Genomic DNA, 144179 nt, shown 5'->3' on the forward strand with positions numbered 1-144179 from the left:
ACTTGGTCGACTCTTCTCACGTCCGCGTCTATGAATGTTCATGGATGTTTGGTTTTCTATGAATTATTGCCTTCAGATACATCCCCATCTTTTGAGCATCCTCCCAAATATGCTTAGTTTCGTTCCATATGTTTCTGTCATTAGCAGAAGGATGCACACACGTTTCTGTGCGGTTGATAATTGTAGCAGAGAAATTACCCTGGACAAGTGAGCCGGTGTATGGCTTTAAGAGAACTTTAGTGTACTGGATGGTGGGTTAAGTATTCAGGTCTCTGTCAGTTAGATAGCAGTTACACAAATCTGCCATTTGGACACGAACCAAGAAAACAGGACAAAAACCTGAAAACAACACTTCATGATTAACGTGGACTTCACAACAAAACCAGATCTTTCGAAAATATATCACTACAATATTTATACGCGAAAGAATGCACGCGTGTATTTCATCATGTATGCATTAGCAATAAATCGGTACATTCTGAAAGTGGGAAATGATTATGTAGACAAACCATGTGATTGTTTTTGCATAGACGTATGGCAACAAATATACACATATATAGCGACATGTAGTGAAACAACCATTGTGTTTTTGCGATAGTTGCGGCATAGCTTGAACACATTATGCGAGATAGAAACAGGTTGTATGATCAACACACGTCTCGGTGGCAGGCTCAACATCTCATGCACGTGTTTCCCTCCATCAGTGACTTGGTCGACCTCAAGCAGCAACTCTGGCACGTGCACTGAAGACGTTGATTGTGACATTCCTGAATGTATCCTCGCTGGAATGGCGGTGATCACCTACAGGCAGCTGATAAGCGTACTTCGACAAACGCAGGTAACAGTTGTAAGAACATTTCTGAAGTCTAACTGAGACAAGATGTGTTTCTGTTAGTGCACATTTAAATATAGAGCTATCTATTTTCCATCCTATTGTTTCGTCTCTATGAACAACATTATAATGAGTGAGTGAGTGAGTATGGTTTTACTCCGCTTTTAGCAATATTCCAACTATATCACGGCTGAGGGCACCAGAAATATGCTTCACACATTGAACCCATGTCGGGAATCGAACCCGGGTCTTCGGCGTGACGAGCGGCGAACACTTTAACCACTAGGCCACCCGACCGCCCTGAACAACATTGCAGAGTGGGATTGGTGTGCGAAAAAGGCATTCTAATCAAAAGCAACCTGGTTGCTGATGCTGCAGGACGCCTGGAGGTATGACCACCCGCGTGCGGTCAGACTTAAACATCAGTAGACAAACGCCGTGCTACTGGATTGGCATCCATCTTGTGTACGATGCACTCCACTAGTAAGTGCGTACGCCTCTTGTAAGTTCGCTTCTTTGGCTACATTGGGGCATTCTGCTAGACGTACACCCTTTGGATACATCGTCACAACCTGCTTGACATACACTGCTAGTATGTTCACGACGTTGGCTACATCGTCACAACCTGCTTGACGTACGCTGCTAGTATGTTCACGACGTTGGCTACATCGTCACAACCTGCTTGACGTACGCTGCTAGTAAGTTCACGACTTTGGCTACATCGTCACAACCTGCTTGACATACACTGCTAGTATGTTCACGACGTTGGCTACATCGTCACAACCTGCTTGACGTACGCTGCTAGTAAGTTCGCGACGTTGGATACATCCTATGTGCATGCAGACCCAGTAAGACCCAGTGTCCAGTTCCACAAAACGAACGCAGCTCTAAGATCGTTTAAATTTTGAAATTTGAAATACAACTGCCTACACAAATATATACCCATGTTTAATTGTGTGAACAGAAACAAATTTGTTTCGTAGGAAACATAACGCAGGACGCCGGATGCCATTTTAAAAGTACTTTTAGGTTTATGTATACTGCAATTCACAAAAACTGCCCGAAAACCCTTTACTTGAATACCGATTTTCCATCAGTGCTCAATCAGTTTTCACGACATCAGTCAAAAGTCCTCTGACAATTTTAATATTTACTCATGGCTGGAACTATCCACGTTTGCCAGTACTTTGCCTCACGGCGATCAGGAATACAGTTAGCATGAGCTTTCTCAACATGCACTGAACAAACATGGCCGTAAGTGCCTTCTTCTCCAATATCAAGCCTATACGATTTGAGGCAAGTGAAACAATCCCGTTATCTGCGCTATGTTAACAACCTTCCCGGTGAGAAGGCGAGCTTCCACTTTCCACAATTGCACTTTTTGTGGCCAGCCCGAGTCAAGGAAAACGCCAAAGACAATCAGCGAAATTGAGATTTATGATAATATTTTTTCCTTTCTATTTCTTTATCGCGAGATGGATGCAAAGCGAGCAAGTGGGTAACGCGCATCTGCCTAACGCCAAGCCACCTCACTGCAGCGCTAATGCATGTGCAGTTCTGCACATGATGATAACCAAGCCTGGATTAATGTTTCATGATCGAGTGGTATTTCCTTTCGTTTTTCGTCCTGTGAGTGTCAGAATGTGCAATTAAATTCCCTTTCGTGCGAATGGTTAACTTCATTTTTTGTTCCCGTGTTCCAGTTTGGAACGGTAAATACCTTCCCGAATCAATAACGGAAACGGAGCCTGTGCGAAATGGATCTCCGTTTTAGAAAACAAATTGTGAATTATTGTTCCCGTAGAAGTCTACTTGGCTCTGGTATGTTTTGCTACTTTATCATATCAGTAAAGAAACTTAAGCGATGATATGGGTATGAAACACATCTTACGGACTCTATTTTTACACCCAGATCTGGTTTACCAGTAGAACGTCACGTAATATTTCCAAGATCTCATTCAATTGCCGTGACCTCTTGTCCTCTTTATAGTTCCATGTTCCATTCAACAGACTTGTATACCTGTATACAACAAATAATGAGTGAGTAAATGTGGTTTTACGCCGCTTTGAGCAACAATCCAGCAATACCACGGGGGACACCAGAAATGGGCTTCACCTATAATAGGGAATCGAACCCGGGTCTTCGGCGTGACGAGCGAATGCTTTAACACTAGGCTACCCGACCGCCCCGTAAACAATGAATACAACGCTAAGACTCGCATCTTTTGCTAGAAACCCTCATTAAAAATAGGGGACAGTGGTCTTCATCTAGACATAACTTCTTATCTATATGGTACTGGCAAATTGCAATGATATCATCATATCTGCTGGGTAGTAGGCGATCAGATCTAATGGGTTCTAATGGTTGGTGTGATGAGATGGTGACCGCGTCTGTGGTCTAGTTTAGAGCGTCCGCCCGGGGATCACCATATCAAAAGGCGTTAAAATTTTGAAGTTGTTGGTATCCTGCCTGGCGCTCGGCATCAAGGGGCTAAAATGAGGACTGGTCGGCTCGGAGACTACTCTGTCTGCGTTGAGTATTCCTGTTAAACTGCTGCATAGTATCTCAAGTATAAGTGCAATAATCGTGGACGCGACGTTAAATCCCATTTCACCTGATCTCACCTGTGATGAGATGGTGGCGCCGAACTAGGCTGGAATAATGGAGTTATATTTTTATTACCAAGGTGCTCACGTAATTTGCTGGAGACCCGTTTTATTACAACATAAATCTTGATTATCGATTAGATGGTCTCCACTTTGCGACGCCATTTTATTTGAAGCAAATGCAAGTCAAATGATTGGTCAATAAGAGGGACATAGAAGGGACATAACTAGTAATAGCCATTGGCGGCGCTACAGTCGAGTCCAGAAATTCCAGCTTTCTTCTGCGAGGGTGGAAACAGGACATTTATAGTCAGTTAACTACCTTCCGTCGGGAAGATGGGCTATTACGTGTGAATAACAAACGAACTCCATAAAATAATGTTATGTAAATATTTCAAGCTTGTGCTAAATATATACTCAACACACTTCTAATATTAGCTACACCCTAAACAAGAATTGTTACTCTTAGAACAACCACAACAGCGCTAAAACATAAAACTTAAGCCTTTTTTTATGAAAGTCAAAGCAAGAACTTGTACGTGTATATCACAACGAGGCTGTGTTATTTCAGATAAGAATATGGTCACAAAAAATGAAACATTCAAACACATCACTTAATCAGTTGTGATTTTCTTGCACTTGCTACAAAGGCCTACGGAATATTTCCCATGATCAATCAAGAATGATTTATGACCCTGCCGGCCCACCATACGTGCGGTAAAAAACCCCGAAACTCTTCCTGACGTCAACAATGTTGCAGACACTTGTCTTTAATTGGGCCTCTTGACTGTACACTACGAAGGAAGTGCGTCAGAAAGCTGTTAATGCACGTTTGACGAAAATTAGGATTGTCCAACTACTCATTTCGGGAAAAATTCTACATGTTCCATGTGGGCTCTGACTCGAACTTTAGAGTGGCCAAGACGACGGACGGCGAGAGGAACGTTGACTGCTGTCGGCGTCAGATGAATTTTGGACAGGCGCCTCTCGTTAACTGAGGTTCTTTAATTCAAGACCAATTAAAGACGCTCGAATACGCCCGTTGAAGTTTGGTACAATGGAAGTTGTTAGGTCAGAGTGACACCATGATGCCGAAGGAATGCAAAATGTTTCCTCCACAGTTTTGTTTTTCCATGCCCTTCAGATATTCTGCTGAGGGCGTATTTCTCTGACGTAACAACAAACTGACGCTTGAGTACGTGAACTGGAAGATGACGTCGCGTGTAGATAGAAATCCATCTCAACAGACGCTGGTGTCTGGTGTAATTTTTTTGTTATTGTTATCTGTAGTGTGAGGAAACAGTTGACCAGATGGCTGTAGGGCAGGAAGGCATGCCACTACCAGGATGGCATATTCTTCGAGCTCATGAATGGGTAGGGTTAGCTAGTGGGTACTTTCTGGGTACAGATGATAGGAACCCCATTATACCCAAAACTTCATCTTGCGGACAGGACAAGTCCGGATTAAGGAGATGTCGCTGCACACACATGACGTGAAGATCCGTGTTAGAGCTGCACTTCAGCAACCCATGCTTGTCGTAAGAGGCAACTGACGGGATCGGGTGGTCAGGCTCGCTGACTTGGTTGATGATGTCATCGTATCCCAATCGCGAAGATCAATACTGGATCAATCACTGGATTGTCTGGTCCAGACTCGAATAGACCGCCATTATATAGCTTGAATACTGCTGAGTGCGGCGTAAAATAACAAACAAACAAACAAACAAGACGGATTATCTGTACTTGTATACTAACTGACAAACGGAAATTGTCCATGTCCATATTTGAAACGCATTGGTGGCAATGTTACCACAAATAGCGCATTCCACTATCGGTAATTTGTTACTGGAACAAAACAAACTAAAAAAGATTTTACCATTCGTTTGTGTCACAAATATGACTTATGAAAGGGTTCTTTAGACATCCACTGACCTACCCACCTGAACTAGAAATACAGGAGGCCAGGCTCCAGGAGATGCTCTATCACCTCCAGCCTTTGGTGTTTCATTTCACAACTTTCCAGGTATAATCGAGCATGCTCTTTCTACAAACTATTCAAAGAGCGTCACACGACTCTTGGTGTGACGTTGTTTGATCAAGGTTACAACCTCCAAGGCCTCAGTAAAGGTTGCGAAAAGTGTTATATTGACATGTAGAGGACATTTCAAAATTTGCCGCATCAATGACAAAAATGATGTCCCAATTCCCTATTTTATCTTGTACCAAATGTTCATGTTCATTCTTAGGTGGTGAATTGTCTTGCTTTTGCATGTGTTTATGATGGGTGACACCGGGGGAGCAGGATACGCAGAGCTTTTCGCGAACACCTGGTATCATCACTATTTGACAGTGATTCATTAGCACATGATCATGATATAGTCGGAATCGTACAATCAAATGAATGTTGAAAAGGGTTTTGTTGCTTTTAGTTATGTATCAACACCACCCGATGGAGACTCAGGTCAGAATACGCCGTCATCACCTTGCTATATGTATCTTAGTTGTATAGTCTGCGGTGCGGACCGTTCGTCTTTGCATCAGCACCTGTCTCGAGCACACTCGATTATATCCAGAGCACGATGACGTGGCTGTACTGTTACTGAGATGGGCGTTGAACACACAGACAGATCAGCAAGCACGGACATCACCGATTGACGCCATGTTGGAACATGAAACATCTGCAACATGGACCAATCTTGGACATACCTGCTCAGAAGAAAATGTTGAAACAATGTTCTGAATAATATACTTTTCAGATCAAAAGCATTTTGATTATTTGTTTGTTGTGTAACGCAGCATGCAGCAATAAGCCAACTGTATGACGTAAATAATCGAGTCTGGACCAGACAATCCAGTGATTGATGAACATCGATCTATGCAATGAGGTATCATGCATTGACCAAGTCCGCGAGCCTTACCACCCGATCCCCTTAGCATGGCCGACAGTCCATTCAGTGGAGTAGTATGGTGTAAATAGGCGGAGCTGTGGTCTGTATGTCCTGTTGCTCAGACAAAGCCTGACCACCCGATCCCCTTAGCATGGCCGACAGTCCATTCAGTGGAGTAGTATGGGTGTAAATAGGCGGAGCTGTGGTCTGTATGTCCTGTTGCTCAGACACATACACCGACACCAGTGTACATGTTTCACGAGTACAAAACGGCATTCCCGTCACCAGTCATGCTAGACATTCACTTCAGCTTAAAAGAATGTGTATATTTACTCACTCACGGTAAAATAGTTCTCCTCTTGTAAAAACCGCCCATGTTCATTAAAATACACGTTCATTTCATTTTTAAATGGAATGTGCGTCCGATGGTCTGTATATACATAAGTAGATAAATAGCTCAACTATTCCAGCAGTGCATTCTTAGATATATCTATCACACTCTTGGCATAATTATACAATATCAGTACAAATTAAACACTGCGGTATTTGTGTTTGATTGACTATATCATTTGCAGAAGCTCCCAACGTTAAAAGTTCAATAAACATATTTCAATGACGAGCATACTTGCCCAGTCGTAATGCAAATGTCATCAATTGCCTATCAAGTCGATTCCTTAACGCCCAGTATTGTGCACACATGTATACTATATAAAGTCTGCAAAGCCTTCAATCTATATTAAATTCCGTGTGTCATATCTAAATATTGACTCAATCCTAATGTTACCAGCCCGCGTGCATGTCACGTGGTCCCTCTGTATGCACACTGAATGCATACATTCCGCACCCCCGCCTCCGTGTTTTGAAAGGGTAGGTTCCGAATGTACCGACAATGGGGCTTTTATGCCAGGTAATTTAAGCGTGTAAAAGGTGTATTTGACGTCCAGACAGAGGTAATTCAATATGACGTTAACCGACAGGGTGGTATTTATGTTTTGCCGACAACTGTAGTAATTAGTTTGATGATTCTATAAATATTATTTCTCTCAGATTGTTTTTCGTAGGCACTAATAAAACACGTGAACGTGTATCTTGCTTATGTTTTAGCAAAATGATCTGCAATGTTTGGTTTTGCCAACAACGTATTTTAATGTCATGGAAGGTACAACATCGAACTCTTTGTCATAAGGTAGTCTTGCCTTCACAATATCGACTTATCACCCCAAGCACGACACGTGGACCATATTATTGTTTTGTCCTATAATCCTGAAAAAAATCGACGGAGAACCCAACTCAGTGAGTGAGTGAGTGAGTGAGTGAATGGATTTCAATAGTCCATGATGGCAGGGAACAGATATGTAACGAATTGAACAGCGAATCAACCACCGTGACAACTGAAATACTGATCTAACCATCATGACAAATGAAAAACTGTTCTAACCATCGTGACAAATGAAATTCTGTTCTAACCATCGTGACAAATGAAATACTGATCTAACCATCGTGACAACTGAAATAATAATCTAACCATCGTGACAACGAAAATACTGATCTAACCATCGTGACAACTGAAATACTGTTCTAACCATCGTGACAAATGAAATACTGATCTAACCATCGTGACAACTGAAATACTGTTCTAACCACCGTGACAACTTAAATACTGATCTAACCATCGTGACAACTGAAATACTGATCTAACCATCGTGACAACTTAAATACTGATCTAACCATCGTGACAACTGAAATAATAATCTAACAATCGTGACAACTGAAATACTGATCTAACCATCGTGACAACTTAAATACTGATCTAACCATCGTGACAACTTAAATACTGATCTAACCATCGTGACAAATGAAATACTGTTCTAACCATCGTGACAACGCAAATACTGATCTAACCATCGTGACAAATGAAATACTGATCTAACCATCGTGACAACTGAAATACTGTTCTAACCATCCCGACAAATGAAATACTGTTCTAACCATCGTGACAAATGAAATACTGTTCTAACCATCGTTACAACCTAAATACTGATCTAACCATCGTGACAAATGAAATACTGTTCTAACCATTGTGACAACTGAAATACTGATCTAACCATCGTGACAACTGAAATAATAATCTAACCATCGTGACAACGCAAATACTGTTCTAACCATCGTGAAAACTGAAATACTGATCTAACCATCGTAACAACTGAAATACTGTTCTAACCATCGTGACAACTGAAATACTGATCTAACAATCGTGACAAATGAAATACTGATCTAACCATCGTGACAACTGAAATACTGTTCTAACCATCGTGACAACTGAAATACTGTTCTAACCATCGTGACAACTGAAAAATACTGTCTTAACCATCCCGACAACTGAAATACTGATCTAACCATCGTGACAAATGAAATACTGATCTAACCATCGTGACAAATGAAATACTGTTCTAACCATCGTGACAACTAAAAAATACTGTCTTAACCATCGTGACAACTGGAAAATACTGTCTTAACCATCGTACAACTGAAATACTGATCTAACAATCGTGACAAATGAAATACTGTTCAAACCATCGTGACAACTGAAATAATAATCTAACCATCGTGACAACTTAAATACTGATCTAACCATCGTGACAACTTAAATACTGATCTAACCATCGTGACAACGCAAATACTGTTCTAACCATCGTGACAAATGAAATACTGTTCTAACAATCGTGACAAATGAAATACTGTTCTAACCATCGTGACAAATGAAATACTGATCTAACCATCATGACAAATGAAATACTGTTCTAATCATCGTGACAACTTAAATACTGATCTAACCATCGTGACAAATGAAATACTGTTCTAACCATCGTGACAACTTAAATACTGATCTAACCATCGTGACAAATGAAATACTGTTCTAACCATCGTGACAACTGAAATACTGATCTAACCATCGTGACAACTGAAATAATAATCTAACCATCGTGACAACTGAAATACTGTTCTAACCATCGTGACAACCTAAATACTGATCTAACCATCGTGACAACTGAAATACTGTTCTCACCACCATGACAACTGAAATACTGATCTAACCATCGTGACAACTGAAATACTGTTCTAACCATCGTGACAAATGAAATACTGATCTAACCATCGTGACAACTTAAATACTGATCTAACAATCGTGACAACTTAAATACTGATCTAACCATCGTGACAAATGAAATACTGATCTAACCATTGTGACAACGCAAATACTGTTCTAACCATCGTGACAACTGAAATACTGTTCTAACCATCGTAACAACCTAAATACTGATCTGACCATCGTGACAAATGAAATACTGTTCTAAGCGTCGGGACAACTGAAATACTGATCTAACCATCGTGACAACTGAAATAATAATCTAACAATCGTGACAACTTAAATACTGATCTAACCATCGTGACAACTTAAATACTGATCTAACCATCGTGACAAATGAAATACTGATCTAACCATCGTTACAACGCAAATACTGTTCTAACCATCGTGACAAATGAAATACTGTTCTAACCATCGTAACAACCTAAATACTGATCTGACCATCGTGACAAATGAAATACTGTTCTAACCATCGTGACAACTGAAATACTGATCTAACCATCGTGACAACTGAAATAATAATCTAACCATCGTGACAACGCAAATACTGATCTAACCATCGTGACAAATGAAATACTGATCTAAACATCGTGACAAATGAAATACTGTTCTAACCATCGTGACAACTGAAATACTGATCTAACCATCGTGACAACTGAAAAATACTGTCTTAACCATCATGACAACTGGAAAATACTGTCTTAACCATCCCGACAACTGAAATACTGATCTAACCATCGTGACAACTGAAATACTGTTCTAACCATCGTGACAACTTAAATACTGTCTTAACCATCCCGACAACTGAAATACTGATCTAACCATCGTGACAACTGAAATTCTGATCTAACCATCGTGACAACTGAAATACTGTTCTAACCATCGTGACAAATGAAATACTGTCTTAACCATCGCGACAAATGAAATACTGTCTTAACCATCGTGACAACTGGAAAATACTGTTCTAACCATCGTGACAACTGAAATATACTGTCTAAACCATCGTGACAACTGAAATATAGTTCTCACCATCGTGACAACTGGAAAATACTGTCTTAACCATCGTGACAACCGGAAAATACTCTCTTAACCATCGTGACAACGCAAATACTGTTCTAACCGTCGCTAAGAACAAGTCACTCACCTGTTTTAACCTGCTAAATGTCATTCACAATCCTGGATGCAGAGAACAATGGAAGGTACGCACCTGCACTCAACACATGTTCGAACTCAATCAAAACCACATTATGCTTTACAACCACACACATATTCAAAGCCAAATTAGAAAACGTTACAAAGGCTGCGAAAAGTTCCTTGTCGCGGTACCCTTACAACTTTAATGCGAACCACACAAAGTTAAAGAAGTTAATTGGTGACATTTTATTGTCCAACAAGACCGATTAGAGTACGCCTCCTAACCGGGCATTTCATGCAGCACATTAGATGATGTTTTAATAACGTAGCCTTATACTCAGTAACATCCATTTCAAACTTATTTCAGAAAAAAGGCACACACTTTCTACAGACAGAAATGAACTTTATTCGTACTCTCTCTTCGTCGTGGCTTATTATAACGCTGCAACAGATTCCCGCTCATGCAAGTGCGTTCCAGTGCATGTGTGCATTCTGCATTATGTTGATGCTATCAGGGCGTGGACGGGTCCGTTCTATATGGAAGGCGTTCCCGATCTAACACAAGAACAACATATTGAGGAGCATTCGGCACTATAGGCTCCTTGTGACCAGGGGCTTTAAATGAAATATACTTCAACAGCCGAGTGGAATGTTGTATATTTGCCTTTCATTCACACCTATTTATTCAAGTTTGCCCACGTTGAGATTTGCATGTTATTGACAATGACACTTAAGGCTGTGAAAGCGTGTAAGGTGTTGGCAAAGCATGATAACTCAACCTGCCCTCGCTGCAGACCAGTTGGGTAACGCGGCGATGTAAAGCCGCACCTTTCCTGATGGAATGCGACGCGCTCTCTGAAATAGCTGTCTGTTTTGACTGCACGGTGTCGCATGAAACCAAGATGTGCTGTTTCCGTTCATCCAGATTTATTCTACTTAAAAGAGCTTATGGGTGGGCAGGGGTTGTAAGCCCATTTGCAAATTGCACATTTTATTGGTATAGGCACAAATGGGTTAATTACATAAATAACATAAAGCACTGTAGAGAATGAGTTAGTAACATCCAGGATAGATAGTTACCAGACAGAGATGGGGGCGATAACGTCATGTACCAATGAGGATATAAAGTTTATTTTTTGTGTCCGCGCAAAATAGATCTAATGCTCAGTATATTACTGTTATTATTTCAGACATTTACCACTTTAAAACCTGGAACAAAACATATAAACACCAATTGCCTTTATATCCCGAGCGATGGCTGGGGTGGCGTATGAGTCAGTGAGTGAGTTGGGTTCTACTCACACAGTGTCAGCGTAGGAGCCACCTTACTAATACCCTTAGCCTGGGAGGTTAGCTTGAGACAGGATAGCCTTCGGCGTGTGCATCACAACACGTAATGTTCTCCTTGGACAAGAGGATTCGAACAATCAAATTGTGTTTTTCAACATATTTTTACAGGACATCCAGCATTCCCAGCGAAAGGTTTACTTTGGGGGCTGAAACCTGCGGACAAATGTTTTTTTCCACTTATTTCCCATCGTTTGTAGCAATGATTCTCGACTGTGATTATGTAGACTGGACCTGTGTCACCGTTTTAAGGGTCAGATATGAAAACACTTGCGGTCTGATTCATTTCCCTGATGATATGTCGACTGTAATGTCATTACGAGCACAGCTTCCGATGTGTCGGTATTGTTGGTCGTTACTCTGGCTACAAAAGTACTGAGTTCATGTTTCAGTCAACCGTAGTTAATACAGCAATCTCAAAGTTCACCAAGATGTCCTTTTGTCCAAGACGAACTGGAACACTTCGCTTAATATTTGTAGTTCAGTCGACACCATCAAATAATCCAGTATATTCCCAATCGTGCACAAACCATTTGTAGCCATCTTTGTTTTTGCCATGGTTAACGGAGGCATTTGCTTTGAAACCACCACTTGCAGTTCTTATCTGAAGCAATTTTCTCAAACAACTGGTATACATTATTTTGGTAAAAACATCGACCCAAAGTATCACTTTTGACAACATTTACAGATTAGTGGGGCCGGAAACAGGGGGAGAGAACAGCTGCCAAGTCGGAGCGTTTCTGGTTTCAACTAAAAGTATCGGCAACAGACCCTCCACTATTTTGCGTCTGTGCATTTAGTGTACGATTGAGCTCCAGCGTAACACAGATACCATCTTGGTTTGTTTTGTAGTGTGGGCGATGTTGGAGAAATAATACACACGAAGTGGCCTAATGATTCTCGGGACTACATAACACGTAACCTGAATAGACTCCCTTTGTTTCCCATTCGGGTTTTGCTTAATCATCAAATAACAGAAGGAATCAGGACACATTCTCGAAACCAAGTGTGTCACAATGAGTAACCTTTATTATTTGTTATTTTATTGGATAAATGTATTTCGTTATTATCTTTGTTGAGTAATCGTATACTCGGGGCGGTTGGTTAGCTTAGTGGTTAAAGCGTTGGATTGACACGACGGAGACCGGGTTCGATTTCTCACATGGATACAATGTGTCTACCTGCACGCACAACGATGGGTGAACCCTAAAGGATACATACCATTCTTAGAGCAACGATAACAGCCTTGTCAGTTATTCAAATAAGACTAAAATATCTCAACTTTAAAATCATTATGGATGATGTCCAAACATATGTACCAAACAGTGGGCCTTTGAGAGTCGGGAAAGTTAGTGCTTGATGTTGCCACTGCGATTGGGGGAATGCACAAACTGAAAAAGAGGAAGCAGTATTTGAATAAACCCATTCTGTCCCAGCCAGCTGTCACGGGAGCTTGTAGTTATTCCCACTGACAAGGTCTCAAATAGCATAACCATTATCTACACGCATCACTTCATTAATGTATTAATGGACTGATCAAAGAACTTGGTATAAGTGACACGTCAAATAAAACTATGTGTAAGGACAGTATGTTTACTGAGAAATCTGCCCAAACCATGCATCAGCAGTAGTATGAGGGAGAGATAGACAGAGACAGAGAGACACAGAGAAAAATGTACCCCCAAATCCCTGCCTCAAAGCTCTAAGATTAACCATAATAAAGGTTGGACTCTCTTTATAAGTAGTTGAGACAAGTCGAATTAATTCTAAGTGGATTCCCAAAAACTCAAAGGATATACTTGACTTCCCAGAAGAGATCAAGAACCAGATTCAAGTCTGTCAAAACATCTGATTTTTCAACTTTGTACACCACTATCTCACACTACAAACATCAGGAACACATCATTCCTTGATCCATGGGGCATTGGTTACAAAACGTGGTGGACACCGATACAGTTACATCTCTATCGTCAGAGGTTCGCGACATTTTGTAAAAAATGAAAGGAAATGCCATCTGAAGTTTACTGAGAAAACAATTTGTGAAATGCTGAACTTCCTCATTGATAACACCTATGTACAATGTTGGGGTAAGGCATGTAGGCAAGAAGTAGGCATCCCCATGGGCACAATTGTACACTCCGTCTTGCTGATCTGTTTCTTTGTGCATATAAATCGGACTCATCCATATTGAAACATTGTCGAGTATAATACTAAAAAGGCTTCATCGAAGCTGAGTGAGTTTGTGAGTAAGAGTGTATGGCGTCACGCCGCCTTTAGCAATAATCCATCAATATCACGACAGGGGACACCACAAGTGCGAATTATGTACCCATGTAGGAATCAATGCCAACATTTCTAATCGGCAATGCCATCTACTCAAATCGATTTAACGTTGTATGAAATGCCCCACTGTTAAATAGTTCAGATGTGTTTGAGATTTATGAGCGCTTCCAGCTAAACTGACATTAGTCTTGCAATTTATCTAAATTATCTTGTGTCTTTGTTTGCAGTATACGTAGTCTGCATGGAGTAAATGACAACGACGTTTCCGGATCTAGTTAGTCCTTGTACATTGATACTAAGACTTGAACTTCAACCATTGTCTTCGAAATGCTCGTGACTCTAATAAGACTCCAAATGCCAGTATTTACCACTGTTTATAAGTGAAACATCGGGCAATAAAACGTCTCCAGATTTGCGATAATAGCTGGTGAAGGGGAGGCTTCATATATACACTGAAGATAAATAAAAGTGACAACGTTTTCCCCCCAAATCAATACAAACCTCCATTAAAAACTCAGACACTGCAATCTCGCCCAAAACAACAAATCTGTAAATAATCTAAAAATCGACATATTTTATTCGGACTCAAAATAAGCAGAATTGCAGTTAACTAATATGCACATTGGCTATGTTACACAATTGTACAGACTAATGCCAAATCTCCTTACATATAATCGGGCCTGTAGACATGTTTCACTGGTCTTGTGATCCATGTCTGGCGTCAGCAACACACTAACTGTGTCATAATAGTATTTACAACACATGTACAAATCTTCAAAATCTGACTGTAGAGAGATATAATGACAGAACATGCACATGTAGATAATCTGTAACTGTCGGAGTGAATATTAAGAAAATTGTACAAATGTGAAATGTTACACTCAGTCCAGATAAACACACATCCCCTGTCTCCCGACGAATGACTTAGCATCTCTTTTGTGAGAGCATATCATTATTGGTGTTAATTTACTTTCCTGTAATATCTTGATAAAATTAGTATTCGAATACAAACGTCAGACAAGATCTCTGGATATTACAATCAAAACATTTAATTTTTAAATTGGTCCACGAAATGTGTATTTAAATGAGAGACATGAGTTAAAGTCGCTGTTATGACTTGTATCTGTGGTCGTTAGAAGACCCTCACCTCTCCAGAATCGTCATCAGTCGTCCTAGTTGATGACAATGGGTACATGCAAGGTAGAGCTCTTAAGATTATCTAAGGTTATCACAGACAGGAAGCGGAATATGCACTGCATCATGGGATTAAGTTAAAATACCACCTAGCACCACATCCCAAATGGGTAGCCTACCCTGCGTTTGTGTAGTGATGTACTATTCAGGGCTCGGCACTTCAAAGCGAAGATGTAGTTAATAAAACATTAATGAGTACAACTTGACACTGAGTACATCTTAAGATTGAGTACAACTTAACCTGAAGCATATACTGATGACCACAGGCTAATCAACCGTGCACGTGACATTTCATTTGTGAAAATGGTTGTGAAATCCTCAGCAAATGGCAGTAAATGTAAATTTAGTAAAATTATAAAGTGAAATGTGGCAGAAGTTGAGAATACCCCGTTACTATTTGTATACCTAGTAATGTTGGCCTTACGATGTATGATAGCTCCTGGTTATGTGGCATTCCTAGTGGAACTTAGGGAACAAGGTGAGGATTGCATCCATTGATATGTTCTCCCAATGGACTTGGATCGAAAGTGCAGCTGCCTCGCATCCAATTGTCATCACTATCCAACAGAATCTGGTCAGAATTTTAGTTTTATAACTTAGTTCGTAAATGTACTGAAGTGTTACTTTTTTTAAAATTCAATATACATGAAATGTTTCAATTATCATATTATTTAAATCGGTTGTCAGTGTTAACTCAGTAGTTGCTTAACTTTTGATCATCAGTATATTAGGTTTTTACCGCCGGAATCAGATTCACGTGACCAACTTCGTCTTCATGAATTGGTTAATATTTCTCCCAAATCATGTGGCCTGAGCATAGCTATATTATGGCACTTAGAAACATATGTCTATAGCGGGGCAAATCCATGCAAACTGAATAACATTAGCTCGTATGTACAAAACATTGGTCGAGGAACATAAATGCAGTGATTCCACTCATTTCACTGGTTGCCTGATCTGAAGCACACAACTGACACGTCAAGCCCTTCTAGCGAGGACTCCCGAACACTCCCCCTAAACGTCAGCTGACACCAGATCACAGTTAAAAACACGTGTGTCGTAAATATTGTTCACCTCCAGACCGTAGTCTGAGGATGAATTACATAGAAATCTATTGGAGTAAAGAAGTATTTATGAAGACCAGGCATGTTCAAAAACAAGATGTCCATGATGACTTCACACTGTGTTGACGGACCACGTGTATAAGGTATCCTGGACCGTCCTACAGAGCACCGTATGTCTCAGTATAGCACTATATAGTGTCACCAGCACACCCTTTCTCCTACGTGTCCCTTGCACTGTCAGTCAGTATATACAGGCAGCACGATGTACTCTGAAGGTTCTCATGTTTCGTTTGAACAGGAGAGGCAGCACATTTTGGCGTAATATCCATATCTGCAAAGCCTTGCCTTCTTCACCAGCTGGCACTGCGAGAAGGAATCGGTACAGGCACCTCCTGGAAGTTAAACAGGAAATTAAGTCTTGCTTCGATGGAATCGGTACAGAGATCTTGTGAAAGATATAGAGAATCTCACCCGGGTGTCTTTTGATATCAAATATATCAACGAGTGTTGATGTATTTGATAACAAAAGACACGAGGGTGAGATTTTATTTATCATCCAACGTCATTCGTCCAACATTTTAGTTTGTAGACTGTAATAAGCAGTGTCTTAGTGTAAAAGGTATTGCTAACAGCTTCAGTAGCAGAGCCATTAGTGATGTCATTTGAATGGTCTGCAAAGGAATTTTGTGAAAGATAAACAGGAAATTAAGTCTTGCTTAGATGGAATCGGTACAGGAATCTTGTGAAAGATAAACAGATAAATTAGTTTACGTTTGGTAGAAGGAATAGATGAATAGATTATAAAAGTACACAACCCTTTCTATAAACAAACGGGCAATAGTCTTCCTGAGTCCAGCTTGAAATGAAGATGTGACAGTAATAGTAAATTGATTTCGCAGAAAACACTTTTTATGTCAAACATAGTTAACCTCGATTTACTGCAGAAGCCTAGTTCAGCTCAAAATATGAAATATACACTGACAATGCAAAGACAGCTTCATTGCCAGATTGTACTGAACGCCACCCCACCTGACTTGCTGGTAGGTTTTGGTCTTGCTACACACGACTGAGTGTTGCATGGCTCTCGTGTTCTAGGCTTGGACCTTGCAGGGCACTCTGCACTTGGCTGTTGGTTGGGATCCAGACACTTGACCTCCCGCGTCCTGTAGCCAGTTCCACACGACTTCGAACACTGCAAATAGAGGTTACAATGGACTGAGAACATGAAGCTTGTATTTGATCAGACAACTCCTCGAGGGAGGATCCATAAATACTTCATGAAAGCCCCAAATTGTAAAGCAAGATATTGATGACATCCTGAGGCAGTTAAAGAACCTTTAAATGTCAAACACGGTTGTGAATCAAAATTAGAAGTGAACCAGCTAATACCATTCTGTGTCAGTAAATATACGCTGGTTATGTGTTTACAAGAATATTAATGCTTTTGTCGGTTGGGTATCGGACGTAAACGGCATCTGACTGAAGAGGCACTGGACTTTGGGCTCTGCACCCACTTAGATCAGATAGAACATTCCAACATACAAGACTGTTGTACGAATAACTTATAACCCGTTTGAGCGCTTGAAACCAAGGACTTGCAACTTGTTTATGTTCAAGGTGAAACTGCAGAATGTCGCGAAGGTCACACAAGGACTTTGGCTGAACAACCACGTTATGATTATCGAACATTCATAAAAGATGTAGTAAATTGCTTTATAAGCAGATAAAAGTGGTTCTATAATGGGACATCGGCTGAACATGTCCAAGTCCTGGACACTAAAGGAAAATGTTAATGGCCGTTTTCAATTACGCTTCCATTCAAACTTTGATGTGACGCGTGCAAAAAATCAATCAGATTTACCGTTTTTATATTCTGAAAGTCAGCCTTGAATCAATATGAAAAATGATTTGTCAGAATGCAGAATTTGACGAGCAAGCATTAAACGCCATTGCTATTTGTTTTGACGGGTCACCATGTCTTTAGCTGCAGCTGGGTTTATGGTGAGCCCTGCAGGGCACCAGCAAGCTGGAACATTAACCAATATACGTGGCCGTTCGGGTGGGATGGATGGCAATACTGAGTTATGGAGACAAAGAGGGGTGTTTAATACGTCTTGAACTACTCCCATTACAACAAATTGTGAGCCCCAGGACGAATGGCGACATCCAGTGTTTATCAAATGACAGAAAATCTGCGGGGGATCACTCACAACTTATTTTCACTGTGTAATGGAAGTCGAATGTCTTGAAACGTTGGAGAGGTGTTCGTCCTTCGTCAGGAAATCAGGGTTCGTAGAGGAACACGAAGTCACGTGACTCAACCCTGTCTCACGCTGGCGACCACATTGTGTGTCATAGTTATGTGTGTGTCGTTAAAGTGTGCGCGTGTCGTGGGAGGAAATCTGACCAATTGTGTCAACATTTTAAGAGAGGAAATCTGTAAAGGATTGTCCCCCATATGGACCACCTGACAGTCGTTTGATGTCGGTGAACTGAGGGAAGTCTATGCGGGGAATAATTTACTTTCATATTACAGGTTTTCCTTTTGTATTGCAAAGATCACGTGTTACGTCATGGTATTGTCACTAAGGTGTGGGGACTTTCATATGGGCAGGCTGGTGACAGACTTCAGTGTATGTATTTACAGATGTACGCGACAAACTCGGTGTGGAGCCTTGCAGATGTTAATTGTTCTCCAAAGAGAGTTTGTTTCTTTGTTTGTTTGTTGTGTAACGCCACACTCCACAATATTCCAGCTATATGATAGCAGTCTGTAAATAATCGAGTCTGGACCAGAAATTCCAGTGATTGACATCATGAGCACCGATCCACGCAACTTGGATGCAATGACATGCATCAATCAAGTCAGCGAGACTGTTCAACCGAACCCGTTAGTCGCCTCTTTCGACAAGCATAGTCGCCACTTACGGTAAACATCTATTACAGCAAGCATGGGTTGCTGAAGACCTATTCTATTCCGGAATCTTTACGGGTCAAACATCCCACGACACCACCATATTGCTGTATCCTCCACAGACACAGAACTAAAGCCATTCCGGGCTGTCAGTAGTGTATTATATATATATATATATATATATATATATATATATATATATATATATATATATATATATATATATATATATATATATATATATATATGTGTGACGCTGTGGTATAAATTGTCCACAAGATTTTCTCAAAATGAGTACTTATTTTTACTTTAATTAAGGACATAGTTTTTAACACATATAAATTTATTCGTTGATCTCAATGCTTTTGTGAATTAAACCCAGTACTGCTTTTGCTTGTCAGGAGATCTTGGTCACAACCGGCCCGCTCACTACTAGAGGGTCACCGATAGTCTAGTGGTCTCAAACATTTGTTTTCTCTTAGTAATACCAGGATGTGCTGGTCGTTGGTTCTAATCCCGCTATGCTGTCAAGCACATGGTATGTCTAAACTACTATTAAAGCAGGGTTCAAAACACTCTCTCACTCTCATCACCAAGACAACGTTCCACGGGCAGGAGAACCAGACAATGAATGTCAATTCCAAACAATTAGCCGAACAAGGGGCAGATGATTAGCCTAAAAAGGGGCAGATAATTAGCCGAACAAGGGGCAGATAATCAGCCGAACAAGGGGCAGATAATTAGCCGAACAAGAGGCAGATAATTAGCCGAACAAGGGGCAGATATTTAGCCAAACATGGGGCAGATATTTAGCCGAACAAGGGGCAGATAATTAGCCAAAGATGGGACAGATATTTAGCCGAACATGGGGCAGATAATTAGCCGAACAAGGGGCAGATAATTAGCCGAACAAGGGGCAGATAATTATCAGAACATGGCGCAGATAATTAGCCGAACAAGGGGCAGATAATTAACCGAAAAAGGGGCAGATAATTAGCCGAAAAAGGGGCAGATAATAAGCCGAACAAAGGGCAGATAATTAGCAGAACGAGGGGCAGATACTTAGATGAGCGGGTGAAACTCATACCTCTGCCCATGACGTCATGTACCACTCGGGATGACATTCCGGCAACTGGCATTCCTCCCCAGTTTCGGGCTTCTCCTTGCCCTTACAGTTATCTTCCGTCACCACGGCCAGAACGCCTCCAGGCAGGTTCTTGACGCACGCCACGTCACGTGATCTGACGGCGTACCCACATGTCCCGTTACACTGAAAGGGGACATACATGTAAGTCATTTCTCAAATACAAAAGAAGAAGAATATTCTAAAAAAATATAAACGCTGCAATTCACGAGCTACACTGTCCGTAAAATTACACGGCATAAGGAGATATCGAGAATTGAGTGAGTGAGTGTGTTAGTATTGTTTTACGCCGCTTTTAGAAATATTCCAGCAATATCACGTCAGGGGACACTTGAAATGGGCTTCACACATTGTTCCTATGTGGGGAATCAAACCCGGGTCTTCGGCGTGACGAACGAACGTTTAAACCACCACAGGCTACACCCATCGCCCCTCGAGAATTTAGTTCGAATACAACATGGAGTACAATATATTTGAACGTATTTTCTTGATTAAAACACTGTGAGTACCTTTGACCACTCCCCGACGAACCAGTTGCCCCCGCACGGTGTGTCCACTTTACATGTCTTCTCTACACGGGGCTTGTCCAGTTGGTCGCAGCGGTCAGTGTCCAGGGCCACGCCCTTCTCGCCAGCACACATCGTCTTCCTCTTCATGGTCCCCTCCCCACACGACACCGGACACTGCAAACCGACAGACGTGTCAGGACGCGCACCCCAATGAAACTAGGTCATTAGTGCAGGGGATGAATGAGTAGAATTTTACGCCGCTTTATTCCACCCAGGTGCGTATCAAACGGTGGAATTCCAGAGTGGGGTCCACGTCATGTTCCCATTGGGGATCAAATCCAGCTAGAACGCTGCTATCCACCCCACCCCCCTACCCCCCTACCCCCCCACCCCCCACCCCCGTGACTCTGTAACCACTGTACATTTAACAGTTTCTAGGAGAATTCACAGCTGGAGTAAACACCTCTGTATGTAGAACAGTTACGTTTGTTGTTAGGTTTGCTAAAACTAGCATCTGATACTGATACAGTATAAGCCGAAAAACAGACCCCTGAACAAGAATATACATGTTCAGCTGTTGTTTTTAGTTTTTCTCATCAAATGTTTATATAATTCGCTTTAACACGAACATCTTTACAATTTTTACTATATTTACTAGTTAATTACACATCGTTCTTTTATACGTTGGCGTGGCCGAGGTCGACTTTTACATGCCATTAAATCACTGACCATGTTTTTCTATATTTAGTGCTGTCTTTTCTCAACATGATGACTTATGCTGAATGTGACCACAGACATTTTCAAGCAAGTGACATCTGGTTAGTTAATGGGGGTGGGTTTTTTTACTTCCTGTACTCGGACAAGGAGCTGTATAGGTAGTCATTCCTTTGAATGTCATTGCTTCTCCAAGGCCACACTGTCATCCATGTAGCCGTTGAAAGCTTAGTTATTTTAGAACAAAATATAACGTTTACTATGGAAGTCTATGGGAAAATATTAGGCTGTCTGTAACCTGTAGGAACACAATGTAGACACAACTCGCCTACCTCTTCTGGCCATTGAGTGGAGTACCAGCCCTTGCCGCAGCTCCCCATGTTACAGTTCTCCTGATTGGCTGGTTTGAGTCCCGTGCAGAGTTGAGTGGTCACGACAGTTCCTGCTGCGTCCGTGCACGTGACTTCTCTCTGTCTCCTGCCCTGCCCACAACGACTTGAACACTGTGGGTGAGAATGACATCAGGTAATGGCAGCCAAAAGAACATCACGTCTTTGGGGCTTCTACGCCGCCTGCTTTTGGGTAAAGGTACCCCTCGCGAAGAACCCAGTGAACTGAGTGAGTGAGTTAGGTTTTACACCCCACTTAGCAATATTCCAGCACAACCACGGCGGGGTAAATGAACTTCACAAAGTGGACCCAAAGTGGGGATCAACCACTGGCCTTCAGTTCGACGAGCCCAACGCTTTAACTAAGCTGTCCCACCGACCCGAGAGTCTAATAAGACAGATAGTTGAAGGCGATGACAAATTGACTATTTGGTTTGGGGACCTTATTGCAAATGAGGATTAGGAAGATTTGGCAATTTGAACTATTTTCTTAGCAGAGGCTACTGCGATATATGAGTGTTGTTTTTAAAGATAGGAGAGAAGTAATTACTGTTTACCAATCATTTGTGACAGGATCATACATTCCCATCATCTACCCCCACCTTCACCCCTAACCGCCCCCCCCCCCCCCCCAAAAAAAAAACCACAAAAAAAAACCACAAACAAAACAAACAACCAAACCCAACCAAACAAAAATACAAAAATACACGGAAACACAAAACAAGGACGATAAGGAAGAACCAAAATCATTTCGAGTGACCAAGATGATGCTTATTACATACAATGCAGAATGCACAAATATTGAGAGAAGAATGACATAACGACGGTGTCTTTGATATTTTTCTTGAAATGTAGAAGATAAACTGAAACTAAACATAACCCTAATAAATTTCCTTTGTATGATGGGACACTAAGCCTTGGTCGACGGTCGTGGGTTCGAATCCCGGGTATACGTCTGGGACTTGCGTAACTGCGGGTTGTCCTCCCCATCAGACAGACACGCCGTGCTACAACTGGGAGACTGTCTACATGCCCGTGACACCCACCCCGCGGATCTTACACTTACAGACAACACATGTATTTCAGAAACATATTCAAGCCACACATCATTGGTGCGGCCGTGATATGTGCACCCGCAATGGCGACCATGTCACGCCACCGTTGTGCAGTGCGGACTTCCCCATGAGTAAGACGGAGACTGGAAATGGGACGCTTACATTCTGCCAGTGCTTGTTTATAGCATCATGTCCTTGCAGTAAGGACGAGGCATGTGTCGAGGCTGTATAATAAACACGACCGAATTATTTCAAAAAACCTAAACACACATCATAACGCAGCTCCTAATAGCCCATGTTATGTTAAAACATCTGGTTTACCATATTACTGGTCTCGGCATGACATAACATATTTTCAAAAATATAGACATATGTTACAAATATATCGCTGGAATGCCAAATAGCTTACACTATTTGACAACTTTCCAATGGTAAAAAAACCAAACCGTTAACGAGTTTACGATAATTGCTCATTATGCTTGAAACAATGGTGATTTGATAAGGTTCAGCTTAAATCACTCTTGGCGACATTAAGCTTCAAAAGGAAACTCAATATACAAACAGCCCGACAGTTGGACAAAAGGCATCTGTCAAAGAAACCTGTTCCCCCAAACCTATTATCAAGGGTTTAGTTGATTTCTCTGTGTCACCGCATGCCTGACATACAGGCACAATCTCACCGTGTCTAGCGTTCAGCGACAGTCGGTGTTGATGTCGCACGTGATAACGCGGTGCAGCGATGTGTAGATACTACTCACAGATCCAATATTACGTCCCGTAACGTCATGCAACATGGCTGCTGTTTTTGTCCAACCGAGACACCCACGGTATAAATGACTGCCAAAACGGTATCACATTTTGTTATGTCAGGGTTTTCTGTCTCAGAAAACAATCTCAGAGTTATCTTCAGCATGTTTTTGTATCTCATTGGAGGATGTGTCATGGTTCCTCTACACGCCGGGTGGTCGTCAAATAAACGCTTCTCTAGGCAACTTTGAAAAGTAAACGCTCAAAAAACAAAGTTTTCTAAAAACAAAGTATGTGTCAAAATATGTTCAAGAATCACGCCGGGGCTTGCAGTGTGGCCAACCAGGGATGAGGAAAGGGCTGAGTACGGCGTGTCCATGTGGATGACCGGTGATACAGTAAACTAGGAGCGCTGCATGACCAACGTCTCTGTCATTCTCGTCCATTTACCCTACTGAGTCAGTTGGTCAAACGCCATTTCGAACATTATTTCAGTCAAATATCATAGTGTGACAGTGTGACGGGTCTTTGGTGAAGCCAACGCGGACGGAATGGTGCTGGTAGGGTGCTGGCAAACCAAGAATTCTAACCACGACCATTCAGGGATTCGAACTAGGTCAGCCGTGTCCCTTTAACTCCCGACAGTTAATCAGAACCTCGTCTTCATTCAAAACACAATCTGGAAGTGTTTGTGGGTTACGGCAAAGAGGGGATAAAACATATTCAAGGAAATTCCAAATTCCAAAGTTAAAACAGTGCAGTAATAACCAGGAGGACGTTCTGCTTGGGGATTTGGAAGTATCTGTTTGAAATTGTTTTTTTAGATGCAGCAGACACAAACAGAATAATATACATCGTAGCCCCTCTGGAATACAATACATTTAAACCGAAGTTTGAAATACCAATGCGATAGTATTGCAAGAATGTGGAAACAACCCCGAAATAACGGTTTTCAGCGCCGTTGACATTTTTTAAAGGACATACTTGAAGTGTTCCCACGGATAAAGAAATTGCAATGTTACATAACTGTAAATCACGCCTTGAGTAACCCTGACAGGGTTAAAGTGTCGCAATCATTGAAGACGAACTATTTTTTTATGCCCAAAATTTGTTGTCCCAACTGTACACCGCGACTGAGCGGACTCGGAGACCCTCGCGGCATGTCTCACAGAGAACGCCACTTTACCATTGCCAAAGATTCCATACAATCACCAAGCCTGTTCTTGGTAATTACCTCGCGCTGTTACACATAGACATGGTCCACGGTGAGTGTGGAGTGTGCTGCTGCATGTTCCTCCATACGTTGTTACTCTGGAGGTAACGGGGATCACTGAATGATGCAGCACTCATCTATCGCTCTCGACATTAACGTCGTTGACAGCAGATATGTATTTGTTATGTTGTGGATGTTTAGGTCCATAACACCGTCTTATTCAAATAGAATACCAGCCTGTTGCTGATGGGAGGAATGTCATGAATACATATTTGAAGCTGATGGCAAATGGAGGAACCCTGCTCGCAGACAACATGGTGAGATAGTAGTTTGAAGACGCATCACTGAAACTACTGCTGACACTGACACTTAGACATGCACAAGTATCTAAGGCAATACTTAGTTTAAATCATAATTTCTAGATTATGTAAATAAGAAGAACAAGTGGAGACACGAGTCCTACTGTCCACACATCTGGACTTGCCGATTAAGAATTACAACACATCCATGGACTTATCTTTCAGTACAGCCTTGGAGCAAGTCTAACTGACACTGCATCACAGCGATATAAATCGGCGTCTGATAGCTTTGTGAAGTGTTCATTTCCTATTTGAACGTCAGACAGAGCAGTGAAAAGCTGGAAAACCATCAAATACCTGAATCAAGTCCAATGTTCAGGATTTCAGATTTCTATTTTAGATAACGTTTAAAGACTACTTGTCCATTTACACGCCTGAAATAGGTACACAAGCACTTAATCACATGTAACACAAATAGCTACCTAATGAGCATAGACATCGGGTGACAATGCCCCTCCTACTGGGGTAATCACCTACCGAATACTCCTCAGAGAGCTGAGAATAAAAAGAACACTGATCCGCTGACTTAAATGGAATTTGTAGGCTCTATGGCGCTGCGTGGAATCAGCGTGATACAGATGTTCATACTATTTTCACATGTATAATCAACCGTTTGATATCTCACCTTGCTCCAGTTGCCTGTGATCCACAGGTAGCACGCGGTGATCTCGCACGTCTGTGCAGTTGCTGGCCTCTGGGCGCTACAGGAGTTGTCGGGCATGGTGAGGTTGAGGGTGGCGGACACACGCGACTTGCAGGCGGCGGTTCGAGTCTGGGTTCCCGGGCCACAGGTGGTGGTGCAAGTGCTCCATTGTGATGACTCCCAGCTGAAAGACCAACAAATATGAAGGACGCACATCACCTTGGAGAACTACACTGGTGGCACGTCGCTATAAGGTGACTCCACCTGTTTACTATATCAACCACCTGAGCAGGATGTCATGCACAAGTCGCCCAGATAACGTGTCTGTTTTCTATTACGTTTCATCAAACTCATTTAAGAATCTTAAGAAGATACCTTCACAGTTCCATGTCCTTATGTCACATACCTTATGATCCATTTACAATCAAGCCCAGACCTAATTCAAAATTAACATACCGCTTAAATTAGTGTCAACAAAATCAGTAATTTTCTCGTGTCGTGATTTTCTGGTTCATTGATCACCTGATTGTCTGGTTTGTTTAAAGGCTGACGTCGCATGGCACTAGTACTGCTGCGTCAGGCAGTAAATACTCCCTGCTTCATGCGAATTGTACGAAAGGCGGTGCTAACGGCATGGCAGGACATGTTTACCCATTTCGCGAACACCTGGTGGTCCATTTATATAATTTCAACAGTTCCTTAACCTTTTCGCAGTGAAATCTGTTTCTGCAGAAAATCTGGGCTGGTTATTCTCTTGCATTGACAATTCTATTTACCTGGTTTCCAGCAGAGCTATCAGGTTAAACAGGATGGTTCTGCCTACACAAAGGCGAAGTATGACAGCTGTACAACTAAGGAGTACAGTCAGGTTGAAGTGAACAGCCTTAAACACCGCTTTGAACGGCACTTCAGTCATATCAGAGTGTGTCAGATTGACGTGGGAGGAAATCCCCAAGTGATGCAGGTTTTCGACGTTTACGAATGTCTGCTATAATTGCACCAGATTAATATTCCCCAGGGGATAGAGCTTGACGTACGGGTTCAAATAAATAACGCATTTCGGACAAAACAAACTGAACCTGGTTTTCTTGGGATTAGGGGATGTGTCAGGCTATCAGATGATAGTGCAGGACCATCTCCCACATGCCATCCCATGGCGTTCCGGGTAATGTTATTTCAAGGTAAAACGACCGCAGTTTAATTCCAACAAGAATGTAACACACGAGGCCCGCTAGGTATAATTATGTGATCATGTTCTGTCCCCTGTCCTGCTGGTGGCCAGACGGCAGTACGGTGAATCACAGTGTGCAACTGCCACAGACGCGGTGAACTGATATACCTCTCACATTAATCAGGGGGTAAGGGGGACTGTCGTCGCTATATGATAGCATCATCACACCTGACAACACAGACAACAGAGCACATGGGTGAACCCTTGAAGCTAGATGTATGTCTGAATGTACCAGTCACGGAAGGTAAAGAATTGTCTTCATACAAACAAATATACGCTACAAACCACTGAATACGTTTGTACCATGTTTCTATTAACAAGCATTCCTAAACACAATATTTTGGAAAAGTCCTTTCATATTGTTTGAGGATATTTGAAATTGAAAACCACAGTTCACTTGAAGCACAAACCTCACAGTTCCTATAACCAACTATCATAACCCTCGATCATTTATGCACGTAGTTCTTATACAGGCTAAGCAACATTGACCCACAGAGATTCGAAATTTGCACCATTGAATCTGAAAAGGTTCAGAAAAGACATTCTACTGTAGATGATCAATAGATAAGGAGCATATTTGTGATCTCAACATCATACATACTATAGCAGAACAACCATCACGAAAGGCAATCTTCCATGAACGGACGTGACATCCAGCATGGTTGGTTCATGGTTTGTTCATTTGTGACGTGATGGAACCCATCCATGATGGAATGTCATATGTGCTCCTGTTCCTGTCCAAAGTAACTCAGGCTGCCAGTTGAGCTGTCATCATGATGCACATGTCCGGGATGCTACACTCACATGAGTGAAGGACCGGCAGCATTAACACCTTCCACGGTATTAAAGCTGTCAGCCTAAATAAACGTCATCACACATCCTGAACAGTTTTTGTAGTTCCAGAGATTTGGAAGAATGTCTTCTTGAGAAGCACACACACACACTGTGTGGAGGAACGACAAGAACATAGGAAACAATGGATGGCGGAAGCCATGGTGGAATGCTATATGTGCCAACATGTGTCGCTCGGGAATATATAACGTTATTCTTTTCCAAACATAGAATATTTAAGTCATTGTGTGAGTTGGAATTCTGTGCACTCGTCTCTTTATTTAATTTTCCTCAACAAACCTAAAAACCCTTAGCCTACATAAATCTACAGAATACTTTCCCTGACCGCCTCCAGCAACAATATAAAGAATGTGTCCATGGTGGAATACACATACCGTAAGTGAAATAATCTCGTTATTCAAGATCTTGGTCCAACAGTAGAAACCACACATGATGAGTACACCTTGCCTACCTTGCTGTACGCAGTCTAGTGTTGGAGGTGGCCTTACCTTGCTGTAACAGTCTCCTTACCTTGCTGTACACAGACTAGTGTTGGAGGTGGCCTTACCTTGCTGTACGCAGTCTAGTGTTGGAGGTGGCCTTACCTTGCTGTACACAGTCTAGTGTTGGAAGTGGCCTTACCTTGCTGTACAGTCTAGTGTTGGAGGTGGCCTTACCTTGCTGTACGCAGTCTAGTGTTGGAGGTGGCCTTACCTTGCTGTACACAGTCTAGTGTTGCAGGTGGCCTTACCTTGCTGGACGCAGTCTAGTATTGGAGGTGGCCTTTACTTGCTGTACACAGTCTAGTGTTGGAGGTGGCCTTACCTTGCTGTACACAGTCTAGTGTTGCAGATGGCCTTACCTTGCTGTATGCAGTCTAGTGTTGGAGGTGGCCTTACCTTGCTGTACACAGTCTTGTGTTGGAGGTGGCCTTACCTTGCTGTACAGTCTAGTGTTGGAGGTGGCCTTACCTTGCTCTACACAGTCTAATGTTGCAGGTGGCCTTACCTTGCTGTACGCAGTCTAGTTTTGGAGGTGGCCTTACCTTGCTGTACACAGTCTAGTGTTGCAGGTGGCCTTACCTTGCTGGACGCAGTCTAGTATTGGAGGTGGCCTTTACTTGCTGTACACAGTCTAGTGTTGGAGGTGGCCTTACCTTGCTGTACACAGTCTTGTGTTGGAGGTGGCCTTACCTTGCTGTACAGTCTAGTGTTGGAGGTGGCCTTACCTTGCTCTACACAGTCTAATGTTGCAGGTGGCCTTACCTTGCTGTACGCAGTCTAGTTTTGGAAGTGGCCTTACCTTGCTGTACAGTCTAGTGTTGGAGGTGGCCTTACCTTGCTGTACGCAGTCTAGTGTTGGAGGTGGCCTTACCTTGCTGTACACAGTCTAGTGTTGCAGGTGGCCTTACCTTGCTGGACGCAGTCTAGTATTGGAGGTGGCCTTTACTTGCTGTACACAGTCTAGTGTTGGAGGTGGCCTTACCTTGCTGTACACAGTCTAGTGTTGCAGATGGCCTTACCTTGCTGTATGCAGTCTAGTGTTGGAGGTGGCCTTACCTTGCTGTACACAGTCTTGTGTTGGAGGTGGCCTTACCTTGCTGTACAGTCTAGTGTTGGAGGTGGCCTTACCTTGCTCTACACAGTCTAATGTTGCAGGTGGCCTTACCTTGCTGTACGCAGTCTAGTTTTGGAGGTGGCCTTACCTTGCTGTACACAGTCTAGTGTTGCAGGTGGCCTTACCTTGCTGGACGCAGTCTAGTATTGGAGGTGGCCTTTACTTGCTGTACACAGTCTAGTGTTGGAGGTGGCCTTACCTTGCTGTACACAGACTAGTGTTGGAGGTGGCCTTAACTTGCTGTACACAGTCTAGTGTTGGAGGTGGCCTTACCTTGCTGTACACAGTCTAGTGTTGGAGGTGGCCTTACTTTGCTGTACACAGTCTTGTGTTGGAGGTGGCCTAACCTTGCTGTACGCAGTCTGGTGTTGGACGTGGCCTTACTTTGCTGTACAGTCTAGTGTTGCAGGTGGCCGTTCCTTGCTTTACACAGTCTACTTCTGGAGGTGGTCTTACCTTGCTGTACGCGGTCTGGTGTTGGAGGTGGCCTTAACTTGCTGTAATTGTCTAGTGTTGAACATGGCCTTACCTTGCTGGACAGGGTCTAGTGTTGCAGGTGACTGCTGTCGGGGCGGGTTTGTGAAGCCGGGCACAGTTCTCATCTGTGACTACCGCCTGGTTCCTGGTGTTCACACACACCACGACAGTCTGTTGCACACCTGGAACATTCAACCAATCACCAGTACAGGCGGAGGAGGAGGAGGAGGAGCAGGAGGCGGAGGACGCTAAGGAGGAGGAGCAGGAGGCGGAGGAGGGGGCGGAGGAGGAGCAGGAGGCGGAGGAGGAGGCGAAGGAGGTGGAGGAGGAGGTGGAGGAGGGGGCGGAGGAGGAGCAGGAGGCGGAGGAGGAGGCGAAGGAGGCGGAGGAGGAGGTGGAGGAGGGGAAGGAGGCGGAGGAGGAGGAGGGAGAGGCGGAGGAGGTGGAGGCGGAGTAGTAGGAGAAGGCGGAGGAGTAGGAAGAGGCGGAGGAGGTAGAGAAGGAGGAGAAGGCGGAGGAATAGGAAGAGGCGGAGGAGGAGGAGTAGGAAGAGGCGGAGGCGGAGGAGGAGGCGGAGGGGGAGGAGGAGTAGGAGGAGGAAGAGGCGGAGGGGGCAGAGGATGAGGCGGAGGAGGCGGTGGAGGAGGCAGAGGAGGAGGAGGAGGAGGCAGAGGAGGAGGCGGAGGGGGAGGAGGAGTAGGAGGAGGAGAAGGCGTTTCAACTTTACGGGTCGGGCTTATGTCCTTGAGAATACCATGGAACATGGGCGACAGTAAAATGCTCCATATGCAAATAATATACAGTACTCAAAACAATTGTGAATATTCCCCACGGTCTTGGCCCTAATTCTGTTGTGCTATTGTGAAACTAAAACATTGCCTCTGTGAGAGACGAATAATAACTGCGAGATTACTGTACACAAATACAATAAGCTGGTGTAGAACGACATGATGCACACTTGGACAGCCAGTTGGGTCAAGCCTAGGCCCTCGTACAAAAATACCTATGCTAAAAAAACCATTCATAATTCAGTGTAGTTTCCAGTTGTCCATCTAACATAAGAACATAATTTGTAGTCGCCTCACCTCCACCACACGTTGTGGTACAGTCTGTGAACCCAGACACTCTCCACACATAGGTGGCTCCAAGTACTTCATTTGAGAGTCCGCCATTCAGCGTCGGGTTCACCAGCCTCTTTTCATTCGGGATGATGTTTCTGGTGTAGGACTTCCCTGCCGTCAAGGCTTGGTTACCCCCGGGTGTAAGGGGTGACAAGCCGGAGAGTGGGTCCACTCCATTAGCATATTTTGTAAGTGGCTCCCCTGGCTGAGTAGCTGTCGATCCGAAACCTTCATATCGAGGCCTGGAACTGATGACGGGCTGTTGGGGAATGATCTGCTGTCCCGTGGATACCCCTACTGGCTGTTGTGGAATGACAATCCTTCTATCCGATCCTCGAGGGTCTAGAGCTCTGTCAAAGTGACCTAGAGGGAGTGTCTCGTCGACTATGGTTCTATGGTCAACTGTCTGGCGTCGAGGCGTTTGTTGCTGATTTGGTCTTGGAGCAGGATCCCTGGAGTTGATAGTTCTGTCAATGTTATGGGAGACGCGTGCATTCAGTGACGGTTGATGACCAGGAGATGTTCGTCGGTTGCTGGTGTGAGAACCATGACCTTGATTGTCTCTTGTACGGACCCCCTGGTTTTCATTTCGACGATAAGTACGTCCGGATTGCTGATCTCTGTCAGAAGGTGAAGCGTTAACGTTGGCCTTCAACGTGATGCTGGAACCAGCTCTCTGATTCTCTTGGTCAACACGGCGCTCACCGGTTGCTCCGAGTCGGAGGCCTTGGGAATTCCTGTCAACACTACCAAGCCTTCTTTGAGGAGGAGGTGTTGTGACAATGGCTGCCTGGCGATGGTGATGTCGATGTCGCACATGGTGACTCCGAGGAGTCGTAGATTGTCCATGTATCTGCGATGTGTGCCGGATTCCACCCTGTTGACTTCGTATCCTTGATGTGTCGGTTCCTTGAATGCTTGGCAGTTGTGAGCTACTTGATATGCGTCTGTTCACTGAGGGGGCAATTGAAGATACTTCGCTTTGTTGAATTAGTTTCTGTCTTTGACGCAGTAATCGCTTTTTCTGTGCATCTCTAAGAATCTTAAATCTTTCTCGGAATGTAAAGCTCTGAGAATACTTTGGAATTCTAACACTTCCTCGTCGTCCCGGTCTGCCGAAAGGACGACCTACCCGCCGGATTGCTGGCTGAACACTTGAACGGCCGAGTGATCTGCTGTATGTCCGGAACCGACTGTCTCGTTGTGGTACGTTCAGAGTACCCCGTACAGTCGTTGCTGGAGTCGCTGGTGTTGTAACCTCTACGTGTGTTGTTGGTGAATAACCTCCTTGGCTAGAATCCGTTTTTCTTGTCTCTGTCTCTGCCTTTACTGTGTTTGGTAACCTGTATCCACGTCTATTGTAAACTGGTTCTCGTTCTCTAAATCCATCTCCCAGCCCAAGAACTTCATCTCCTCTGCTTTTATCATATGGTTCTTCTTCTTCTTTTTCTTCTTCTTCTTCTTCATCACTATCATCATCTCCATCATTACCATCTTCATCTTTTTCATCACCATCTTCTTCCTCTTCATTATCATCGACATCTTCGTCTTCATCAGCAAAGTGATTAACCTTTTCCTTCTCGCCCTCAATCTCCACATTTCCATTATCACCAGCCTCATTAACTTCTTCACCTAAGTGGCTCGACTCACTATTGCCTTCATCATTCCTTTCATCACTCTCTTCTCTTTCCTGTTCTCCTCCATCATCGACCTCTTCACTTTCCTCCCCGCCTTCACCAGCATCCTGTTCACCCTCATCGCCTTCCTGTTCACCACCTTCATCTCTTACATCAGTCTCCACCATCTGTTCTCCCTTCTGCTGCTTCAACACAGCTGCCCCGTCAACCACCTCCAAACTTGTATCGCCCTCATCCTCTCCTTTAGACCCCAGCTCCGACAACACAAACGTGGGACCTTTTTGACTCTGTTCCTCATGGACGTTGGCACGATCAGACCATGATTCCACGTTAGCCTTCAGAAGAACCGTAGCACCATTTCCTTTATGGAAAGTATATTCCTTCTGACCAAACGACCCTCTAATATGGTCCTCCTTAGTGTCTGGTCTCGCCATGACACCTTCTTCGAGGTCCTCATGGGGATGTCTATCGTGGCTCTCTACAAAATCTTCCCTGAAGGGTTCTGTCGCCTCCTCCTCCTCCTCCTCCTCCTCCTCATCATCATCATCCTTGTCAACCTCTACATGTACACCAGTTGGTCCCCCCAGTTCCAGATTAGCCAACTCTGGCTGGGCAACGGTAGCAGTACGTGAAGGAATGACGGTGGGTGGTGCGACTGTGGGGAGAACATGACTTTCGTCACTACGAGAAATGATTTCTTTGAAGTAAGCGTCCGTTACATCCACAGGCACATTGAAGCTGTACATGACTCCAGGGTTCTTATAATACACCAGCATCTGTGTAGGAAACAATAGCCACGTGAGTACACCATCTGACAAGTGTAAGTGAAAAAACAAACTTGAAACTCACTACACATTATTATCAGAGAATCGTCCCATTGCGACTTATATATAGCGATATACTTTCTTCACACAACACAGATGTCACTGACGATAGACCACTTTATAAAGAACCACAGGTGACAATAAGGAAATAAACATGTTCAATGTAGAGCTAGGTGACCCTTTAGATTTAACCCCACCAATTTGAGTTTGGAACCGAACGCGCAAAAGGGTCGACACTTTAAACGCCAATAAGCCATTTATATCCCTGTGTGCAATTCAATATGAAGTCGTAAGGATTAAAATTATATGCGTTCCTCACAGAAGTCATTTACGTTTGACATTAAGTGCTTCTAATTGATGTCTAGTTTGTATTTGGACTGCATTATGACCAATGTAGACAAGAAAGAGTTTGACAATGGTTTCTTCCCGTCCTTACCAAGACGTCTACGGTTTGGTTTAGTGGGCCCCGAGCGAAGATACATTCTCCGGGACATTCACGTGACTGCTTCTTGTATATGAAAGTAGTTCCGGCAGCTTGATAGTTCCCGGATGCTGACATTGTCCAATTACCGTTTACAACTGATTTTGAACGAGTTCTCAAACCTGAAAAGAGATACGTGAATGTAATGGACACAAGACTTCAAGCGGGATACTGCTTATCTGAACAATACAGTCTGGATCTAGCGGTGGTCGACACACATGGACACACATGCCAAAGGTATTTAACACTGGAACAATAGACCATGTATCAAATAGGGAATCAATAGAGATGATCACACCTAAAGACTAGTGGCATCTATGAACATATGTAGATGGAGTATTGGCAGAGTCCATCGCACCATTCCAACTATATATCATAAGCATGTGTTTATGATTCACTATCAAATTGCGCTGTCACCAGGTGTTCGCGAAAAGGATATCATATCCTGCCCAACCGATACACCCGCCACAAACACGTGCACAGGCAAGTCAATTGATCACTATAGGAGAAGCATACTGTGGAGTGGGAGGGGCCCCTTTGACAAGCCGCCTGGTTGTCCTCTCAATGCAGTCATCTCCCACTTACTGAGGTAATTATTACTGGGTCTGAGCTCGGTGATGTTCACTCCGGTACTGCCCGCTGGTATGGTGGTGATCTTGGTGTAGCCGCGTGGCAGGTCGGGGCGCGTAAACACGCCGGAGATGGTTCTACAGGTGCTGTTGTCGCCGTTACACACACCGCACTTGTCCAGCGTCGCGTTAGAACCCACTAGGTCATCACAGCCAACTTTCTACAAACAATATAGAGGGCGTTTAAATTAAAAAATAAATAAATCATATCTTGAATATCTTGGATATCAAACGAAAATAAAATGTCTTAATAACTAATCTTGCTTCCTCTTATTAAAAAATATCAGCTGTCATTTACAAAGAGATAAATCAACGTGTGAGATGTATGCGATGTGTACTTGGTTGATCACTCAACAACGTTCTTGCCTAATAACGAGGGACTTCAAAATAATCGAAACTTGGTCAGATAAACCAGTGGTTGATGTTATGAGAAACGTCGCACACCGTTTGGGGTCGATTACTCACAATCAACCAGGTCACCGAACCCGACCGCCCGATCCATTTAAGTCGCCCTATAGGACAAGCATAGGTTATCGGGGGCCACATGTAACCACACAATGCATGTATATGTCATCCCACCTTACCCAGAATCCACGCAATATGTTGATTTATTGACTTTTTCAGGTAGTACATATACTGACCCACGTATTTGAGTGTATCTATTGTTTCTCACGCTAAAGTATAAACGTAACGATTTCTGAAGTATTTAGAAGTAAATAGGTCCGTACGATGCACTTGCGCCGAATGCAGACAGAAAATGACGTCAGATCACATGGAGTTCCATCTCCCACCCGATTGGCTAGGCGAGCGTAGAAATGTTGACCTTTAGCCCGGCATGTCAGCTCACACTTGTTATTAGCTAAAAATAGAATGAATTGGCCAGGTTAGATTACTTCCAAGAGCATGTTCTTGTCTTCAACTCTGTAAACTTATTGCCAAAAAACGTTCAATGTTCTGCAGTTTCCCACATACTTACGGTTAATATATGGCTCCCATTCATACTTTTTGCCATTAAACACTCTAGCATTGAATTTACGGCACTGCTTTTGACGGACATTTTCAACCTTGGGTGGACATTTCTGAAAACAAATTATCCTAATTAGTAAGTACAGGTCTCATTTTCATTCAGAAAAATAACATCTGGCAAATATGAAAAAATGTCCATCAAGATAACTGCGCCAGGAATATCATGCGAGTAAGTCTTTTTATTGCTTCCGTTGATAATCATATGGATGTGGCGTTTAGATTTACTCACCAAACTGACGACGCTGGTGAAGTGTTTATTGTTCCAGTCAACACACATCTTTATCAATGAATATAAATATGAAATTAGTCATTCTTATAAATGTTTGAATAAGTTTCACCAGTGAAAAAGATGACAGGTGTGAACCTACTGAGCACAGCGACTCCCGTTGTTGTATATGTTTTACTTACATGCGTGTTACAGACGCGGATCTCTCGCCCTCCTCCTTCACACACAACGCTGTCATCTGCCCGGATGCTGCAACAGACACACGTCATCCTTGTATTTAGAATTGAAATAATCGATGGTATATATGAATAAACGTTACATCAAACAAGCATGCAAACTGTCGAATCTGACTCAGACAAACCAGTGATTGATAACATGAGCAACGCCTTTGTGATACGCTCACGCGTAATCAACTAACCAGAAACACAACTGGGTTCCTTGAAGATGTACCACGAACAGTAGTTGATGTCGAAACTGTTTGCTGCTTATATTCCTATTTCGGAATATTATTAAAAGATGAAATGGCACTGCCAAGTAGCATATTCACCCCCGTAGCATTGCTGGTAGCTCGGTATGGCCATGGATGTAGTTTATGACTACATCTGTGTCATAATTATAAAAGTCCTACTTAGACTTAGAGAATACCATCAATACGCCGACGTCTAAGCCACTCCACATGAATCAACCGAAGAAGGACGATGTTAAAGGTGCACCGCATTGTAAAATACCTTCAACATCTTCCTCAGTTTCGATTTCTAAACTCAGACTAACCTACTTGAAGAAACAAATTGCTATCTTTCTTTTTCCTAGGTTGTTAATGATACCATTCCTGGAAATAATACGAGCTGCAGAACATCGGTAGGATAGGTTTCAGACAGACTAGATTAAAAACCAGCCAGAGAATTCACGAACGCTCCTTCTGCGGAATGTGTTCCATGTAACCTAATCTTGATGTGTCGGAATGAGGTGGTACAGCGACGACGGGAAATATCTTTGACGATAACACATGGGTATGGCTATCGTTAGCATCACATTTAAATAAGTAAATCCAGTTTCAACTACATTGGGTGATAAGTACAGGTTGGATTGCTTGTTAAAGGTGGACCCGGTAACTTTATGTCAAGACATACGGTTTTTGAAGGGGGACCCCCGCAAGTTTGATTCAATATATCTACCTGTGCATGATCTACAATACTTACACAGAAACAATGTCACAATTTTCACGTATGGTAATAATAACTATATCTCAACTTCGAGGTGAAGTAGGCTCCAGAAGGTCGAATATACATACTCGTATAACACTTCTACCACAACTGGTTTTGACAACCTCGCATTGTGATCGATGTGTGTAGACGATGGTGTATTTATGAATATCAGAAAGTATTTATCAGGAACCGAATTCCCATTATTGTCTAGATATTGATTCTGATACATGTCACATCACGTGTATTCACACTGTGTACATTCATGGTACGAACTAAACACAATTGCAGTCAACCCCCTACTGAATATATGTATAGAAGGTTACTTGTATGAAACTGTATTCAATGGTAACACATAGTAGATTCACTGCCGCCTGCAGACCGGAAGTCATACCTACATGTATGCATCGCTGTTGAGAACACGTTCCTACCTCATGATCAAAAGAGGTGAAATGGAATTTGATCACTAATATATCGACGTGCATGAACGTTTGTGTTAGTCTGCCTGTACTTGTCCGGACTAATGCTGGAGTGCTAGTCCACTGAGATACCATGCTGCAGTTTAACATGAATACTCCATTCTGATTCATTACACCGACTCCAAGCCGCCTACATTCTACGCCACCTTAAACACGAGCGACAGGCAGGGTAACGACCATTCAACGTCTGTTGGTGTGACGCGGCCAGGGATGGAATTCTACTCATTAACAGAACTGATTAGATGTAAATTATCACGATGACCTCGGCTAATCAGTGACAAATTAACTTTTTGTACATAATTGGATGAATACGATTTACCCTCATCAATCTCACACATTATGTTCAACCGCTTTGACAAATATATACTCGCCGCCAAATTTACCCCGAATACTTTACATGTTGGTTAGTATATGAAGAATTACTCATATACGAGATTGGTCCAATGCACAGGCGAACGTTACGTTGCGTGAACCGACGCTCATGAACGCCATCACATGTGACATCCTAGAGATGCACCATTTGTCTCGTGCAGAATTACCGTTTAAAGTTTGGAAATCACATGCAACATATTGTGATAAAAATATAGATACTCTGTGGTAACACTTGACTGATTGTTAGTTTTGTCATTAATTGGTACACATACATAACGTACATACTTCTCTATATGTTTCCATGGTTCGCGTTTCTTTTGGCGGTGAGTATACATATCAAGAGACATAATGAAAGACTATAGTTATCACCACTACGTAAGAATAAAAAGGAAGCCATTATGTGGTGGGGGTAAGGGTTGGGTAGACATAGAAGTATGGCAATCGAGACAGGTGGACAGCAATATCAGTCCTGTCGTGAACTAATTGTCCTCTGGTGTTGAACTACGGCTACACTATGGTGTAACTCAGACGTGTTTCTGTGACAAGGCCTCCTGCCTGGTGTACACAGCTCACAGTTCATGGCTGTCTCCCTTGTACAGATCCCCCTTGAACTACTTATGGACTTCTTGAGATTCTTCAAAGGAGACACATCACTAAGAACGCCTTGTCCATGACACACACAGCCAACTGTTTCCAGTTAACCTTGCGAACATACCGTGTGATGTTCTATCACTCTACTAATACGCAACAGTCCACACGTTCAAAGTGACAATAGTCCTGACATCATTCAGCAGCTTTTGGGTAGAATGAAAGTTCATAAAATTCATTTCATCATAAAACATCTTCCTCCTTGGTGTCAGGTTACAAAGCCTGGTCCTTGGACTCCCAAACTCCATCTGGAGGTCGCTACTTCCGCTCTGCGCCCCTCCTTCCCCGCCTGTTGATTACCAGCCTTCACAAATGGGATAAAAAGCAAAGAAATATTTAAGGAGCGGGGTTGATTGATATCTGCGTCTCAGGGTCGAGGTCCGTGACTCACCCCCCTAATTTCAAAGGTTAATTAAGCAAACTAGCTGCCAACGTGAAACCGGTGTTCGCGGCGCCGAGTGATTTGATCCACAGCACAGAAAAACGCGATACCAATTAGTTCAAAAGAAACTGACCCAGTGTCAGAGGTAATGCTTCCCTTGCAACTTCTTACTTCACAAAGTGTAGGAAATGAAAATAAACCCATAAATCTCAAGACTACTTGTCAGAAGTATCTGACAATCATATGTGGTTTTAGGATATGACAAGCATCATTAGTTGTACCAGGGGGACATTCCTTCCAACGTCTACTGTCGGGGGACGGGGACAAGATGAAACCATACATCATATAACCACATGGCTGAGTTTCTTGCAATCATACGGTGCGGTGAGGTGGTCTAGTGGTGAACGCACTTGCTCGTCACGCCGAAGACCTGGGTTCAATGCCCCCCAGTGATACATGTGTAGCATTGTAGTATTGTGGCCTGCCGTCAGATGTGGAAATGTTGCTAAAAGCGGCGTCGCAGTAAACACTGGTAGTTTCAGAGTCTGGCCAAACAATATAACTGAGACCTTTGGATATTTTGAGTAAATTTGTTTTTCTAAGTGGATGATTTTAACTACGCAATTAAAATGACAAGGTGTGTATTAATTTCTTCAGAGCACCGAAACAGGTGCGGTTGATCTAATTTAATTTCTGTATGTAAATGTTTATATGTGGTGTGTCTTAAGCATCAGTTAGGCAAAAAAGAAGAAGGAATTTGACAACGAGCCAATACCGCTTGTACAGGTTAAACTTTATACGCTTAACGTGGGCGGGTAGGTGTAAAGCTGGAAATAAATCCGCCAAAAACTACCGTTCCCATTCAAATAACATCGATAACGCTGAGGTTTTAGCCATAAGGTTTATCAACCACACCGATATTATTCTCCTTAAGTTTATCAGACTCCTTGTATGAAGCTCCGGTCAACTTGGTCCTCCTCAACACACGCAAGTCTTCGTCATTTAAATAAATATCTAAACTACACATTCATACCTATTTAATACCCTGGGGCTCATCAAGAGCGACCGAACCTCACACACGAAGAGTGCTAGTCCCAGGACGCACGGCGGTATCAGGCCCCAAATCGTTTAAAGTGGCGTAAAATCCTACTCCGTATCTTTTAAAAAGGAGAATGACTAAATGAATGTTAGTTTGCGCCGCGCAAAAGAGAACAGTGAACCATACACTCGGTATTGTCGATACATGGACCAAGAACGAAGACTGCCGAAGTCCATGTGTCCGTCTGTGGATAAAACATCACGTAATAACTAGTGCCACCTGTTCCACACAATTGTCAAATCATCTAGCGCGTGTTATAGACGCGTTTTACTTCCGGACGCAGACTGGCTCCAGTCGTGTGATGGACTGCAACAGTACTTATCTACTACCTCCACTCTAGTAATGAGGCCTGTGAAACACCTTCTGCTGCATCCCCCCAAACCTGTGAGGAGTATGGTATCTGTGCAAGAAGACAACCCGCTTACATCCGCATCCCGGACAGCCAAAATGGTCCAATAATTGTTTTGTACTCGCGCTGCTTGACCTCGCTTGGCAAACTATATCGGCTCAAGAATACATGCTCGTTGCCATCAACAATGAAAGAACTTATATATCTATTCCAAGTCTGAGTTTGAAAGCCAACAGTTGAGTGCCAGTACTCATTAGTCATCAGAGAAACATCACACTCGAACATACGTCTGGGATGCTCAGTGTTGAACGCATCATTACAGTAAAAAGGGATTAGTGATGCTGTTCAGAGATAAAGTAAAGGGGTGGACCATTTGATTCCTAGTGGGAGAGGGAGGGGAAAAACACAGCTCACAATTTTGTGTCAATGAAAAATCAGCCTCCATCTGCTTAAAAAAATAATCTCATCCTAAAGAAAGCCTCGATCAATATGGCTACCCTCACCTTAATCTTTGATAGCGAGACATGAGCATGATAGACATTAAGAATCATTTCAAATCTTCCATTCAAGATGCCATGTCATGCACGTGACTGTGTCGTCTCCTTGGACAAGGTTATTAAGTCCACTGATCCCGCTGTGATATGACTGAAACAGTTGTTGACTGTGACGTGAAATGCTTATCCAGCATCATTTACCCTTAATCCGAAAATACACAACATTATTATACCTGTATTGTCAAAAGAAATTAATTATATCATCATCATAACAAGTTGTGCCATCAATGAGAAAAAAAGAAGGTATTGTGTCTACAGTTTGGAGGTTGGGGTCAATTGTTCGGCATTCGATCAACCATCAAGACTTAAATCCTGAAACTCCCTTTAATCTTTCAGAATGTCAGTCAGTGGTGTGTATCCCCACAGCAGGAATCAATGCACGGTCCAACTCGACCATGGGAAGATGTGATTCGTCTGATCACAAGAAATGGGATTCAACACCATTCTCCTCAGAGGGCCGTGCTAACTCATCCTTGTTAAGGGCGACCTAGTCGTGCTATAATGTGACGGTCCAGCTGATCCCACAAGAGTTGATAAGTCTGGTGCTGGCCAAGGCAAGATGTTGTATGGCTTCTTGTGTCATCTTGTTGAAAGAGGGTCTGTCCTGTTCTGTTGCAAGAGTGAGTGAGTATGGTTTTACGCCGCTTTTAGCAATATTCCAGCAATATCAAGGCGGGGGACACCAGAAATGGGCTTCACACATTATACCCATGTCGGGAATCGAACCCGGGTCTTCGGCGTGACGATCGAACGCTTGAACTACTAGGCTACCCGACCGCCCCTCTGTTGCAAGAACGGTAGTAATACAGGCTAGAGAGACTGGTCAATGTAACGCTGTCAAGTGATGTTTCCTTCCAAAATCACCAGATCTGTCTTGACTTGGCTACAGATGCCGCATTGACTTGGCTACAGATGCCGCATTGACTTGGCTACAGATGCCGCATTGACTTGGCTACAGATGCCGCATTGACTTGGCTATAGATGCCGCATTGACTTGGCTACAGATGCCGCATTGACTTGGCTTCAGATGCCGCATTGACTTGGCTACAGATGCCGCATTGACTTGGCTACAGATGCCGCATTGACTTGGCTACAGATGCCGCATTGACTTGGCTACAGATGCCGCATTGACTTGGCTACAGATGCCGCATTGACTTGGCTACAGATGCCGCATTAACTTGGCTACAGATGCCGCATTGACAGGGCTACAGATGCCGCATTGACTTGGCTACAGATGCCGCATTGACTTGACTACAGAAGCCGCATTGACAGGGCTACAGATGTTGCCACCCCCAAACTGTTCAACATCTTGAATACAACGAAGTTCTCCTTATCGTAGGTTGACGCATCTGCCAGGAAAATCTTGACCCTGCTCTCTCCTGTCAACAGGACCCTTTAACAGTTTCTGTTCTACCAGCGTTGCAGTGTCAGCGACCCGTAGTGGTCTGCAAGTTCTGATATTCTCCCGACGCAGTCTTCTGGACACTGTCCAGCGACTGACAGGATGACGTCAGTGATAATATCATTCCTCAGATAGAGGATACGAAAGTAGCGTTTCCAGGGTGGTGGTGACAGGAGGTCTGCCACTCCTCGGACTGTCTTTCTTCCGCCCAGTCTGTCTGAATCAGGTCATGCGCCTGGTGACTGTCATTCGTATACAGCTACAACGCCTTGTGAGTGGTCAGGCATTGCTTCTTGAGCTATCATACCAACAGCTGGGCATTCTCATGTAGCGTTATTCGTTAATGCTACTGTCCAACGGTTTGGGTGTGAATGAACTGTAAATCGTTCCTTTGTACCCATATCTCTGTAGGCTGGCATGCTGAAAGTGCAGCCAAAGTTTTACTTCAAACTCAAGTTCCATGGATCTGGGTGCGGCAGCACGTTCATTACTCATCAACCTGTCTTGGTTGTGTTTGGGCGATTGATTCTCAACTATTTTGTAACACTATTTGGGATTGGAGCCAACGTGACCTAATTTCAGTTTTGTAACGTTTATTCGTCAGTTTTAATCAAAAGATATGCTATTTATATTTATCATCCACAATCTTATAATTGAAAAGTGTTGTAAAACAAATTGCCTTTTTTAAAAAAAAAGTATATTTGATACTGCCATTTTCAATGTTCTGGTTTAAAATCACCTACACCGGCACTGTTTTAATATTGAACAGTGAGAGAGTTTTTTAACATTCTTTCCTCATGTTGACTTTGAAATGTGACGTTAACAAAATCTCAACTCTCATGCAGGAAGAAAGAAAAAATATCTGCCTAAAAAAATGAAGGAAAGAAAAACATGACTCTACCTAAATACCCTGAAAATCCTCACTCGTCATAATCCTCGAGTGGTTTCATCGTTGACATCTACATGTGAACCGATTACTATGTGAAATATAGGGTTATCTGTGATCAGGTTCATATTCATCGCATGTTTTGTTTGTTTGTTTGTTGTTTAACGCCGCACTCAGCAATATTCCAGCTATATGACGGCGGTCTTTAAATAATCGAGTCTGGACCACGCAATTAGGATACAATGACATGCATCAACCAAGTCAGCGAGCCTGACCACCCGATTCCCGTTAGTCGCCTCTTAGGACTAGTGAGTGAGTGAGTTAGAATTTAACGTCACACCGGCAATATTTCAGCCATATCGTGTACGGAAGCATGTTTCGCTGAACACCTATTCTACCCCGGATTTCACGGGTTTCATCGCATATAATATATATATATCTCGTATATGTATGCAAGATTCCATTCACCAAGTGAATGTTCTTAGATCTACATTATTTTAACACCGGTTAAAGGATTCTCATTCTCTGCCCTCTGGGAAATATACAACCCAATCTGCCTGTTAGGCCCCACAAAGTTATCGATCACATTACAATCTCATACTACCAGGTACCCATTCACTATTGGGTCTGTGATGATCGTGTGATATATACTCTTAAAAAAAAGAAACGCAAAGTCAGATTTGTGTGAGGTAGGAAAATTCATTTATACGAGGAATCGTACAAGGTATTGAGCCAAAATGTTGTGGAGAGAACACTTGGTGATTGTAGTCATCTCAGTTATCGGTACATAGGAAAAGTCCAAGGTGAAGGTCAGCTACCATCAATAACGCATATGTCCCCCGTTGGAATCGATAGCGGCCTGATATCTCCTGCCCATGGAAGAGACGAGCATCCGAATCACATCCTGGGGAATGGTAGTCCACTCGGCCTGCAACGCAAAAGCCAACTGCTGCAACGTCTGGGGTTGTGGTTGAAGTCGGCGTAGCCGTCTAGCCAATCCGTCCCACAGATGCTCTATCGGGTTCACATCCGGGGATCCGGGGAGGGCCAAGGGACAACATCAACGTTAATGCGGTGTGGACTGACTCTTATGATATGCGTTATAAGCGGTCGCGCGTTGTCCTGCTGGAATACACCGTTGCCGTTGGCTGCGATTGGGAGGGCGTGTGGTAGGAGAATATCGTTGATGTATCGTTGAGCCGTAAGATTGCCCAGGATAAGGACCAAACGTGTCCTGCCATGAGAGATAGCCCATATAACGCTAACCCCACCAAATCTGTCCACTTCCTGTATGCATTTTCTGGCGTAAGGTTTTCCCCTTCGTCTGTAGACCCGTGCTCTTCCATCCCCTAGACGGAGGAGAAATCTTGATTCGTTGATGAACCAGACATCTCTCCATCGCAGTTGAGGCCATATCCTGTGCTGACGACACCAATGCAGTCGTTGTGGACGATGTCGTCGACTGAATATGACGCGTCGAACAGGACGTAGACCTGCTGCTCTTAAACGCTTTCGTAAGGTCTGGTCGGAAATTCTGCGCAGACGCGGTACTTGGGATCCGGTTGAGGTGGCCTTGGTCGTCCTATCACGTAGGTGGCGCGATCGGATGAAGCGATCTTGGGCGGGGGTTGTTACTCTTGGTCGGCCCGACTTTGGCCGATCACGTGTCGACCAATGCTGTTGAAACCGATCCCATAGCCTTGTGCTCGGAGCTATATTGAAAACCCTGGCTACAGCTGATCTGGATTCCCCTCCCTGCAAGCGGCCTATGACGTTGTTTCTGCACTTCTGTTAATCTTGGCATCTTGTTGAACTGTCACTGTTCAATTGACGCAGATGCCAGGCAATAAAAATTCCTGCACTTTAATGTTCTTGTTGTGATCATTTTCACCCGGGAAATTTGTCACTGACGCTATAACACATTAAACCTCTTCATTTTGCACCTATTGGACAGCTAATTTTGCTTTTATGGCCAAAAATATCCAATTTGCGTTTCTTTGTTTTTGAAGAGTATACTAACATAGGTGATATGTGTGGAAGTAGATATACTGGGTATACTTACATCAGTGACATATATCTAAGTTGATATACTTACGTCAGTGAAATATGTGGAAGTGGATATACAGGATATACTTACATCAGTGATATATATGGAAGTGGATGAACTTGCGTCAGTGATATATGTGGAAGTGGATATACAGGATATACTTACATAAGTGATATATGTGGAAGTGGATATACAGGATATACTTACATCAGTGATATATATGGAAGTGGATATACAGGATATACCTACATCAGTGATATATGTGGAAATGGATGAACTTACGTCAGTGATATATGTGAAAGTGGATATACAGATATACTTACATCAGTGATATATGTGGAAGTGGATGAACTTACGTCAGTGATATATGTGGAAGTGGATATACAGGATATACTTACATCAGTGATATATATGGAAGTGGATATACAGGATATACTTACATCAGTGATATATGTGGAAGTGGATGAACTTACATCAGTGATATATGTGGAAGTGGATATACAGATATACTTACATCAGTGATATATGTGGAAGTGGATGAACTTACGTCAGTGATATATGTGGAAGTGGATATACAGGTTCTTCTTACATCAGTGATATATGTGGAAGTGGATATACAGGATATACTTACATCAGTGATATATGTGGACGTGGATGAACTTACGTCAGTGACATATGTGGAAGTGGATATACTTACATCAGTGAAATATGTGGCAGTGGATGAACTTACGTCAGTGATATATGTGGAAGTGGATATACAGGATATACACACATCAGTGATATATGTGGAAGTGGATATACAGGATATACTTACATCAGTGATATATGTGAAAGTCGATGAACTTACGTCAGTGATATATGTGGAAGTGGATATACAGATATACTTACATCAGTGATATATGTGGAAGTGGATGAACTTACGTCAGTGATATATGTGGAAGTGGATATACAGGATCTTCTTACATCAGTGATATATGTGGAAGTGGATATACAGGATATACTTACATCAGTGATATATGTGGACGTGGATGAACTTACGTCAGTGACATATGTGGAAGTGGATATACGTTTCCCATCCTTGAATGGGTACCCGGTAGGATGAGATAGTAATGTGACCGTTAACCTTGTGGGGCCTCACAGGCAGACATGGTTGTATACTCCCTATGGAGCTGAGAATGAGATACCTTTAACAGGGGATATAATAATGTAACGCTAATGCGGAGGTGGATGTACTTACATCAGTGATGCGACGGGGAGAGTAAGGGGATGCTCACAACGCCGTGTCCGGGAGGAGATACCTGTTCCACACTTGACTGAGCATGACGACCACACCCCCCATTTCCCCCACTGCCCGGCGATCTTGTTGACATCACGGGAGTTCTGTCCCGACTGGTACGGAGGCTGCAATATACACGGATACATGGAGTTTACCTGCTGCCTTTAATAGGAAAGGTAAATAAAATAATAGCATAATAAAAGGAGTATTTTCCTACATCGACGAAGACAAGTTATCATCCAAAACTGGCTCCCACAGGAGATATCGCTTAGGTGAGATCAAGCGATATCTGTACTGTAGATATCGCTGCAATGAATGACACACAATGCTTAGCAGACCATTGTGACGTCATTGTTACCATGACGTCACAATCAAATGACATCACTAATGGCTCTGCTACTGAAGCTGTTAGCAGTATTTTTTTATACTTCAGACACTGCTTATTACTTTCTACAAACTGAAAAAGTTGGAAGAATGATGTTGGATGATAAATAAAATCTCACCCTCGTGTCTTTTGATATCAAATATATCAACACTCGTTGATAAAAGTGGGAAAAAAAACTCGACAAGCCTCCGAGTTTCCCCACTTTAATCAATTCGTGTTGATATATTTGATATCAAAAGACACTCGGGTGAAATTCTCTATTTAACATTCATTATGTGTTCATCATCCTCGTGACTCAAAGGTATTTGTATGTAGAGGAATGTCTAGTTCTTGTACGGGCCCAAGTAAGGGATGAGACGGGTTTTAATGTGCATCTGTATTAGAACTTGTTTGTTAGTATTTTGTATGTTTTTTTGTTGTTTAACGTCGCACTCAGCAATATTCTAGCTATATAATTGTAAATAATCGGGTCCAGACAATCCAGCTTAATATGATATTAAGCTCATCGTAAATGATAACGTTAATATCGATGTAGTGTCGATGTTGATATCGATGAATCGAATATATCAGACGACTGCATGTTGTTTTCATGACAACAGTTTAAACATCAGCAGCCGGCATGAGAATAGAGTACCGGTAAGACTAATCGTTGTTGCCCAGATCGTGAACGCCCGTGCCCTCCATGCTGTGACAGTGATCAGTGACTGGCGTTGGTCCTGGTGAATATCACTTATCAGTTTCCCTAGTTACTTCAGGCAGTACAATGATAGTGACACTGTCCTTGATTCCCGACACCTGTGTAGGGAGAGAGGCGTCCACTAAACTTCCTCTTTGAGAGATTGCTGGATGTAATCACCAACCAAACCACGGTGTAATCAAGCAAGGGTCTGTTTGGACTCAAGAAGCAGCAGAACAGTATTTCATAATCCAATAAAATGTCGTTCATCCGACCACAACCTGATAGTGCATCACTGTGGCTCTTAGCCGTCAGTATTCACAGGCTCCCGTCTGCCCGCCATAGGAGGGATATTGTGGCAGGTACCATGCAAATGAATGCCTTGAAAATTACAATTACTGTCACAGGAGACACGTGTCATCCACATGGCAACGGTTACCTAGTTACCAAGAAGTCGTCAGTGTAGCCCAATGGCGGCATGAAGTATGTAGCCTGCCAGCCCCGTCTCTGGTTCAGCAACCGACCCAGTGAGGGAGTAGTCAGCTGTAGCCATCCATCAGCCATCTGATGGGGACATGCAGTTGGGAAACCATCGCGTGGCAGGCAGTCTGCGGGGCAGGTTTGGTTTGTTGTTACGCTGAAGTCAATATTCCAGCTGCATCAAGGCGGCTAGTAAAAACTCGAGTAAGGACCAGGGTAACCAGTGGTTGATACAATGAACAACTTACCAGGGTCACGATGGCACGTACTCAAGTCACCGAGCTTGACCCCCGATCAATTTAGTCAGCTTTAGTGAGCTCTTTTGTTCCGGGTCTCCACACAGTGAGTCACCGTGAAACTACCGTGGCGAACTCTGGATCCGGTAATATAACAGTGAGTGAGTATGGTTTTACGCTGCTTTTAGCAATATCCCAGCAATATCACGGCGGGGGACACCAGAAATGGGCTTCACATATTGTACCCATGTCGGGAATCGAACCCGGGTCTTCGGCGTGACGAGCGAACGCTTTAACCACTAGGCTACCTGACCGCCCCTAATATCACATGGAAGCTGGGTAGCGTCTTAACATTACACAAAACTTTGGGCTGAACTATTTCGACCACCAAATCCCCATCAAGGTGCCCTCGAGACTGCCATGATAAACATCCGATGTACAGTTTGTACGACCACTCCATGGCTTTGCGCTGAAATTGTATTATTCATACCTTGACCAAGTTGACTTGTAAATGACAAACCTAGTAAGTATTTATAAAATGAACCAACTTCTACACGTTTCCTGTGATAGTGCCATTCTTAATTTCTAGATAGGTTCACACCATTTTCAAAATGAGCCATACATTTGGTTTGCTCCATATTTACAGTAAGTTCAACCCGTCACAATAACTCTCTAATACATTGGTTTGCTTTTGGTATTAAGGTATTACATTGAGGTATTATGACTATATCATCAGCGAAATGAAGAAACAATAACTTAACATTTCCGGATGTAGTTGTATACTATTTGGATTTGAAATGATAATTTTTGTTATAAAAAAGGGAAATAGAAAGGGACTTAATATACACCCTTGGCGGACACTGATGTTGGTAATTAAATATACCGATTTAGCGCCATTGCTCCGAACACACATCTACATATTTTTATCTAAAGAACACATTAACGTTTCAATTCTGCGACTAAGTCCATGTCTTTGAAAGAGGGGCCATACGTCAGCCTATTCTCAGGGTACAAAGCATTGAAAATATCTTCATTTTATAACATTGACTTGGTAGATAGTCTATATTATAGAGTGTAGGATAAAAGCATTATGACTGGTAGAGTGTCCTTTTCTAAAACCTGCCTGCGATTCATAAAGAATCCATCAAAAACAAGTCTCTTATTGACAAAGGAAGTAGATATTTTACTAAATACACTGAGCAGAGTCCTCTGTACGTATTAATATCGCTGGTTGCGCCCTGTTTGTGAACAGGAAACCAACTATACAATTGTCTTGAAAATATGATCTCGAATCAGATAAACAAAACAACTTGATATGGAATTTTTAGATTATGTACCGTAGTTTTAACTGCTGGTCCCTGCTTTAACAGATACTGAAAACGTCGCACAACATCCGAAATATCGTTATTGGTCATTTCTGTTCAAGTAGAACCAAGTGAAGAGTAATTAACCTTGTTATTTACTTAATCTTTACAGGAACACGCGCCTGTATAGGCAAACATACCGTAACATATTCACAGACAACGGAACAAATTTAGCTAGATTTCCTCCAATTGTGTCACTGAGACGAGATTCTGTTTCTTTCTTGGGTCTGCCATATACCTCTGTGATAAGAAAATTACTTCTACATGTTCATAATACAGTAATCACAAAGCAGGCATTCTTTATTGGAGATGTATAAAGGTGAGCCAGGGCAGGAGATAATCCACCCTACTCTGTACTTATCTCCATGTAATGATATACAAACAGCCTACTACATATTGGCCGGGGGTCAGGTAATGTTTACCGCCCCTGGCTAAGCCTCGCTAAGTAGAATAGAAACGAAATGAACCTCCCTCCACAAGGACCTTCTGGACACTGTATACCGGGGTAGTTTGTTGGGAGGGGGGTTAGGGTGGAGTAATAAGGGTTTTATGTCACCTGGGATTAACAGTCATTGGGTAGATGTGAAATATGGACTCGTGTGTGTGGATACGGATTAGAGAATATATAGATATGGATTATGGGGTTCAGGGTGCAAGCCTGGCTTGAGAGGGAAAGCTACTTATGAGAAGTGGACATTTGATCTTCTATGCGATGAATGATTAATAATAGTTAAGCAAGATGCCAAAATCGGAATGCAAATAATCCCTCAGCATTGAATAGAAATCCCAAAGTCTATATTACCATTTTGTTCCATTAATTGTGTCATATTGGACACAACATAGAAAAAAACAGATCCTGCATGCCTCCTCCTTAAGATCTGTTTAAAATTATGAAGTATACACTGTACCACTACTGTTACGTGAGTTGCGCATCACTGTGTAACTTGCATGATGTAAATGTTTCAGTGTGAACTGGTTCACATTTAAAATATTGTATGTGACCTTTCAAAGGAGAATCTATTAATGACATATTCATTAAAACAACATGCTGTTTATTTCCATACCACCAGGTTTAATAGTAGTGAAGGAAAAAACAAGTTCATTACTCCCGAGTTTAGGAGATCGACTGTAAATCTGTGGATTGCGGAAAGCGTTTATTTATGTCAGCACTGAATAAATATATCCCTTCATGTTATTCATTCAGATATTTCTTTTTGTCATAAACATTGTGGTTTCCTGGGATTCCGATACCGCCTGACATGGGAAACCGGCTCCTAGAGGCAGCATGTGCAGCATCCCCCCACGCCCCCTGCATCACACAACACCGTCGTTGTTTACACGTCCCTGGATGCAGCTGGCAGGGGATGTTTGACAACAATACAGTCGTGAGTGAACGAACCCGCTCTAGATGTAGCGTACAGGACGTTCACCTCTCAGTCGTTCGAAGTAAACAGCACTTGAGTTTGGGAGCGTGCGGATTTAAACTTCCTCCACTAAAACATTATGTGTTTTAAGACGCTACCAAGATAGATCAGCCGGTACAATCAGAAGACACAGATCTGAGTTATTGTCTGGCTGGCATCGGTGCCTGTGTGGTAAGATCGTGAAATTCGGGAATGTATACAGAGATGATTTTATGCTGTTTTGTATTTCAATATCCTTGTTATCAAGTAACAAAAGCACTTGACATACATAGCTTAATGTCCTGATATAACCTGAGTCACTACACATGCTCACACCAACCAAATCATCGACATCCAGTAGGGGTGATTCAACACTGTCGTCGCCAGCACAGACAACGGCTGCACTACCCTCTGTGAACCAAGATCGAAGACGACCTTCAAGGTATCCAGTATGGGTTGTTCAACACTGCCGTCGCCAGCACAGACAACGGCTGCACAACCCTCTGAACCAGGACCCAACACGTCCTTCAAGATGTCCAGTATGGGATGTTCAACACTGCCGTCGACAGCACAGTCAACGGTTGCACAACCATCTGTGAACCAGGGTCCAACACGACCTTCAAGATGTCCAGTATGGGTTGTTCAACACTGCCGTCGACAGCACAGACAACGGCTGCACAACCCGCTGCGAACCAGGGTCCAACACGACCTTCAAGATGTCCAGTATGGGTTGTTCAACACTGCCGTCGACAGCACAGTCAACGGCTGCACAACCATCTGTGAACCAGGGTCCAACACGTCCTTCAAGGTATCCAGTATGGGTTGTTCAACACTGCTGTCACCAGCACAGACAACGGCTGCACAACCCGCTGTGAACCAGGACCCAACACGGCCGTCAACATGTTTTGCTTCGATATTTTACGGGACTTGTGGCTCATATTTTTTCCTTTAAAGGCCTTCAAAATGGTCGTTTAATGAAATCCATGTCAATTCTGTCGCGTTGCTATTACAGTTCCAAATGTCACTTAAAGATATACTTTCTCACTGGTGGTCCACACACCCAACAAAGTAACAATTGTTTCCCTAACTAAATCCAACACATACCTGTGTTTCATATTCATAAAACGTGTCTCAGTGTTCAAACAACATTAATCTGTCTGGTTTATTTGATGAACAGCACTACATAGATTTTGTTTATTGACACACGGATCTTTACAAGTGCACTCAAAAGAAACGCTTCTCTATAAAATGTGTGCACTTGTGACAGATCAGCTCCCTTACCACAGGGTCGGGTGATTTATGTTGCACATGTTGGTGGAGCCGATCCAGTTTTGCTCAAAAAATCCAAACAGCCATAAACTAGGCAGTCAACGTAACATGGGTTTTCTTTTCTTTTCAAGATTTCAATTACACAGAAGCAGGTAATTGTTGTGCCATTGCGCAAGAAGCTCGAGGGCTCTGAGAACACGACAACGGAGTTCGAAATTGCCCCATAAACTGTAGCGGACTATTGAAGAGTTGCATTGACAGGCTTGACGTGCCCCTGCATTAGCTGTATGGGTGTATAGTTCCCGACAGATGCCGGGCGGGCCTCCTTCAATGTCATGGTGGCAGGAGCTTGGACATCCTTCTGAAGAACGACAATGTTTGTTCCTACAGAAGGACTTTTTTCTCTTGTGTTCATTGTTCACCACAACATGTGGTACCATTACTCGCGATTGTTCTTCCCCAGTATCCACGCGATTCTGTATGTATAATGTACTAAGATGACGTCATCTTTCAACGACCTCCTGTAAATCATGATGTTAGTACAACACGGGAAGAATGGGTGCAGATTTATAACGGTTATGTATATGAACTATCACGAATTAGGGAGAAATCGTTTCCACGTCGAAATCAGCAATATTCCAGCTATTCGAGGGCTGTTTGTAAATAATGGAGTCTGGGCCAATGAATTCAGTGATTGACGGACGACGTGAGTATCAATCCACGCAATTGGGATACGATGACAAGCATCAACCAAGTCAGCGAGCCTGATCACCCGATCCCGTTACTCGCCTCTTACGACCAGCATGGTCGCCTTTTTCGGCAAGCATGGGTTGCTGAAGATCTACTCTAATCCGGAACTTCACGTATCTCATAATATGTACATGAGATTCGAAGGCCGGACCCACCGCGAATTCTGATGCCTAATGCTATGGATATTCTGAAGAGTCAGGTCAATAGATATTCTAGTGAGTCAGGTCAATAGATCTTCTGAAGCGTCAGGTCAATAGATCTTCAGAAGATATAAGAGAGCTGGTAGACATATGAGCAGACGGTGAGATCCTATCGGATTCATCAATGCACGTAATCCAATAACACGATGCACTGACGACACCGAGAGGGGCCATCCCATCTGGAGAGGCCAGCTAACTAGCCAGACATGTCCCCAGTAGAGAGGCTCTTGCATTCTACAAGGAAAGCACTTCTTCTGGAAAGACAAGACGGCTACATCCAAATGGCATTTGGTGCAAACGTTTACTGCATTGCGTAATTCACAGATAAACGCGAATATAAGATTAAAGACATGGCTCCAGGTCATCAGTGGGTCGTCGTGATTAAAGTGACTATTTCAGGTATTTGTACTGCACATTGCACCAGGCAGTGAGTGTGTGTGTGTTCCGAAGCATGTTATCGGGGTTTCAACTTGTCTCACACCGGCATGTATTGCACGTGGCGATCGTGGATCTGGTGCACGCCTCAAGTAGGGCAGGTATCTGAACACAAATTTAACACTAGGAATATGCTGCAGAATTAAATTGCTGTTTTCGAGTATATTTTAGTTTTGAATTTCTACGTGTAAAATGATTAATATGATTAATCACTAATATGATTACTCAATACACAGTGAAATGTCTGCAAAACTGAAGACGGTATGTACTGGTAGATTTCAACTTTGTATCAGTCTGTCGGCATGAAGGTGAGGTGAGGTGAGGTGAGGTGAGGTGAATTTGGGTTTGACGTCGCATTCAAGATTAATGAACTTATAAAGCGACGTTTGTGTGTGTGTGTGTGTGTGTGTGTGTGTGTGTGCTTGTACTAGTCCGGACTAATGCCGATTTTATAGTGCTAGCCCACAGAGGTACCACGCCACAGTTTAACATGAATACCCCACACAGACACAGTATACTGACTCCGAGCCGACCAGTCCTTGTTTAAGCCCCTTAATGCCGACGGCAAGGCAAGGTAACAACAATTACCATCGTTTAACCTCTTTTTGGTATGACGAACCTCCGACCTTCCGCTCTCCGACCAGACAACTGGCACAAACATTTACTGTTTTATGCAAATGATGTAAGTGACGGGAGCTACAGGTAGAGCAGGAATGCTTACCCTTTTTGCGAACACCTGGAGTCATCATTGATTTCCAGTGATCCATTCATTTCACCTCTACTTGCCTTTAAGGGACCAATAATCTTGTTGCCGAGGATGTTTTCGATAAAAAATAAATTGTCCCGAAAATTCTTGAAAAAGATATTTATGCTTCAGACCGTTTAAAAAGAAACTGCCTGATACAAAAATTGCAGTGTTGCAAAGTGTTTATCTTTTTTGTATCTGTATCTGAAAAAATATCTCATCTCGACACAAAATCCCAGCCCTGAAACTTCCCCCTACAAGTGATGCATCGACGTATTTAGCCGAGAACAACGAGAACAACGAGAACAGTGAACAGATAACAACGAGAACCGACAGCCAAATTTCTCCCACTCCCACTGGTGTATTTTAAGGCTGGCATAGCTTAATTAATTACAAGCTGTTCTGAGATATTGAATTCAAATTCGAAAGTAAGAGTGCTTGGTTCTTGTTTTCATTGTCAATGGCCAAGACGTCTTCATCGAAATTCGTTTTGGCAGATGAATCAAAGCCTGGGTGTTGATAGACAAGGATAATATTTCAAGTAACGATGCTTTTATCTCATTTCTTATTCTGCTCAGGGGAACATTCTACACATTCGTCTCATGTAACATCGTCTTTGATCTTTGATACAAATCTAAATCAAAACCGTTGAACATGATTTATCTGTTCATAAACCAACATCCCGTGACGTATAAACAGCATGTGTTTGAGTTTGTTTTACAAAATTAACGAGTGTGTAGGAATAATGCAATAACAACAGTCATGGGTGGGACCCAGTGTATGGTTATGGAGGGCTTTGTTGGGAAAATATGCTCAAGAAACAGAGCCCATTGTGCCACAGATTTCCTCTACAAGATAGCATTGTAGCTTGCCAGCCACTTAGCAAAACAAGACATTTCATGTCTCAATCGTAGGGGGGTTGTAATTAGTATCGTTTGCAGCGCCTGGGAATTCCTCATCAGTCAGGCAAGATGGCGCTATTGACAACATGCAACCTGTGTTTACAATATGTAGCCTTCGATCAAGCAAAAAGAAGGGTTTTGCCATGTTTGTCACTGTTAATTGGCATCTTTTAAAACCATTGTAAACAATTGCACATATGATGTCTTAGCGTGCTATATTTTTTGTAAATGAAAATAAACATTGTCGTCACGTGTTTGCAGGGTTTGTTTCTTTAGCTTGTGTTTACGAAACCTTACAAAAAGTTAAGACTCCTTAAGTTAAAAACTGAAAATTGAAGCCAGATGGTGAAACATGGCAACGTTTAACCCCACCAGAACTTACAAGTAAAGAAGAGCAGACAGTTTGAATACTTGTCATATATAACCTGCATTGTCTGCTTCGTTGTTTGTTTCTGCTTAACGGCGCTCTCAGCAATATTCCATCAATATGACGGCGGTCTGTAAATAATCAAGTCTGGACCAGACCATTCAGTGATTGATTGACATGATGAACATCGATTTACGCAATTGGGTTATCATGACATGCATCAACCAAGTCAGCGACCACCCTCTCCCGTTAATCGTATCCCAGTTGCGTGATTTGATGCTCATGATGTCAATCACTGGATTGACTGGTCCAGACTCGATTATTTAAAGACCGCCGTCATAAAGCTGGATATTGCTGTGTGGGGCGTTGAACAACAAACAAACAGTACCTGTCATTCCCGATAGTCTTAGTTGACGGTTTTCTTGTTTCTTTGTGTAGAAGATTACACATGCAGTAATTACTACCCACCAGACGGCCAGGTTTCCGGTGTAACGAGGTTGAGCTGACGAGGTTGAGCTGCAGTGTTTTCCTATTTTCACGTTTCTATATTTGTACAGCTACACGAGAAGTGTCGCGTCAGTTCCCATGCACGGTTAAAAACTCAAGAAAAAACGAGGTGGGGAGAAAACGAGAGTGTGCTCGTGCTATTGATACCCCCTCACAGCAGCTGTGCAGGTCGAGACGACGACATCTACATGCTTTGGGCTGACATTGTCGCCCTGCCTGTCCTTCCACATTCGGGGACATCTACATGCTGCTGTGGGCTGACATTGTCGCCCTGCCTGTCCCCCCACACCCTCGGGGACATCTACTTACTGCTGTAGGCTGACATTGTCACCATGCCTGTCCTCCCACCCTCGAGGAGATCCACACCCTGCTGAGGGCTGACATAATCGCCAAGACGTTCCTCCTACACTCAAGGACAAATACATGCTTTAGGCTGACATTGTCGCCCTGACTGTCTTCCCACCCTCGGGGACATCTACAACCTGCTGTAGGCTCATTTTGTTGCCCTGCCCGTCCTCCCACCCTCGGGGAGATCCTCACCCTGCTGAGGGCTGACATAATCGCCCAGACTTTCCTCCTACACTCAAGGACAAATACATGCTTTAGGCTGACATTGTCGCCCTGCCTGTCCTCCCACCCTCGGGGACATCTACAACCTGCTGTAGGCTCATTTTGTTGCCCTGCCTGTCCTCCCACACTCAATGACACTAAAGAAGCCTCACGGTGCTCAATACATCAGGAGTTGATGGTACTATCCCAGTCTCCAGCTCTCTTTTGTTCTCCCGAGTCGACATATCACAGGTTTCACGTGGAGCACCACAATAAAAAACCAATAGTGTTGTCAGCGTTTATCAAGCGGACGAAACATAACATGTCACATGTTACATGTACTATGTTCAAGAACAGTTGGTCTTGAGGCTGATTGGCTCCGACATCCCCCTCACCAAGGAACACATAAGATCATCGTAGCTACAATGCACTGTGCAAGCATGCACATAAATATCTCCAACGAAAAGAGGTACATACAAACATGTTAACGCCCTTCTAGGGCCAAACTGCCTTGTGTACACAGTTCAGCATGTCACGCGTGCATTACAACGGTACTAATCCCTCTGATAGTTCATTTCCCCGCTCCTTTATGCAGCAGGCTATAGACCCAGTTGCATGTTTACCAAGGTATATGACATCACACAACATGGTGAGGTGGTGAGGTGAAATGGGGTTTAACGTCGCGTCCAAGATTATTGCACTTATATAGCGACCTTGCATGTACGTGTGTGTTTGTGTGGTTGTTTGTACTAGTCCGGACTAGCTCACTGAGATATTACGCCGCAGTTTAACATGAATACCCCACCCCACAGTATACTGACTCCGAGCCGACCAGTTCTTGTTTTAGCCCCTTGATGCCGAGCGCCAGACAGGGTAACAACAAGTACCATCTTTTAACGTCTTTTGGTATGACGCGGCCGGGGATCGAACCCCGGACCTTCCGCTCTCCGGGCGGACGCTCTACCACTGGACTACGGGGGCGTTCCCACACAACATGGGAACAATGAAGAGACAACGAGGTGACACATGGAAACAAATAAAAGAGGAATGTCATGCTTTATGCGTACAAGATTTGAGTAGAGTTCTGCTGTCAACGAAAGACATATCTCATAAAGAATAACATTCATTACAAGAAGACAAGAAGAAATATATGGCGCATTATCAAATGATGAAGGAGCAACGTGGATGAAGAGGTACTGCATCATCAGTCATACGTACGGGTGTGTACGCACTGAGACGGTTATGGATGTCGCAGTGTCGCCATGACTTACACTGAAATGCCAATGCTGCATTTACTCTGAAATATCAATGATCGATGTGCTGGACAAATGATGCTAAAACAGTGCCCACAAGGACCCTCCCTATCATGTAGAGTCAGCTCCTCAATCATCCATACAATGAATGATTAATGAATACATTTGGAATAGCGTTACGGAACTGCTTGTACACTTTCAGGAATCCTTTTGAATCAATTGCAAAGACGTGAAAGCTTATAGCTCATTCTTAAACAAGACAAACTCGAAGCTATCAAAAACGAAGAGCACGATGTAACCATGACAATGATCTGTCCATTCCGAATAAAAACGTTTGTTGGTTTTTGTTGTTGAAGGTCGAACTATAGTAATGTCCTAGTTATATGACGGTGATCTCTAAATATGGAAAATCTGAACCAGACAATCCAGTGATTGACTTCATGAGCATCGATCTACGTAATGGGATACGACGACGTGCATCAACCACCCGATCCCAACCAAGCATGGGCTGCTTGAGACCAATTCTTACCTGGATCTTCACAGGGGGGCAATCATGGGTTGCTAAAGACTAATTCTAACCCGAATCTTCACAGGGGGACAAGCATGGGTTACTAAAGACCAGTTCTAACCCGGATCTTCACAGGGGGACACGCATGGGATGCTGAAGACCAGCTCTAACCCGGATCTTCACAGGGGACTAGCATGGGTTACTAAAGATCAGCTCTAACCCGGATCTTCACAAGGGGACTAGCATGGGTTACTAAAGACCAGCTCTAACCCGGATCTTCACAAGGGGACAAGCATTGGTTACTAAAGACCAGTTCTAACCCGGATCTTCACAGGGGACTAGCATGGGTTACTAAAGACCAGCTCTAACCCGGATCTTCACAAGGGGACAAGCATTGGTTACTAAAGACCAGTTCTAACCCAGATCTTCACAGGGGACTAGCATGGGTTACTAAAGACCAGCTCTAACCCGGATCTTCACAAGGGGACAAGCATTGGTTACTAAAGACCAGTTCTAACCCGGATCTTCACAGGGGGACAAGCATGGGTTGCTGAAGACTAATTCTAACCCGGATCTTCACAGGGGGACAAGCATGGGTTCCTGAAGACAAGTTCTAACCCGGATCGTCATTGGAAGACTTAACGCTGAGCAGATATACAAAGAGAGGAGCTTTTGTAAAGAGGTGTGAATACACATTTCGAGATACCCGCAGTTTTGACGACGTATTCGACATATAAAACGCATAAAGAAAATATCCACGTATCACTATGGACAAACTCCGTGTACTTGTCTAGAAGCTATACTCCAGAGAAGGCAAGTAAACGGCCTGTGCTCCACCAGTGGAAGCTGGTACCAGGAAGCCATCCCCTTGACTCACATGTGTCCCCTTCATCACACACAAGTACTTGGGAGAGAGGGGTAGAGGAAGAGGGCATCTCCGATGACTGCCAGGTGATGATACAAGACTCATTGTACCAACGGGAAAACCCCGATGTTAACATCACTTTAAAGCTGTGCTACAACGTTTTGCTTGGCTGTTTCGGAAAGTGGTTATTTTTCTAACCTAATGACAGCTCCTATGTCTGATTCCACACTTCATTGTCGGTGATATATGGATTCAGTTAGACTTGCACAAGTTTCTAAGGCAGTAATTATTAGTTCAAATCATAAGTTCTAGATTATGTAAATAATAAGAACAAGTTGTCCCTGTAAGAGACTGGAGTCCTTATTGTCCACGTACCTAGACTTGCCTATTAGAAGGATAGTTGTACTTCACATCCATGAAATTTTCTTTCAGTACAGCCTGGGAGCAAGGCTAGGATTTCCATGCTTCTACCGCGTTCTGTGGACCGGTCTGTCGCGGAAATACATTTGAGCTGTCATGTGTGTGGGTTTCCTGTAGCGCTGTTGACATCGTCTATTAAGTGAGTGAGTGAATTTTGTTTAACCCCGAATTGAACAGTATTTCAGTTATATAACGACATCACGTGTGTGCTGACAAATCCAGACGGTAATCTGACACGACGGGCGTTAGCGTTAGGACTGGCCACACTTTTTGTAACTTGAAATTGTCGCTTGTTTTGTTTTGACTTTCTGGTACAGCGTTGTGGATATTCCTTCTACGGACATTAATATTGACGTTTTGACCTTTTGTCAGACAATGCGACAAAGTACACGCCATTAGGATAACACTTATGACCATCTTAAATGTTCAGCTCTGGTCTGGCTGGGTTTGTGTGTGATCGTACCCCGACGACTAGGAATGATACTGATACCAAGACATCGTGGTGCCGACTGTAGTGCAGTCTGATGGAACATCAGTCATACTTCACACGAAGCTTCAACCTAAATCATGTGACCAATACTTTGTCACGGGTTGTATAGGTTTCTTCGTTAATGCTCAAGAACACAATACCTCAACATGTATCAGTCTAAAGCAATCCCTTAGCAATCACCTGTTTCCTTTACCAGCTTCAGTGGAACTGGACCTGGCTCTCTAATTGGCACTACATCATTTTAATTTCGCCTTAACGTGCTATTGGGAGAGGATAAGGCGTTCAGGGGTCGAAAACGTCTTTATTTATGACAAATCCAGATGTTGTTTCGTTTTTGCTGTGTACAATTAGGATGAAATAATTAGGCGTGGAAATGTACAACCTCTTATTGAAAGTTGGGGAGCGCCGCGCATGATGAATGTGTCATTAGTTGCATTGAAAGCGAGAAACAGCCGTCATGATTTGGCAGTTATTGCCTTCCATAAACACATAATCTTGTTAAATACATTTCTCAGTTTTTCGTGGGATTACATGTTTTAGTTGGAGGCGCATGTCCTGCAATGCACAGCCATGTATTAGTCTGACTCACAGTCCCTGAACCACGACCATTCCTTATTGCAATGCCCTAAATGAAGCAGGTTGGATGTGCCACAGGTTTAGGATCTTCCATCTCCTTAACTTCTTTTCAGTTTCAATGGGGTCCTTTGTTTCTATCACAATTATACGTTTTCATAGACTGCTCGTTAGTCTAAGACCTGTTTGAGCACCAGAAGGTGTGTTGCGGTCAGTGTTGCGGTCAGTGTTGCGGTCAGTATTGCCACAGTGCTGACATGTCCTCACAATCCCTAACTGACCTATTTAGCTCCATCTGGCCAAATCATTCTCCCATGCTGATGTTTATCTGAATATCAAATGGGTTAAAGCTGTTTACATCATCACGTATCATTTGATACAGTTCATAGACGAAGTTAAGGGTACGGCTAGAATTACGCGATATTATGCCAGATAAATTCAAAATAGGTTCGTCTTGACTTCAACCAAACGAAAACATCTTAATATTACACACAAAGTTGGATAAACATCACACGAACGGAATGCTGTGTGAGAAAGCCAGATGTACGAGTGATGGTTAGCAATATATGAACATCAAGAACAGCATTAAACACACACACACAGATTACGCCCAGTAGATGAAGGTACCCAATTTCGGTGATCAGAGTTGTGTCCCTTGATTTCAATGTCTTCATAGTACCGATTATGAACGTTGGTCTGTCAGCGTTATGCACGTGCACAGCGGCTTCATGGGTGTGGTTAACATCTGACAACTGGTCACTTCTCTACGACAATTGGCTGACATGGCTGACATAACTGTACCACTAGGCACTCACTCACTCACTCACTCACTCCCCCCTTCCCTCACGCACGCACTCCTCTCTCTCTCTCCCTCCCTCCCGCACTCACTCACTCACTCACTCACTCACGAACCCTCCCAGTCACCCACTCACGCAGGACGTCCAGCCCGCAATGGATGCGTTACGCTGTACCGAATCAAGAAAGATCTCGTGTAAGAAAACATTTTTGTAGTCGGACTATAATATTTACCACGTGTACAGGGCAAAAACTGCATAAACTTTTATGGCACTCACTTTGACGGTTTTACAGACTAGACTGAATATAGCCGACGATCTCCTAAAAATAGACCAGACCAGAATGTTTCGCTGAGACGTGAGAAGTTCCTAAACGTTTATTCGACACATGCTTAGATGCCTGTAGCATCTGGAAAAGAACTTTAAGGAATCTAAGACCTGCACTGGTTACAATGGAGCATGGTTCAAATTTGAGATGCGGGCCTAAGCCGTACAGTAATCGGTTGACGGCGCACCGTAGCTGTTGTTCATTCATGTGGGAGACGGAGGGGCTTGGGAAGACACCGACTGGAGGATATTATGACTGACTGCTTTCTGGATTATTTGGTTTCATGCAAGCTGCACCAGGAGTCCTTTTCATCTCGGGCGCTGGTATGCATCAGGCCAATATAGATCAACTAGATTGTCTAAGAAGTTGATTTAATGAACTTTAACGACCACAACAGATGCGCCTGTTGATTGTTACATATACTACGTGTTGGTTCATGACGGTGTGGGACACTTGTTAGAGGCGATAGGGCTGCCACTACATCCATCTTGTGGTCCTTCTCATCCACATCCACATATGCTTCACGGAGTAGGAGCATAGATACCATTACAATGTACCTATCGTCTATATATTTCATCTTTCATCTTGGTCATTCAGTTATCCCATGTATGTAACTGATGAAGACGTGTATCGGTTTCAGGCTTGTGTCAGGGTAGTGCGTCAGTCCTGCATCAACCACGTAGCCTAAGTGATGGGGATTAGCACAAGCATAACATATACAAAACGATGAATGTCGTAGAACTAGATGAAAGGACCAACTTATATTGATGTATTATCGCAAATAACTTAATAGACATTTGTACCAGGCTAGAGTGAGTGAGTATGGTTTACGCTGCTTATATAATTATTCCGCCAACCTCATGGCGGGGACGCAAGAAACAGGCTTCACACAGGGTATCGAACCTGAACGAGCGAACGCTTTAGCCACTGGGCTACCCCGCCACCACTCTAGGCTAGACCATCAGTGCATCGTTACAAGAGCAGAAACTGGGTGTTCAGTGTCTGCAGCAGTTGTATAGAACTAGATCACAGTGCTCCATCAGATCCTTACAGGACCCCAGTAAATGTTCCTTCTTCCCACAATACAACACAGTTCCCCATCACATCCTCACAGAACCCTAATCTCTACCCGAGGTCGAGTTGAATCTGTCCCAGTGTGTCATTACCCATAATTCACCTTGTTTTCACCTCACTTAAGGTGTTTTGAAAGCCGTTACCAATTCAAGACGTGTTGGGTGTTGAGATGGTAATTTGTGTAGATGTATCGAATTCATGTGATGGAGCGTCCGCAGCTCTTTAGCCCTGTTTTTCTCAACGACATTTTACGTAAGTTAAGTTTCTTCTCACAACATGTGGAACATGTAGCACAGGAACACCCCGAAGTTCAGCGAGCCAGGAACCCATGTGAAATAACCTGGAGAAGTGGGGGAGTTGATTTCGTTTTTCGCCATTCAGTAATATCTCAGCTCTATAAAAACGGCCCGTATATATGATTAAAACTTTGCCAGGAAATATGGCGGTTGTTGATGTCATGAGCAACACCTCCACGTGAAGTCCAGGTACTCTGGCCCGAGTCAGCCGGTCACCATACATTGCAGCCGCCTACAGTGTATTTCACAAAGCAATCGTAGCGCTACGACTGTCACAACTCCCATATTTTAGCACATGCGTTCGGCTATCGTAGCGTTCAGATGGTTTGTGGTTGATGGCCGCTTCCACAAAGAGATCGCAGCGTTGAGAGCGTCGCATCCCAATACAGATTAATGGCACCCGCCCACTTTCGCGATGTTGACCGCGATGTATTTCGATGTGTGAAATATCGTAATGGGTATAAAATCGTGTATGTGAATGAGGTACGTACTTTAGTAGGAGCACATCACGACATTACTACGACTATAACACGAAGTAAGTACGATGTCCGCGCGATGTCACTGCGACATCATACCGATGTGGGCACGATATAGACAAGTTTCGTAAGTGTTGAGTACGAGTTAGTTACGAGCTCAGTACCTTAACGCGACCTCTACGAGTATATCCGTCACACCGTAGACCCGGGTTCGATTCCAGACTTGGGTACAATGTGTGAATCCCATTTCTGGTGTCCCCCGCCGTGATATTGCTGGAATGTTGCTAAAAGCGGCGTTAAACCATACTCACTCACTCTACGAGTTTATCACGATGTCAACACGACTAAACAGTAAAAGCAATGGGACCGAATTTTGGGATATTGCGTTCCACTTCTACATGAGTTTGGCAGGGACCTTCTTGTCCGGATGCACCACCACGCCCCCACCCCTCCCACACACACCAACTCCTCAACAATGTAACGCTTCATTGCAAATCCAACTTCTAAGAGGCAAAAGACACCAAGAAATGACTCAAATATTATTCCCGTTTGAAGAATCAAACCGGGGCGTCGGCGTGAAGAGCGAAGCACTGTCCACGGAGCTACCGACGTTCCTTAACCACATAGCATTCATATACATAATTATGAATATATCCTCTGGTTCGTAAAACAACATTTGGAAGATTATTTTAAAATTGCCGAGATCGAATCATGGCCCCAGTTGAGTCAAGGAAATCCCAAATGTTCGTACGTAACTAAGAACATCAGTTAGTCAGTACCCTTTCATCGCTGGTCGCGTCAGCTGAGACACAGCGGATACAACGGCAAATCACATTTCCATGCCCACTATGACTACGCCATGGAATACGAGTCATCTGATTATATTTCCATTATGCTGATGTCAGTGTTGTGCAGGCTCCATGCGAGCTCATATGAGGTTTCCACACGAAGAAAACAAAACATTACCAACAGTTTTTAGGGGAACACTAGACAGTCCTCTCCTATAACCCAGTCGGGGGTAGGAGATTCGTTCGCCCAGTCAGTCGTCAGTGGGAGGCCATCTCTCTATAGTTCCAAGCTCAATGACTTTTTCACATGTTCCCATTTAGGTCTCGCTGACATTCCACGATCACGACATTCCAGCACATCAGTTGATCACATTCTTGCTGTGCGGCAAGTGTTAGACATGTGTTGGTCCAATAGCACGTCTACTCCAAGAAAGACTACTCTCCCACAACATATTACGAACAATGAGACATTTCCGGAACAGCTACCGAAGTTAATTTCCCGACACGAATATAATCCGTTCTTTGCAGCATTGAAACACTTGTCAAATAAACACGGGACTGGGTGCGTGCTGCCCTGGAGGTGAACAACACACTTCAACAACATTTAGATCTGACAACTGTCAGCTTGATACCTTTATAGACGGAGGACAGACCCTGACAAGAGGATTTGAAAGAACATTTGGCTGAATTGCAATAACAGAGATAATTCTAAATATACAAACAGAGCGACTCAATATCACAAAGCGATTCACGGTCTCTGTCCTCATAGCTTAACTACAATGGCGTAGCGTCAGTAAAAAGCTGTCTGCCTTATCAGCAGATGCTTTAGTATTGAGAAACTAGTATTTGTCTTATCAGTAGATCGTTCAGCAGTGAGGGCCTCAATAACTCCAGAGCAATAAGATTGAGAGTCCTATCTTATGAGTCGATGCTGGAGCATTGACAGAACCTGTATTATGAGATGAGTGAGTGAGTGAGTGAGTTGGGTTTAACGCCGCTTTTAACAGTATTCCAGTTATATCACGGCGTGTCAGCTTAACGTGGGAGGAAAGCCCGAAGTGATGCAGGTCTCAGACGTTTACCACTTCGGTGAAACCCACGAGCACGGGTATGGTGCTGACAAACCTAGAAACATAATCGGGGTGAACCTGGATTCGAACCCACAATCATAGGTTTCTGGCGTGCCTAAGGGACGCAACTCTGCACAGCGAATCGCGGCGCCTTAGACGACTGGGCCACCCGTGCCCCCTATTATGAGATGAGGTGAGGTGAAATGAGGTATAACGTCGTGTCCAAAATTATTGAACTTTCATTGCGACGTGCATGTGTGTGTATTTGTGAGCGTGCGTGCGTGCGTGCATGCGTGTACTAGTCCGGACTAATGCCGACTAGCCTACTGAGACACCATGTCACGAGCCGACAAGTCTGTTTTACCCCATTTATAAATGCCGAGCGCCAGGCTGGGTAACAACAAGTACTATCGTTCAACGTCTTTTGGTATGATGGGCCGTGGATCGAACCCCCGACCTTCCGCTCTGCAGGTAGACGCTCTGCCACTAGACCACGGAGGCGGTCACCTGTAATAGGAGCCGATGCTGCAGCATTGAGAGTCTGTGTCATCTGTGCACATCATTCAGTATTGAGAGCCGCTGTCTTATCAGTTAGCTCGTGTTTCAGCATTGAGAGTCTTTGTCATATGTGCACATCATTCAGTATTCAGAGCCGCTGTCTAATCAGTTAGCTCGTGTTTCAGCATTGAAAGTCTATGTCTTCTTAGCTGCGGTTTGCATTCAGAGCTGAGAGTTGTTTGATCAGCAGTATCAGCTTTGAGAGCTAATCCAGGAGAGATCGGCTTGTGTCGGTCAAAGATGGCGGAATACGATCAAACCATAACGATCTGGTAATGTCGTTGGCCATTTACGTGGAGTACTATTACAAGTGACATTTTAAAAATTGTGGCGCTTGGGGATCGCTACATATGAGATGTTTATGCTAGTATCTTGCTAATCAGAAGTTCGCCAGTAGGATGTGCGGGTGATGCTTCAGTGTAGTGAATGTGAGGAACAATTTAAGGGCTGCGGTTCGCGTTCTCTGGGTAACGGAGCGAGCGGGAGGGTTGGTAAAAATGTCTAGGTCTGAGTGACGGGTGTGCGGGTGCGGCCAATATTAGGGTGGAAGTGGAAAGGTATGCGTCTCGGGGGAGTGAATGAATGTGTGTGGTGAGGGGGGAGTCAGTTGTCAGGGTGAGTGAGTGAATGGGTGTGGTGAGGGGGAACGGAAGGCAGATGTCAGAAGGAGTGATTGAATGGGTGTGGTGAGGCCGTGGGGGTAGTCAGTTGTCAGGGTGACCGGAAGGGGTTGGGGTAGTCAGTTGTCAGGGTGACCGGAAGGGGTGGTGGTAGTCATTTGTAAGGGTGACCGGAAGGGGTGGGGGTAGTCAGTTGTCAGGGTGACCGGAAGGGGCTGGGGTAGTCAATTGTCAGGGTGACCGGAAGGGAGGGGGGGTAGTCAGTTGTCAGGGTGACCGGAAGGGGTTGGGGTAGTCAGTTGTCAGGGTGACCGGAAGGGAGGGGGGGTAGTCAGTTGTCAGGGTGACCGGAAGGGGTGGGGGTAGTCAGTTGTCAGGGTGACCGGAAGGGGTGGGGGTAGTCAGTTGTCAAGGAGAGTGATTGAATGGTTGTGGTGAGGGTAAGGGTAGTCAGTTGTCAGGGTGACCGGAAGAAGTGGTGGTAGTCAGGTGTCAAGGTGAGCGAGTGACTGCCAGACTGGGGTGATCAAGGCATTATCTTGATGTAACTCAGGACGAGCCGATCCCAACAATCAGTGTACGGGTGTACATACCGCGGCAGCGTTATGATGTTAATCAGTACAGGGACGCCACAAGATAACTGCATAAATTTGTCTATTTAAGACAACGCTGTAATACACAAGGCAGGGTCATGGGGGGTGCTTATGATGCTAAATACATTCATTACGCCGGATTGTTTAGATCAGATAAAACAGAACGTCAACGCCAGAGAATAACAAGAGAATGTCCGGCAACAATAGGTCTGCTCCTCTTGTAAAGTAGAACTATTCAGTCACATACATATACACCACTAGGGAGCGTCCTACATGGTACCCCAGGCGGGATTCGAATCCGATGTTTGACGTTTCGAGCTAGCGCTTTGACAACTGGTTTACCCTACCGAGACATACTTACGTCTTACACCCATCTGACACCCCGTCCCACACTCGCACCATCCATCCCCAAGGCACCAACACCCATCTCATTAGTCTGTTTTTGATACGCTGCCTACTGCAGTATTCGCAATTATGAAACGGAAGGAAAATGCACAGCTATTGTGTAAAGCGTGAGACAAAGCCAGACGCGCCACAATCACACTGGCACCAAACACGATACACCGGCGCACCCAGGTCGGTCGCTATCGATGAGGAAATTAATTGATATGCAGCTCGCCAGTGATGGAAACAATCCAATTACATAAGCTGGGCCGAGAAGCTGGTAGGAAGCCAGTCCATGTCACACGCCAAACTACGCTGTGTCTGGCTTCTGTCGGCTTCTGAGGTAATGAAAACTATACGTGAATAACGTTGTACGTGTGTTGAGGAAAGACTGCTGCCAATGTACTAAATTTGCACAAGGCTCTAAGGAAATAATTATTAGCATAAATCATATTTTTTAGATTATGTAAATAAGAACAAGTTGTTCCTATAAGAGACTGGAATCATTAGTCCATATAACTAGACCTGCCTATCAGGAGGATGAGATTACTATACATCTATGGACTTTTCATTCAGTACAGCCTTGCAGCAAGGCTACCAATGTCCCTGCCAGGGCGTGGTCGTGGGTAGCAGTCAGCTGATTGGGCAGGAGTCCCATTGTCAGGAGCTTTTGGTGGCGTGGCCGGTGAGCGTGGTCGTGTAAGGGGTGGTTTGATTGGCGTGGACTGCGTATGTGCTGTTTGACGTTTTAAAGTCACGTATACCCACGTCCAGGAATGCATGGGATCATTTGCTCTTTTTAATTAAGTCAAAGTTAAAAGTTATTCCTTTTTTATGTATAAAAACAATTTCTTGAACGCGCTAGATTTAGGGAAGTACATGATCAGACAGTAAACGGGTTGCTCTATTCATCGATACAATTAATTCTTAGATGAAAATGCTTCTTTCGAAAGGTTACATGTGTTGCACTAAAGCAGGACTTACCCTGATGGCCGTGGAGAGAGGAGAGAAGACATATACAAGCAGCAGGAGGCAGCCGAACAGTCTGGAACAGAGAAACCATCTTGTTAACAAATGGGAATAGAACACACCATTGAATCAACAGGACGAGTAATCACGGGGTTCATTAACCATGTTTTCAACAGTCTCCAACGAGCGCATGCGCGGCGCCGAGTTGAATGCTGATCGTTATTGTGCAAACGTAATGACCTTTGACGGACCTGTTATATTTGTTACGTCATACACGAGCTTTACGTCATCAATGAGGACAGAACGTACTTCTGTCATCGCATACATGTCTCCATATAGAAACTTCCACTATAAGATGTACATACAGCAAAGTTAACTCATCAGGTAAGAGACGGTGGGGTAGCCTGGTGGTTAAAGCGTTCGCTAGTCACGCTGAAGGCCTGGGTTCGTTCCCCACATGGGTACAATGTGTGATTTCTGGTGTCCCTCACAGTGGTATTGCTGGAATATTGCTGAAAAGGACTTAAAAACCTCACTCACTCATGTATATATTAAGTCCGGATCTCTATCGATGACACAGCGAATAATGAAGTACGTTTCACCACCGAGAAAAGGTAACAAGTTTTACAGTTCTTGTGAAAAGAGAATATTGGACACAACAGACAATCTTTCATGTCACGATGGGCGAGTGAGTGGGTTGGGTTTCATGCGGCAGCGAACAGTCATCACACAGTGGGATAGAGTCCCGAGAGGATGCAGGTCCTATACATTTTTATATGGCAGTGTATTTTATTGTGGAACAATGATTGTGGCCGTGAGACTCGGTAGACGCTCATTGCATTGTGTTTGGACAGTGATTAGTTGTCAGGAATGTAATACTAGTATATTTAGATGCTAGTATTAAATATGTAATCTACCAGAATACTGTGGACTGTGATAGTGTGTTATAGAAACATCAGGAATATTCTATATTGCGTGGGCACTGTGTGGAAATTTTCAGTAGCTAGTTTGACGATATATAAGGGGACAAGAGCATGCCTCTCGTATCTCACACATTTCATCAAGAAGCCAAGAACCACAGTCAGGCTGAATCAGGGATTCAATCCACGATCACGAGGTCTGGCACAGCGGACTGCTGCTCTTCCGGTCACTGAGCCACCAGTGGCACCTCGGGTGCAATAGAGTTTGGTACACCGGAGTGACAAATCACTGCAGTCACAGGGCCATCTTTCTTGCTTGCTCCCAGTTCACCTCTCCACACACATCTACAAGCATCGATCACAATCAAGCTCTATCCAGCTAACATTTGGCCATGTAAAGTTACATATCGTCCCTGATTAGAATTTCAGTGTTTACACTCGCGTTAAGACGTTTAGATAATAATTTACATGCGTTTACATGGAGTAAATACGCTTCTGTTTAATTGCATGTGAACCTCAAAGTCTCTCGTCAGAAACAAAAACAGCGTTTTTTTCTGTTTGCATGTGATTTATTAGCCGATGCTCTTTGATTTCAAACGGACTCGTGGTTTGTTTTTTCTTGGTTCTTAAACCCACAGCCGCGTTATTTACTTTCGGATTTTATCTTATTGACACACGATCACTGCTTTAGACATGTAGAGCCTGCGCTAAACTACAACACGGATACGTGAACCAGATTCTGAACGCTGGAGAAAAAGTCAAAACGCTTAGCCTCGATAAAAATGTGTTGAAGTATACAAGGGTCTTACTGAAGGCGATAACACCACAAGAACAATGACTATTTGTCTCTGTAATCTGACATCAGGAAACATGCAGATTAGTTATAGCTTTAATCTGCGGCTGAATGGCTACACTCTGTCCGATGAGCACTTGCCCCCCAGGTGACATATCACATGCTGACTAAGATGCAACCCGGGATGTGTGTTATGTTTCTTAGATTGCACATCTCCAGCTGATTTCAGAGATACCGCCCTTGCATTTGTGGACGCGGTGCGGCGGCGCAATTAGTGAGATATATCTATTTACAAGGCACTTGAGAATTGTATGTCCGGACGCATTGTAAACATGCAGGCTGTGATTGCATAAGGCATTGAAGTGCAAGTATTCTGCTCGCTCTTCACACTGTTCCATAGTATGTTGGCAATGCTTACAAGGTGACATACTATGACCCTTACCATTAATCTACATTCCTTGCGAGTGGGAAATTTGTACCGAGAGGGGGTTGTATTACGGGGTCATAATACTAATACAAAAGTCTCTAGTGCGGGGAGCCTACCTGTGGATCAAAACACATGCTTTCACACAACCTCTGACCCCTGTTAGGCCCATGTCGGTGGGAACAGAGGTTGCTCGTCATACAGGCAGGGAGATGTTCTAGTGTAGTCAGGGAGATGTTCCAGGGTAGTCAGGGAGATGTTCCAGGGTAGGCAGGGAAATGTTCCAGTGTAGTCAGGGAGATGTTCCAGGGTAGTCAGGGAAATGTTCCAGCGTAGGCAGGGAGATGTTCCAGGGTAGACAGGGGATGTTCCAGGCTAGGCAGGGAGATGTTACAGGGTAGACAGGAGATGTTCCAGGGTAGGCAGGGAGATGTTACAGGGTAGACAGGGAGATGTTCCAGGGTAGACAGGGAGATGTTCCAGGGCAGGCAGGGAGATGTTCCAGGGTAGACAGGGAGATGTTCCAGGGTAGGCAGGGAGATGTTACAGGGTAGGCAGGGAGATGTTCCAGGGTAGGCAGGAAGATGTTACAGGGTAGAGAGGGAGATGTTCCAGGGTAGACAGGGAGATGTTACAGGGTAGGCAGGGAGATGTTCCAGGGCAGGCAGGGAGATGTTCCAGGGTAGGCAGGAAGATGTTCCAGGGTAGAGAGGGAGATGTTCCAGGGTAGAGAGGGAGATGTTCCAGGGTAGAGAGGGAGATGTTCCAGGGTAGAGAGGGAGATGTTACAGGGTAGAGAGGGAGATGTTCCAGGGTAGGCAGGGAGATGTTCCAGGGTAGAGAGGGAGATGTTCCAGGGTAGACAGGGAGATGTTCCAGGGTAGAGAGGGAGATGTTCCAGGGTAGACAGGGAGATGTTCCAGGGTAGACAGGGAGATGTTCCAGGGTAGACAGGGAGATGTTCCAGGGTAGGCAGGGAGATGTTCCAGGGTAGAGAGGGAGATGTTACAGGGTAGACAGGGAGATGTTCCAGGGTAGACAGGGAGATGTTCCAGGGTAGGCAGGGAGATGTTCCAGGGTAGGCAGGAAGATGTTACAGGGTAGAGAGGGAGATGTTCCAGGGTAGACAGGGAGATGTTACAGGGTAGGCAGGGAGATGTTCCAGGGTGAGTAGACAGGGAGATGTTCCAGGGTAGGCAGGGAGATGTTCCAGGGTAGAGAGGGAGATGTTACAAGGTAGGCAGGGAGATGTTACAGGGTAGGCAGGGAGATGTTCTAGTGTAGACAGGGAGATGTTCCAGGGTAGACAGGGAGATGTTCCAGGGTGGGTAGACAGGGAGTTGTTCCAGGGTAGAGAGGGAGATGTTCCAGGGTAGAGAGGGAGATGTTCCAGGGTAGGCAGGGAGATGTTACAGGGTAGAGAGGGAGATGTTCCAGGGTAGGCAGGGAGATGTTCCAGGGTAGAGAGGGAGATGTTCCAGGGTAGACAGGGAGATGTTACAGGGTAGACAGGGAGATGTTCCAGGGTAGACAGGGAGATGTTCCAGGGTAGGCAGGGAGATGTTCCAGGGTAGGCAGGAAGATGTTACAGGGTAGAGAGGGAGATGTTCCAGGGTAGACAGGGAGATGTTACAGGGTAGGCAGGGAGATGTTCCAGGGTGAGTAGACAGGGAGATGTTCCAGGGTAGACGGGGAGATGTTCCAGGGTAGACAGGGAGATGTTCCAGGGTAGGCAGGGAGATGTTCCAGGGTAGACAGGAAGATGTTCCAGGGTAGACAGGGAGATGTTCCAGGGTAGAGAGGGATGTGTTCCAGAGTAGGTAGAGAGATGTTCCAGAGTAGGTAGGGAGATGTTCCAGAGAAGGGAGAGAGATGTTCCTGGGTAGGCAGGGGGATGTTCCAGGGTAGACAGGGGGATGTTCCTGGGCGGGTAGGCAGAGAGATGTTCCAGGGTAGGCAGAGAGATGTTCCAGGGTAGGCAGAGAGATGTTCCAGATAGGCAGAGATATGTTGCAGAGAAGGTAGAGAGATGTTCCTGGGTAGGTAGGGAAATGTTCATTCTCTTCAGGGTGTTCACGTTTATATTACCATGGCAACCATTAGGTCTATGTCCATTAACATGTACCATTCTAAATACTACATTAGGAAACGATGTCCCCTCACGATAAGGATTTGATTATATGATTAACGAGTTGACAGTAACAACAATAGAATACATTCTGCAAGAATTGTTTCAGGGATTGTATTAACGGTAGAATGATATCAACAGGTTTGACACACTCTAAAAATGTGTTTGGAATACAAGCCATGTTTTAAATTTAAACAAAAGAAATTATCACAGCATATATACACCACTTAAACACAACATCCCCATAATCTAAACATGATTATAATTAATTTTATTTATATATATATATATATATATATATATATATATATATATATATATATATATATATATATATATATATATATATATATATATATATATTGAAATTAGAAGCGGCAATCAGATTCACAGGAACGTGCATAACACAGGACGTATAACGAACTTGTTACAATATTAGCATAAAATTGTGCAATGTAAAAATTGCGATCACAGCAGTCCCCGGAGCACATGAGTCAGCGTGGCGGGCCGCTAGTCGTGAGGTTGCAAGTTTGTATCCCGCCGAGGCTTAAACAGTGTTATGTTCATAAACGGGTTGTTGCTGTGTGACGCATAGTAGTCTATAATACAGGAAACGGAAGTATCTGATGACCTCGAAAGACACTTAATTTTTTTATGTTACCCCCCATAAATGTCCATTAAACAACTTATAGAAAACGCCCTTTTTCAAAATCACCTACAATGAATTTTAAACGGGGATAGAGGTCTTTCCCAAATTTAGACCCTAAAAAGGTTTACCTGTTAAACACAATCGTAAACATAGTTAGTCCTAAACACGTCAAAATTATGGAACAAGTGACGTGTTTAGGTGGGTGTTTAAACACAGTTTTCGCAATGCATATGTTAATTCTGTTCATTTCTCTAATTACTGTTCCTAAGAGACGTGCTGACTGTAAGTTCATTACCAGCTGTTTGTGTGTGACATTGGCATTCTTCCAAAGTCTGTCTACGCGTCTAGTGCATGTCAAGTTGTTTCTCATGTCAACGGCTTGCTCTAGTTGGTGGCATAATTCCCCTCTAAAAGCATGTGGATATTGGGGATGGGCACCATGGTACCTCGTCCCAGTCAATATTGACATAGTCACACATATCACCAACAACGTTTCCACCAGATATCTTTTTGGAATGATAACGTTGCTGTTTAATGCGGTGCAGCTGGACCGTAGCTTGGTTACGGTTGCGATCTTTCTTGCCATGCATGGCTGCACTGAGGTTAAGAAATCTAGCATGGTTTGACGGGTGTCGCCAGTATAACATAACAACTACATTCCCCTGATGTATTGGGTTGTATGTAGCGCTGGGACGGGTAACCCGGTACTCGGGTCGGGTGGGTACTGAGTAGGACCCGGGTACCCACAGGACTATCCGGACCCGTGGTTAGTCACGTGATATATTGTTTAATGACAAAAATTATTGTCAAAAACTTTATGGTTACACTACAAGTCACAATTGTTCACATTTCTTTCTGACTATGCACCCATTCCTTCTGACTTTTATAGGTTTGAATAAAGATAAAACTTCACGCTGTACACTTCAGTGTTTGCATGGCCAGATCGTTTTATACGTGTATCTAAATACATTTTGCCAGGGCAGACATTTCTAAATCGGACATATTGTACCTAGCTCATGAGACCTACAGCGGGTACCCGGGTAGGGTCGGGTAATAGGGGGGTGGGTATCCGGGTAGTAAATTTGGACTCGTCCCAGGCCTCGTCGTATGTAGTGGTGACGAAGGTGACATTATAGACAGGTTAACGTTGAAGGGGTAACAGTCGTGGATACATAACTACTCTGAATCTCCCACGCTCTCTCTAGTATGTCCGTCCGTCTGTATGTCCGACCGTCAGCCTGTGCGTCTGCTTGCCTGTCTGTATGTCTGTGTATCTGTCTGTGTGTCTCTGTATGTGTGTGTGTGTCTGTATGTATGTTTGCCTGTCTGTATGCCTGTGTATCTGTCTCTGTGTCTCTGTATGGGTATGTCTGTCTGTGTGTGTATGTCTGTGTGTCTGTCTGTATGTATGTTTGCCTGACTGTATGTCTGTGTATCTGCCTGTGTGTCTCTGTATGTATGTGTCTGCCTGTATGTATGTCTCTGTATGTGTGTGTCTGTCTGTGTGTCTGTATGTCTGTATGTCGGTGTATCTGTTTGTTTGTCTCTGTATGTGTGTCGGCCTGTCTGTGTGTCTGTATGTGTATGTGTCTGCCTGTCTGTGTGTCTCTGTATGTGTGTGTGATCATATCTACAAGCATACAGTATAATATGTAAATAATACAAGAAGTACATTTAGTTGCGATATATGATGGGAAACCATATGAACCGACAACGTTGTTGTGACGTTGTTATGAAGGATGTTTTGGAGACAATCGCTGTGTAAAATATCCGAAATATTTCCCAACACATATTACAACTTCAATGTTGAACGCACAGTCCGTCGTTTAAACGTGCACCCCGTTGCCAGTTCTTATGTTTACGACACCCATACCAATTGACGTTACACAAAATACTGTTTAATGTTGCTATGATGGGAGCATGTCATGCTTACGTCTCCCATCGCCCGCAGTCCCGACAGGACACCAGTCTATGCATGCAGGAGTTGATTGGCTGAACACAATGTGAACATCATGTTTAATGTCATGTGTAATGTCATGTTTAATGTCTAACAAGGGTACTGATTGTGACGAGAATACATACAATGTTCAACAAAGCTTGCACAAGTCCGAGACGATTTAATCCACTCGCTGATGTGACATTTCTTAAGTCACGTATTCCACGGGCATGTTAACTTGTTCCTTGTCGTGTGTTTCGTGTTATTCACACAGCCAAATCGTCTGTAATCATTCTCGCGATGCCAAGCATTACTGCTTTGAAAAAGTGAAACATTTAAGCTCTATTACCATTGAATCCATATTCTTATTATATACTTGAATTACATGTTATTCAATGCTTTGTAACTTTACAATAGACCTCAAAACTCAGCAGGACAAGATGCATAATTGTTTGGAGAAGACTTAAAAAGTTTACCTTGAACAATCAACAAGCTTTATAAATATACTTTGCGCTCAATAGAAGAAAAGGAATGTGAAACATTTTCGACATATTTCCTTTAAGCTGTGTCATTTCAGGAAATCAACACTCTTTATCCGACGGAGCTGAGAAATATTGGCAAATCCGGTCATTGTATTGTTAGTCAGCGCTGCTACCCCGTCGAGGGACTGCGTCACAGATTAGACTATCAAAATACACGCGCAATGGCAACGGTTTATAGAGCATTTTACACACTAACCGTATAAACAGAACAGGGTGGTGACATACATACTGAGTGTTAGTATCAGATCTCTACGTTGTTTAGGTAGTCACACATGGGAACAACGTGGTCCAGATCCCAGCCCCCTAGACTATGGTCTAGTTTGTTTGTTTGTTGTTTAACGCCGCGCTCAGAAATATTTCAGCTATTTGACGGCGGTCTGTAAATAATCGACTCTGTACCAGATAATCCAGTGCTTGATATCATGAGCATCGATCCCGGCAACTGGGATACGACTGTGGTCTAGTGGATAGAGCGTTTGACAAGAGAGCGGAGGTCGGCAGTTCGATCCCTGGCCAAATACCAAAGGAAGTGTAAAGGTACCTGATGTTTCACTGCCATGGTATCTCTGTGGGCTAGTACTATGAAACCGGCCAGACAAGTACAAGCAGTACTCAGTCACCGGTACAATATAATGACAGACACACAGGTACAAGTTCATTACTACCGTCGACACAAACAGCACTCGTTTGCTTGAACTGCCCCACGCTATTGTGTACATGCAGCCATGCCACGCGACAATCACCGATCTCAATTTGTCGCCCGTCAACCATTCTCAGTGTGCCGACAGTCTACATCTCACGGATACGGGACGGCAAAAAGTCCTTCATTATGGCCATATCGTCCAGACAGTCGTGAGTTGGGTGAACTATAGCCCCAGTTAACAAATGACCTACCAGGAAAGACAGGTAGGTGTCTGACAAGGCGAGTCACTGACACCTTGTCTATTTACAAATAGAGGAAATATGTACACTCGCCGCTCACAAATGAGAATTCTTGTAACATGTGTGCTAAACCGTGGGACGTAGGAGGCCGAGTGTGTTTATTTAAGGGTTTAGTTAAGTTGATCATCTTCTCATTACTTATATAACAGGGTTAAAGTCGGGCGATCACGCTGTCGTTGTCTTGTCCCTTGACGAATGGTACACCTCCAAGATATACCTTTCACTAATGAGTATATATACATCGTGAACATGGACAAGGCCATCAAATAACAGCTATAAAAAGAACCGTGGCCAAAAATCCCAAAGTACACCTGAATAATCTGTCCATGCAGTCTCCTCTTTACAGTTTAGTAGAATAACGAACATAAACTCGATCCTCCATTCCTGACTGCTTATAGAATTACAGGTGTTTTCCTCCCTCCCGTGCTTAATGAACATTTTTATTGCTTATTAATACATGAGTGAGTGAGTGAGTTGGGTTTAACGCCGCTTTTAACAGTATTTCAGTTATATCGCGGCGGGTCAGCTCACGGAGGAAAGCCCGAAGTGATGTAGGTCTTAGACGTTTAACCACTTCGGTGAAACACACGAGCACGGGTATGATGCTGACAAACCTAGATACATAATCGGGGCGAACCGGGATTCGAACCCACAATCATAGGTTTCTGGTGTGCCCAAGGGACGCAACTCTGCACAGCGAATCGCGGCGCCTTAGATGACTGGGCCACCCGTGCCCCCTAATACAGGATAATTAAGCAATATTTACTGTCATATGTCGTGATGTTAGTTTTGAAGAAAGATAATAGTATGTTTCCATTTGCATGTTCTTCATGGCAAATCAGGGGCGGTGGGGTAGCCTGGTGGTTGAAGCCTTCGCTCGTCACGCCAAAGACACGGGTTCGAATCCTCACATGGTGTCCCCCGCCGCGATATTGTTTTGAATATTACTAAAAGTGGCGTAAAACAATACTCGCTCATGGACAATTATTTCTTTCAAGTACACTTCATGTTAATTTCCGATATTCACTCAAGTGTAACGCTTACAATAACCACAGTTTCCAGATTAGGAAAGAACGGTGTTTTACCTTTAGCGCTATCCAGGAACAGATCTAGTACGGATAGTGCGTAGTGTGTGTATGTGTACCTGCCAGGCACGTTGTAAATATGTTATCTTCTCTTTCTACGACGACAACAACAAATATCCGTCCGTCGGTGAATCGTTCATCGGGAGGGTCAGTTGCTGGTCATTGGTGTGCGGCCATGACGCCTCGAGAACATAGCTACGTTAACTCGCCTCAAACTCGGTTGTAGCGATTTAAACTTTCAATGGCTTCAAAGACACATCTCAGACAACGCATCATTCTCTTGAGGCTATCTCTTCGAAGATTTACTGCAGTATTTTTGCACATGTCCAAAGCTACAATATTTTAAGACACGATTCGTTTTTCTATTTGAAATGTTACAATCTAAATTCAGAGATTTATGTGAATGAACATGAAACAATATCTGTCAATTCAGATACTTTGAATTAGGTCCATATCCACATCCTACGTTCTGGTAGTTTGCACCAATACAGTAACTTAAGATTTAACTCAAGATTTAACTTAAGACAAATATAAAGTCTTAAGCAGTTAATGACTTTCTTTTCTGAATAATCGAACACACTTCCATCAACCGCACCAAACTATTGACCACTTGCTTTTGTTCTGTTTTAATATATACATGAATATTATTTGATTTCTATTACTTTCTACTGGAGCAGTATTAACATAAGACGGATGACTTGTTTACCAATCCAGATTCATGTATTTAATAAACATGTGTTCAAATCATAGCTAGGGGCACGGGTGGCCCAGTCGTCTAAGGCGGCGCGATTCACTGTGCAGAGTTGCGTGCCTTGGGCACGTCAGAAACCTTTGATTGTGGGTTCGAATCCTGGTTCGCCCCGATTATGTTTCTAGGTTTGTCAGCACCATACCCGTTCTCGTGGGTTTCATCGATGTGGTAAACGTCTAAGACCTGCATCACTTCGGGCTTACCTCCAATATTAAGCTGACACGCCGCGATATAACTGGAATACTGTTAAAAGCGGCGTTAAACCCAACTCACTCACTCAAGTCATAGCTAGGTTGACGATATATACATTGATGAAACTATTACTCCTTACACCGCGGTGCAAAACGTCAGCGGTAAAACGTTAGTCAATGGCGGTGTCCTACTCGCCGGTCTGGTGCACACTTTGTGCCACAAAATTTACAATGATCCCTGACTGAAAGTGAGTGAGTTGGGTTTAACGCCGCTTTGATATACAACGTATACACGTGCCACCAAAACGCCTACACCCATGTTTGACGGTGGCTAAAAATGAAACAAACAAGAAATAATTATTCGATGGGGATGTATTTGATACGGATATCATAAATTTTGACCTTGCCGTGTTTATGCGACCTTTTTGAGGCCAGTAAAGTTTTGATCACGTGTGTAATGTTTTGGTCAAATCTAGTTTTCAAGTGTATACTTTTATATTCCCCCAGTTTACGTTTTGTAATATTGTACAACCCTTATACAGGAACAACGTGAAGCTCAACAATCAAAGTATGGAAACGTCCAATAGTTGTCTGAAACGGCTCAGCAGCCAATTAATTTGCACTACCGTTATCTCTGTCGAGGGTTAATTATGATATACTGCCGACGAGTAATGGTATCGGGTTTTACACGCGTGTGATAACAAGGCTCCTGGTCGCTACATAACAGTAAAACGTCAGATAAAACATAAATAAAACATAATGATGGAGATAATTACGTCTTTGGCGAGGGGATGGTTGTACTGAAACTGTGGCTTCCAGTAAAGAATGTGTCAGGTTTGTTGATCCCAGTAATTAAACATGTTTTATCCGCATTGTTCTTTCTAATTGTTCTAATTAATGTTCTTCACAAGTCGATCAATAGTTCCCAAAAGCATTGGACAAATCAAATTAAAAGGCGAACGATGTCCCAAATGTGTGATTTCTAAGCATCTTATATCAAGAAATACCACAAAAGTCATTCTGGAATAATTTGTTTCTTGTAAAGAGATCCTGTTTGATGATGCTTCGAGCATATAGGAACTTATAGCTGAATGCTACTCAACGCATCTTTATATAACGAAACACAACATATATCCATCTTCTCATAATAACTTTCCAGTTTTGTTCAATATAAATGCAACACCCAAGTCAACCTAAACACATGTACATCAATCCACCAGCTGAATACACCCCACGTTCATCTTCCGCCAGCCTTTAATCCCAAAATGTTTGAACAATAGGTGAGCTTCAGAACCCTTCTCACAGATTACATTATATAGCGCCCGTGTCTACTCTCCCTCTCTGATACTCTAGCTGCCGGACACCCCGCAATCCGTGTAACCCGAGAGGGCGGCCCGAGGGACCCACTGGGCAGAGCTGTCACTCAACACCTCACCCACCAAACACCATATAAGATGTAAGCTCCACGCCGGCAAGGCGTTAGCCAATCTTTTATACATGGCCTGCATTGGTAAAATGTGACAACACTCACAATAAGAGGCCGAACGCCGGATTAATCGTTATTTAAACCCTGGCCAATTATGGTTCAAATTTCCCATCCATCATAGGGTAATAGAAACGAAACTACTTCAATACACAAAACTTTCAACATAAATATACGAGATTGTCAATGTCTGGCACAACAATACATTCCCAACCGAACCCCCGAGGTACGCCAATGAGTAAGGGGTTTCCTCGTGGCTTATCATCAAATTCGTTTAGTGTGTCGTTGTTGGAAATAGGGGGACATATTGACAGAGTTATCAGATCTTGGACGTTGTTGGACTGTTTGTCGTGGCCTGCTGTTTTATTGTTAACAGTCATGGGCCATGAGGGACATGTTAACATCTATTTCCCCAGCCTACAATACCTAGGCTGACCCTATACACTAGATTCATCATTTCAGCACAGACCATACGCTCCAGTTTAGCCTCAGGGTCGGAGTCCCAAGCAACAATGATCAGTAATTTACTTGCATTTCCGTAGTCAACTCAGTGTTAAGATTTCCTCATACCTAAAGAAAACGACTCGGAATCAACTTGAGCAATATTATCATGACAAAAGCTGTCATACATTTCTCACATTCTGAAATAAGCGGTACACTTGGAGGGCCAACATTTCTCAACCAAGGTTGTCTACATCTAGAGATAAAAGGTCGAATTTCTTTTAAGATTTACACATATTTATATTGGCTGGTTAATCTTTAGATGGGGGCGGTCGGGTAGCCTAGTGGTTAAAGCGTTCGCTCGTTACGCCGAAGACCCGTGTTCGAATACCAACATGAGTACAATGTGTGAAACCCATTTATGGTGTCCTCCGCCGTGATATTGCTGGAATATTGCTAAAAGCGGCGTAAAACCATACTCACTCACTAATCTTTAGATGAATAATGCGATCTCACAAGCAACATGTTATCCGTTTAGGGAGTACAATTTGGCCCCCTTTTCAATAATAACATAACTTAATATAAATATTTACATTGAATTAGATTTATTTAATAAATGATCGGAACAGGTTCAGTGAAATCATTCCATGTATCTGACGGTTTGAAGAATATTATTTGGAGATTCGAACCTAGGTCTGTGACGTTGCAAACGGACGCTTAACCGCTGGGCTAACACACTGTCCCAGCTTTCGAAGTATGGCGATATGCTAGATAAAAAGTAACTTCTCAAGTTTAGTAGTGAGCTGGGAGCCATGTCGAGAACGCAAGATGGTCGAGATAACAGGCACGACTTCATGCAACCCTTTGATGTCCGCTCATATAGCTCCTGGCCCAACTCAACACAGAATTACCGGTCTTCGGCTCCTCGATACCCTCATCCGTCTTAGACACGTACTGGCATCTTTAGACTTTTTCTGAACTTAAAATATCAAAGGCAACTCCTCCACGCCCAACTGGTTATTGTCGACTTCATACGGACCACCCGACCACCTTATAAACACAATAAAAAGCCAGACGCACGATGTAATGGGACACTTTATGAACGTATCATTGAAGCATCGTCCAGCCACTTCATATATCCTTAAAACGTTTCGGAGCGTAGACACTTTTTTATTTGATATCCCATTTTACGATACTAACATTCCACCATTCCCCATGGTTTAAAAGCCTTACATAAACATTCAGATTGAGGTCTTTGTGTCTTGTATATGTTTTCAAATGTCTTCCACAGCTGTGATCACTGCTATCACACGCCATCGTCTGAAATCACGGTGTCAAAAATGATTATGACCTTTTCCAGGATCTTGGAATAACCATCATCTCCACTTCTAAAGCATTAGGCCAGGCTGTGAACCCTAATTGCGCTATAAATATTGGCGACACGAAGGATACGTAATAAACAGGTTCAACTAGCGGGTGGTGATGGGGTGAAACTTGTAGATGCGGCTGTCCGCCCCTCATCCCTCGGAGATTATTTTGATTTCGTGAAACACGCCTGTCTTTGAAAAATGCACACGAGGAATGCTGTACTCGAGTTACATACTACGGCATAGACTTACACAAGTCTCTAAGGCAATAATTATTAGTTTTCATAATTTCTAGATTATGTAAATAATAAGAACAAGTTGTCCATATAAGAGTGAGTGGGTTGTGTTTAACGCCGCTTTTAACAGTATTCCAGTTATATCATGGCGTGTCAGCTGAATGTGGAGGAAAGCCCGAAGTGATGCAGGTCTCACACGTTTACCACTTCGGTGAAACCCACGAGCGCGGGCATGGTGCTGACAAACCTAGAAACATAATTGAGGCGAACCGGGATTCGAACCCACAATCAAAGGTTTCTGGCGTGTCCAAGACACGCAACTCGACACAGCGAATCGCGGCGCCCCAGACGACTGGGCCGCCCGTGCCCACTGTCTATATAAGAGGCTGGAGTACTGGCCACGTGTGACTTGACGATTAGAGGATAGAAGTACTACACATCCATGGACTTTTCGTTCAAGTCTGCCTTGGAGCAAGGCTAACTCCGGCACAACTGCTCCTAGAGACTTGCCTGCATGAGAAGAGTTACCGTTACACCGTGGAGGACTACCCACGCCTGAGGAAAGCGCGTGGGTAGTCATTAATAAAACTGCCATCATTACTGGATTCTGTTAGCAGACTAGCATAGATACACCTTAATGAGTGAGGGAGTGGGTTTATCGCTGCTCTCAACAGTATTTCAGTTGTATCACCGTTTCTACATTACATGATAAAGCCCAAAGAGTGGAGCAGTTTGGTGACGAAGTACCTGGTGAGTCGAGGTGAGGTGAGGTGAGGTGAGGTGAGGTGAGGTGAAATGAAATGAGATGAGGTGAGATGAGGTGAAGTGAGGTGGGGTTCGTCAAGTCAAAGATTATTGCACTTATATAGCTTGCATGCTTGTACTAGTCCGGACTAAAGCCGATTTATAGTGCTAGCCCTCTGAGATACCATGCCGCAGTTCAACCCCACTCTGACTTCATTAAAATGACTTCAAGCCCGACAAGTCTTTGTTTTACCCTTAATGATAGGCAAGGTAACAACAGGTACAATTTTTTAACGTCTTTTGGTATGACGCGGTCGGAGATCGAATCCCGGACCTATCGCTCTCTGGGCGGACGCTCTACCACCAGACCACAGAGGCGGACCATGGACCTCAAACGAGGCGAGTCTGGGCAGACACGTATTGTCGAGTCTATGATTGGTATGTCTTGCTACCTATCGCTTTGCTGTTTTTTTCCTGAATTACATTGGACTTTTCATATGTCAGATACGGCTAGAATACTTTATTGCACCAGTGTTTCCATTTGCGTCAGGATTTGATGGATTACGTCACACGTGGTTACAATACAATTTGAATCTCACTTGGGGGATCACGCTTCGATGTAGTTTGTACCAGCAGTAGACTATCAAATCCATGCCAGACACACTCCTGGCAGCATCAGATGCCAGTATGTGTGTTCCATGATGCAACAACTCATTTACCCACTGATTGGAACTAACACAAAAACTTTCTGGAAAGTGCAGAGCGATCGATTCTCCACAGCCTGACATTGTGAACACCACACGCCATAATTACTCCACACGCAAGTGTAAACTACAGTGGTGGAATAACGTGTGCATGCTGTGGTCACGACTTTCGTCGCCCTCGGCTACACGTCATCAACAACGATCTCGACCTACACAACGCGGCCGCAAACTAATTAACGGCAGACATGACACGCGACTGCATCAAGGCTGCAAACACTGGCATCACCACCCGCAATCTTTTGTTACACAGCGAGATCCATCGTATCAAATACTCCGGTGACGAGTCCTATTAATATACAGGTGATAAAGAATATTTCGCCTGGAGGTCATGTCAGTATCCCTGCGTAAAGTTTGTCGGTACGTATCTGTCTTGTTGTTTTGTTTTGGTAACATAGCATACACCTATGCGATGTTATCATGGTTGGTATATATTTTACAACAAATACAACGTGTTTTTCGCCTATCAGTATCAAAGGTATCTCCTAGTCGCTGTACTCCGCTCACCGCACTTCTATTCCTGCTCGGCTCCATATCAGGATTGAGGTTTCCGCACAACACAACATATCAAAACCAAATATTGACATAGTGTTTGTACTTTGTCTATGCCTGCTGTCTTCTTTCGACTGCCTTCTTTTAATAGAATAACGGTAAACTTAGCAAAGCCCCCCTCCCCCCTCTACGCTGTATATAGCCTGTACGTATCTTCACAAGCTTGTGGATGCTGATTTGCTGACTGACTTGTAGACATTGCTGTTGAGTCTTGGTGGTATTTGTTTATTTGTTGTTAAATGCCGCACTCAACGGCGGTCTGTATATCGAGTCTGGACCTGGTAATCCACTGATTGTCATCATGAATATCCATGTTCACACGATTGCATGCTCGAAGTCAGCGAGCCTGACCAACCGATCCCGTTAGTCGCCTCTTACGACAAGCATAGGTTGCTGAAGACCTATTCTAACCCGGATCTTCACATGGTTACATAAAACAAGCATGGGCTTCATAAGAATGTAATCGCAGATGTAAATACGTTGATGATGACATTAACGTAAACAAGTCCTTGTTATTGATGATGATATAGCTTCACGCCAGACTGCTTATTTGTATCATTGTTAAACACAGATAGAAACTCTGGCCGCGTCGCACTGTGTCGGTGTGATTGTGGCTGTCTGTATGATGAACGCCCAACGTTATTGAGAAACACATGGGCCTTGGTGCACACTCAGTGACGTATATGCACAACGTGACGGTGCCGGGTTCCCACCCACGGCACAACACTGAACGACAACACCAACCTGAAACGCCCCATACACGTGTTGTCTTTATCCATCATTATCACATAAATAACAACAGTCAAATCTGACACCAATTTGTGGCCAGGATTTCTCACACCACTGTCTAAAGTCCCACTCAGGTGTCATAGTTGTCGAAAGTTGGAAGATACATTGTATATATACACCACGGCTCGTGATCCGGGGACGATTAGACACGTACTGGCCACTGATTGCTGCATCGACACGTGCTAAACATGTTATTACAAAACTGAAAGGATTTCTTACCCCACTCTTCTCTCTCCGGATGAAACATTCTTAAGCTGAAGTAACTGTATTTTCGCGTGCCATGCATTCAAGATATTACCGCACAACATATTATCTGCCTAAACGCAGTCTTCCATGCAATGGCACGTCAAACGCACGCGCTATCACCCGGCAAATTAGAATTTCATTACAATCCCCGCAGTGTTTACATTACGAGCCATTGTTCTTAAAAGATATATTGTGTCCCTTTTTGTCTTTCAAACAAGTTTTACCACGGTCATGACCCGTGAAGCGCTGGGTTAAATTAGGTCTTCAGCAACCCATGCTCGCATGCATGCGACTATGCTTGTCGTAAGAGGCAACTAACGGGATCGGGTGGACAGCCTCGCTGATTTGGTTGATGCATGTCATCGTATCCCAATTACGTAGATTGATGCTCATGATATCAATCACTGGATTGTCTGGTCCAGACTCGAGTATTTACAGACAGCCGTCATCTAGCTGGAATATTGCTGAGTGCGGCGTTAAACAACAAACAAACAAACATGGCCGTCATCATTCTCGCGGCGCACGTGACCATGCACGTGGAAAGACGAGACTGTGACACGTCAGGTACGTTCCACACGTGTACGCCATGTTACTAAAGTCGCATGTATCTCTGCAGCATAGAGTGTAACTACGTACTTTCATAACGCTAGGTGATAGCATCCATATGTCTGTCCGACACTTAGTACTTCGACACCATATATCCAAGAGTCATCGAGTGCTTTCAGAACATCCCATACTGTCTTCATATCGCCACATGTCACGGCGTATGCCTCACTAATTCATTACAGTAGCTAAATGTACTCTCAACCACTCCCCAACACCCTTCCCAGTCTTATGTCCCGCGTAACCCCTATCTCTCCACCTAAATAACCCTTAACCCTTAACCTTTGTTTTATAATGGAACACGATGCAACGTAGAGCATCCGAGGTCCTGTCTCCGACCAACGTTTTTATTACCTCAATGCCCCTCTCAATGGCTTATTTGCATGTTTTGCCCTTACCCTGACCGAAGTGCGTTGGCCGGGTTCTAGCCTTGCCCCAAGGCGGTACTGTAAGAAAAATCCATGGATGTGTAGTAATTCTATTCTCCTAAAAGGCAAGTCTAGGTTTCCGGACACAGCTCCAGTCTCATAGATTATTTGCATAATCTAGAAATTATGATTTAAACTTATAATTATTGCCTTTAAGACTTTTGCAAGTCTAGCCGAGTTCCTGAGAGCTGTGACTGCCAATACATGAAATGGTAACAGCCGATGACTCCCCGAGCACGTCCCATGTTTTGACAAATCACATCCAGGGAACGTTTGCTGACTCTAGCGGTACAGAGAAGCACTCTTGGATCACACGTTTAAATCCCTACATGAGGAAGTGGCCATTTCTTCGGCGACTCAATCAGGAGTGAGTTGACAGACAACATAGGAGGTGGTTACGAGCCCTGACAAACAAGAACACTGGAAACGTGAGAAGGGGGACACGTTATGTGTAGACTTCGGCAATATTCTCGGTTTGAAAAAACTGACTTAAAGCAGCACGAAGCAGCGCGTTTAGCACATGTTTGGCATTAAGCGTCTTCCGCTAGACAGGAGTTGCTAATTGCCCTGATTTGGGCAAACGCGTCTGGCGTTGTTTGTTCTTATGGAAGAAAGAGTAAAACGTGCTCATTCTGACTTTACGTGAGATCAATCAGTTGAGAACTTTTGAAATGGACAAATTAATATTTCAGTAAAAAAGACGAACAACAATTTGGAGTGTGTACCTCATCATTACAAGCTGACATAAATACATAATACTTTTTGTGAGTTGGTCTTCTAAACGTTTAACGGTTGGGCACAAACAAGTCATATTTCAATTTCGACGGAAAATTAATCATGTCTCAAAATTTATAGAAATCGATAAATTACATAAAACTTTGATCTAGAAATTATGATTTAAACTAAAAATTATTGCCTTAGAGACTTGTGCAAGTCTAAGAGTGCCCTTGGGGAAACTATTCAACGGAATGATGGTGGGTAGACCATGCACAGTCTCGCCATGGTATAGCGTGCATGTATGCTATATATTTACGATCGTATTTCACTGTGAGGAAGAATACAGTTGAAAAGCGTTCCCGAAATAGACCACATTACCTACTTCGCGACTGCTTAGTCATTTCTATTTTAACACTTTCGTTTTACACGTTTTTTGGTTTAAGCGTCTGCTAAAGCTATCGGTATCTCCGTGGAGCATACCGTATCTCCCGACTGCGTGGGAGGATCTCGGTGTTATGTTAATAGCTGGAGCTCAATCAACCTGTCTGTACCAGCGCTCAACAGCTGATGATGCGTTGTCAGTGTTGCTGTTCTGCATGTGCAACACACTGCTGGTTATAGCCCCAGCGTTGTCTCCGGTCGAGCTGTTTTCGTGAACACCTGGTGTCATTATATCGAAAGCGATGTCGTTGGTTTCGTATTTACTACGGCATCAGGTGTCGGTGAGAGTTTATGTAATATAGGTTGCTTCGTAAGGTTCCCAAACACCTGGTGTCGTTTCAGAGTGATGTTGATTAGATTGGTATTTACCGATAGCCTCGTATGTGGCTCCATTGGTTTGTGGGGCTCTGATCCACTAAAAGAAAATAAGGTATGTTTCCTAACACCGGGAATCACAACTGTGTTGACAGGATGTGTGACTGTCATTATTGTATCTTTTTTCAAACTTAGCACATAAACGGTTCATCAACACCAGGCGTCGTCATTGTTATAATATGTCACAACTGTTTGAATTACCATAACTCCTACACGATATAATACATCCAAACGGAGGATTAAAGTGGACTAGACTCACCAATTCCTGGTTAGATCAGGTCCCCAGCAACACCTGCTGGTCGTGAGGGGCGACCAAAAGGATCGGGTGGTCAGGCTCGGGGACTTGGTTGATAGCGTGTCATCGTACCCTGACGGCGTGGATCGTTGTTCACTTTATGAATCACTGGATTGTCTAGTCCAGATTAGTTACAGGCCGCCGACATATAGCCGGATAATTGCCAAATGCAGCGTTAAACAACAAACAAACAGGAGCGACAATGTCCAAGTTGAAAGCAAGGCACTCGTAAGACCAGATCTAGACTGCAATGACATATGGAACCCAGCAGTAAAGAACCTAAATCCATGACCTAATTACATGATCATACAGACGTTTTATTTAAACACTGACAGAACCAGAGTTACCAGTTCAGCGATATTCAAGGGTAAGATGTCTTGTAGATCAGGGAAGCACGTCGGGCTTGTGTTGAAATTATGGCAATTAAACTGGCTATAAACAGAGAAATATAAAAGCAAAAATAACAATTTAAGTTGTCTTAGTTATTTCGCAGCACAAGTATTTCAACTCTTGGAATAACCCACTGTTACCTGACACATAATTATCTGGCGGATATATTTGACCAAATTAAATCTTGTTGATAACCTATCAAAAATAACATGATTCCATCGTATATCATAAACTGTCTTTGAAATCCCCCAGACAACAAGATGTCATTCCGCTAACCTTTGCCCGTCAACCTAAACGTTGATTAATGGCTAAAAATGTAAGACATTGGTTACCGTTTCCTGGATAAGCCAGGTCCAGCCCAGAATCACGTATTTTACGACCGTAACAGGCCCCAGTAAGCAACAGAACACAGCAATTGTATTTATCACGAAGAATCTGGCGGCGGACCTATTGATCTTCGGTACTGAAGTCCCATCAAATTGTCTATGCGTGATGCTGAATGATAGCGTATGTCTGGAAGTCATTGGGCTCAAGTAGATATAAATAATGGTAGACGCATAAAGAGAAATTTGGTCTGGATACAAATATAAGCATTAATTACTTCGTTATCTACTCGCATTTAGGATCGGCAGTTATAATCTAGTAATTCCTCCTCAAACATCCAACCGTCACTGCTGGTTCGATTCCCGACATGTGGTGTTCCCCTACCGCCACATGACTGGAAGATTGCTGAAAAATGCGTAAAACCAGACGCATTCAGTCAGTAAGGCCTGATTAACACCGCAGTGAACAGTATTCCTGTTACGTGTGTCTAATGGCGTCTTAGCGACTGCGGAGAACGTTTTAGACAGCCAAGAATCTTTCTATGGAGACTCAGAACTCGAACATATCGAGGGTGAAAGAGTAACGTGATGCATCCCCTTGACGTTCATCACTTTGTTGACAAAACTAAGGTTATTAAAGGGGCAAATCTGAGTCCACGCAAAGCAGAACCACGAGGATCCTGGCACGACAAAGGGACACAACTTTGCGCTTAGTGTCATAACACGACTGATATATTACCTAGATATAGTCTCAGTAATTGGGTTGTGTAGGTTTCGTCCGGTAGCAGCCAGCATACTATGTAAGTGTGGAGCCGTTACATAATCATTAGATTTGTTTGTTTGTTGTTTCACGCCGCACTCAGCAATATTCTTGCTATATGACGGCGGTCTAATAATAATTGAGTCTGGACCAGACAATCCAGTGATTGATGTCATGAGCATCGATCCACGCAATTGGGATACTATGACATGCATCAACCAAGTTAACAAGACTGACCACCCGATCCCGTTCGTCTCCCTTCCGACAAGCATAGTCGCCTTTCACGGTAAGCAATGGGTTGGTAAGGACCTATTATAACCCGGATCATAATTATTAGAACTACATACATAACTACACACCATAAACAGGTTGTCAGGCTTCATAACGTAAAACCACCATCGTAAAACCTCATCACTTAAGAATCTATCTACAGCAGTATCTTTGTCCCTGATGAAATATAATAATGTAACAATATTAGACGCGACATTTACATCGATTCCAGCACCGTGTGTGACGTGTGTGCTGCCTGCATTGTGGGCGTCATGACGTACACCAGCTCACATCACGGTCTTCGGAGGTCAAGGACGCAAGAGTAGACGCTGAAATCACTTGTCATAAAGAACAAAGCTAGACTAACACGGTGGAACCACGGTATAATTGCTTCATTGAAGATTGTTCTCAAATATCCCCCTGGGGACTCCGGCTGCGAGTTGCGATACTGTGTGAAGTCTAAGACTGTCTACGACTTCTGTTCACTCTGCAGCGGGTTGTCTCCACCTGGCTGACTCTGACATCCAATCCCTTAAATCGTTTTATGTACAACTGGTCATGTGGTGACTCAATATATCAGTTGTCCTACAGGATGTAGCCTGATGTTTTATAACCGCGGGAGGTTGCTCCGAAGTTGGTTATATCGCCCTTTAATATCTTCACACCAATGTGCAGAGTTCCACGAGCTGCACATACCTGTTTTTCTGAGGATCGTTTCTGTTTAAAAGAGGATTTATTTGCTGATAAAAATGGATTTAAAATACCCTTGTTTTGTGTGACAATGCAGTCTTGTTTGGATATATTTTTCTAAAAATATGTCAAAAATACATCATTGCAAGTGAATCCATGGCATTTGATTGGCTAACAAAATAATTGTTGAGGTTTATGTTTCCATAAACTGCAAAAGATAGGCCACACCCACAACTGGACTGACACTTGCTGGTGAGGGTATGGTGCGGACACAGCAACAATCATAATCAGAACGAAACGTGGCATCTACGATCATTGGATGCTGGCACAACTAGGGGAGGCAACTCTGTACTTTGAATTGTTGCTTTTACAACGGTGGTACCCACCACCCTCCTCCCATCCTTAACAATATAAGACACAAAGGCTTCTTAATAGGATTACTGAATTGTATTACACTAGAATTAGAATTCGGTTTTTACCCTTGAAGCAGATATCACAAAGTCGGATAAAGCGAAACAGCGATTAACTCGAAGTACCAGATAACGTCACAGTAAACGGTACACTATGGAAATCAATACCAAATTGCAAAGTTTCATGACCTTCGACATATTCAAGGTTATCGTACTTATACCTAGACTATTTTATGAGTTATGAGTGAGTTAGGTTAAACGGCGCTTGAAAACATTTAATTTATCTCACGGCATGGCAGTTGATGCGGGAACAATGATCGAAGTGAAGGTCGTAGACGTTTATTTCAACTTTAGTGAACCCCACGACCACGAACATGCTGCTGACAACCCAGAAACATGATCAGGGCGAACCCGGATTCGAACCCCGGATCGGGTTTCTAGTACGCCTAAGGGACGCAAGTCTGTAATCGAATTAAAGCGCCTTGGACGAATGTGTCCCTGTGCCTCCTAAGAGTTATGATGACACCCTAATCATATATAATTCTGTCATCTGAGGGTCTAGTGCACACGATGTCAACACCGACGACCACCTGGCGGTAAGAAATCCCAGCAATGTATAGTTTTTATACGGCGGCAGCCAATACAATGGCCGAATCAACAACTACTACACCACGGAATTCAAATAGCGTACCGAGGCAAATTGTTGCTATTTACACCCATAGATCATGCAGTGAGGGAAATAAATATGAGCCCCACATAATAGAAATATGTTTAATCCATGCCTGGTAATGTCGGAATGTGTGCGACCGTCACCTCGAATGCCTATCAAGCCGATTTACATAATCGAATTAGAACATGAATGTTAGTTATGTTATAGCCGTCTATATCGTCAAATACAGGTCATGTGCAGTGACATGCGTGGCGGGTTTGGCATGTGGTGGAGGTATGTGTATGGGTCTGCCTGGACTATATACACGGGTTGCATATGTAAACACCTTAGTGTTGTAAGGTGAATGCACGTTTATGTGTGATCTTTGACTCAAGGTCAAGGTCACATTATTCTTCAACTATAGGATTTTCACATGAGTTATGTTTAGACACGTGTTTAATGAAGCCGTCAGCTTGGGACATGGCAGGAGAAGGAGGACTTGTCTTGATGTGGTTTCATGATCAGTCAATACATTCACGTTAATACATGTTCGTGTCGGATATAAGGTTTATTTATTGTGTTAAAGCTATTCTGACGTCATGGGTGGCACTGTCAGGAGCCCTATTGCTTGAAGCTAGCAGAGCAGTGCTGCTGCCTTAATTGACTCCCTTATTTGTCTAAACTGCACATGAAACGTGTATGACGAAGGAAAACATGAGACAAGTGTTCACTGATCAACGTCTAACAAGCCCTATTGTGTGTATAGTAAAGGCAAAGACAGACTGATAGATCAACACATGATATACTTACAACCGATATGTTCTCGTCATGATAGATCAACACATGATATACTTAAAATCGATTATGTTCTGTTCATGATATATTTACACCTGATATATACAACCCCGATATGATCTCGTCATGATACATCTACACATGACATATACAACCCCGATATGTTCTCGTCATACTAGATCAACACATGATATACTTAAAATTTATTATGTTCTGTTCATGATATATCTACACCTGATATATACAATCCCGATATGTTCTCGTCATGATACATCTACACATGACATATACAACCCCGATATGTTCTCGTCATGATACATCTACACATGATATATACAATCCCGATATGTTCTCGTCATGATACATCTACACATGATATATACAATCCCGATATGTTCTCGTCATGATACATCTACACATGATATATACAATCCCGATATGTTCTCGTCATGATACATCTACACATGATTTATAAAACCCCGATGTGTTCTCGTCATGATACATCTACACATGATTTATAAAACCCCGATATGATCTCGTCATGATACATCTACACATGATTTATAAAACCCCGATATGCTCTCGTCATGATACATCTACACATGATTTATATAACCCCGATATGCTCTCGTCATGATACATCTACACATGATTTATACAACCCCGATATGATCTCGTCATGATACATCTACACATGATTTATACAACCCCGATATGCTCTCGTCATGATACATCTACACATGATTTATACAACCCCGATATGCTCTCGTCATGATACATCTACACATGATTTATATAACCCCGATATGCTCTCGTCATGATACATCTACACATGATTTATACAACCCCGATATGCTCTCGTCATGATACATCTACACATGATTTATATAACCCCGATATGCTCTCGTCATGATACATCTACACATGATTTATATAACCCCGATATGCTCTCGTCATGATACATCTACACATGATTTATACAACCCCGATATGATCTCGTCATGATACATCTACACATGATTTATACAACCCCGATATGATCTCGTCATGATACATCTACACATGATTTATACAACCCCGATATGATCTCGTCATGATACATCCCCGATATGATGTTCTTCTCAAGTGTTTGAGTGAGTGTCAACTGTACTGCATCCCTACAGCAGTACGATGCGGCGCCACAGTATCTCCGTAGGGATTCGAACCCGAGAATGTGACATAACAAGAAGTGGCTTTTACCATTAACCGTAAAGCATGATTGGACTGTGTCTAGGGTCCATACTTCTCACAAGTACATCCCCCTTACGTTAACATTCATATGAGAGCGTTGACACATTGGAATGGTGCTGACGTAAGAACCGAGTTGTTCATTTGATCGTCAATGTCAAGGAGTGTGAAACACTCACCATGCTAGTATGGTTCCTTTAATGTAGAAGTCGTAAAACAAGAAAAAATCATATTAGCTTGAAGGTATCACGTACCAAATTCAAGGTTAAGTCGGGGCTGCAAAAAACTGAACAGGACGAGGGACAAGTGGCTTGTTCATACGGGACTGAGTTATTTGTCCCTGCCAGTCAATAACTAGGCCACATGGTGGCAGTGGGAGGGAGACGAGGCTGGGCTGCACCGAGATCTATAACAATCACCGCCTTGAACGAATCATAAACATGTTTGTCAAATCCAAGTACGAAACCACTTAAACACATGCAGACATTCCGATAAGTGGTATGGTATGTACCGTATGGTCATGTGATTACAATCCGCGCACAGCAAATATAATGCATGTTATCAGTTAATCTGTTGCAAGAAGGTTTTAACCAGGAGGTGTCTATGGATTGTTTGGTAAGTATGCATGTCTGAGTTACAAGGTGACGTGCGTCAGAATAGTTGCATTTTCTTCGTGCGGCTAAATATTCCGACATTGTCGTTGACTCTCGAAATACTTAAACAAAGTCAAATAACAAATATCAGGGACACGGGTGGCCAAGTCGTCTAAGGCGCCGCGATTCCCTGTGCAGAGTTGCGTCCCTTGGGCACGCCAGAAACCTATGATTGTGGGTTCGAATCCCGGTTCGCCCCGATTATGTTTCTAGGTTTGTCAGCACCATCCCCGTGCTCGTGGGTTTCACCGAAGTCTTAGACCTGCATCACTTCGGGCTTTCCTCTCACATTAAGCTGTCACGCCGCGATATAACTGGAATACTGTTAAAAGCGACGTTAACCCCAACTCACTCACTCACCTCACTAATATGAAGGGTCTTTTGCTACGCTTATACCACACATACATTCACAGATGGACGTGAGACCAGGTGAAATGGGGTTTAACGTCACGTCCAAGATTATAGCACTAATACAGCGACGTGCATGTGTGTGTGTGGTTGCTTGTACTGGTCCGGACTGATGCCAATTTATAGTGCTAGCCCATTGATATACCATGCCTTAGTTTTACATGAATACCCCACTCGGACACAGTATGCTCTCTCCGAGACGACCCGTCTTTGTTTTAGCCCCTTAATGCCGAGCGCCAGACAGGGATGACGCGGCCGGGGATCGAACCATGGACCGGGGATCGAACCATGGACCTTCAGCTCTCCGGGCGGACGCTCTACCACTAGACCACGGAGGCGGTTTTTCACAGATGGCTATACCATGGTGACCAATCCTTACTGGAACTATCTACGATGGTGACCAATCTTTACCGTAACTGTCTACGATTGTGAGTAATCTTACCCGTAACTGTCTACGATGGTGACTAATCTCTACCGTAACTGTCTACGATGGTGACCATACTTTACTGTAACTGTCTACGATGGTGACCAATCTTGACTGTAACTGTCTACGATTGTGACTAATCTTACCCGTAACTGTCTACGATGGTGGCTAATCTCTACCGTAACTGTCTACGATGGTGACCATACTTTACCGTAACTGTCTACGATGGTGACCAATCTTGACTGTCACTGTATACGATGGTGACCAATCATGACTGTAACTGTCTACGATGGTGACCAATCTTGACTGTCACTGTCTACGATGGTGACCAATCTTTACTGTTACAATGTCTAAGATGTATGTGTAATTGATAATACGACACATCGTAAGAGAAGTTCAAAAGCAGTGATATCTATTAAACGAGAACATTTCTGGAAATGACCCAGAAGCTAACCCAGTTTGTGTGTCAGTTTCCGAACATGACTACAGTACCTGGCACACTACACATACATTATGTCTATCTACCATTTCCAGTTACCAAAAAACGTCCCCCTGTTTTACGCAGACTCAGCAGTTTGGGATAGTGCTGAGTGCGGCGTCAAACATGAAACAAGCATGTAGAAAACTGTACCATCAACACACGAGGGGCACGTGACCGATGTACCGAAATAGCTATGACATAGGTGTGCCCCCCCCCCCCCCCCCCCCCCCCCCCCCCCTTCCCCCGGCCCCCCATGTCTACACCAGTGGCACGACCGTGAGAAGCCTGGGTGGACGTCGACGACCACAATGTCACTAGGCAACGAGATGACGTGAATCACACCCACTCATGCTGCAATGTTTTGTTGTTATGTTTGTTTAACGCAATATTCCCGCTATATGCAGGCGGACCAGACAATCTAGTGATTGACGTAATGAGCATTGATCTACGTGATTGGGATACGATGACATGCATCAACCAAGTTAGCGATCCTGACCACCCGATCCGGTTAATCGCCTCTTATCACAAGCAAAGTCGCCTTCTACGACAAGCATGGGTTTATGAAGACCAGATTTATCCTGGATCATCACGGGTCTGCTGCAATGCATTAAGCCGTATACTATTCTTGAAAATGGGCTTTTATTGTCTTCATTATATCTCTGGTAAATTAACTCTCAAGTCGAATTAAGGTATCCAAACATTTGCGGCAAGAGTGAGTGAGTATGGTTTAACGCCGCTTTTAGCAATATTCAGGCAACATCACGTCGGGGGACAACAGAAATGGCTTCACACATTATACCCAGGTCGGGAATCGAACCCGGATCTTCGGCGTGACGAACGAACGCTTTAACCACAAGACTACCCGAACGCCCCTTTGCGGCAAGAACTTTTAGTGTTCGTGATTGACAATAGCTCTTGTTGTCTTACATTTGTTTAACCAGAAACGAAATGTCAGCGAATTTATTACAACGAAAACGAAAAGCAAATTCTGCCATGATGTACACACTTGTTGCTTAAACATTTGAATCTCAGTAATAGCCAATGACGTCATCGACAGGAACCGGGATATAGGACGAATGTACCACTCGACAAAAGAGGGACTGTAAGATGTCATACCATCTGATTGATAAACAATCAGTTAGTCATAATGTGGAATATCCTCAGCAACGGTTAAATAGTACTCATTCTACGGTTGCATATTACATTTTCTGTCCTTAACATACCTATTTCCTTGACTATTAATCTCCTTCCAACCCTTGTACATTCTCCCATGCCTCCCCTCGTAACTTGCCTGTGGAGGAATACAACAAACTGTACCAGGGAATGCCACTACTGTCGCCACGGTTTACTGGCGAAAGACCTATATTTGACGTTTTACTCTTGTTCTGGGCATGTATGGAGCTGCAATTGCCATGTTCTCTATGTTCAATGCTGCCTGATATAAACAACTGGAAACTATCGATTATTGACGGTCTGAATTCAAGCCTGTTCTCCGAACCTACTGACAATTCACTGAGGATTGCAACAAGAACACATGTACTGTCGGGACGTTGTTGTTGTTGTCGCTGCTACATCTTCAACCGAATACGACAAATATAACAGATTACAATAACTACAATCGCGTACAGTTAAACAGCTTAAGCAACTACAATAATGTACAACTACAACATGTGATAAGCATAGCACAAAAACAGCGTACAACTATGACAGCGTAAAATAACTACATCAGTGTAAAATGATTTCAACAGTGTAAAAAAACTACAATAATGTAAAACAATTACAAACGCGTAAAAAAAGTTAGAAGAGTGTAAAATAATTACTACAGTGTAAATACATCAGTGTAAAATGATTTTAATAGTGTAAAACAACTACACTAGTGTCAAACAATTAGAACAGTGTAAAACAACTACACTAGTGTCAAACAATTAGAACAGTGTAAAACAATTACAACAATGTAAAACAACTACACTAGTGTCAAACAATTAGAACAGTGTCAAACAACTACAACATTGTAAATAACTACACTAGTGTCAAACAATTAGAACAGTGTAAAACAACTACACTAGTGTCAAACAATTAGAATAGTGTAAAACAATCACAACAGTGTAAAATAACTAAACTAGTGTCAAACAATTAGAACAGTGTAAAACAATTACAACAGTGTAAAACAACTACACTAGTGTCAAACAATTAGAACAGTGTAAAACAATTACACCAGTGTAAAACAACTACAACATTGTAAAACAACTACAACAGTGACGGCAACAAGAACAACAACTACAATAGCTACAAGGCTGCTGTTTATATCTACAAGGTTGCTGTTTATATCTACAAGGTTGCTGTTTATATCTACAAGGCTGCTGTTTATGGGGGTGGTTCACACTCCAATGATTCCCTATATTTTTGTTTGATGCAGACATCAAGTTCATCTACATCAACAGTCATGTTTGAGCTAATCTCCCCGTACAACTGTTAGTGAATTCAATACTGTCGCGCTACAGGAAAGAACACCACGCAAAAAAAATAACAACCGGCTTTGATAGTGTTGGTTTTTAAAGAGACGAAGGAATCAAATTACATATTTCAGAATGTACCCAAAGGCTATGCATACCGCTAAGAGAGCTTAGAATAATGGTTACACAATAAGCATAACATGGGAGAATTCAGCCTAGTCGGGGTCGCCTTCAATCAACAGTTTCATAGCCAGCGCTCTTCAATGTCTCTCAAAACGCAATCCGTACCTTACATGTTGACCGTTTCAAGTCTGAACCGATGTTAATAAACGTGGGGCAAGTCACATGTGCCTCTTCTACTCAGCAGAAACTTAGACCCGAGTCTAAGCAGCCTTACAAAGCAACACAACTTTGTTCTTTACAACAAATGCAGTGACAAGAATGTCAAGAATCTATTCGTCTTGAAGACTCTCGACACGGGTTGGAACATGGACATTGCTTATGTAAGTTCGTGATGGTAAAACCATGCAGCACTATATATAGCTGCATAGCAATTGCATGCAATGTGACATATGAGGGCGGAGAACTTCGGTTACAAGTGGAACTCTTATCCTTGATGTCTTCTTCCTTCCATGGCCTCATCACATCATTAGGTCACATAGCATGTCTAGTTCATATATTTACCCTACCACCAGACCAAATAATCGATATTTAATAGTTGTATTTCGGATCAGAGAAACTTATCATTCAATGCGAACCAAGTCTTGCATACATTTCATCCATGAAGACTAGCTTGCATAACGACGAGAGAGACGCTTTGAGAGTTTGAACATCCCCCAGTTCTTGTCGCATATGGCTCGCAGGAATCTGCCAGTCCTCGAAACTGTTCGGTAACAATTAGACCCTTACTTGTCTACCATTTCGGCGGGTTTATGAGATTATGAAGTCGACATTTCCCGGGGGATATTTGAACAGACAAAGGTCACGCAGCATTTCTGATGTATGACCGTTTCAAATTGAGAGCAATATTTACTTTGAGAACAAAAAATATACAGTGTGAGACCTAACATCCTAACAATGTTAATCTGCATCACTTTCACACATTTTGGCTTCATAATTCAGCCTCCGAGGGCCAGAGGAACATGAACAGTTGTTCGCTGATGTTCATAAAACGGAAATGGCAGAGAAATAAAAGCAAACTCAAGAATTAAATTTCTTTTCGCGGCCCGACTTGTTTGATACAGGCCACATGAGGCCATAAAACCTACGCCTTTCACGTACAAGTATCTATAAATGATTTTCAAAAGGCTCGCATTAACTTCCTTATACAACCTTGGTGTCGCTGTTCGCAATGGCTGCAAGCTTTCTGAATATCGAAATCGCAAATAAGTCATACAGTCGAGTGAACACATATCAATTTATCAAAAGAATTGTTTACCTTGAGTTATCCATCTTTAAATCAGTTCCTTTGATCTTCCAATCACCTGTAGAAGAGCTCGTGGCTCTATAAGTCTCCAAAGATGCTAGCTGACAATCATAGGTAAACTAATCACTATGTATCCATATCCAGAGTTACGTTATCCTAAAGCAACTGGTATCGTCGAGACACAATCATACCGTCGGACCACTGGTAATCCACAGTGCTATTCCCACAGCGCAATCGCTTAGGGACATTCACTTGAATGATTTCACTCCTCAGCTTTCCCACTGAATAGATACAGCCCTCGGAGTCGCGCTACGAGCTAGCGAAGCAAACAGAGCTTCTCCCGAGCCGTTCACTGCCGCTACTTACAGTCAGCCCTCTCGGAACAATCGCCTTGTCCTCAGCGTGCCCCTGACGGAGCTCTCTGACGAGCGGGAGACGTAACTCTCTATGTTGTGGGATTGTTCCCGATGAGCCCGGGTGTATCTCCGCTATGCAGACTGTATCGTTACACGGAGTTATTTTCACCCTGACACGCGCCGGGAAATTAAGTCCAACAAATTTTAACAAGGATTTCCAAACTAGCCCGTGGCAACTCGAAGCTCATGTCATATATACAGTTGCCACGGCAGTGATGTGCGGATATGAACAACTGAACAGGAAACTATGTGACTCAGTTTAGGAAGAAAAACGCACCGGTAGCGAATTGATGAGAAAGGCTAAGATACTATAAGAAGGTGTTTGACAAAAAACCGTCGCCCATAGTTTGAGGTATAAGCGGGTGACACACTGTCCTGATTGGCGACACAGGTATGGCTAGGGCTTCCGACTGTGAGTGTCCCAATATATATCCGGGCTAGTGGCAAGGGGCGTCTTCAAGCAGGTGAAGAGAGAGGGTCGTTGCACATAGTTATATATTTGTTTAAATCATCATGTGAAAGCGCATCTCGATGAGACTTTAAAATGTCAAGATCGTGTGTTATGAAAATATACACTTCGTTAATACGAAAGGTCATCTGGTGTTGTAAATCGAACGCGCGTCTATACAGAAGGTACGCCTGATACATTCTCAAGCTAGGATCACAAGTATGTAGAGGGCTGGGCTTTCATTTAATGCCTATTGAAACAAAAAGATTTTCCTGCGGAAATATTTGAAAGCGTCAGTCAGCAATGCGTACATATTAATCAAGCCCACTGAAAGAGCATTTGACTTGCTGAAACTAGAAACTGATCCCATGGGGCTTTGCATCCGATCAGACTGCGTGCAGTGATGAGCAGGAATAATTTATTTGGCTTATTGCGTGGGTATACGTTGAGGAGGCAGTGAGAAACTTTCCCAGAAGTGATCTGGCTGACGTAGTGTTGTATCGTACCCCAGCCGTTGGTTTGACATGGGTTTTCTGATCCAAATGTAAATGTCTGAATGTGTGAGTACTGTAAACTCTGCATCCACAGATTATCAGCTCTTTGTAGATGTGACCGTGTACACAATCGCCGGCGTTCGCTCGTAACCCAGATCGATGTACGGTATCGCTTTCTCCGTCTCCTGATACACAGCAGTTTCACAAGAATAATCAATAACATTTTGCGTGGACTGACGTTTATTACATGTACAATATAAGCGATAAAATCATAAGAAATTTCTGCTGAGAGCAGAGTCCGTGGTACGATTCCGTGTATATCATGTGCATGTTTTTACGAATCATTAGGGGCGGTCGGGTAGCCTACTGGTTTAAGTGTTCGCTCGTCACGCCAAAAACCCAGGTTCGATTCCCGACATGGGTACACTGTGTGAAGCCCTTTCTGTTGTACCCTGCCGTGATATTGCTGGAATATTCTAAAAGCGGCGTAAAACATACTCACTATGAATCATTATCAACTAGTGATGACACCAGGTGTTCGCCAAAAGGTAACCCTTTCCTGACTCGCCCGTGTCACCCGTCACAAAGCATGGAACTGTTAGCCAAGACTATAGCTACATGATTAGGTGCATATGATTAGGTGCATATGATTAGGTGTATATGATTAGGTGCATATGATTAGGTGTATATGATTTGGTGTATATGATTAGGTGCATATGATTAGGTGCATAAGATTAGGTGTATATGATTAGGTGCATATGATTTGGTGTATATGATTAGGTGCATATGTTTAGGTGTATATTATTTGGTGTATATGATTTGGTGTATATGATTAGGTGTATATGATTAGGTGCATATGATTAGGTGTATATGATTTGGTGTATATGATTAGGTGCATATGATTAGGTGCATATGATTAGGTGTATATGATTAGGTGTATATGATTAAGTGCATATGACTAGGTGTATATGATTAGGTGCATATGATTAGGTGTATATGATTTGGTGTATTTGATTAGGTGCATATGATTTGGTGTACATGATTAGGTGTATATGATCATGCGTTGCTATGTTAAGCATATATTAAACAAGGCGATCAGTGTGTGAGGTAATGTTGTCCTACGTCGCAGTAAGCATATTCCAGCCATATCGCACCATCAATCTGATCATTTTGTACTAATGACTAAAGATCATTAGCCAAATGGCGGATGCGGGGGACCTGTTTGACCACAAATCACAAAGGGGTTGAACAACCGGAAATAACGGCGTTACAAACAGCCCAATACGAGTGATGGTCAACGTGATATACAAGACGAAACGGAAGGCATCGTTTCATGAATAACTCGAAAATGTATGCTGAGTGAGTGAGTGAGTGTGGTTTAGCGCTGCTTTTAGCAATATTACAGCAATATCATGGCGGGGGACACCAGAAATGGGCTTCACACATTGTCCTCATCGGACCCGGAGTGACGAGCGAACGTTTTACCCACTAGGCTACCCGACCGCCCCAAATGTACACCGAGGTTAGGCAGTATTCAATCAACCTGAATCAAACTCATTCCGTGTCCGAGATGTGCTGACACACAAACCACTACACCGCTCTCGTCTCCATAAGCGTGGTTCGGATACAAGTGCTATTCTACTCTATCAGCCTTCATCTAGACTTACACAAGTCTCTAAGGCAATAATTAGTTGAAATGATAACTTCGTATGTAAATAATAAGAGCAACCCGTCCCTATCAGAGACTGGAGTAATGTCGACATATCTAGACTTGCCTATTAGGAGGATAGAATAACTACATAACCATGGACTTATCTTTCAGTACAGACTTGAAGCAAGACTAGCCTTCATCAAACAGGTCTAATACATGGTAAAGCGCAAGTAAACGCCTCTTTCAAGAACAGCCGAGACCAGCGCTAGTGTATTGTTCGTCGGGATAATTACATCGACATGATGACTGCAAATCTGTAGAGAATGAGTGATGTGCGATAAACTCCGATCACTGCGCTACACAAGGCGCGATCTTTTGTCATGCTTATCTCCACTGCTTCCAGACTCCTGGCAGCGCACCGGGTTATGGCAAATCTGGAAATATACATCGGAATATGGATTGGGCAGAGAATTTAAGTAACTATCGTAACGACCCTGATCGATTTGTGTCTTTTGTCGCGAGTATTTCGGTAAGTCCCGTTTAGATCGCAGACAGTTTTTGCCAATTACGTTAATGAGGGACGCATTCAGCGTCAATGGAATCGAGCATCGTCAGTGATAAAGTTCGGCTCGAACCACGACGAGACGACGAATGCAGTAATTGACTCCACCTCAGACAACTGATCTCAGCACAGTCGGTGATGAGAGCTTTCCGGAAACTCATATAGCGTTTTCACGATTCGTCTTTTTAACAGACCTTTTTTTCTGAACTCCAGTTATTTTTGCACGCCTTCAATCACGGATGCTGATGAAATAACAGCTCATCGCAACGGGCTGCAAGGGTTGGCGGTGGTTGTGCAAGGGAAAGTGGGGCTAAAAAGTTATTAATGGCGTTACGGATACTGAAATGCCATACATCACTTCCTTTGTGAACAGAAAGAAGCACGTATGGACGGTGGATACTAAAGTATGCATCAGACACTGAAACGCCTCTAAGGGCAAGGTCACGTTATCCGGAATGAATTCATGAAAAGGATCGAAGGCAAAGCAAAGTCACTATTTCCAATATTGGCCTGATAAAGGAATATAGACAGCACAATACAAATATACGGTTAACGTTGTGAAAACATTCTGTTGGGAAAATTATAAACAGTTATTATGTTTTAAACCACACTGAATGTAATAATTAAATTGAAACTAACTATGACGTCACCATCGGTACTAGTTCAGGTTCATTGTTACAATGAAGACATACAATAAAACATTCATTTTAATTATTTCGATTATTTTTCGAAAATACATTTGATGCAACATTGACCGAGGTGAGCGAGTGAGTAGGGTTGTATGTCGATGTTTGTTCAGTGACATTCAAGCTGGAACACAAGATATTGGCTTCATACATTGTGCCCATATAGGGAATCGAAGACGAGTTTACGGCGTGACGAGCGCTTTAATTACATATAACCCACTGCCCGATGTGTGACCAGCTGTACATGTGCTACTGGATCATCCGTTTCTGACGACAGGTGGCATGTTGTTTAAGGCCGCACACTGCTGCCTGTTAGTATCTGAGTAAGGACAATGTGTCGGGGTACAAAGACACCAGGTCAACCAAGTCACCGAGCCTGACCTCCCGATCAGTTCCAAAGGTTGCTGGAGACCTATTCTACTCACCCGGAATGCCCACGTGACTTGGACATTGGTGTTGACGAAGGCGCATGTCGGAAATCGAACCAGGTCTTTCGGTGTGACGAGCGAACGCTTTTACCACGAGGCTACCCACCACTGTCTTAAAACTACTGCCGTCAGCGAATACAACCATGGGGCCTTCACCAAGAGCTCCCCCTATATAAACTGACCACACAATGTCCTTTCACACCCCATTCATGTATTAACATCAACATGGATGAAACTGTAACGTCAGCTTCTTCAGAAAACTTGTATCACCACCACAGGGTATTTCAATATGTACATGGAAAGTATAAAGTTATGTTTTTGTACTGATATATTACCCTCTGTTAATATGTGCTGTTGGATCACTGGAACATCAATATGGATTTCGATGTAGATTTTGTGTCAGTGTCGTGTCCCGTCATCCGTTTTTCACCCCAGTGTTAATCAGTGTGTTAACCCCGGGTAAACGTCTACCTTCAACCCAGTGTTAATCAGTGTGTTAACCCCGGGTAAACGTCTACCTTCAACCCAGTGTTAATCAGTGTGTTAACCCCGGGTAATCGTCTACCTTCAACCCAGTGTTAATCAGTGTGTTAACCCCGGGTAAACGTCTACCTTCAACCCAGTGTTAATCAGTGTGTTAACCCTGGGTAAACGTCTACCTTCAGCCCAGTGTTAATCAGTGTGTTAACCCCGGGTAAACGTCTACCTTCAGCCCAGTGTTAATCAGTGTGTTAACCCTGGGTAAACGTCTACCTTCAACCCAGTGTTAATCAGTGTGTTAACCCTGGGTAAACGTCTACCTTCAGCCCAGTGTTAATCAGTGTGTTAACCCCGGGTAAACGTCTACCTTCAGCCCAGTGTTAATCAGTGTGTTAACCCCGGGTAAACGTCTACCTTCAGCCCAGTGTTAATCAGTGTGTTAACCCCGGGTAAACGTCTACCTTCAACCCAGTGTTAATCAGTGTGTTAACCCCGGGTAAACGTCTACCTTCACCCCAGTGTTAATCAGTGTGTTAACCCCGGGTAAACGTCTACCTTCAGCCCAGTGTTAATCAGTGTGTTAACCCCGGGTAAACGTCTACCTTCAACCCAGTGTTAATCAGTGTGTTAACCCCGGGTAAACGTCTACCTTCACCCCAGTGTTAATCAGTGTGTTAACCCCGGGTAAACGTCTACCCTCACCCCATTGTTAATCAGTGTGTTAACCCTGGGTAAACGTCTACCTTCAACCCAGTGTTAATCAGTGTGTTAACCCTGGGTAAACGTCTACCTTCAGCCCAGTGTTAATCAGTGTGTTAACCCCGGGTAAACGTCTACCTTCAACCCAGTGTTAATCAGTGTGTTAACCCCGGGTAAACGTCTACCTTCACCCCAGTGTTAATCAGTGTGTTAACCCCGGGTAAACGTCTACCTTCACGACAGTGTTAATCAGTGTGTTAACCCCGGGTAAACGTCTACCTTCACCCCATTGTTAATCAGTGTGTTAACCCCGGGTAAACGTCTACCTTCAACCCAGTGTTAATCAGTGTGTTAACCCTGGGTAAACGTCTACCTTCACCCCATTGTTAATCAGTGTGTTAACCCCGGGTAAACGTCTACCTTCAACCCAGTGTTAATCAGTGTGTTAACCCTGGGTAAACGTCTACCTTCAGCCCAGTGTTAATCAGTGTGTTAACCCCGGGTAAACGTCTACCTTCACCCCAGTGTTAATCAGTGTGTTAACCCTGGGTAAACGTCTACCTTCAACCCAGTGTTAATCAGTGTGTTAACCCCGGGTAAACGTCTACCTTCACCCCAGTGTTAATCAGTGTGTTAACCCCGGGTAAACGTCTACCTTCAGCCCAGTGTTAATCAGTGTGTTAACCCCGGGTAAACGTCTACCTTCAACCCAGTGTTAATCAGTGTGTTAACCCCGGGTAAACGTCTACCTTCACCCCAGTGTTAATCAGTGTGTTAACCCCGGGTAAACGTCTACCTTCAACCCAGTGTTAATCAGTGTGTTAACCCCGGGTAAACGTCTACCTTCACCCCAGTGTTAATCAGTGTGTTAACCCCGGGTAAACGTCTACCTTCAGCCCAGTGTTAATCAGTGTGTTAACCCCGGGTAAACGTCTACCTTCAACCCAGTGTTAATCAGTGTGTTAACCCCGGGTAAACGTCTACCTTCACCCCAGTGTTAATCAGTGTGTTAACCCCGGGTAAACGTCTACCCTCACCCCATTGTTAATCAGTGTGTTAACCCTGGGTAAACGTCTACCTTCAACCCAGTGTTAATCAGTGTGTTAACCCTGGGTAAACGTCTACCTTCAGCCCAGTGTTAATCAGTGTGTTAACCCCGGGTAAACGTCTACCTTCAACCCAGTGTTAATCAGTGTGTTAACCCCGGGTAAACGTCTACCTTCACCCCAGTGTTAATCAGTGTGTTAACCCCGGGTAAACGTCTACCTTCACGACAGTGTTAATCAGTGTGTTAACCCCGGGTAAACGTCTACCTTCACCCCATTGTTAATCAGTGTGTTAACCCCGGGTAAACGTCTACCTTCAACCCAGTGTTAATCAGTGTGTTAACCCTGGGTAAACGTCTACCTTCACCCCATTGTTAATCAGTGTGTTAACCCCGGGTAAACGTCTACCTTCAACCCAGTGTTAATCAGTGTGTTAACCCTGGGTAAACGTCTACCTTCAGCCCAGTGTTAATCAGTGTGTTAACCCCGGGTAAACGTCTACCTTCACCCCAGTGTTAATCAGTGTGTTAACCCTGGGTAAACGTCTACCTTCAACCCAGTGTTAATCAGTGTGTTAACCCCGGGTAAACGTCTACCTTCACCCCAGTGTTAATCAGTGTGTTAACCCCGGGTAAACGTCTACCTTCAGCCCAGTGTTAATCAGTGTGTTAACCCTGGGTAAACGTCTACCTTCAACCCAGTGTTAATCAGTGTGTTTACCCCGGGTAAACGTCTACCTTCAGCCCAGTGTTAATCAGTGTGTTAACCCCGGGTAAACGTCTACCTTCAGCCCAGTGTTAATCAGTGTGTTAACCCCGGGTAAACGTCTACCTTCACCCCATTGTTAATCAGTGTGTTAACCCCGGGTAAACGTCTACCTTCACCCCAGTGTTAATCAGTGTGTTAACCCCGGGTAAACGTCTACCTTCACCCCAGTGTTAATCAGTGTGTTAACCCTGGGTAAACGTCTACCTTCACCCCATTGTTAATCAGTGTGTTAACCCCGGGTAAACGTCTACCTTCAACCCAGTGTTAATCAGTGTGTTAACCCCGGGTAAACGTCTACCTTCAACCCATTGTTAATCAGTGTGTTAACCCCGGGTAAACGTCTACCTTCACCCCAGTGTTAATCAGTGTGTTAACCCTGGGTAAACGTCTACCTTCAGCCCAGTGTTAATCAGTGTGTTAACCCCGGGTAAACGTCTACCTTCACCCCAGTGTTAATCAGTGTGTTAACCCCGGGTAAACGTCTACCTTCACCCCAGTGTTCATCAGTGTGTTAACCCTGGGTAAACGTCTACCTTCAGCCCAGTGTTAATCAGTGTGTTAACCCCGGGTAAACGTCTACCTTCAACCCAGTGTTAATCAGTGTGTTAACCCCGGGTAAACGTCTACCTTCAACCCAGTGTTAATCAGTGTGTTAACCCCGGGTAAACGTCTACCTTCACCCCAGTGTTAATCAGTGTGTTAACCCCGGGGTAAAGGTCTACCTTCAGCCTAGTGTTAATCAGTGTGTTAACCCCGGGTAAACGTCTACCTTCACCCCAGTGTTCATCAGTGTGTTAACCCCGGGTAAACGTCTACCTTCAACCCAGTGTTAATCAGTGTGTTAACCCCGGGTAAACGTCTACCTTCAGCCTAGTGTTAATCAGTGTGTTAACCCCGGGTAAACGTCTACCTTCAGCCCAGTGTTCATCAGTGTGTTAACCCCGGGTAAACGTCTACCTTCAACCCAGTGTGAATCAGTGTGTTAACCCCGGGTAAACGTCTACCTTCAGCCCAGTGTGAATCAGTGTGTTAACCCCGGGTAAACGTCTACCTTCAACCCAGTGTTAATCAGTGTGTTAACCTCGGGTAAACGTCTACCTTCAACCCATTGTTAATCAGTGTGTTAACCCCGGCTAAACGTCTACCTTCACCCCAGTGTTAATCAGTGTGTTAACCCCGGCTAAACGTCTACCTTCACCCCAGTGTTAATCAGTGTGTTAACCCCGGGTAAACGTCTACCCTCACCCCATTGTTAATCAGTGTGTTAACCCGGGATATACGTCTAACTTCACCCCATTGTTAATCAGTGTTTAAACCCGGGATAAATGGTATATTTGACACCCGTTACTGTCTCTTTAATGACGTTGTTCGTGGGTCAGTGACGTGTAGTGTGAGGAACGCACGTATTTTAGCAGCAACATTGACATTTTCTTGGCCGATGTTGAAGTGTTTGTCATTTGTTTCTGCTGGGTGCATGTGTGTTGTGTGAGACCCTGCGATAACAAACAATTCAACACGTTGCCAAACTCCATCTGTACAGTGACAGGTGTATTTCGTGTGAGCGACCAAACCCATCTCCGTATTGGGGCACGGGCTTCAACTACTGTGGTGAGAAACAACATGTTAAGTGGTGGTCATCGCTGACAAAGCATGAATAAAAGGAATATTGCAAAACATCCAGTACATTGTTTGATAGGCATTACTTAGAAGTTGACGGATGACAAGGAGGACTCATTTTTATGGATAACAACTCTTCTTTAATACTGTAAAAAGCGACATTTCGGTACAGATCCTTACACCGTTGTCATATATTTATTTCCTAAACAAAACGTTTAAACCAAATTTTGAATGACTATATTCTTCGTAATTATTATGTGATCACACTACCGCATTCTGTTCTCTTGTTAAACTCTTGCAACATGTAAGATTAGCCCCGACAATGCTTCAACCTTGCTCCAACAAAATCTTTAACGGTTCAAGATTTACAAAATCTTGGAATTGGAGAATAAAGGAAGTAGCACATACCCCTGGTTAACAGGTCTGTCATTATCACCATCATCATCATCATCATCATCACCATCATCATCATCATCATCATACCACGCTCAAGCGAGTCGGACATTCTCTACTAAATCGATATCTCTGAAATACCGATTTACCTATAAATTTTAACTCACTCCCTCTCGACTAAATCATCGCAAACATTCCTCATTGTGTAAATGTGCCGGAAAGCTCTGCTTTGTAATAAACTGATATAATAAAGAAAATCGAAGTTGTGCCATATGGCTGTTGCAAAACATTAGTTTCTTCTTCCACCACATCCCAGCAGAGGGGCTGTGTACATGATTACGACATTGATTCCACAGACAGCGCATGGAGCCCGTTATACAGTACCTACAACACTGGAAGCTCTGCTCGCAACGGTCCAGCTGACACAAGCACTGTATCTTCTACTTGTGATGGGAGTGCTACTGAACTTCTGGAAATAAATAATGACAAAGAACGAGAAACTGGAATGAAATATCGATCGTAGGTTTCAGCAATCATGTCTTACTTAGGACGTTGATATCAGGAAATCCCCTCGGACACGTCCTTCAACGTCAAACGACAAAAAACTATCTTAGGATTGCGACATAGTTTGTGTATCGACATAGTTTGTGTGTGACTATGTAGAAAGCCTGATCTAACTGTATAGCTGGTTCATGTCACGATACCCTTGGCCTAGGTATTGAATCCTGGCTATATTTGGTCTCCATTGTTGATGAACATTCTCCAAGAAATGTTCTTGTATACCTCTCGAGGAGTGATGTTAGACTAAACCGTTAATGCAAGGTAATGGAAATTGGATTGCGATAGGAGAAAAAAACCAATGGAATTTGAAGCGTCACTGTGTAGGTCCAGCTAGATTTATGTCAAGAGTTAATACGTCCTGTGTGTTATAAGGTTTTTCTACCTTCGCCCATGATAGAATTGTATACGTGTAAAGTATATTTATCTGGCAAACACCCCCGAAGGTGTGTCAGGTATGTCGGAAATTGGGCCACAGTTCCATTGTTGTTAAGAGACCGTCCGTTATATCAGAAGTTTTGTTATTGTACGGCTTATATTTTGTTGAAATTAATCAAAGCCCGATTGATAGGGGCGTTAAGAACGTTCCGCCGACAGTATAACCTTTTAAACTGACAAATCAATTTAGCCGAACTGATCTTTTTGCAAGCTTCCAAGTGTTTTTAGCAAGCTTCCAAGTGTTCAGCTGAAATACGCCAGGCGAACCCATGATTTCAGCTCAAGGAGAATAATAGGGACGCTTACTTCATGAACGAACATTAAACTCAAACAGCCGTTTCAATCTACACTGCTACACAATGGAGACAAAGTGCAGTGAGAATATTCAATCAAACCGGCACGAACACTGTTCACAATGTGTGATAGAAGGGAGAGGCTTATGGGAGTTTTACAACAACGATCCGTGTAGCACGCAACAAATGGGCTGTTTACAAAAAAAATGTCTCGAATGGGAATGATGCAACTTTGCATTGGTGGTAATTTGCATTGCCTGTTGTATATCGCTCGCTGGTCAGAAGGACGATCTGCCACAGAAGGAATGTCCGGATCCCAGCCCGTGCTCTCGCATAACTAAATATATAGAGAGACCAAACCCATAAGAAAACCGTTTTTTCTAACGAAAGGAGTTGTTTGAAACATATGATAAACATAAGCTCATTATATTCGCTATGTGCACACCGACCGTCGTTATTATATCTTTATACAACACATACCAAGGCATGCAGCAGCACTTTCTGCACAACTAATGTGAATGTAAATACAGTATTAAACTGATATTTGTTCGCATCAACTGTGCGAATTTACTTATTACAGTACGAATCAACTGTTCCTAGTTCGATTCAACTGTTTCTGATGCGATTCAACTGTTCCTGGTAGTATTCAACTGTTCCTGGTACGATTCAACTGTTCCTGGTACGATTCAACTATTCCAAGTTCAATTCAACTGCTCCTTGTACGATTCAACTATTCCAAGTACTATTCAACTGTTCCGAGTACGATTCAACTGTTCCACGTACGATTCAACTGTTCCTGGTACGATTCAACTGTTCCTGGTACAATTCAACTATTCCTGGTACGATTCAACTATTCCAAGTTCAATTCAACTGTTCCTTGTACGATTCAACTATTCCAAGTACTATTCAACTGTTCCGAGTACGATTCAACTATTCCAAGTACTGTTCAACTGTTCCTTGTACGATTCAACTGTTCCACGTACTATTCAACTGTTCCTGGTACGATTCAACTGTTCTTTGTACGTACACACTCTTCGTAGCACAATGCAACGTTTCTGATTGGATTAAATGTTGAGACAAGGCTTTGGTAAAACATTTGCTGAGCCTAGCAATATACCTTTCTCTTTGTAGGAGATCTCTGATGAAAGCAGCTGTTCGTGTACGAATCCTTCTACATTGTGAGATTGTGAGGCCGAGTAAGGTATTGATAAAGTAATCTTCGATACCGTCAAAATGACATACGAGTAAAACACATGATAGAATAAAGCACGTTCGCCTCATGACAAGTGTGTGTGTGTGTGTGTGTGTGTGTGTGTGTGTGTGTGTGTGTGTGTGTGTGTGTGTGCACTCGCAGTGGAAGATATATATGGATCCATATGAATCCAGTTACATTTCACATGTGGGTTTAAACTACAGCATGGATCTGAACATCTCGGAATTGCCACCATTTGTCCATCCACTCTCTCCTAAATGTCATGGGTCGACCACTCCTACACAGGTCCTACCGCTGTCCCACTTTGCCCCCCTGACCGACTGACGGCGTTATTTAGAGTGGACAAGGTCAGTCGCGGGGTCAGCCGGGACGTGATTCCGAGGAGGTTACACCCTTGTACAATGCCCAGACAATTTAAAAACAATTTTGCCGTCTCGTGGCAATTGTATCCTTTCATTCTGGGCCTGGTCAGCTTGTCCTGCGGTGAACCTGACACGGTTTGGACAGAACTTGACGCCCTAGGTTATCAGGTGTTACACGCTGTACACGGGGGGCCGTGTAGTGACGGCCTCAAGGTTTACTTTATGGTAATATTATCAGGTTTTACTTTGTAGTAATATTATCAAGTTTTACTTTGTAGTAATATCATCAAGTTTTACTTTGTAGTAGTATTATCAAATTTTACTTTGTAGTTATAATATCATGTTTTACTTTGTAGTAATATTATCAAGTTTTACTTTGTAGTAATATTATCAAGTTTTACTGTGTAGTAATATTATCAAGGTTTACTGTGTGGTAATATTATCAAGGTTTTTTACTTTGTAGTAATATTATCAAATTTTACTTTGTAGTAAAATATCATGCTTTACTTTGTAGTTCTATCATCAACTTTACTTTGTAGAATAGTATTTAGCTATTCCTTGCAGTAATATCATCAAGATTTACTTTTTAGAAAAATCATCAAGCGTTTCCAAGAAAAAGAAGACGTGTGTACGGGTAACTTTACACCTGTACAGGGACTACGGTCGTCCCTATGTAAGAAATGTACATGTTATATGTGATACTGTCCCTTACAGATATTAGGGATGATGAATGCGCGATGTACATCTTTACACAGGATGTGTGATGCTCATCATGATTATGGTGTCTGGCATTCTTCTCCAACATCATTAGCTAGAGATGCTATTTGAGGAGGTTTGTACTCACATACTTTAAAGGCGAGCTCATGGTTTACCATACGAACCTGGTTCGTCCACCTGGAAACATCAGAACGCAGTGTCACCTATACCATTGATATGACGTTCATGCTGATTCCCGACTTTGTTGAATGAACTAAGCCCGTATACAGAGGAACCCCTGTCTTCCGGAGCTCGTTAATCAAGAATTTACTCCTTTTGACGGAAACAAGTTGGAATAGTAGAAATATATATATGAGAAATGTAAATAAAAGCTCCTTTCCATATTCATAAAAAGTCTGGGCTAAAAGCCTAGTCGATTGTACGATTCCAACTCTATCATGACCATGTGTTTGTGACTGTGTATGATCAATATCAAATAGTGATGACAAAAGGTGAGTGTATCCTGCCCCACTGGTAACACACGTAGTAAACACATACAAAGGCAAGTCAATTTTTTTCACCTGCAAAAGATACGTGACTATATGGTACAAGTAAAACTAGGGAATTGCATCGGACATTTTTTGTGTCACTGATGTGTTAAATTTGGAATGCCCTCCAACTGTCTGAAACAAACCGTGTTGAAATGTTCCCAGAAACCAGTACTTAGTACATAGTGGAAAGTCATCCGTCAGTTGAAGAGGCTCCACGTCAGGACACTGTGACATAGGTACATTCTTACATGGTAGATGGTGTCATCACCGATATTCAGTTATCCATTCATATAATTTTCACCACCATTTTTCCTTTACGAACACTGGATTTATCTTTGGGCGAATAATCGAGAATGGGTCTTCTCTAGTGATGACGTTTCATTTTTACATCGCCAGGAGAGTCGGCTTGTATCTCTCTGTATGCACCAGTTACTATAGTCTTGCTACACCTAACCCGCACCTAAGCCTAGACCTGGAGTATATTCCCAGTTACGCAGACAGGTCGGTCCAATAATAAGTTTCATGGGAGGAAACAGTTAAGGTGATAGTGTCACATATTGGTAGACAACTGACATGTATCACGTTTAATGGCAACAGTTAAGCTAGTTTCATTTCAAACAGGACCGTACAATAACTACAACACTTTATTGTAAATCTGTCAATTTGCTGATGTCCTTTCCATACATATATAGGTATGAGTGAGTGAGTATGGTTTTACGCCGCCTTTAGCAATATTCCTACAATATCACGGCCCGGGACACCAGTAAAGGGCTTCACATATTGTACCAATGTCGGAAATCGAACCAGGGTCTTCAGCGTGACGAGTGAAACGCTTTAACCACTAGGCTATCCAACCGCCCTTTAAATAAGTTTGCATTGTATCCATGTATAGATAATGTGTATAGTGTTTAACTTGGCTCGACAATTCCAGCAATTGAATCCCAGACGTTAATTTCGGACTCTGGTTACAAACATTCTTCACGAACACTTCTCGGAGGTTTATTTATTCACATTCTGGTGATTGGGCGAACTGGAACACGAGAAGGGTTGTGTAATCTACCTTCATGTGGTAGAACAGAAGCAGGTTGCTCACACATGCAGTTACAAACACAAACACAAATTAGCAATACACCTGCCGTGGGTAAACCTGCATTAACTTCTACATCGGCGTGGCTTTCCCTGTCCGTGCAGACAAAAACACATGGGCGGTGCTTTCCCATGTTTGTGGGTATTTAATGCACACATTTGGTGTTAGTTAATGTGCAAGACTTAGCTCATGATAACATAACTTACACCATCGTCTTCAAACAAACATCGGTAAACGTGTCGGGTGCTGTTAATATTGTTCATATTGACTCTGATAAGATCTCAGGCATCGTAAGTTGTAGGAGTCTTAATATAACATTTGTTTCCAAAAAATGATGGTCTAAATATGCATCTGCGGAGAATTTTTTTTTTTTTAAAAAAGAGAAGTCTGTTTAACACATTCTTTTCCACTGAATAATGTGATGATAGTAGGCCCATGAAGATGTGTCGCTGCCAAGAACCGCTTCGTGTGGGTTCGAATCTCACATTCATACCGCCCATTACCTTTGTTTTTTCAGCATTATACCATGCTCCTGTGTTTCGAGAGTAAAACCTCCACGATTGTTTAAGTCAATTTGGATTTCGAAAACAGGTGGTAAGCATTTACTCGCTTGGGTGAAACTACGACATGGGCAACAGTCCTCAAACATGTAAATAACATTGTGTTATACACTCACAAATATTTGACTTAATATTCTACCTATTTTAATTTTGGGGACATATTCTAATATTACGTATCCTCGCCACGCCTGTGTGTCTCGGTGCGCTGTAATAATGTGTACCCAAGTCCCCGTGTGACTGATCAAAGGCCAGCCAGACTTCCTTCTGCGTTGCTCAGAGGAAGTATATATATCTCAATATATGCAGCATGGTCACTCGTCCTTGCGGGGATCATATACAGAGGCGATAAACTTAAAGGATCTACTTGAACTCGCAATACAGTCATATTTATTGTTGTATACTTAATTCATTTTGTACTTATACAAAGGAGAGAAAGTTAAATGTAGACGATGATGATGTCAGAGAGATTAAATCTCTACACATACCAATCCGAACATCCTGTGTAGGAGTGTGGAGTTATGGAACTGCGAATATTATTCATCACAATGTAGACAGGATGCAGGACTCAAAGGTTGCTCATCTGAACAAAGTCGAATTCTCTGTTGGCAAATTACTCTGTATAATTACGCTGTATAATTGCGTTGTATAACGCGGCAACAATACCCGATGACAAGATACTGCACTCAAGGAAGCGCGTTGTTCCCGCCATGTAACTGATGACAATCTATATCCTGGGCAATCGGAGATGCAATACAAAGTCTACAAAACCTCCCATTACTCATGTGCCTCAAATACTCGGGATTGCCTCGTCCGGAAAACCTGCTTTATTGTATGTGTCCTGACTAAGGAGGTTCCATTTTACACAAAATAGTATCGGCTTCCTTCAATCAATTTTCACGTTTCTAGTCGCCTTTAAAATGCAGATAAGCATAGAAAAGCTTATTTCTGATATTAATTGTCCATTTTCAACACCAATGTGTTTGACAACCCCTGTATTGTTCAATCGAGGCTGATTGTTCTCAAGCGTTCACGGTGTATATTTAGATAAGTGTTACAATAGTATTTACCCGACATCGCAAAACTGTTTTATGACAGGAAGTAAGTATGTGTCACTTTCCGTGCCGGTGTCAGCCTCGTAACGTGTATCCGCATGTATCAGATTATTACAGTGATGACTAACACCACACAACAATGCAGTTGGCCGTGCACAATCAGTGCACAGCAGCCCTGCCCTGACCACTGTAAGCACGGGCGTTAATGTCGTGACCGCAAGTCTTTGAGTCAAGAAGAATAATTCCTTTTGTCTTTACAACAAAATCATTCCTCGCCTGGTTAACCTTTAGTCACAGTGTCAGGGAACACTTTCGGCTTATTGAAGGAATATTCACCATAGTATGTCAACACTAGTTCTTTTCCAGGGCTGACCAAGCAGAATTATGTTTACCAGCAAGGTGCGTCTGAGGACGTTTGGGAAAAATGAAATGAATAGAAGTTTGCAGCGTCTTCTCACACAGCACTTGGAATGTTCAGTCATCAGAAAGAAGATTCTCCTCTGACACAAGTAACTTTGAACTTACAAGATGGTCAACACTTATTCCCTTCAAAGATCATAGCTGTGGCGGTCAATGTTTCTCAAAGGGTACTTCAGTATATATTCAACGTCAGTACTACTGAGTGCGTTTGGCTTGTATTGGGGAGGCCTCGTCCCTCGCTGTATCTAGTGGGGTCCATCAGGAAGAACTAACGATCATAGATTCGAATCCAGGATCCGCACTGATAATGTTTATTGAAATTGCAATGCCGTATTCATGCCCGTGTGGCGGCACGGGTGGCCCAGTCGTCTAAGGCGGCGCGATTCGCTGTGCAGAGTTGCGTCCCTTGGGCGCACCAGAAACCTGTGATTGTGGGTTCGAATCCCGGTTCGCCCCGATTATATTTCTAGGTTTGTCAGCACCATACCCATGATCGTGGGTTTCACCGAAGTGGTAAACGTCCGAGACCTGCATCACTTCGGGCTTTCCTCTCACATTAAGATGACACGCCGCGATATAACTGGAATACTGTTAAAAGCGGCGTTAAAACCCAACTCACTCACTCACTCACTCGTGCCCGTGTGACTCGGTAAAGTGGTTCACTGTTAACACCTGCATCAATTTGGAGTCCCAATTTGTCCCATTAATCGTGATTCAATATAGTTGGGGGGCATATATCATGGTACTAATTTGAATGCAGTGGTGGAAAAAGGTCACCTTGGGAGAAATATCTGCAGATATGTTAAACCGATGTTACAATGCAATGTGAGAAAAACGTTACAATGCTGTTAGGGAGGTCACAGTTTCAAGTGGGAATCTGGGGATGCGTTACAATGTATTGTTGAAACTACCTGGGAATATGTAACAGCGTAATGTGGGAAATATCTGAGATATGTAACAGCGTAATGTGGGAAATATCTGAGATATGTAACAGCGTAATGTGGGAAATATCTGTAATATGTAACAGCGTAATGTGGGAAATATCTGTAATATGTAACAGCGTAATGTGGGATATATCTGAGATATGTAACAGCGTAATATGGGAAATATCTGAGATATGTAACAGTGTAATGTGGGAAATATCTGGGATATGTAACAGTGTAATGTGGAAAATATCTGGGATATGTAACAGTGTAATGTGGGAACTATCGCTGATATGTAACAGCGTAATGTGGGAAATATCTGGGATATGTAACAGTGTAATTTGGGAAATATCTGAGATATGTAACAGCGTAATGTGGGAAATATCTGAGACATGTAACAGTGTAATGTGGGAAATATCTGTAATATGTAACAGCGTAATGTGGGAAATATCTGTAATATGTAACAGCGTAATGTGGGAAATATCTGTAATATGTAACAGCGTAATGTGGGAAATATCTGATATATGTAACAGCGTAATGTGGGAAATATCTGGGATATGTAACAGTGTAATGTGGAAAATATCTGGGATATGTAACAGTGTAATGTGGGAAATATCTGGGATATGTAACAGTGTAATGTGGGAAATATCTGATATATGTAACAGTGTAATGTGGGAAATATCCAGAATGTGTTGCAATTGAATGTTGAACATATCTGTGAATATATAACAGTTTAATGTGAGAAATATAGGGGCATGTGTTACTATGTAATGAGGGAAATATCTGAGCATGGGTTACGATTCTGTGAGGGAGATATCTGGATTTACAGAACAGTGTGATGTGAAAAATATCTGGGATACGCTACAATGTAATGTGGGAAATCTATAGAATGTAAGAATTATCTGGATTGTGTTACAATGCTGTGGGGCAGATATCTGGTGATGTGTTACAATGTAATGTGGGAAATATCTGGGGATATGTTAGAATGTCACAATATTGTGAGGGATACCTCAAGCAATATATGTCGAACGTTATCTTGAAAGCATCACACACACACATTGAAGAACAAGTCCTCTCTTTCTTCCAGATGTGAGTTTCACGATTTAAAAATGCCTGAACGATCACAGGGAACAAACCACTTATATCTATATCGCCCAAAGGGACTGTGTTGTTTGTCGTTCAAGATTCAACACATCTTACGATAATAACTTCAAAACGACAACATCAACAGGGAACGTATATCAACATGTATGTGGTAAATACACCCACCCTAGGTCTATGATCAGAGCACATATACATATACTTCTTTACTTTAAAAAGACATGGAATTTGTTTTTGGAATTTTAACAATGCGTTACTCAACTCTTTCAGTGACGCAAGTGCAGACCAATTTGACAAAGGAAGTTAAGAAGTTATTTCGACGAATAAATACAAATATACAAGATATTTCAAGCGCAACATATGTACGGAATGCGGACAAAATAAGTACTGCTGTTGTATATATTACCTCCTTTATTCTGACATCAAAGAGTATAGCTCTCAATCGCTCTTTCTGTTACAAAGGCGTCGTATGCCATATAATCTCTCACATAATCTTTTATGGCATGAAAATATACACACTTCGTCACTTCAACCTTGTAATGTACAATTGACAGTCGCAGTTTCATGGACAAATTATTGCAGTAAGCTTAGCCGTCAACGACTAGGCACACTGGCAAGAAAACACGCACTGTTTGAAAAGAGTGATATCAGGTCCCCTGACTCTAGACTTGCTGCAGTCTCTTAATCACCGACTTGGAGGGTCGTGGGGCTTAACCCTACTTTGTGAAGATTTGTGGTGCGGCGTAAATAGATATATACTCACTCACTCCGGAAGCTGAAGCGTCACAAGTACATCGGTACATGGCCGCCGGGACTTTTGATGGCTCCGCTGTTTGAAACGGAATCCTTTAAATCTGTTCAGGTATGAGATGTATCTGTGATGGCGTTATACTGAAATCATCTATCGAGAGTGGAATGAAACACACAGAACACAAGAGGACTATATTCTGTTTACTTAGTAAAAAGTAAAACATACTTACCCCTAATATGGGGCACGAATGTCCTGGTCGTCTAAGGCACTGCAATACCGTCTTTAGAGTTACTTAGTCATGCTATCCAGGAACGACCTGATTCGCCATGATTCGCGATGATTCACCATGATTCACTTTGGTTCACCATGATTCGCCATGAATTCGCCATGATTCGCCATGATTCGCAATGGTTATGATTTATATTTTGAAGCATACGTGCTCTTGGTAACACCAAAGCTCCGTCAACTTCTAAGTAATGTCTATCAAACAATTTAAAACCAAAGTGGAAAACATCAACCCAAGTTCATCACATCTTCCCGATGCAAGGAAGTTAACTGCCTATAAAAGTCCATTTTTACCCTTGTCGAAGTAGGCTGGAATTATGGAGTTATATTTTGGCTGGACTAACGAGTCTATGCATAGTCCAATCAAAATTGTGTAACGAAATCGACATCCGGTCCGTAAACTGACGTGCAGATTTCGGTCGATTGCAGGATTTGCAAAACATGTGTACCGCCAACTCAGCGTCAACAGATATTTGCCATATAACTTGTTTGTTATCAAGGTGTTCACGTGATTTAATACTTTAATAGCTTTTGATTATCTACCAGATCGTCTTGACATAGCGCCGCCATTTTGTTTGAAGCAAATGTAAGTGATATGAGAGGTGGAATCTGATTGGTCAATGAGAGGGACATAGAAGGGACATAACTCGTAATAGCCAGAAATTCCAATCAAGTTCGGCAAGGATGGGCACTGTTCTCTTACAGTCAAGTTCCTCCCTTGCCTCTGGAAGATGGCTTCATGAAAGTGAGACACGTCTACGACTTTAAGCTGAGACACAGAGGATAAACAGACCTGCTGGTCAAAGCGGCGTTGAACCGAACTCACTCACTCATTCATCTCAAAAGTTACTTACCAAACCAGTTACACTGTATCTGGATAAACCGGATTTCAACACATCAAATACGAAAGAAGGAATGATTCGTTTCCATGACAATGATATACTAGCATTCCAACTTTGCAATCTCAAAATAAATCTTCATCGAAAACGTTTTAACAATATCATGTAACGTACATCAGGAAGTCTATAGGTTCGCTTCATCTCACTGTAAGAGAAATGTCATAAATATAATGTTTTTCGCTTGCAATGTAAAGTATCTACTGTGTAACATTTACATTAAGTGACCGCGGGCATATATCACACACAGCGACATCATCATCCGTGATCGCATGACCGTTACCGGTGTAGATTGAAGATGTATAGCAGATGCTTTATTGTTCGACCGTAATGGAAGCCTCTGCTTGCTTGTCACAAACAGGGCACGCCTACCTCAGCTCTGACAGCTGATTTCAGCATACTTTGTAAAGTTATCTTGACACATGGAGCATATCCTGCGTGTATTGAAACAGGCTGATTTATGCCTACGTCACCAGTTCCTCTGATGTCGCTCGTTTTCAAAGGAAGGCATTATATTCTCATACACTTTGTAACAATGGTTAATTATTCCCAACTGGATCCTAATAACACACGTAGTTTTTTGGAAAAAGATGAGAGAAATGTAAAGTAGAACGTAAATGTATATTTCTTGAAGCAAATGAATAAATAAATAGTACATGAACGTTTCATTCATGTGCACCTTTTCTGCACTTCCGCACAGCTGTGTACAGACGGAACCAACAAATGGACGTGGATGAAACTCGGTGCGGTATTAGCATCCATAAGTGGCTGACGGCTCCATTCAGGAATTCATGTTTTGATGATCGTGTATGCTGATCATAGCTGGAAGTAGGAACATTATGTGTTGTTTATCCGAACGTCGTTATACGACATACATTATATTGTACTGATTTAGCACAACCGACCATCTCCGTGGCCTAGTGGAGAGATAGAGTGTCTGCCCGGATAACGGAAAGCCGGGGGTTCGATCCCCGATCCCCGACCGCTTCAAACCAAAATAGGTTGAAAGAGAGTGCGTCTTGTTACCCTGCCTTACGCTCGGCATTAAGGGAATAGAACAAGGAATGGTCGGCTCGGAGTTTATATCGTATCTGAGTGGGGTATGCATGTTAAACTGCGGCATGGTGTCTCAGTGGGACAGATGTGCATAAATGTCCGGACTAGTACCAGCAGTCAGTCAGTCATGCACACACTCACACACTCGCTATATAAGTGCAAGAAAACACATTTCACCTCACCCCCCTTCACCTCACCTCAGAATTTCGCGTACATCAGCCCATCAATTAAGCAAGACAGTCTCATGGAAACCGCGCAATGTTAAACCACAGTACATGAAGCGTGAAGGAACAAGGTCTCCACAAACGTAGAGTGATGGCTTCTTATAGCTGAAGGTAAAGACAATGACGAGATTTTAAAGCATGGCGTTACACATAACTCCTTTGCACGAGTGTTTTTCATATCAATTAGTCTTGTTGCCGCTTTGCCCGACGGTAGGCTATTTTGTGGCAGTCATTCATCTTGTTAACGGAACTGACGGACTTGGCACTCTTTCCCAGACGCGAGTGATCTTTCATGAAACGTAAGCATTTTATAGGCCTACCCGTCAAAGTACTCAAGTAGGTAAAAGAACAATATATTATAAAGGAACAAGTGAGTGTTTGTGTCCATGATCGTCAAGTTGGGAGAGCTTGTACTTTTAAAATGTATCCAAGAACTTAAATTCCTTACCAAGTGAGTATGTCAGCTCAGTTATTTATGGGGCACTAAAATAGACGGTCTAAAGTTGCCAGACGTGTCCACTTGCATTACGATCATGGCATTAGGGTATTGTGAAGGCCCTGCAAACCGATGTTTCCTTCTTGTACTAGTATACCACATCGTGTTTTATCACTAATTCCTGTTGATTACAGCTGTGCGTGATTACTCTGACGGTGCAGCTGGTTGAGCAGGACCATCTCACCCTTGTCTTGAACACGCGGTGCCATCACTGATGTTCAGTGACCCTGTTTCTGCAGGTGATTTAGACTGATTAATCTCTGGCGTTGATATTTATATTTGCTTATAAAATACATGACTTTTATGTTTTGCTAGATAATATAACAATTATTGTTGTTATAAGAACACGATTCAATCAAATCGTAAGGTTTTCACAAATTATATTCAGGTTCTGCAAAGATTATTTTTATTCTACTTTTATGTTTATAGGTCTGCGTGTGACATGGCGTGTCACTGCGTTGTCGCAGCTATAGACTAATGGCCAGTATAGGCGATTTGTGTACAGCCACGCACTGCAGTGAGCACGGGCATGGTATACAGTTCATGGAATACTGTTCATGGTATACAGTTCATGGTATACTGTTCATGGTATCCAGTTCGTGGTATACAATTCATTGCATATTGTTCATGGAATACAGTTCGTGGTATACTGTTCATGGTATACAGTTCATGGTATACTGTTCATGGTATACAGTTCGTGGTATACAGTTCATGGTGTACAGTTCATGGTATATTCATCATGGTATACAGTTCATGGTGAACAGTTCATGGTATACGGTTCATGGGGTACTGTTCATGGTATAAAGTTCGTGGTATACTGTTCATGGTATACTGTTCATGGTATACTGTTCATGGTATACAGTTCATGGTAAACAGTTCATGGTGCACAGTTCATGGTATACTATTCATGGTATACAGTTCATAGTATACAGTTCATGGTGTACAGTTCATGGTATACTGTTCATGGTATACAGTTCATGGTATACTGTTCATGGTATACAGTTCATGGTAAACAGTTCATGGTATACCATTCATGGTGTACTGTACATGGTGTACAGTTCATGGTGTACTGTTCATGGTGTACTGTTCATGGTGTACTGTTCATGGGGTACAGTTCATAGGGTACAGTTCATGGTTTACAGTTCATGGTATACAGTTCATATTATACAGTTCATGGTTTACAGTTCATGGTATACTGTTCATGGTATACAGTTCATGGTGTACAGTTCATGGCATACTGTTCATGGTATACAGTTCGTGGTATACTGTTCATGGTATACAGTTCATAGTATACAGTTCATGGTGTACAGTTCATGGTATACTGTTCATGGTATACAGTTCATGGTATACAGTTCATGGCATACAGTTCATGGTATACAGTTCATGGTATACAGTTCATGGTGTACAGTTCGTGGTATACTGTTCATGGTATACAGTTCATGGTATACTGATCATGGTATACAGTTCATGGTATACAGTTCATGGGATACAGTTCGTGGTATACTGTTCATGGTATACTGTTCATGGTATACAGTTCATGGTAAACAGTTCATAGTATACAGTTCATGGTGTACAGTTCATGGTATACAGTTCATAGTATACAATTCATAGTGTACCGTTCATGGTGTACTGTTCATGGTAATCAGTTCATGGTATACCGTTCATGGTGTACTGTTTATGGTAAACAGTTCATGGGGTACAGTTCATGGTTTACAATTCATGGGGTACAGTTCAAGGGGTACAGTTCATGGTTTACAGTTCATGGTATACAGTTCATAGTATACAGTTCATGGTGTACAGTTCATGGTATACTGTTCATGGTATACAGTTCGTGGTATACTGTTCATGGTATACAGTTCATGGTATACAGTTCATGGTATACAGTTCATGGTATACAGTTCGTGGTATACAGTTCATGGTGTACAGTTCGTGGTATACTGTTCATGGTATACAGTTCATGGTATACTGATCATGGTATACAGTTCATGGTATACAGTTCATAGTGAACAGTTCATGGTATACAGTTCATGGGATACAGTTCATGGTATACTGTTCATGGTATACAGTTTATGGTATACAGTTCATGGAATACTGTTCATGGTATACAGTTCATGGTAAACAGTTCATGGTATACAGTTCGTGGTATACTGTTCATGGTATAAAGTTCGTGGTATACTGTTCATGGTATACAGTTCATGGTAAACAGTTCACGGTATACAGTTCGTGGTATACTGTTCATGGTATAAATGTCATGGTATACAGTTCATGATGTACAGTTCGTGGTATACTGTTGATGGTATACAGTTCATGGTATACAGTTCATGGTATACGGTTCATGGTATACTGATCATGGTATACAGTTCATGGTATACAGTTCATAGTGAACAGTTCATGGTATACAGTTCATGGGATACAGTTCATGGTATACAGTTTATGGTATACAGTTCGTGGTATACTGTTCATGGTATAAAGTTTGTGGTATACTGTTCATAGTATACTGTTCATGGTATACAGTTCATGATAAACAGTTCATGGTATACAGTTCGTGGTATACTGTTCATGGTATAAAGTTCATGGTATACAGTTCATGATGTACAGTTCGTGGTATACTGTTCATGGTATACAGTTCATGGTATACAGTTCATGGTATACTGTTCATGATATACAGTTCATGGTATAAAGTTCGTGGTATACTGTTGATGGTATACAGTTCATGGTATACAGTTCATGGTGTACAGTTCGTGGTGTACAGGTCATGGTGTACAGTTCATGGTATACAGTTCATGGTGTACAGTTCGTGGTATACAGTTCGTGGTATACAGTTCGTGGTATACAGTTCATGGTATACTGTTCATGGTGTACAGTTCATGATATACTGTTCATGGTATACAGTTCATGGTATACAGTTCATGGTATACAGTTCGTGGTATACAGTTCATGGTATACAGTTCATTGTATACTGTTCATGGTATACTGTTCATGGTATGAAGTTCGTTATATATAGTTCATGGTATACTGTTCATGGTATACTGTTCATGGTATACAGTTCATGGTATACAGTTCGTGGTATACAGTTCATTGTATACTGTTAATGGTATACTGTTCATGGTATACAGTTCGTGGTATAGAGTTCATGGTATATAGTTCGTGGTATACAGTTCATGGTATACTGTTTGTTGTATACAGTTCATGATATACTGTTCATGGTATACTGTTCATGGTATACCGTTCATGGTAAACAGTTCGTGGTATACAGTTCATTGTATACTGTTAATGGTATACTGTTCATGGTATACAGTTCGTGGTATAGAGTTCATGGTATACTGTTCGTTGTATACAGTTCATGATATACTGTTCATGGTGTTGGTGCATCTGTATTTCATTGTCAATCTATTTCTGGTTCTAAAGGAATAATTTGGTATTGAAAACATTCGATAACTGATCGACATGGGCACATAAAACTGGATGTGTATATAGCTTTCCATTGTTATATATTGATATATCTACTTTACAGGTAAGACACAATCCTTCTCTGTTTAACATTGCGTACATTACAGTCTGCCAGTGATCCTGATCGAGAGACGGTGCTTGGAACTTAATGTCAGCCCCAACTGTGAGTGAGTGAGTGAGTGTATATATATATAGACAGATATAAAACATCAAGAAATGACATCACAGAGTGTACTCAAGTGGGGAATCAATCTGAGGTCTTCAGCACGATGAGACACAACCCCCTTTCAACATGACCGCGCGCCAATGCTTCTGTAAGGCCGTCTCCCACCTTCTGTCTACGATATCAATAGTATTATGAACAAATGATTGTAGTCGTTATTTCGGTACGCAGATTGTATTTGTGGGCCACCGCGAACCACCTGGATTATCTTGCAGTTTGTAAGTTGTCAATTGAGCCTCCTAAGAATGTTGGAAACAATGATAGTAGCGAGTAACTTTAAATGTATATAATACACGCTACCGTTTAAAACAAGCGCCCCCTCTTCCGTGTGCAAACCTTTCGTGTCACAGTACTTGACCACGCCTAGGTGAATGGTTCGTATGTTTATTTAGGTATAGTGATAGTTTTGGCCAACTCTCGCAATCGAAGAGGACAGGTAGGACATTTGTGGCCCAAGGTTGCAATCGAATGGGACTACATTTTTTGGTAGTTGCAATCGAATGGGACTACATTTTTTGGGGAGTTGCAATCGAATAGGACTACATTTTTGGGGACTTTTAGGGACATTTGCAAGTCGTGTGTATTGATTTATACCTAACTCGTGTCTTTCGTATTACAGCTTCGCGCCAGGTTCTTTATCGCTCGGATGTTATGAAAAATGAAACATAATTATGTTATGTTTGTCGTGTACGCTCGTGAAGAGCGTGTAGCAGCAATATGTATGTTCAGGAAGTGACCAAATGTCCTCCGCTATAAGTTAAACAAGGCAGGGTTTGTGCCACTGAGAATCGTTCGTCTTCATTCTGAACACCCGAGATTTCTATAGTGTAATAAAGAGAGGGTTTTAACGCTCCAATTGAAGCCTTGATGCAAGCAGGCTGATTGCCTGAACAGCTTGTAGCTGACCATTCATTCCCCGCCAGGCTCTCGTGTGAGTTACGTTGACGAGCTTTGTTCCTATAATTACCAGGTGGCTAAAAAGGTCTGTAAATCCACAGTCTGTCTTAGTGAATCTTTTCAACTTGCCAACACATCTAATTATTGTACCGCCCATCAGCTGTGATAGACGTGGACATATGGTAAGCATTATTGATAAACTCATCAAACAAGATTGCAGAAACACAACACAAGACGAGTAACGAATTCACAACACACCCGTGTACATCTTTTGGCGATATATCTGGAAACTATTCGTTTAAGTTCGAAACATCAACATGCATGTATAGGGTGGTGTGGTGTGCGTCTGTGTGTCGGGAGTAGGGTGGTGTGGTGTGCGTCTGTGTGTCGGGGGTAGGGTTGTGTGGTGTCGGGGGTGTGTCGGGGGTAGGGTGGTGTGGTGTGCGTCTGTGTGTCGGGGGTAGGGTGGTGTGGTTTGCATCTGTGTGTCGGGGGTGGGTGGTGTGGTGTGCGTCTGTGTGTCGGGGGTAGGGTGGTGTGGTGTGCGTCTGTGTGTCGTGGGTAGGGTGGTGTGGTGTGCGTCTGTGTGTCGGGGGTAGGGTGGTGTGGTGTGCGTCTGTGTGTCGGGGGTAGGGTGGTGTGGTGTGCGTCTGTGTGTCGGGGGTAGGGTGGTGTGGTGTGCATCTGTGTGTCAGGGGTGGGTGGTGTGGTGTGCGTCTGTGTGTCGAGGGTAGGGTGGTGTGGTGTGCGTCTGTGTGTCGGGGGTAGGGTGGTGTGGTGTGCGTCTGTGTGTCGGGGGTAGGGTGGTGTGGTGTGCCTCTGTGTGTCGGGGGTAGGGTGGTGTGGTGTCGATGGTATGTCGGGGGTAGGGTGGTGTGGTGTGCGTCTGTGTGTCGTGGGTAGGGTCGTGTGGTGTGCGTCTGTGTGTCGGGGGTAGGGTGGTGTGGTGTCGGGGGTAGGGTGGTGTGGTGTGCGTCTGTGTGTCGGGGGTAGGGTGGTGTGGTGTGCATCTGTGTGTCGGGGGTGGGTGGTGTGGTGTGCGTCTGTGTGTCGGGGGTAGGGTGGTGTGGTGTGCCTCTGTGTGTCGGGGGTAGGGTGGTGTGGTGTCGATGGTATGTCGGGGGTAGGGTGGTGTGGTGTGCGTCTGTGTGTCGTGGGTAGGGTCGTGTGGTGTGCGTCTGTGTGTCGGGGGTAGGGTGGTGTGGTGTCGGGGGTAGGGTGGTGTGGTGTGCGTCTGTGTGTCGGGGGTAGGGTGGTGTGGTGTGCATCTGTGTGTCGGGGGTGGGTGGTGTGGTGTGCGTCTGTGTGTCGGGGGTAGGGTGGTGTGGTGTGTGTCTGTGTGTCGGGGGTAGGGTGGTGTGGTGTGCGTCTGTGTGTCGGGGGTAGGGTGGTGTGGTGTGCATCTGTGTGTCGGGGGTAGGGTGGTGTGGTGTCGGTGGTATGTCGGGGGTAGGGTGGTGTGGTGTGTGTCTGTGTGTCGGGGGTAGGGTGGTGTGGTGTGCGTCTGTGTGTCGGGGGTGGGTGGTGTGGTGTCGGAGGTAGGGTGGTGCGGTGGTGTGTCGGGGGCAGGGGTGGTGTTATGTCGGTGGTGGAGGTGGGGCACCGGTGTGTAAGCCGACACCATGATGACAGTTCATCCGCAGACCGTGTACCGTGTTTAATATATTTTTATATAAGACTTTCCTTCCACATTTACCTGACGCACCGTGATATTAGTAAAGCCATGTTCAAAGGGTTGTTACACCAAACTTACTCACTCGTTCATGCCTTCACGCACACTCCAGCAATGGTCTGTTACTCCCCTATGAAGTCGGTAGCGAGCCATTCCACGAACAGGGAGTGGCCTCTGACCGGTGAGAGCTGTAATGAATGTCTCCAGACAGAAGTTATGATTACGAGCTTAATCTCACAATCATTTGGCAATCCGTTGCCAGCCGTGACCTTAGGAAATTCGTAAATGTGACAGATAGTTATTGATGACTAGCGAACTAGTTCACACTGTTTAGTCTACCTACATCTCGGGATACACAAGTGGACAAAAGTAGGGTGCAATGTCTGACTCGACTGTTCACAAGGATAGATCATAGACATCAGCATAGAATATTACCCCCGTTTTTTATCATCATGTTCACTTTATTCCTTCAGTACTTCCCCAGCCAGGGCTTGGGTTATGTAGATATTTTAGATTCAAATATATTCAGCTTTCGAGAAAGGGAAGAAAAAAGTTGACAGTCATTATTATTTCGGGGGTACGGGGGGAGGGAGAGGGTGGGGGAGTTGCAGAGTCGCGTTCCACCTATGATCCCAATTCGCCCCGATGATGTTTCTAGGTTTGTCAGCACCATAGCAACGTTCGGTGGTTTCGTCTGAGACCTGCAACACTTCGGGCTTTCCGTCAAACAGCTGACACGTCATGATATTACTGTAATAGTGTTAGAAGGGTCGACAAAACCTACGATAATGGTGAGGTGAAATGGGGTTTAACGTCATGTTCAAGTTCATAGGGCCGCACTGGTAAACAGTTTTAGCATCTGGTCGCACAATTTTGTAGTTTCAACATTGGTCCGCAATGAAAACGTTAGGACAACAACTTTTGGTTTATTGCACATAGCTACTATGTAGTTTCAGCATGGCAGCACTGAGATGATGACTGGTACTGCAGCTATTATGAACCGATAACTTAATCTAAAATAAAAGTATTAAGAAAACCATGATTATTACTTTGGTTCAAAGTGCATCATTTTCCGTGTAGATCTTCATCATTTTCCGTGTAGATCTTCATGATTTTCTGTGTAGATCTTGATCATTTTCCGTCTAGATCTGCATCATTTTCCGTCTAGATCTTCATCATTTTCCGTCCAGATCTTCATCATTTTCCGTCTAGATCTTCATCATTTTCCTTCCAGATCTTCATCATTTTCCGTCTAGATCTGCATCATTTTCCGTCTAGATCTGCATCATTTTCCGTCTAGATCTTTATCATTTTCCGTCTAGATCTTCATCATTTTCCGTCTAGATCTTCATCATTTTCCGTGTAGATCTTTATCATTTTCCGTCTAGAACTTCATGATTTTCCGTCTAGATCTTCATGATTTTCCGTGTAGATCTTTATCATTTTCCGTCCAGATCTGCGTCATTTTCCCTGTAGATCTGCGTCATTTTCCCTGTAGAACTTTCACTCGTGTAAAAAACTATCGTGACCAACTTTATCCTAATCCAAGCAATTTAATGATTATTTAAGATCACGATAATACGTCTTCAGCACACAATGCATGCCGTAAAAGGCGACTAACGAGATCGGGTGGTCAGGCTCACTGGCTTGGTTAATGGTTGTCATCGCATCTCAATTGCGTACATCGATGTTCATAACGCCAATCACTGGATTGTCTAGTCCTGACTCAATTATGTACAGACCGCCGTCATTTAGCTGGAATATTGCTGAGTATGGCGTCAAACAAACAAAACCAAAAAAGATCACGATAAAAGGGCGGCTGACATGTTGTATTTTACCTGGCCGTTGTCTTGCTGCTTCTTCACCAGCCGTTAATGACATGTCACTCGGGGGCGGCGGACATGGGAGGTCTTCCTTCACGCTGTCACGTGACTCATCTTTCACATCAGTGTGACGACGCGAGAGGCCAAGTAGCATCCCAGTGGTATATGTATATAGGGTAGAAGGGTAGAATATCAATCAACTGAAAAGTACGCGCAGCTCAACACGAGCGAGCAGACTGAATACAATAACACGAGCGCCATATCCAGCACGTGGGACGAGGGTACGCTGGATTGTATCAGCAATAGAACAAAATAGAACGGTTGACCATTTATTCTGCAGTTGTAATAATGTGAGCTAACTCCCTCTGGACTCGAACACTGAATAAAACACAAAGCACAGGTTACAGGTAAATAAGGTAGAAAGGTGGACTCTTAGGATAAACAATTCTGAACATTTTGCATTCGCTACCATACCGAAGTATATACCCCTTGAAGTCCCATCACACAGCCAACATGCAAGGGTATAGGAATTAATTCCTTCAGTAAGTGTTAGTCAAGTTGTCGTCATGTCTCTGTCAGTCAGTGAGTAAAAGACAACAGAAACAAATGTCATGGAACTTGCTTACGTGAGACACTGTCTTCATCAGCTGATGAACGTCAACAAATACAACTTCAATCCTTTATTGAACGATTCTATCTTCCACTCTCCCTTGACAACATCTAAGTATATTTCCTATTCTGAGAAGAAAAAATGCTCATTATTCCTGAAATATTCAGTAACACGCCCCTCTTTAAGTCGCTGAAACTGCCACCTGATTTGATTGCAGATTGTCTAGACCTGATACACAGTGTAACGAGTATTATTGTCCAGCAAATTGAACGTAGGCTGATCACCTCAAGCTACGTAATGCCATATTCGTCCAGAAAGTGACTCAATCACATATCTGTAGATGTCTCTGATATGAAATCGATGTATGTTGACTTGTAAAGAACGCTTGCATAGTTGCACCTTCAACGTTGTTCGCAGGAGTTGCAACAGTTTCTGTAGTCTTTGAAATATAACGCGTAGATGAATCGTTTTTAAAAAAACAAACTACGTCCACTTATTAGCTTTTATTGTTGAAACCATTCAACGGGGAAAACAATTCTTGAAAATATCATAGTTTGAATTCTAATTTGCGACAATTATAGATCAGCTCACCAAGAAATTAAAGATGAAACCCCAAAGCGATGCAGATTTTAGATGTTTACAGTTTTGGTAAAACCCAGTAACACGGGAAAGGTGCAGGGACCATCAGTAGGACGAATCTGGAGTCGAACCTTCGAACGGATCCTAGCAAGTAAGGGACACCATTGATGCCGTAGAGAGCTTGCCATGTGCAGTGGTTATATAGTGATGGCATCGTCCACGATCTTACATATCCATCGCATTAAACTTACGAGTCGCACAAGCATCACACCTTTGTTTGTCGCGGCGATCTATAACAAATACCCAACGAATATTGGACCTGCTGTTTGCACTTGCTTTAGAAAAAAATCCGTAAATGAATTCCTATTAGTAACACACATGTAGCCAGTCTGTCAACTGTTTGTGGAGACGTGGTTTGACGTCTAGGTCGCCGTCATAAGCCTTGCATGCTTTTTGGGGACGGGTGACAGCCGGTGCATTCTCACGTACAGCATGACACACATGAGGGATAATACAACGCAGCCCAATGAAACGTGATAGTGGTTGTACTGATTATCATCCTCAGCAGTAGGACTTTGAAGCTGTCCTGGAGGATTTGGCATTCATCTCACATACTTGCGCGGTCATGAGCAGAACAACAGTATCAGATGAAGATGTAACGGGCCGTGGAGTTTGTTTCATCTTGTCATGTGACTATCTGAAACGTGGCGTCAAAAATGTATCTGCCTCTAGATAAAAATCAAAATTGTGTTTGAAATAAATGTATAAGGTATCATATCTTGTTTGCAATCGTGTGTTGCGGTTGGGAGGGCGGTGGTGTCAGACAACTGGAATGCAGAAGTAAGCTGAGCAGAACAATATTGTATACATTTGTATGTTTGTTTGTTTGTTGCTTAACGCCGCACTTAGTAATATTCCAGCTATATGACGGCGAGTCTAGACCAGACAATCCAGTGATTGACATCATGAGCATCAATCCACGCAATTTGGATCAATGACATGCATCAACCAAGTCAGCGAGTCTGACCACCCGATCCCGTTAGTTGCCTCTTACGACAAGCATAGTGACAATGACAATGACATGCATCAACCAAATCAGCGAGTCTGACCACCCGATCCCGTTAGTTGCCTCTTACGACAAGCCTAGTGACAATGACAATGACATGCATCAACCAAATCAGCGAGTCTGACCACCCGATCCCGTTAGTTGCCTCTTACGACAAGCATAGTGACAATGACAATGACATGCATCAACCAAGTCAGCGAGTCTGACCACCCGATCCCGTTAGTTGCCTCTTACGACAAGCATAGTGACAATGACAATGACATGCATCAACCAAGTCAGCGAGTCTGACCACCCGATCCCGTTAGTTGCCTCTTACGACAAGCATAGTGACAATGACAATGACATGCATCAACCAAGTCAGCGAGTCTGACCACCCGATCCCGTTAGTTGCCTCCTACGACAAGCATAGTGACAATGACAATGACATGCATCAACCAAGTCAGCGAGTCTGACCACCCGATCCCGTTAGTTGCCTCTTACGACAAGCATAGTGACAATGACAATGACATGCATCAACCAAGTCAGCGAGTCTGACCACCCGATCCCGTTAGTTGCCTCTTACGACAAGCATAGTGACAATGACAATGACATGCATCAACCAAGTCAGCGAGTCTGACCACCCGATCCCGTTAGTTGCCTCTTATGACAAGCATAGTGACAATGACAATGACATGCATCAACCAAGTCAGCGAGTCTGACCACCCGATCCCGTTAGTTGCCTCTTACGACAAGCATAGTGACAATGACAATGACATGCATCAACCAAGTCAGCGAGTCTGACCACCCGATCCCGTTAGTTGCCTCTTACGACAAGCATAGTGACAATGACAATGACATGCATCAACCAAGTCAGCGAGTCTGACCACCCGATCCCGTTAGTTGCCTCTTACGACAAGCATAGTGACAATGACAATGACATGCATCAACCAAGTCAGCGAGTCTGACCACCCGATCCCGTTAGTTGCCTCTTATGACAAGCATAGTGACAATGACAATGACATGCATCAACCAAGTCAGCGAGTCTGACCACCCGATCCCGTTAGTTGCCTCTTACGACAAGCATAGTGACAATGACAATGACATGCATCAACCAAGTCAGCGAGTCTGACCACCCGATCCCGTTAGTTGCCTCTTACGACAAGCATAGTGACAATGACAATGACATGCATCAACCAAGTCAGCGAGTCTGACCACCCGATCCCGTTAGTTGCCTCTTACGACAAGCATAGTGACAATGACAATGACATGCATCAACCAAGTCAGCGAGTCTGACCACCCGATCCCGTTAGTTGCCTCTTATGACAAGCATAGTGACAATGACAATGACATGCATCAACCAAGTCAGCGAGTCTGACCACCCGATCCCGTTAGTTGCCTCTTACGACAAGCATAGTGACAATGACAATGACATGCATCAACCAAGTCAGCGAGTCTGACCACCCGATCCCGTTAGTTGCCTCTTACGACAAGCATAGTGACAATGACAATGACATGCATCAACCAAGTCAGCGAGTCTGACCACCCGATCCCGTTAGTTGCCTCTTACGACAAGCATAGTGACAATGACAATGACATGCATCAACCAAGTCAGCGAGTCTGACCACCCGATCCCGTTAGTTGCCTCTTACGACAAGCATAGTGACAATGACAATGACATGCATCAACCAAGTCAGCGAGTCTGACCACCCGATCCCGTTAGTTGCCTCTTACGACAAGCATAGTGACAATGACAATGACATGCATCAACCAAGTCAGCGAGTCTGACCACCCGATCCCGTTAGTTGCCTCTTACGACAAGCATAGTGACAATGACAATGACATGCATCAACCAAGTCAGCGAGTCTGACCACCCGATCCCGTTAGTTGCCTCTTACGACAAGCATAGTGACAATGACAATGACATGCATCAACCAAGTCAGCGAGTCTGACCACCCGATCCCGTTAGTTGCCTCTTACGACAAGCATAGTGACAATGACAATGACATGCATCAACCAAGTCAGCGAGTCTGACCACCCGATCCCGTTAGTTGCCTCTTACGACAAGCATAGTGACAATGACAATGACATGCATCAACCAAGTCAGCGAGTCTGACCACCCGATCCCGTTAGTTGCCTCTTACGACAAGCATAGTGACAATGACAATGACATGCATCAACCAAGTCAGCGAGTCTGACCACCCGATCCCGTTAGTTGCCTCTTACGACAAGCATAGTGACAATGACAATGACATGCATCAACCAAGTCAGCGAGTCTGACCACCCGATCCCGTTAGTTGCCTCTTACGACAAGCATAGTGACAATGACAATGACATGCATCAACCAAGTCAGCGAGTCTGACCACCCGATCCCGTTAGTTGCCTCTTACGACAAGCATAGTGACAATGACAATGACATGCATCAACCAAGTCAGCGAGTCTGACCACCCGATCCCGTTAGTTGCCTCTTACGACAAGCATAGTGACAATGACAATGACATGCATCAACCAAGTCAGCGAGTCTGACCACCCGATCCCGTTAGTTGCCTCTTACGACAAGCATAGTGACAATGACAATGACATGCATCAACCAAGTCAGCGAGTCTGACCACCCGATCCCGTTAGTTGCCTCTTACGACAAGCATAGTGACAATGACAATGACATGCATCAACCAAGTCAGCGAGTCTGACCACCCGATCCCGTTAGTTGCCTCTTACGACAAGCATAGTGACAATGACAATGACATGCATCAACCAAGTCAGCGAGTCTGACCACCCGATCCCGTTAGTTGCCTCTTATGACAAGCATAGTGACAATGACAATGACATGCATCAACCAAGTCAGCGAGTCTGACCACCCGATCCCGTTAGTTGCCTCTTACGACAAGCATAGTGACAATGACAATGACATGCATCAACCAAGTCAGCGAGTCTGACCACCCGATCCCGTTAGTTGCCTCTTACGACAAGCATAGTGACAATGACAATGACATGCATCAACCAAGTCAGCGAGTCTGACCACCCGATCCCGTTAGTTGCCTCTTATGACAAGCATAGTGACAATGACAATGACATGCATCAACCAAGTCAGCGAGTCTGACCACCCGATCCCGTTAGTTGCCTCTTACGACAAGCATAGTGACAATGACAATGACATGCATCAACCAAGTCAGCGAGTCTGACCACCCGATCCCGTTAGTTGCCTCTTACGACAAGCATAGTGACAATGACAATGACATGCATCAACCAAGTCAGCGAGTCTGACCACCCGATCCCGTTAGTTGCCTCTTACGACAAGCATAGTGACAATGACAATGACATGCATCAACCAAGTCAGCGAGTCTGACCACCCGATCCCGTTAGTTGCCTCTTACGACAAGCATAGTGACAATGACAATGACATGCATCAACCAAGTCAGCGAGTCTGACCACCCGATCCCGTTAGTTGCCTCTTACGACAAGCATAGTGACAATGACAATGACATGCATCAACCAAGTCAGCGAGTCTGACCACCCGATCCCGTTAGTTGCCTCTTACGACAAGCATAGTGACAATGACAATGACATGCATCAACCAAGTCAGCGAGTCTGACCACCCGATCCCGTTAGTTGCCTCTTACGACAAGCATAGTGACAATGACAATGACATGCATCAACCAAGTCAGCGAGTCTGACCACCCGATCCCGTTAGTTGCCTCTTACGACAAGCATAGTGACAATGACAATGACATGCATCAACCAAGTCAGCGAGTCTGACCACCCGATCCCGTTAGTTGCCTCTTACGACAAGCATAGTGACAATGACAATGACATGCATCAACCAAGTCAGCGAGTCTGACCACCCGATCCCGTTAGTTGCCTCTTACGACAAGCAGAGTCGCCTTGTTTGGCAAGCATTGGTTGCTGAAGACCTATTCTACCCCGGATCTTCACAGGGGGGCAAGCATTGGTTGCTGAAGACCTATTCTACCCCGGATCTTCACAGGGGGGCAAGCATTGGTTGCTGAAGACCTATTCTACCCCGGATCTTCACAGGGGGGCAAGCATTGGTTGCTGAAGACCTATTCTACCCCGGATCTTCACAGGGGGGCAAGCATTGGTTGCTGAAGACCTATTCTACCCCGGATCTTCACGGGTCGCATTTGTATGTGCCACGATAGTGTGTATCAAGATTGTATACACGTATGTACCATGTAAAATATATCCCTCGTAACTCCGAAGAGAAGGGTTCGATTCCTCGCATGATTCATTGCGTGAAGCCCCAATTGTTGGTGCCACAAAATGGCTGGAATAGTGCTAACGCGGCGTACAGTTACGCTTACTCACGCATTTACCTTTTCATTTGGGGATGTAATTCGATAAAGGTGTAGGCATCGTTTATAAACGTTACTGTTGAATAATTACTTCTTGACATTTCCATCTCACTGAGGATATATTAGCCGTTGTAATAACTGGTTCGATGCCCCGCATTGACTTGGGACGATCATTCTGTCGCGCCGTTCTTCTCTTCTGAAAAGTCACTATGTCGGTGTCTATGAAAAGACAGAATTCGCTGAAATCGATATATCCTAAGAAACTTGTTTCAACATCAAGTGATCGCGATATCCTCCCTTCAAAGAAGATGTGGTATTGTTATCTCACGACACCAGTTGTTGTCAAGTCTGGCATGATCTCGTCACTGATGTGACCTTTGACTTGTTCACACGGCATCAAATGAATCAGAGAAACCAGTGTGACCTTGACCTTGCTATATTGGGTTTTACAGATTTACATTGCATTTGTTGCACTTAAGATCAGTATGCACGCATTGAGCGAGCTTGAGTCACGCCACGGCAAGAAACTGAGTGGGTCACGGGTCACACACAAACAATAACATCTTGTCGAGCCCGGGCTGCCTACATGCTCGTCACACCACCGTGAGCTGGCGGGTGTTGGGGAACCAGCTGTCTTCACACGTACGGTGCAAGTGCAAACACAGTCGTCGCAACCCTTCGCATAAAAAGTGTCACCTGAAAAATAACTAAATGAGAAATATAAACTTTCCTGTGAATTGATATACGACTTTTATACTTTGTTAACGCCGCACTCAGCATATCCCAGCTATATGACGGCGGTCTGTAAATAATCGAGTCTGGACCAGACAATCCAGTGATTGATATCATGAGCATCGATCCACGCAATTGGGAAACGATGACATTCATCAACCAGGCCAGCGAGCCTGCCCACCCGATCCCGTTATTCGCCTCTTACAACAAGCATAGTCGCCTGTTACGGCAAGCTTGGGTTGCTGAAGACTTATTCTAACCCGGATCTTCACGGGTGCATTTATTCTTAAAACGTGTTCTGACATTAAGACAGTCGTGTTACACATGGGCTATTATTGTGTAATTGCTGCACGCATCGTGCTTCACTTTGAAGATGTCGGGATTTGCAAAGGATTTAAATATTACATAGTAATTCACGTTTAACAAGTCGGCCTGCCTGGTAAATTCGAGTGTGAAAGATGAAGACCACAGTTTAAGCATCAAGCTGCAGGGGCACAAGGAAGTGTAGCACTCAGGATGCGAATTTACCTTCCCAACTGATGTCTATCATATCTCGGGTAAGGTAGTGTCAGTTCTCGCAACAAAATCTGGGTGATGTGTCTTTCGTCGGACGCGGTACACGCATATGTCAGTATAAATACGCTCTCCAACATTTCTGGGAGGTATTTTATGAGCGATTGCCCCGCACAACCAATGCTGCAAGTATAACTTATCCTGACTATCTGCAAAGTTTCCCACCTGTCAAGACAAAACATCGGGAATTGGGTCCGCCAAATGGCGGCCCAACGTGATGAGGATGTATGACTCTTGGCTGTGACTTGTCTAATTATTTGCCCCTACAAAGGCAGGAAGCTGCTGCCCGTTCATGGCTGGCTTGTGTGGTCTAGACACAGGTACAGAACACCCCGCCGTGATCATAAATCCAATAATCATTAGGTGTCCAACCACACCCTCTGACTTCTCTTCCAGATTACCAAACTCCATACTCCCCCGAAAACAGAAAGTTAATATTCATTGTCTCGCTCTCATGTTTACAGCAAAATGCCACTTAATCTAATTAAATCTGCAATACGTTTCAGCGCCCGTTTCATATTGTTGGAGACTCCAGGAATAACTCATAGTTTACTGAGCCACCCCCTTCCAACATCCCTGGCACGTCAGTTAAGGTTTTAATAATATTTTATCCTCGTGCGCGGTGAGGCGTTGTGTGATGTTGTCCTATCTTTAATACACGACTCATCTCTTGGTGCTTCGCCCACGTCCCTTGTTCCGAAAGGCCTCAAACATCTACCTGTAATTGCACCGATGTAAAAATGGGTCCTGTGTTTTGCAAATGCCATTTAGCAGATTACAGGTTTACTATTTCCAGTTAAACGAGAGCGTCATTATGGGAGAGCAGTGATTGGGCGAGTCATTAGGAATGTGTAACGTTATGCTTGTCACGTGATTCAGGTGTGGTCACATGTAATCGGCTTTAATGACCTGAAGTACCATTCCGATACAACGAGTAACCCAGTGGAGATCCGATACCTTGCAATAACTTCTTTGAGAGGCAATTGAAGATGGAGCACGAAGTAAGGACCAGATAAATGGATGAACAACTTCTTTATTACAATTAGGAAATGTCGCTCCTAATTGTAATAAAGAAGTTGTTCATCCATATTTATTCTTACTTTGCAATAATTACTCGAAAATAAAAACAAAGACCAACACTAAACATGATTTTCACGGGTCCTTGGGATATCAAGGATATAGTATAGTCATAATGTACATAATCTTTATAGCCCTGGGAATTTGTACAAACACATGGTCCATTCATTGAAAGGTCAAGATCATCTTCGAGGTTTTACCATTTATTGTATGTCAATGAAACATGGTACGAGTGAGTGAGTGAGTGAGTGAGTGAGTATAGTTTTAGGCCGCTTTTAGCAATATTCCAGCAATATCACGGGGACACCAGAAATGGGCTTCACACATTGTACCCATGTCGGGAATCGAACCCGGGTCTTCGGCGTGACGAGCGAACGCTTTTACCACTAGGTTACCAGACCAGACCATCGGTACATGTTATCACTGTAGTGGGGGCTGCGATCTAAAAAGGTGAGCGACCTATACATAAGGTCACACTCAATGTTTTTCTGAAAGTATCGTCCTTGTCTGCGGTGTTTGTATTATCTTTTGACTACATATGTATAACACGTGATGACAATCTTATCATATCAGCGGTAGGTGACTGACCAACTCTCAAAGAGAAGCAAATGCTAAGGTTTCGTTGTTACGTTGATTCCACCAAGGGACATCATATTTGGTTTATACGATGGATTGCCCTTTTGAATATCAATGTTTTTGAAATACCTGTCTTTGATATTGAAGAGCAAGGTCAAACACACACAAAATAAAAAAAATGTATTATGGTTCATAAAACTTCATTGACGACCAAGGACACAGGGATGATAGGTAGTTCTGCGTCTTGAGATATTTGTATGAGCAAGGGCATGTTTTCAACTAGAAATAATCATGTGATTAGTTGAAATTGAGAGTGAAGTAGAGATTCAGTAGTTCATAGCATTGTGTTTTGACAAAGGTTGGTTATCAAGAATGTAGTGCTATTAAATGTAAGCAGTGGTGTGGAAATTACTGTTTTTGAAGTCAAGTGTAATGTGACATGTTCAGGAACAGTTAGAATAGTCCACCACTTTATGAAATTATATTTAAAGTTATTTACACATTTTAAGTGGGGCAAGCGTGTGCTCATCTCACGTTACTTCAAGACCGGCGGTTGTGTGGAAATCACTTTTAACCCGGGTTATCCAGCCTAGGCCTATTTTGGAAGCTTGACCCCGTTATTGCAAGGTGAATATTATTCTCAATGACGTTTTGCTATCACTACTGCTGTTGTATTTTATACTGCCATTGAAATTGTACTGTCATTGAATCGTATACTGCCACTCTATTGTGTACAGCCATTGTGATTACTTTGCAGTAATTTGTATTGAGTTGTAAACTTAGTTATTTTTATAATACATTTGTTAATTGTACACTATTTCTTTTGTTGTTTTATTGGTTTCACACTGAATACTTTTCATATAGATTTATGGGTTAACTTATATAATTGTTTCAGTTTGGAAGTTGACGCGTAAGAATGTCATTAAATGTGAGGTGCTTATAACTTTGTTATTTAGGTAGCTAGAGGTAGTACTGCATTTGGCATATTTGTTATCCTAAAATGTAATCGATGTCGTTACATTTGAAGTGCTTATAACTTTATTATATTGAAGTAGCTCGAGACACACTTTGGATATTAAGATGTGGCACATTTCTGGCTGTATATGAATGTGGTACGGGTCCGCTTGTGAAGGATCTCAATTACTTAAGAGCCTTTAGCTTACGTGAACGAACATCTGGTACACAACAACATGTAATCACTTTACCCTTATGTCTATGAAGGATCTACATTGTAATAACACACATACTCGTAGCTACGAGAGGTGTCTGCGTGAATACAACCCAGGTTAGTAAGTACAGGTGTACAACATGTACTGGACGTCATGGTTACAGATGACGTGTCCAGATGACGTATCGACACAGGAAAGGTAATAAGATGAACGATTCGAAACCACGTGTTAGTGAAATCTGCCATGTTAAATAATGACATATTATATACTGCTTCGTATCTCGTTTCCCATTCCTCTTGCATACATAGTTGTATCCTGATGTGATGTTTATGACGGTGTCGGTTCTTGTTTACAAACAATTTGAGTAATGATGCATACGCGTCTTGGAACAGCAGCAAAGACGATGAAATCACACCTTGAGATATGAGAACATGCACAGGCAAAAAGTAAATATTTGCATACGTGCAAAGTCCTTACGTTTTGTTTTGTGTTACGTTTCAGCAGTAGAAGTTGCGTAAGAATATATCCTAACACGTTTACACAATTTTTAATAGTCACACGTTGTTCCGCCAGATGGAAATAGTCCTGCACGAGATATACGATGTCGGCCGTATGATGCTTGTCAGTCATCGTGACATTAAACTTCAGGATAGAAACACACTTTTTGTTCTACGGGGTTTCAAACATTTCAGATACTTGTATGGTTTCCAAGGCAATATGATTCCTAATCATTTTTGCGTATAAATACTCCTTTATTGCTTGCTACATTAACGGGAGTGCATGACTCATAGGTCGTCTTGTGGTTCAAACAATATCACAGCGGTAACCTTGCAGTGAAGGTTATATTGTAACATTGCAGTGAAGGTTATATTGTAACATTGCAGTGAAGGTTATATTATAACATTGCAGTGAAGGTTATATTGTAACATTGCAGTGAATGTTATATTGTAGCATTGCAGTGAAAGTTATATTGTAACATTGCAGTGAAGGTTATATTATAACATTGCAGTGAAGGTTATATTATAACATTGCAGTGAAGGTTATATTGTTACATTGCAGTGAAGGTTATATTGTAACATTGCAGTGAAGGTTATATTGTAACATTGCAGTGAAGGTTATATTGTAACATTGTAGTGAAGGTTATATTATAACATTGCAGTGAAGGTTATATTGTAACATTGCAGTGAAGGTTATATTGTAACATTGCAGTGAAGGTTATATTGTAACATTGCAGTGAAGGTTATATTGTAACATTGCAGTGAAGGTTATATTGTAACATTGCAGTGAAGGTTATATTGTAACATTGCAGTGAAGGTTATATTGTAACATTGCAATGAAGGTTATATTGTAACATTGCAGTGAAGGTTATATTGTAACATTGCAATGAAGGTTATATTGTAACATTGCAGTGAAGGTTATATTGTAACATTGCAGTGAAGGTTATATTGTAACATTGCAGTGAAGGTTATATTGTAACATTGCAATGAAGGTTATATTGTAACATTGCAGTGAAGGTTATATTGTAACATTGCAGTGAAGGTTATATTGTAACATTGCAATGAAGGTTATATTGTAACATTGCAGTGAAGGTTATATTGTAACATTACAATGAAGGTTATATTGTAACATTGCAGTGAAGGTTATATTGTAACATTGCAGTGAAGGTTATATTGTAACATTGCAATGAAGGTTATATTGTAACATTGCAGTGAAGGTTATATTGTAACATTGCAGTGAAGGTTATATTGTAACATTGTAGTGAAGGTTATATTGTAACATTGCAGTGAAGGTTATATTGTAACATTGCAGTGAAGGTTATATTGTAACATTGCAGTGAAGGTTATATTGTAACATTGCAGTGAAGGTTATATTGTAACATTGCAGTGAAGGTTATATTGTAGCATTGCAGTGAAGGTTATATTGTAACATTGCAGTGAAGGTTATATTGTAACATTGCAGTGAAGGTTATATTGTAACATTGCAGTGAAGGTTATATTGTAACATTGTAGTGAAGATTATATTGTAACATTGCAGTGAAGGTTATATTGTAACATTGCAGTGAAGGTTATATTGTAGCATTGCAGTGAAGGTTATATTGTAACATTGCAGTGAAGGTTATATTGTAACATTGCAGTGAAGGTTATATTGTAACATTGCAGTGAAGGTTATATTGTAACATTGCAGTGAAGGTTATATTGTAACATTGCAGTGAAGGTTATATTGTAACATTGCAGTGAAGGTTATATTGTAACATTGCAGTGAAGGTTATATTGTAACATTGCAATGAA

The 144179-nt window shown here is 43.1% G+C and overlaps 1 protein-coding gene across 1 annotated transcript; it reads right to left on the reverse strand.

The window, feature by feature from the left end:
- Positions 1-14793: 14793 nt before the first annotated feature.
- LOC139471307 (A disintegrin and metalloproteinase with thrombospondin motifs gon-1-like) lies at positions 14794-101125 on the reverse strand. Its single transcript, XM_071253617.1, has 16 exons — positions 100518-101125; positions 69323-69383; positions 46942-47105; positions 36467-36533; positions 36009-36111; positions 35761-35891; positions 34989-35193; positions 34359-34525; positions 31426-33874; positions 30393-30522; positions 26167-26368; positions 22111-22281; positions 21065-21238; positions 20499-20681; positions 17527-17689; positions 14794-16889 (listed from the first exon to the last, which is right to left on the reverse strand). Exons 1-16 carry the CDS (start codon positions 100529-100531, stop codon positions 16777-16779), a joined length of 4497 nt encoding a protein of 1498 aa, XP_071109718.1. The 5' UTR covers positions 100532-101125; the 3' UTR covers positions 14794-16776.
- Between the last annotated feature and the right edge of the window lie 43054 nt (positions 101126-144179).

This window comes from Haliotis cracherodii, unplaced genomic scaffold (assembly GCF_022045235.1).
Source record: "Haliotis cracherodii isolate W230 unplaced genomic scaffold, xgHalCrac1.p SCAF_1, whole genome shotgun sequence".
Classification (NCBI taxonomy): Eukaryota; Metazoa; Mollusca; class Gastropoda; order Lepetellida; family Haliotidae; genus Haliotis; species Haliotis cracherodii.

Coding starts and splice junctions, on each gene's coding strand:
- LOC139471307 (XM_071253617.1), bottom strand. Junction 22,282..26,166: donor TCACAGGCAACTGGAGCAAG/GTGAGATATCAA, acceptor TCTCACCCACAG/TGTTCAAGTCGTTGTGGGCA. Junction 17,690..20,498: donor ACATGACGTCATGGGCAGAG/GTATGAGTTTCA, acceptor CTCTATTTGCAG/TGTTCGAAGTCGTGTGGAAC.